The sequence below is a fragment of the Chiloscyllium punctatum genome, chromosome 10, assembly GCF_047496795.1.
Source record: "Chiloscyllium punctatum isolate Juve2018m chromosome 10, sChiPun1.3, whole genome shotgun sequence".
NCBI lineage: Eukaryota > Metazoa > Chordata > Chondrichthyes > Orectolobiformes > Hemiscylliidae > Chiloscyllium > Chiloscyllium punctatum.
Window position 1 is genome coordinate 28207706 of NC_092748.1, and position 144179 is coordinate 28351884.

The following is a 144179-nucleotide window of genomic DNA, read 5'->3' on the forward strand; positions in this document are numbered from 1 at the left end:
GGAGATCTTGGAGGCCTTCATCATGGTGGATAGATATGTACAGGGACTGGATGTCCATGGTGAAAATAAGATGGAGGAGGCCAGAGGACCGAAAGTCTTGGAGGAGGTGAAGGATGTGGATGGTGACCAGAATTTAGGTGGGGAGTTCCTGGACTAAGGGGACGGGACAGTGTCAAGGTATGCATAGATGAGTTCAGTGGGGCAGGAGCAGGCGGAATCCTCAGTAGGAGATAGAATTGGGTGGTGCAGGTTCACAGACAATGAGGTTGGAGGTTGTGGATTAAAGATCCCCTGAGGTGATGAGGTTGTGGATTGTCTAGGAGATGATGGCCACTGACTAAATAGGACATTTACTACAAACCCACTGACTCACACAGCTACCTGGATGACACCTATTCCCACCTTACCTCCTATAAAAACATCATCTCTCATTCCCAATTCCTCCACCTCCGCTGCATCTGCTCCCAGGAGGACCAATTCCACTACAGAACATCCCAGTTGACCTCCTTCTTCAAAGACCACAATTGCCCCTTCCACGTGCTTGACGATGCCCTCCAGCACATCTTCTTCACTTCCTGCACCTCTGCCCTTGAACCCCACCCCTTCAATTGCAACAAGGACAGAATCCCCCGATTCATACCTTCCACCTCACCAATCTTCAGATACATCACATTATCCTCTACCACTTCCGCCACTTGCAAACAGACCCCACCTATTTCCCTCCCCAACTCTCTCTGAGTTTTGGAGAGACCATTCCCTCACGATTCCTTTGTCAGATCTACGCACCCACGAGCCCTCACCCCACTCCTGGCACCTTCCCCTGCCACTGCAGGAAGTGCAAATCCTGTGCCCATACCACTCCCCTCACCTCCATCCAAGATCCCAAAGGATCCTTCCCCATCCAAAAGAAATTTACTTATGCTTCCACACACATTATCTACTGTATCTGTTGCACCCCACGTGGTCTCCTCTACATCAGGGAGACAGGACGCTAATTTGCGGATCTTTTCAGAGAACATCTCTGGGGCACCCACACCAATCAACCCCACTGCCCCATGGCTGAACACTTCAACTCCCCTCTCCGCCAAGGACATGCAGGTCCTGGGCCTCCTCCATTGCCAAACCCTTACCACCCTGGAGGAGGAAAGCTTCATCTTACGCCTTGGGACCCTGCAACCACACGGGATCAATGTGGATTTCACCAGTTTCTACCCACCTTATCCCAGTCCCAACTCTCCAACTCGGCACTACCCTCATGAACTGTCCTACCTGTCCATTTTCCTTCCCACCTATTCGCTCCACCCTTCTCTGCAGCCTATCTCTTTCACACCCCACCTTAATCTACCCATCACATTCTCAAGGTAGGTAAAAACAATGACTGCAGATGCTGGAAACCAGATTCTGGATTAGTGGTGCTGGTAGAGCACAGCAGTTCAGACAGGATCCGAGGAGCAGTAAAATCGACGTTTCGGGCAAAAGCCCTTTATCAGGAATAAAGGCAGAGAGCCTGAAGCGTGGAGAGATAAGTGAGAGGAGGGTGGGGGTGGGGAGAAAGTAGCATAGAGTACAATAGGGGAGTGGGGGAGGGGATGAAGGTGATAGGTCAAGGGCGGGGGGAGCGTGGAGTGGATAGGTGGAAAAGAAGATAGGCAGGTAGGACAAGTCATGGGGACAGCGCTGAGCTGGAAGTTTGGAACGAGGGTGAGGTGGGTGAAGGGGAAATGCGGAAACTGTTGAAGTCCACATTGATGCCCTGGGGTTGAAGTGTTCCGAGGCGGAAGATGAGGCGTTCTTCCTACAGGCGTCTGGTGGTGAGGGACCAGCTGTGAAGGAGGCCCAGGACCTCCATGTCCGCGGCAGAATGGGAGGGGGAGTTGAAATGTTGGGCCACAGGGCAGTGTGGTTGATTGGTGCGGGTGTCCCGGAGATGTTCCCTAAAGCACTCTGCTAGGAGGCATCCAGTCTCCCCAATGTAGAGGAGACCGCATCGGGAGCAACGGATACAATAAATGATATTAGTGGACGTGCAGGTAAAACTTTGATGGATGTGGAAGGCTCCTTTAGGGCCTTGGATGGAGGTGAGGGAGGAGGTGTGGGCACAGGTTTTACAGTTCCTGCAGTGGCAGAGGAAGGTGCCAGGATGGGAGGATTGGTTGTAGGGGGGTGTGGACCTGACCAGGTAGTCACAGAGGGAACGGTCTTTGCGGAAGGTGGAAAGGGGTGGGAGGAAAATATATCCCTGGTGGTGGAGTCTTTTTGGAGGCAGCGGAAATGTTGGCTGATGATTTGCTTTATGCGAAGGTTTGTAGGGTGGAAGGTGAGCACCAGGGGCGTTCTGTCCTTGTTACGGTTGGAGGGGTGGGGTCTGAGGGCAGAGGTGCGGGATGTGGACGAGATGCATTGGAGGGCATCTTTAACCACATGGGAAGGGAAATTGCGGTCTCTAAAGAAGGAGGCCATCTGGTGTGTTCTGTGGTGGAACTGGTCCTCCTGGGAGCAGATACGGTGGAGGTGGAGGAATTGGGATACGGGATGGCATTTTTGTAAGAGGTAGGGTGGGAAGAGGTGTAATCCAGGTAGCTGTGGGAGTCAGTGGGTCTGTAAAAAATGTCAGTGTCAAGTCGGTCGTCATTCATGGAAATGGAGAGGTCCAGGAAGGGGAGGGAGGTGTCAGAGATGGTCCAGGTAAATTTAAGGTCAGGGTGGAATGTGTTGGTGAAGTTGGTGAATTGCTCAACCTCCTCGCGGGAGCACGAGGTGGCGCCAATGTAGTCATCAATGTAGCGGAGAAAGAGGTGGGGAGTGGTGCCGGTGTAATTACGGAAGATCGACTGTTCTACGTAGCCAACAAAGAGACAGGCATAGCTGGGACCCATATGGGTGCCCCTTTGGTCTGGAGGAAGTGGGTGGATTCGAAGGAGAAATTGTTAAGGGTGAGGATCAGTTCGACCAAATGAATGAGAGTGTCAGTGGAAGGGTACTGTTGGGGACATCAGGAGAGGAAAAAATGGAGGGCTTGGAGGCCCTGGTCATGGCGGATGGAGATGTAGAGGGATTGGATATCCATGGTGAAGATGAGGCATTGGGGGCCGGGGAAACGGATGTCTTGGAGGAGGTGGAGGGTGTGCTGATGTCTTGAACGTATGTGGGGAGTTCCTGGACAAGGGGGGATAGGACAGTGTCAAGGTAGGTAGAAATGAGTTCAGTGGGGCAGGAACATGCTGAGACAATGTGGATCTTGGGAAGGAGGTAGAACTGGGCATTGGGGGATTCCCGGACTATGAGGTTGGAAGCTGTGCATGGGAGATTTCCTGAGGTGATGAGATTCTGTATGGTCTGGGAGATGATGGTTTGGTGATGGGGGTGGGGTAATGGTCGACGGGGCAATAGGAAAAGGTGTCCTCGAGTTGGCGTTTGGCTTCAGCGGTGTAGAGGTCAGTGCGCCAGACTACCACTGCGCCCCCTTTATCTGCTGGCTTGATAGTGAGGTTTGGATTGGAGCAGAGGGATTGGAGGGCTGCGCATTGTGAGGGTGAGAGGTTGGAGTGGGAAAGGGGGATAGACAGGTTGAGGCGGTTAATGTCCCGGCGGCAGTTTGAAATGAAGAGGTCGAGGGCAGGTAATAGGCCAGCACGGGGTGTCCAGGTGGATGCAGTGTGTTGGAGGTGGGTGAAGGGGTCCTCGGAAGGTGGGCGGGAGTCCTGATTGTGAAAGTACGCTCGGAGGTGGAGGCGGCGGAAGAAGTGTTTGACGTCACGGCGTGTATTAAATTCATTGATGCGTGGACGGAGGGGGATGAAGGTGAGTCCTTTGCTGAGGACTGATCGTTCATCCTCAGTGAGGGGAAGGTCTGGAGGGATGGAGAAAACTCGGCAGGGCTGGGAGCTGGGATCTGGTTGGGTGTGGAGCTGGGAGTGGGGGCGGAGCCAGTAACTGGAGTGGGTGTGATGGTGGGGGGAATGGGGGTGGAGTCATGAGCAGGGGTGGCGTTCCCCTTGGGGTTCTGAGGGGTGGGGATAGTGACAGTGGGGTCTGTGGCGGGCATGTCAGCAGAATGCAGGTGAGTGGCATTGGTGGGGGCGGAGGTGGTGGCAGTGACAGCAGTAGGGGTTGCAGAAGTCACTGAGCGTGTGATATCAGCGTTGATGTGAGGGGCAGAAATGATGTCACATGTGATGCATGAGGAATTGTGAGGGGTGGAAGTGGTTGTGGGAGCGGCCATGATGGGGGCGGAAGTGACATCATCAATCAGCGTGGGGGTGGCAGCTGCACCAGCCGCATGGCTAATGGTGTCCGAACAGTTCCAGAGGCTGGGGGAATCTTCTGGAATGTTTGAGGAGCGCTGGTTATGGAGGTGGGTGGATAAAAGTTTGTTGTACTTATAGTTTTTGATGTTTGAGATGGAGTTGAAATACTGTTTGTTGAGAGTAGGAATTCTCCTGAGGATGTAGTACAGAGTGGGTCCTTTGCAATTCTGAGAGAGTGTGGCCCTCAGCTGAGGCAGGGCTGACTGGAGAGAGGTTAGGTGCCGGCGCATTGCTGCAAGCGTGGAGCGGAGGATCTTGAAGGAGAACTGTTGCTGGTGTTTTTGAATCTGTAGTCTGTACTGTTTGTCCTGTTCGGGTCCGAACTCTGCTGGTTTAAAGGTGGTCTGGAGTCCGTGTGGGATGAGTTGGTTACGGAGACAGGCACTGAGGAAGCAAATGTGGCTGTGGTAGCGAGTTTGTTTCAGGACATGGTTGAAGAGCTTTAGGGCAGAGGAAATCTATCACATTCTCAGCTAACTTCCTCTCCCATTTATTGCTCAGCACCCCCGGCTCACAAGCCTCATTCCTAATGAAGGGAGTATGTCCAAATCTTCTGCTCCTTGGATGCTGCCTGACCTGCTGCGTTTTTGCAGCATCACACTTTTTGACTCTGATATCCAGCTGCCACAGTCCGTCCTTTTTTTCCCATTCTGTATGGATCCTGAGTCCCATTTTCATTCTTTCTGTCACAGCTCTGGTTTCAGTCACGTCAGCTCATCCCAAGCCTCCCCTAACTCAAACACTGTTCCATATATTTTCTATATTAGTCAGTTTAGTGATGTTATCACACACCTTTGGAGCAGGTGGGATTTTAACCCTGGTCCCTCATTCTCATATTGTTCTGTGTTGGTGCATCATTGTACCACTGATAACAAGCTGCATTGCAGGAAGTGCCATCTTTAGGTTAACAAAGTTAAAAATCACACAACACCAGGTTATAGTCCAACAAGTTTATTTGGAAGTACAAGCTTTCAGAGTGCTTCCCCTTCACAGGTGGCTAGTGAGGCAGGATCATAGGACATAGAATTTATAGCAAAAAATCGTACTGTCATACAACTGATGCGATATATTGAACAATTACTGGGTTAAGTCTTTAATCTTTTAGATTGAGGTGCAGATGTTTGTAGAGCAGGAGGTCAATCAACTCATATCTATTTCAAACAGGCTTGGTTCTAATTATCTTCATCCTGATGAAGAGCTTATGCTCGAAAAGTCGACTCCTGCTTCTCGGATGCTGCCTGACTGGCTGTGCTTTTCCAGCACCACACTTTTCGACTCCAATCGCCAGCATCTGCAGTCCTCACTTTCTCCTGGTTCTAATTATGGCTGCTGTTTATCCTGCTTTGTTGAAGGCACTGACAAACACTGGAGAATAACTTCCAGGCACCAGTTGCTCTTACCTGAAGCTCACAGATTTGCTCTTTCCACTGTAACCCTACATAATCCCCCCTTCAAGTACTTATCTAATTCCCTTTTGAAAGCTACTGTTGAGTCAGCTTCCATTGCCCTTTCCAGCAGCATATTCCAGATCACAGCAACTCCCCACACACAAAAAAAACATTTGCCATCATCTTCTCTTGCTTTATTTATCCAATTGTCTTCCATCTGTGTCCACGGATTATCATCACATCCACCACCATATCCTTCACATAGGCATTAAGATCTTTTGTTGAAGTGTTGTCAGACCTTAGGGGAGGCAGTGCTGCCTGGAGGATGGTGTCCTCTCCCAACCCTAACCAGTGTCTATCAGATCATTTTGCCTGGAATAGAGTCGTAGAGTCATACAGGACGAAACAGACCCTCTTTCCAACTAGTCCATGCTGAACATAATGCCAAACTAAACTAGTCCTACTTGACTGCTCCTGTTCCATACCCCTCCAAACCTTTCCTCTTCATACTTATGCAAATAGCTTTAATTGTATCCACATTCACCTCTTTCTCAGGACATTCAATCCACACAAAAATCACCCTCTGTAAAAAATTTGCCCTTCATGACTTTTTTAAATGTCTCTCCGCTCACCTTAAAATGTGGCCCCTTGTCTTGAAATCTCCCATCCTATGGAAAAGACAAGTACTATTAATTCTGTCTATTATTTTATAAATTTCTATGAGGTTGACTCTCAATGCCCTATGTTCAGTGAAAAAAGTCCCAGCATATCCAGCCTTTCTTTATAACCCTGTTATGTCTGTAGGTAAGGAGGCCCAGTGCAGAACTGTGACTGAACTGGAATCAGCGCAAGCTGGCAATTAAAGCCAGGATCATTATTCCAAAGTTCATTAGCACAAGGAGAATTCAAAGGAGCTGTATGAACAAATTATATTAGCTGAATGCTATTAAGTGCTCCCTTTAATAAGAAAAGCTGGGGAAGGAATTTTTAATCTCCCTTTTTATTTATTAGCTGTTTAATTCCTCGCTCACAAATTTAACAGTCTACTCAGGTATGTAATTAATAGCAGATCACAGGGAAACCTGTAATTTTTTTTGAAGCGTTATTACTTTAGTCTTTTATTCTCTCTTTGGGGAATGAAATCTCTCCATCTTACCCTCAACACTGATCTTCTATCTTTTACTCTCCTCAAGTTAGCCACTGTGCCTCAAAGGCTCCTTTGAGCCCACATGATACTTTGCAGCCATATTGCTGTTTTTGCCACATGCAGTGCTGACAAATGTTTTGCTATCAACCTTTTCAGACTGGGAAATGGTTGCTAATAGTGAAATTAAGATAGACAAGCAGGAAGCTGGATAACACGGCAAGTCAGGCAGCATCAGGAGGTGGAGAAAGTCAACGTTTCAGGCGTAACCTTTCCATGTTTTTCTTCAGTTGCTTTCTCAGACCACTGTAAATTTTGTTCAGTTCTTCCATGACCATTTCAGTGGTCACATATTGCTGACTACATCAAGAGTTTAGGAAACTCAGGCAGGGAAGCCAGGGTCATGAAAGTGAAAAGTGCTTATTTAAGGATAAATGGTGGATGATCAGGACATTCCTTCAACTAACCACAGAGAAAATGAAAGCCATTATTCTGTCTCCACCACTAACTATACTCTTTATCCAGTGATTCCATTCTTCACCCTCACACTGAATCAGATTGTTCACTGGCTTGGTGTCATATTTAATCGCGAAATGAGATTCTGACTCCAACAGTATCTTCATGGCAACTTGTTTCTGCTTCCTTAACGCCATTGGATTCTATCTCTGCCTGTGTTTAATCCACATCAGTGCTTCCACATATGTTTATTCTGATGCACTCCTGGCTAGCCTGTCATGTTTCCAGAATGTTGAATATGACCCCATCTATCATTTTGCTATCCACACCTTAGCCTGTATGAACTGTATTCATCCTTTACCCAAGACTCATGGAAGAGCATTGGCTTCCAATTAAGCAATCCTTTGACTTTAAAAAGTTCTCATCCTTGCTTTCAATTCCCACCATGGCTTTACCCGGCCCTATAATTATAATCTCCTCCGACACTGCAAACCTATGAGAGTACTGCAATTCCGCTCCCTTCAACATCCCCAATTTTAATCACTCCGCCATTGTGCCTCCAGCTATCAAGGTTCCAAGCTCTAGAATTCCCTCCCTAAACCTCTCCACTACCTTACCACATTTTTCTCATTTAAGACACTCCTTAAGACCTAGGTTATAACCATTTGCATTGATAATGACCAGTTCTTGATGCTTGTTTAAGAGGGGCCTAATGACCAACTCTAAAAAGGCCATTTCCAAAATACATATTACAGAGAAACATTGAAATTTAAAGCACAGAAGGAGGCCATTTTATCAATCGTGTCTCTGCCAGTTGTGAAAAAACGTTCTCCAGCCTTTCTACTTTTAACTTTGGCTCTGGTATGTCATGTACATACAATTTAAATGGAAAGAGATTTACTATTTGTTCAGGTTGTGAATTCCAAAAGGTTCACAACACACATGTTAAAATAAAATTCAACTGCCTCAAATCTTTCTACCTATTATTTTAATTTTATATTTCCTCATTATCGACTCTCTGCTAAGGAAACAGATCCTTCCTGAAACACACCAGCTTGTCGATTCACAATTTTAGACATCTCAATTAAATCTACCTCAGGCTGTTCTGTTCCAAAGAAAACATTGCCTATCCAATCATTCCTCATAGCTCAAATTCTCCACTCTTGGGAAGTCTGTTAAACGTTCTCTGTAACCCCTCTGGTCTGATTATTAACTTTGTTTTCTCAAAGGGTCTTTGTTGCCTCAATTTACAATGCACATCAATGTAAACTTGTCACATTTCCATCACTCATGCCACTACGTAGAGTAGGTGCAGTTACAGGGGGGACGTTACATAGGCAATTTCTTTGGGAAATGTGAATATAGGATGTTATAAAACAGGTTTAAACGTAAGGACAGAGGACCCGCTTTAAAAAGAGAATTAAATTATGATCATTTGAGCCATTGCTTTAGTTAGCATCTTGCCCTTTAACCCATCTTCATCTGAAGATTGCTCTTACTAGCCATTCCCTACATTCTATCTGCAATGCCTTGGAATTGACAAGGATAATAGATAAGATTGAATTACACTCCCTCAAGACATTTGACCTCCAAAGATTTTGGTGTCATGACCTTTGGACACGACCTGTTGCATCAGGGTCAGGTGCACTCAGAGATCATGTTTCCAACAGACCAAAGAGCCCCGGAGCTAATTGTTCTCCGCAATACACTCTCCTTGGTTCTTCAGAGCAACAATCCCATTAATTTGCTGCATGTATAATGTATGATCACTGCTGACTAGGGAATAGTCACTGAAGTCATGTTGAGGGCATGTCATTACTGTTACTGATTAAAGCACTGAGCACATTATGTTGCCTTTTTGAAGTATTTTAATCATAAGGATTGGGAGGTTAGGGCTCCCTCCCTAGTTGCCTTTCAGATCAAGCAGATTTCTTCAAATCCCTTCACGAGAAAACGGTGAGTATTCTGAGGAATGTTTGAGAATTCTGCATTGCTGGAGAGGATTTTGTGAGGAAGAAAGGTGTCAAAGTGTTCTAGGTGATTTGTTAATTCCTGGTCAATCAATGTTCATGCACATAAAAAAAATGCAGACACCAACATTTTAAAATTTGAACAAAGAATAGTGGAAAATATGCAATTCATTAGGGCCTGAAAAATGAATGCAACTGAGATGACAGATCAGTGCATATTCTTCAAATGTAAAATGGATAGAATACACATGGACATGGACAGCTGGTATTGTAAATGGAAGTCATTCGACCTTCTATTAACATTTGAACAGGTACAAAGAGTGAAAGTGCAGATAGGACTAATCAAGTCATCCTCAGACTTGAGGGTCTGCCAAAGGAGAGTCGGACCACTAAAAGGTGAAGGAGAAATATTGTGGAAGTACTGATGTTAGTTATAAGTTTCTCCAGCATTGGATTGAATGCCCTTTTTCTGCTTTCTGGATGATGGCTGTTATCTTTTAGTAGAATACAGATTGGTCCCTGGCCTTCAAATGTCTCTTTACTCTTTACCCCCAGTGAGGAGAAGCTTTTCAGTAGAAACTCAAAGCTTCATACAATCCTTACAAAGTTAAAAATCACATAACACTAGGTTATAATCCAACAGGTTTAATTGGAAGCACACTAGCTTTCGGAGCGACGCTCCTTCATCAGGTCTATGCTGCAAGACATGTCAGTGTGTGGACTTAGATACCACCATTACGTGTGGGAACACCTCCCACCTTGTACATGGCAGGTACTCAAGTGACTCAGCCAACGTTGTCTATCTTATACATTGCAGGCAAGGATGCCCTGAGGCATGGTACATTGGGGAAACCGAGCAAAGGCTACGACAATGGATGAATGGGCATCGTACAACAATCAACAGACAGGAGGGGTCCCTCCCAGTTGGGGAACACTTCAGTGGTCCAGGACATTCAGCCTTGGACCTTCGGGTGACCATCCTTCAAGGTGGACTTCGGGACAGGCAGCAGAGAAAAGTAGCCGAGCAGAGGCTGATAGCTAAGTTCGGTACCCATAGGGAGGGCCTTGGGTTCATGTCACATTACAGGTGACCACCATTGCACTATACACATACACAGATACTCCTACACACATACACTCTCACAAACACACAGGCACTCCTATGCACACATACACATGGACACACATACACACAAATGCGCACACAGACCCTTACAGACACACACACTCCCACACTCACACATGCACCTTCTCACAGACTTAAGACACTCTGCACTCACTACACACACACACACATACACTTTCTCACACTCACAGCCCCCAACCCAGACAGACACACACACACACACGCAGACAGACAAAGACCCACATGCACACATATATTTTGTGGGGTGAATTTGTACTTGCAGGGTTACATTGTACTTTGCTCAAAAACTGCATGCATTCATGTAGAACTCTGAGCTCAAAAACTGCATGAATTTATGTAAAACTCTGTTATCTCACTTTTTAGATTAGAATCAATCTAAACATCATGGCATAGACAGAGAATACAGGGGGCCAACACCTTCAACATATTGTCTAGCTATCACCATTGTTAACAGCTAACCCAAGAATGCAACTTTTAAAAAAAGGTTTTGTGATTTACACATGAAAGAAGTGAAACTATCACTGTATTCTAACAGATGGAAGGCTTAACAGACAATCAATTTTTCAATGTATCATATCAGTTAAATCACACTGTAAATTTTTGCTATAAATTCTTTGTTAGGATTGAGCCCTCCACAGGTTTAGGGTGAGAGGGGAAAGATATAAAAGAGACCTCAGGGGCAATTTCTTCACGCTGAGGGTGGTACGTGTATGGAATGAGCTGCCAGAGGAAGTGGTGGAGGCTGGTACAATTGCGACATTTAAGAGGCATTTGGATGGGTATATGAATAAGAAGGGTTTGGAGAGATGTGGGCCAGGTGCTGACAGGTGGGACTAGATTGGGTTGGGATAACTGGTCGGCATGGACAGGTTTACTGATGGGTCTGTTTCCATGCTATACATCTCTATGACTCTATGACTCTATACCAAACGCCTTTTTCACTATCCTATTTACCTGCGATTCCACTTTCAAGGAGCTATGAACCTGCACTCCAAGATCTCTTTGTTCAACAACACTCTCCAGGACCTTACCATTAAATGTATAAGTCCTGCTAAGATTTGCTTCCCTAAAATGCAGCACCTCACATTTATCTGAATTAAACTCCATCTGCCACTTCTCAACCCACTGGCCCATCTGATAAAGATCCTGTTGTAATTTGAGGTAACCTTCTTCGCTGTCCACTTCACCTCCAATTTTGGTGCCATCTGCAAACTTACTAATGGTACATCTTGTGCTCACATCCAAATCATTTATATAAATGACAAAAAGTAAAGGACCCAGCACCGATCCTTGTGGCACTCCATTGGTCACAGGCCTCCAGTCTGAAAAACAACCCTCCACAACCACCCTCTATCTTCTACCTTTGAGCCAGTTCTGTATCCAAATGGCTAGTTCTCCCTGTATTCCATGAGATCTAACCTTGCTAACCAGTCTCCCATGGGGAACCTTGTCAAACACCTTACTGAAGTCCAGATAGATTACATCTACTGCTCTGCCTTCATCAATCTTCTTTGTTACTTCTTCAAAAAACTTAATCAAATTTGTGAGACATGATTTCCCACTCCTCCTTTTCAAAACATTCCCAGTTCTCTTCCCACCTTCCAGGTTCTTTTCCCTTTTACATCACCCATTGACCACTAGAGTTCCCATCTCTTGAAATTACATATAAAGTTAGAAAGATGTATTAGACCAAAGAGCAAAGAACAAAGAACAAAGAAAATTTACAGCCCAGGAACAGGCCCTTCGGCCCTCCAAGCCTGAGCCTATCCAAATCCATTGCATTGGATAGGTTGGCTGGGCCTATTATTGGAAAGGCACCAGGGCTAAATGATACGTGTCCAAGGATACTAAGAGAGTTCAGACTGCAAATTTCAGCAAGATTCTGGCCATAAACCTTCAATCTTTCTTTAATACAGGGGTTATGCCAGAGTACCAGCGAATGGTAAATCTTACACCTTTGTTTCATAATGGTTGTAAGGTTAAGACCAGTAACTACAGGCCGATCAGCTCGACATTAGTGTTGGAAAAGCATTTAGAAGTTATAACTCAGGATAAAATGAATAGACACTTAGACAAATGCAGGTTAATTGAAGTCAGCTATGAAGGATTTGTTAAGTTGTTGTAACATGTTGATTTGTATCATATTATTGATGGGGTACATGTGGAGTTCCAAAAGCCATATGGTAAAGAACATGTTGGTCAGCAAAGCTCATGAAATAAAGGAGACAGTGGTAGTAGGGATAGGAGATTGGGTGAAAGTGAGGACTGCAGATGCTGGAGATCAGAGTCGAGAGTGCGACGATGGAAAAGCACAGCCGGTCAGGCAGCATCCAAGGAGCAGGAGAATTGATGTTTCGGGCATAAGCCCTTCATCAGGAATGAGGCTTGTGGGTGAGGGCTGAGAGATAAATGGGAGGGGGAGGGGGTTGGGGGGAGGTAGCTGGGAAAGCGATAGGTGGATGAAGGTGAGGGAGAAGGTGATAGGTCAGGGGGGCAGTGACGGACAGGTCCAGAGGGTGGTGCTGAGTTGGAGGCTTGGGATTGGGATAATGTGAGGGGAGGGGAAATAAGGAAGCTGTTGAAATCCACATTTATCCCATGTGGTTGCAGGGTCCCAAGGCAGAATATGAGGCATTCCTCTTCCAGGCGTCGGGTGGTAACGGTTTGGTGGTGGATTGGCAGAGATTGGCTGAATGACAAGTAATGGGGCCATGAATACACTCGATGTCTGCCCTTCATTGCTCTTTATGAGAACGAATTCCACAGGTTAACGATCCTATGAAATAGGAAAATCCTTCTCACCTCAGTCTTAAAATGGAAGATCTAACTTTTAAAATGGCGCCATCTGACCTTGGACTTGTCTCGCAAGGAGAAATAAACTCTCAGCATTGACCTTGTCAAGCCACTTCAGAATCTTAATGTTTCAATATGATTATCTCTCATTCTTCTGAACACCAAAGAATATAGGTAGAACCTCCTCAACCTTTCCTCATTAGATAACCCCTTTATCCCAGGAATGAGTGTAATGAACTTTCTGAGTTCTGAGGAAGGGTCATTGTACCTGAAAACATTAGCTCTGATTTCTCTCCACAGATGCTGTCAAACATTTTGAGCTTTTCCAGCAGTTTCTGTTTCTGTTGCTAGTGAACCTTCTCTGAACTTCTTCAAACTTAATTATGCCCTTTCTTAAATAGGATGATCAAAACAGTATACAATGCTTCAGATTCTGACCAATGACCTGTCCAGCTGGAGTGAGTGTTTCATGTATAAATAGTAATGGTGATTATAAAGGCAGAGTTGGCTAAAGTGCACTGGGAAACTAAGCCAAAAGGTAAGACAGTGAAGATACAGTGACAGACATTTACAAACAAGTACTTAATGACTGTTAGCAAAGATTTGTCCCAAGTGAGAAAGAATGACACTATGAGAATGATACATCATCTATGCCTAAATAAAAAAAGATAAGGATGAGATTAAAATAAAAGAACTTCACAATTCTGTTTAGCATCAGCTGTCAGAAAGTTTAAACTGATTTTAAGAACTGATAAAGAATGACTTTTTAAAAAAAGGTCCATAAAATGTACGAAAGAAAGCTAGCTAGTAAAGTATTCAAAAGTATTCAAAAAATTAAAAATGAAACTCTACACTGACACCCACTTGGAAATGGGGATTTATGAAATAGTACACAGTTGGGGAAAGGTGAGAGAGAGATAAAGATAGCATTCAGGGAAAGAGGAGTCTGAAAGCTTCCTCGAGGAGTCCACTCTTTGCTGACCAACCAGGAACCTGTGCTGTACTGGGCAGGAAGATCTCTGAGAGTCTCGCACTCCTCAGGGATACGATCGCCTACGTGCAGGACAGGGGGGTGGACACCTGCCTCATCAGCCTGGACCAGGAGAAAGCCTTTGACAGGATATCGCATATATATATGAGGGATATCCTCTCCAAAATGGGCTTTGGGGAGGGAATCGGAAATTGGATCAGACTGCTCTACACCAACATTGTCAGTGCAGTCTCAATCAATGGGTGGGAATCAGATAGCTTCCCTGTAAGATCTGGAGTCAGGCAGGGATGCCCTCTCTCACCCACCTTGTTTGTGTGTTGCATAGAGCCATTTGCCGAATCCATCAGGAAGGATGCGAGCCTGAGAGGGGTGACTATTCCTGGCAGCGGGGGCCTGCAGGTTAAGGCCTACCTGTACATGGATGACGTCGCTGTTTTCTGCTCGGATCCGCTGTCCGTGCACAGACTCGTGTGCATCTGTGACCAGTTCGAACGGGCCTCAGGGGCCAAGGTAAACCGAGGCAAGAGCGAGGCCATGCTCTTCGGGAACTGGGCCAACCAATCCTCTATCCCCTTTACCGTCAGGACTGACCACCTGAAGGTGCTGGGTATTTGGTTCGGGGGGACTGGGGCGTGCGCCAAGACCTGGGAGGAGCGGATCAGGAAGATGAAACAGAAACTAGGCAGATGGGGGCAACGGTCACTCTCCATCGCGGGAAAAAAACCTGGTCATCAGGTGTGAGGTACTCTCAGTATTGCTATATGTGGCACAGGTCTGGCCTATCCCCAGGACCTGTGCCGCCGCAGTCACCCGGGCCATCTTCCAATTCATTTGGAGATCAAAGATGGACCGGGTCCGAAGAGACACAATGAACAAAGACCGGTGCAATGGGGGAAAAAACACGCCCAATGCCACCCTCACCCTGATGGCCACCTTTGTGTGTGGCTGCATCAAGCTGTGCGTGGATCCCCGGTACGCAAACACCAAGTGTCACTACGTACTGAGGTTCTACCTGTCCCCGGTGTTGCGAAGGATGGGCCTGGCCTCGCTGCCACGGAACGCTCCGAGTAGTTGGACCGTTCCGTATCACCTGTCCTTCGTGGAGAAATTTATGAGGAAAAACACCTTTGACCACAAGTCCATCAGGAAGTGGTCAGCACATAGCGTCCTTGAGACCCTTCGGGAAAAGGAGAGGGCGGATCCTGTCGAGCGGTTCCCTGAGCAGACTGTCAAAGCCATTTGGAAGAATGCCTCATCGCCAGAACTTTCCAACAAGCACCAAGACGTGGCTTGGCTGGTGGTGAGAAGGGCTCTGCCTGTGAGATCCTTCATGCACGCCCGGACTCTCTGCCGCACCGCACGCTGCCCTCGAAGTGGCTGCGGGGGGGACGAGACTGTCACACACCTCCTTCTGGAATGTGCCTATGCAGAGGAAGTCTGGAGAGGAATGCAGTGGTGCTTGTCGAGGTTCGTCCCGAGCAGCGCTGTGACGCGGGACTCCGTGCTGTACGGCCTGTTCCCCGGGACTCACACCGAGACGAACATTAACTGCGCCTGGAGAATCATCAACTCAGTGAAGGACGCTCTCTGGGCAGTCCGAAACCTGTTGATCTTCCAGCTGAAGGAGTTGACCCCGACCGAGTGTTGCAGACTGGCACATTCCAAGGTCCAAGACTACGTGTTGAGGAACGTGCTGAAGCTTGGGGCAGCTGCCGCCAAGGAGTGGTGGGGAAAGACTACCGTGTAAGATCGGCCTGCCTAAATAAGAACAGGGGGCCCATGCGGACGTTTTTTGGGCTCTGCTGATGCCTCAGCCAAATATATGTATAAGATTGAAAAATGCACAGACCTGTATATGACAAGGATAAATTCGAATCTGTGTTTGTAAATGTGGACATATGTATGGCATGACCAAATGTACAGACCATCAAATCATTTTATGATTAAAGTATATTTTTGAAATATAAAAAAAAAGGAACCTATGGAAAGTACTTCCTGTTTGGAGCTGATGCCTTCCACCTCCTTTACACTCCCTAGTTTCCTGAGTTTTGAGTATGCCAGGACTTTTAAATTGGTTCCCCAATCTTGTTTTAGGAAAATGTCTTAAATGTGTTAATGAAGCGTGCAAGACACTTGGTTATCCTGTTGCCCAGCACCATCATACTCCAAGCAGTTAACTTTCAAAAACTCCCCTTGACCCTCTCTCCAATGACACTACCTATCATGTGGATTTCATATTGAAACCAAAGTCTTCAGTGAATAGGCCATCTGGAAACTAAGTTGGACATCATGCGGTGTGGATTTAAAAGAGGCTTTTTTTTATGAAGTGATGTAACAAAAGGGCTTATTCATCATGAAGCAATAGATAAAACAGCTGATGCTGATTTATGCTTTGCCATCCTTCTCCACTCCTCTTCCTGCCCATTCACCTCTGTGTTTGCATTCAGATTCTGCACAGTAGCCATTGAAAGACTAAAGACTATAAGCATCCCGAGTAATCCCCCAGTGAACGGGCTAATTACAGGCCTCTTTTGTGTGTATCGTTTGATATTTATAAACCATTTCTTTTCAAGTGCACCACACAGAACTGAAACGTGGAGCAGTAATTAATAATAATGCTGCCAAACCAATCCGTCAGAGTGGATTCTTTGGGGAGGAGGTGAAAGGGATTTACTAAGATGCGCTCTACTTGTCAGCTGAAGATAAAAGTCTTCCTCACCAATGCACAGTAATTATTAATCAACAACTCACAAAATCAGATACCAAAAACTCTCTCCAGATTCGTGGCTGGCATCATTTTTAGAAAGGATTTTTATCTTTGAAGTTTTAATCTCTGTGTCACAAGATCCAGTGATGTGGGGTGGCAGCTGAGCATCTCACACTGTCTGCAGTCCAATCCTCACTGAATCTCTCCAACCTCCAAATAGGAACACCGTTAGTCGGAGCACCAAGGACACACACACACGTACACATGTACACGTACACACACACACACACGTACACACACAAACACACACACACACACTACATGTACATCCTTTTTGCATCTGAACTCTGTCTCACAGATGATGGTTTCAACCTGTTGCTTTATTCATCCCATGGAAAATTGTAAAATGTAGAAGGTAAATAGATGATCTAATACAGATCCCATGGCAGGGGTGGAACGGCAACTCAGTGGTTAGTGCTGCTGCCTCACAGTGCCTGGGACCTGGGTTCAATTCCAGGCTCAGGTGACTGTCTGTGTGGAGTTTGTACATTCTCTCTGCATCTGTGTGGGCTTCCTCCAGGTGCTCTGGCTTCCTTCCACAGTCCAAAGATGTGTAGGTTAGGTGGATTGGCTATGCTAAATTGCCTGTTGTGTCCAGGTTAGCCATGGGAAATGCAGGATTACAGGGATGAGGTTGTGGATCTGGGTGGCATGTTCTTCAGGAGGCTCAATTGTCTGCTTCTACATTGTAGGGATTCTATATGTGAGGAGGAGGAGTGAGAAAGACAGTCACATCAACCTTTGTAAAACACAGAAGTATGTGAGGCCATTCAGTCCTTCAGAACTATCCCAGCATTCAATTAGGTTGTGCCTGACCCTTCAGCTTCAGTTTTGAAACGTCCAACTGATCCTCAGCCTCCAAAGATTTTTTTACAGGGAGAGAGTGGTAATTCTTTGAAAGCAAGTTCTGATTGTCTGTTCATCCTATCAGTAATTCAGAATCACATTCGCTCACTATTTCAGCACTAAGGCATCAAGTAGAGCAGATAAAGCAAGATTTAATGCAGAGTAAAGCTTCCAGCGCACTGTAAAACTTTAGCAGATATAGCACAAGTTAGACACAACAAAAAAAACCTTTGCTGTTCCCTAAAATCAAACAGACATTGTCACTGAAACTATTAATCCCAGTTTACGCCAAATGATGGTCAAACTTTCCACTGGACTTACAAAGCAGAACCTGCTGCTGCATTCCCGTTTGATTTGGCTTCCCAAGTTGAAATTTCTGGCAATGATTGTCCATACTGATTGAAATTGGCTGGACAGATCTTTTGTAAACCACATTATGGCCATCATGTCGAGGTGATTTCCATTTCCTTCATTCACTTCTGGGTTCTCTCAAGGTTTCAGGATTTACTCAAACAGACATAGAGTATTTTACAGCATGGAAAGAGCACCTTCGTCCCATCATGTTTGTGCCATTCACCAAGGAACTACCCATCCTCATCTCATTTTCTAGCATTTGGCCCACAGCCTTGTAAGCTACAACATTTCAAGTGCCCATCTAAAAACTGTTCAAATATCTTGGGGCTGCTCCCCTACTGCCTTTTTTAAACAGCAAATTCCAGATACCTGTATCCCCTCTGGGTGTAATGAAAATTCCTAAAATCCCCACTAAATTGTCTGCTGCTCCTCACCTTCAAACAGTGCCACTCATTTATTGACCACCTCTAACTAAGGAAGATAAGATTTCTACTATCTACCCTGTCTACATCAGTCCGAATCAGCGTTCCCTCTAATTGTCTTACAGGTCTCCAAGGCAGTGAGATCTGGAATGGGAAGTCAGTGAAAGATGCCCTCCAATGCATCTCGTCTACATCCCGCACCTCCGCCCTCAGACCCCACCCCTCCAACCGTAACAAGGACAGAATGCCCCTGGTGCTCACCTTCCACCCTACCAACCTTCGCATAAACCAAATCATCCGCCGACATTTCCGCCACCTCCAAACAGACCCCACCACCAGGGATATAGTTCCCTCCCCACCCCTTTCCACCTTCTGCAAAGACCGTTCCCTCCGCGACTACCTGGTCAGGTCCACGCCCCCAAACAACCTACCCTCCAATCCTGGCACTTTCCCCTGCCACCGCAGGAACTGTAAAACCTGCGCCCACACCTCCTCCCTCACCTCTATCCAAGGCCCGAAAGGAGCCTTCCACATCCATCAAAGTTTTAACTGCACATCCACTAATATCATTTATTGTACCCGTTGCTCCCGATGCGGTCTCCTCTACATTGGGGAGACTGGGCGCCTCCTAGCAGAGCGCTTTAGGGAACATCTCCGGGACACCCGCACCAATCAACCACACTGCCCCGTTGCCCAACATTTCAACTCCCCCTCCCACTCTGCCGAGGACATGGAGGCCCTGGGCCTCCTTCACCGCCGCTCCCTCACCACCAGACGCCTGGAGGAAGAACGCCTCATCTTCCGCCTCGGAACACTTCAACCCCAGGGCATCAATGTGGACTTCAACAGTTTCCTCATTTCCCCTTCCCCCACCTCACCCTAGTTCTAAACTTCCAGCTCAGTAACTGTCCCCATGACTTGTCCGGACTTGTCCGACCTGCCTATCTCCTTTTCCATCTTTCCACTCCACCCTCTCCTCCCTGACCTATCACCTTCATCCCCTCCCCCACTCACCCATTCTACTCTATGCTACTTTCTCCCCACCCCTACCCTCCTCTAGCTTATCTCTCCATGCTTCAGTCTCACTGCCTTTATTCCTGATGGAGGGCTTTTGCCCGAAACGTCGATTTCGAAGCTACTTGGATGCTGCCTTAACTGCTCTGCTCTTCCAGCACCACTAATCCAGAAGCTGCACTCAGTGTGCCACTGCCAATTGAGGTATGTGGAGCATCAGGGTGACTTGAGTGCACGTGCTGCAGCACAGCATAGAGGGAATGTTGCTTCGAATTTTGCACACCTCAGTCAGGCCCACCTCCCCCTTAGTCTTCCCTGTTCTAAACAAATCCCAGCCTACCCAGTCTCTCTTCATGGCTGAATTGCTCCAATCCAGACAACATCCTTTTGAACCTCCTCTGCACCCTATCTAGTGCAATCACACTCTTCCTATAGTGTGGCAATGAGAGCTGCACACAGTACTCTAGCTCAGGCCAAACTAATGTTATATATACCTCCATAATCACTCCCCTGCTCTTATATTCAACGCCTTGACTAACTGGTTGTTCTCAAATGCACAGGAACATACAACCTTACCCTTTCTGAAAGTAAAAGTTATGTCATTATAGCAAGGATATGGTTCAAGCTGATTTCAGCTCAGGCTAAGTGCCACAATGAGATATCTAGTTAAGTTTTGGTTACTTCTGTAAGACACGCAAGACACGCATGTAAGACACGCAAGACACATGTAAGACATGCAAACCTCAAGCAATCTAAACACAATGAATATGCCCCTTACAATTTAGCTCATACATCTGTATTCTCCCCTACAATATGAGTATAGATTTAGACTTTGCAATATTATTTGCCAAGTTTGAGGGATACTTAAAAATACTTTGTAAATCTTGGACTGGCTCACAAGGAGAGCTTCATGTATATGGCAGTGATACTTACTGGCATGGTTTAAAAACATTGTGTAAATACTGTATTATCACTTATTCCATGGAAATTGTATTTTTTAACATCCAAATCAAGATTGATTGAAAGGTCTGTGTCCCACGAAAACAAATTAAAATAGCTTTTACTTTTTTTACATTTTTCTCTCCATCCCTCAAATCCTGGTCATTGACCTCAGCTTCAAGTTAATAAATTCAAGTGCAGCTCCACAGACTGGGGACTTCCAACAGTCTTGGTTAGTTCCTGTGGCAATCACTGTTTTCACTGCATTGGAAAGACTAGGAAACTGCATGTGTTTGAGAAACGTAGAAATCCAAAGTTGCTGTCACTGCTGTTCTGAGGGTTCGGGCCTGAGGTTACAACTTGTCAAGAATGAAATGCTTAAAAACAAAAAACTGCAGATGCTGGAATCCAAAGTAGACAGGCAGGAGGTTGCAAGAACACAGCAAGCCAGGCAGCCTCAGGAGGGGGAAGAGTTGATGTTTCGGGGATAACCCTTCTTCAGGAATTCCTGCTTGTCTAAGAATAACATCCTTAAGCAATTAATCAATCCATAAAGAAATTAGCATTTACACTGTTAACAACACTTCAAGAACCATTCAAAGCTTTTTATCTCATTGAATTAGATGCAAGTGGATCTTTTAACACCATGATAGTTTTATAATTTCTACAAAACAACCTCGCTGGCTCTGAAATGCCAATTTTATATTCAAAGATTGTGATTTGCTGATTCTCCTATTCTGATCAAGCATAAATTTAAAAGTTTATTTATCATAAAATGACTTCTGCATTAATCCAGTCCTTTATTTTTCACTATCAAAGGATTTAAATTAAAAGTGATGATCAGCACTCCTTTTAATTTCCTGGTTTGCTGTCTCTGTGAATGTTCAATACGACTGGCTGCTTTTCTGTAGAGTGACATCAGAACCGCACATCAGGAGAGCGAAATGAAACAGGGTCTTACATGTATTTTAACATTCAGTATTAAATATTCAATTTCACAATTCAATAAAGAGATTCAAGCAGCAGAACAGATCAATTGGTTAATCATCAGGCACACTAATTAAGAATAAAAGTGATTTAATTAATTAGATAAGACACACCCTCTGGTACATCAAACATATGAATATAAAAATTAATAACAGGATGAAGGAAGCAAGAGTGAAAATAACATCTTTAAACAGTCATTTCATTCTATAAAAAACAACTGGGCCATCAACATATTGCATTTCTTTGAAACACATATTAGTAAATGCTGATTATTTGTTCCAGGTTACCTTTAATACAGACATTGTTGTAGGTATATTATTGATTAATGACCTGACAATAAAATTATACAGTCTGTTCAACAAAGATCATTTACTAATAACCACACACACACACACACACACACACACACATACACTCTTCCCCCCTTCCCCCCCCCCCACCCCACACACACACACTCTTTCTCCCACCCACCCTCTAGGTTCAATACCATTAACCCTGTCATTGACGTTTCATGAATTGTAATTTATTTATCGCAGAATGCAGTGAATACTTATTCCCATTCGAAGGTCAAATTTAAAGAGGCATACCTACTGCTCACGGCCAACAATCAGAAAGAGAATCATAGCACCATGTCTTATAAATAATCCAATTACATGACTTCAGTGTAAATTATAAAAACATATAAGTGTCTTTGAAATGGGAATGCCTTCCTTTTTGAAATATTAATTATCTGTATTCTGGGTGGCAGGGAGGGAGCGTTGAGGCATTGTCATTGGACATCGAAGCCTTTCAGATGAGATGTGAAACCAATTCCATCTACTCAGTCAGGTAGATGTTAAGGATCCCAGTATTCAAAAGTGGAGCAGAGGAGTTCTCCTGTCCTGTTTGTCCCTGAATTAACATCACTAAAATAGGTACGGCTGCCTCATTTCATACACCACAACACCGATAAAACTTCCAAAAGTACTTCACTGGTTATACAGTTGTAAATGCAATTCTTTCTTTCTTTCCAAATACAATCACTTCAACTCAATTGACTGAATAGAATCCTACTCTGTGTAGAATGGGGTAGATCTCTGTGTGGTCATGTGAAAAGAGTGGTATTATGTATGTACCTTGCAATCACAACAATTTAAGCCATATATTGTGTGTATATGATGTTGCTCCCCTCCCTGGTACTTAGAATTAGAATTAGGTTTATTGTCATGTGTATTCAAGTTACAAAAGAACAGGAGTACAGTGAAAAGTGTACAAAGTTGTCAATACATGGCACCATCTGAAGTACAAAGTACCTAGGTACAAACTTTAGGTACAAAACGTAAAATAAATAAAGAAAATGTTACAGTACATTACTGATATACATAGTATAAATTAGGAAAATAAATAGTGAATGGTTCACCAGCTGCATGCACAGATATAAGTTGTTTTGCTCTAAGGTCTACTTCATAACTTATAATGTCTTTTATTGTTTTAGTTAATTAGTCCCTTGAGTGATTATTTATTAAACAATTATCATTAGCATGACATGTTGAACAGCAATGGAAAATCTCACCTGGAACAATCAGTAAATAAGTTAATCTACAAGTAGGCAATCAGGGTGCATGCCAGATAGATGGCAAGCAAGAGAAAGTCATAGCATTTTCAGAATGTCCCCAAAATATAATATTTTAAATTGGGACACAGCAGACATCCTAACAAAATGTAAAATGCTAAAACGTCTTTTGGAATGCTAGTTTCTACATTCTGGTGTGTCCAGTATAGAACAAGTCACTAAGATTTGTTTAGCAATTCTGAACAAAAGTCTCCACAAAATTAACATGCCAGGATTAATAGCTGTGATGAAAGATGTATGATTTCTTTCCCCAGTAAGATTGATTATGCTCATTCTATCAGAAAAGTACGGGAAACAGGACTGTACAATTTGCAGAAGGACAAAGTACTGATGGGCTAACAGGGAAACAGTACCGTTTGATTGCTACAGTCATTTTCTCCCCAAGTTGAAGTTTAATTTCTTGAAAGATTTTCTGCATTTCCTCGTAATTTTTCACAGAATATTCGGTGAATTCCCACAACACATTTGGCAATCTAGATGGGGCTGGCAAGAGACCTATTTTTATGAAAGGTTTATAAGTTAACGAGGTGAGAATTTCCAGTGAATTTAAACTAGCTAGTACCTCCTGGAATATTCATGGAAATTTGTTTATACTGTGGAGGATTATGACAGGAAGAGAGAACACATTAAGCTATTCGCAAAATCTAGGATAAGGAGGCTTTTTAAAATGTAGTTCAAAAGCTTTTAGGAGCAGTTTGAGTGAGACCTGATTGTGGACAAATGCAAGTATAGTCTTTCCTAGAAAAAAGAGATTGCTCTGACAAGTTAGGGGAATAAGTTAGGGACAAGGGATGCCCTTTATTAAGTTTAGACCAGCAGATTTTGGTTAGAAGTCTGCAGATTATTAAAAGACTGAGGAATTCCAAACTCTTGCCCACATAAGTGAAATTGAATAGATGCAAACCTCTCAATTTGATGGGGTAGGTTAATGTCTCTGTAAAATAAACTGTAAAATATGGAATAGATTGGATTCTGGATGTAAGTTTGCTTGCTGAGCTGGAAAGTTCATTTTCAGATGTTTCATTACGTGGGTAAAGTCATCAGTGAGCCTCCAATGAAGCACTGGTGTTATGTCCCACTTCCTATTTACTGGATTTTGCTTTGTCACATGTTTTAAAATTTAAACTGTTATCTTTAGAAAGCTTTGTTTGGTTCAGTTTACTTTTTGTATCATAAACATCTGTATTCTTGTTAAAACCAAATTTACGACATTTAACATTTATGTTTCACTGGAAGATCACTATGTTTAAACAAATGCACTGTCAAGCCAGGCTTGATATTGGGATTTCACTTGCTCAGAAGTAACAGCAGCTGCGATCAAAACAGAGTCAAAGAATGAACAGATTTCCAAAAGATATGGATCACAGTCAAAGATCAATTCAAAGTTAGATTAAATATCTACATTCATCGACTCAAAGTCATGTCATTTAAACAGAGGCCTACAGAACCCACAGACCATGTTGTGCATGGATGCATACAAGAGGATGTATTATGTGATTTTATCAGATGGGGAGTTAGTGAACAGAATTGTTGAGTGATCACTGGAAGCTATCCAGAATATTTTGTTAGACAAAATGAAGACAAATAGTGTCAAAGAGCGACTACAGGATGGATATAGGAAAGAAAACAATTTTCACAGGTTGCAGAAGCTTAGCGGCACTGAGTAAAAGGCAACCATTGACACAATCACTGCGGTTAAATCATGCTCTATCCTTTTAGCAAGGTCCAAATTATGTCAGGCTGTTTTGGAGGAATATTTGCCACGAAACATGCCCCACTTGGCATTGTGGGGGTCAGTTAGCTCATTTGGCTGGATAGCAGGTTTGTGACACAGAGTGACAGCAATGGCTTAGCTTCAATTCCCATGGCTGAGGCCACCAGAGAGATCCTGCCTTCTCAAACCCACCTGTCACCTGAGTGTGGTGACCCTCAGGTTAAACTCACAATCGGTCATCTCTCTCATGAGACAGCAGCCCTGTGGTCCTCTGGGATTATGCCGACTTCACCTTTAATTTCATGCATATCATATCAAACCCACCACATGAACTATCTGCCCTACCGCTATGGCATCCACCACATCCAGTTAAAGCACAGTCTTACTCAGTGCCATTTACAGATCAACTCGCCAATCAGCAAAGCATAAGATATAGAAGTAGAATTAGGCCATTTAGCCCAATGTGCCTGTTCCACTATTCAATCATGGCTGATATGTTTCTCAACTCCATCCTCCTGTCTTCTCCCCTGAACCCTCGATATCTTTAATAATCAAAAAACTTTATATCTATCTATGTCTTAAATATCTGCTTCCCGAGCCATTTTGAAAGGCAGCTGTGCACTCAGAGAAGTGTTGGCGATCTGGCATTGCCTCTCATCAGCAACATAATGGTACAACAGCTGGAAAGCCACACTGTGCATGGCACAGACTTGCAGCTTGTCATGGCACCCCCAGGAGAACATCACGTACAGGCAAGCAATCGGACACACCCATACTAAAGTCCTGATGGATCTGTGATTGTTCAGTGAGGAGATCGCAAAGAGGCCAGCCATTGCTGTTTGGAAAGAACCAGCCACTTAAATGTGCAGAGCAACATCCACTCGGAAAGGATGGACCTCCACTCCTGGACCCCTTGGGTCCCACTTCTGGTATACTTCTGTCACTTTACCTCAGGACATACAGAGCGTCTCCACTGACACTGTGACTCGCTCAGGAAATGGAGTCAGGAGCGAATTTTTCCGGGCCTCCGACACATCCAGTGGAGCCTATGGGCAGTAACCTCTCCTGAGCTGGGTCATCCTCATCCTCAAAGGGAACCTGCTGCTGGCTCTGGGTTTGTCACTAGTCCTGCTCCTCCTGCAGCCAGTCTTCATGAATTCCAAACAAAATGTTTCCATAGACATAAGAGGATAAAACAAAACTTATGTGTATAACAGTGAACTGCTACCATGTGCCAGATCATAGTGCCAGAGTGCAAGTTCAATCAATCTTCCGACATGTCACAGACAGTCTAGATGATAGAAACTACTACACTAATAATTGCAGGTCTAGCAGCATGCCATGACTTAATCACATCTAGTCAGAAATCAAGTCTAGACTTTTTTATGAACCTATCACTTCAATTCAAAACTTAACATCAAATTACCCTGAATATTTTATAAAATTGGCAGTTTCAAAGGTAACATTAGCACAAGCCCACATGTTCACCCACCTCATAAGTACAATGTCCATTGAAAAGATAAATTGAAGTTTAATCTAGATAAGATGGAGTGAAGTAAAATCATTAAAAGAGGACTGGAGCACACACTCTGGTGCAGCACAATATCACGCATAGTCAAGAAGGAAGGATTTCTGAGAATATATCATGAGCCATAACATCTATTTCAGCTTTGAAGCAGTGCTCTTACAAAATGCCCATTTTAAAAGCGTTAAATCTGAGATTTGCGAGTGTGAAGTACTTCACAAAACATGCTGCCAAAAATAGATACCGGTCAGTCCACCATTTGGAGGAATCACTGAATTCTCTGCCCCATTCAAACAACTGGCTCAGCGGTTAGCACTGCTGCCTCACAGCGCCAGGGACCTGCGTTCAATTCCCACCTCGGGCAACCGTCTGTATGGAGTATGCACATTCTCCCCGGGTCTGTGTGGGCTTCCTCTGGCTGCTCCAGTTTCCTCTCACAGTCCAAAGATGTGCAGGTTAGGTGGATTGGCCGTGCTAAATTGCCCGTAGTGTTAGGTGCATTAATCGGGGTAAATATAGGAGGGTGGGTTTCTCTTCGGAGGGTTGGTGTGGACTTGTTGGGCTGAAGGGCCTGTTTCCTCACTGTAGGGAATCTAATCTAATCTAATCTAATTTCATTTCCCACATGCTCCTTCAGGTTATGTGTTAGCCAGCATTTCTTACAAGCTGACAGTGACTGCGTTACATTGACTCGACCTAAATGTATCAGTATCACCGAAAACATTGCTGTGATGGGAAAACAAAGCAAGTACTTGACCACAATCTGCACTTATTGATGCAGGCAGCACACAATGAAGGATTGGTGTTCAACGTTCAGAAATAATACATCAGTATGTGAAAGGTCAATTTTTTTTTGGTTCTGTTTATTCCACTGTGGACATACGTCCTGATCTGTGTAAAATAGCGAACCTAAAAGCCAGGCTAATTCCTCAAGACAAGAGCAATTTTCGGAGATGTCTGAGTCTCCTTAATTTATTTTTGCCATACGTTCCCAATTTCACTCTAGAGTCTTCGTTAGGCTTCCTAGACATTGAACTTCAAATTACTCTCCCAATTGATCTGCTACATTTTGCACAAGACAATTCCCAGCACTGACGAGAAGTAAAGAGAAAGAAGGTTTCACATGACAGAAACTATGGGAAAAACACAGTTGAAGGATGGCTTGATACAATTCAGCCTGTTCACCAACAGTAGAGACCATATTGGCCGTTTCAGAATGAGGTAGGCATCTCCTGAGGAGTCATTTCTCATGGACAGGTTATTATAGCAAAATCTTTGCAACCTGATATTCTTCAACAACTTCATCACTCATGGGTATAGGTCAGATGACAAGCTTCACAACACCATCCGTGTATTGATTAGCTATCAGCAGTGACATCAAAATCTTTGCGAAGAACCGCATGTCAAGATCATAAATCAAGCCAATGCAAAGTAGCATTGAAACTGTACGAGGCACTTGCTTATCTTTGCTCCAAATTTGACTCCAACTTTTTCCATGATCATGGAAAAACAATATCGTTATTGACTACTTTATTATGTATCCTATCATTTGTCAGTGGTAGAATATGGGCAGTATGGTGGCTAGCACCGCTGCCTCACAGTGCCATAGACCCGGGTTTGATCCCTTGGGTGACTGTCTGTGTGGAGTTTGAGCATTCACCCTGTGTCTGAATGGGTTTTCACCGGGTGCTCCATTTCCCCTCACTGTCAAAAGTTGTGCAGATTAGGTGGATTGGCCTTGCTAAATTGCCCATAGTTTCCCAAGATGTGCAGGCTGGGTGGATTAGCCATGGGAAATGCAGGGTTACAGGGGTAGGGTGAGGGGCTGGGTGGGATGCTCTGTGCAGACTCAATCGGCTGAAAGGCCTCTTCCTGCAGTATAGGGATTCTAATACATTATACAGTATGGCTGCACACATTCTAAGCTCCATGTATAATTTATCCTGTATCCCTGCAGACAGCATTACAGACAAGGGTCCACAATCTATTGGTAAGCCATTCTGGGACACGTCTAAGAAATGAAGAATCAATCACATTTGTTCTTCTCCATTTTAACTCAGATACAAATGACTAAGACTTATTTGTACAGTCAAAAATATAATGTAATCTTCAATGGTATTCAAACCAAACAAGATCTATGCACTGCAATGTGTGAGAGGTAATTTCGGTTTGCAACTTTAAGATGTGCCTAGACCACAGACTGATCTATAATAAAAGATAAAACTTTTGCTCCTTTTCTAAAACATTAGACTTTTGCTTTCTTAAAACATTTTGTATACTCAAAAGTAGAATAGTTTAAATTGTGCAGAATGCTGACAATTTGTGAGCAGAGTAAAAACAAACAGGCCCTTGATTGATGAAACCATTAACACAGGCAGGGAAGGATGAGTCCTTGACTGATAATACTGCAGGGTGAGAGAAACAACTTTGGAGACTCTGAAGACTTTGTGATAAGGGTGCAAATCAAAGAATAATGATGTTTTTAAGAATGTGAACCTCATGGCTCGTTAGAGCCAGGGAGGGGAGGGTCTGGAGGCATTTGTTGCAGACTTTGTGATAAGGGTGTAAATCGAAGAATAATGATGTTTTTAAGAATGTGAACCTCATGGCTTGTTAGAGCCAAGGAGGGGAGGGATTTGTACTGTATATAATGAGAAACTTTGTAAGCCTCAGCGCGCCTTTTACTCAGAAGGCTGCCCATCTCTGCAGACTTGCTAATAAAGCTTTGTTTTCCTGAATTTGTCTAGAGCGATTATTAAGAAGCGATTTTCGTTTCTAACACAATGTTACATTTGAAAGTGACATTTCTGAGTGCAATCATTCCATCACTGCTGGCACTCATGTTTGGCAGTCCAATGTTCAACAATTTATCAAATCATATCTAAAGCACTCACTTTGAAACTCAAGATCAGCTTGAAAAACTGCAACTGAAGATGGCGTGCACAATTAACATGTGAGTGCAGAATTCTGTAAATTACAAGAGGGCCAATAGGTTTGTATTCAGGGTAAGAGATGGGAAATGACAGCAGCCACTGCATCGAGTGCATACTCAAAATCTATGAGATGCTATTGGACCTGTACATAAGATGCTGCAACAGTGAGACTGATCCAAGGGCAAAAACGTCCTTTCCAGGTTTCCAACCATTTCCCTGACTTGTTACTTCAACTACAAAATCCCAAAAACAAATAGGAAGAGCAAACACATTCATCATGCTGAGATTTGGATGCATCAGTAAATTGCCTCAATGTTACAGAACTCCGTGGGCTCACTTGTTATTGTAAATAGTTAAAATTTATTTTGAAAAGTAGGGGAATGATGAATGTGCACTTTGCCTTTAAGAGAAATCATTTTTAATAATTCCATGTGCTGTGTGTGTAGTGTTCTGACTGTATCTGGTTGCTTGCCTTCTCAGAGTTTGCAAGCTGAACAGATAGCTATTAGTTGATTCGCTGAAGCTAATCAATCCCTGATGAGCAATTGATTATTCAATCATTATCAGTGACTGTGTGCAAGCTGTTTACATCTCTGCAGAATTTTAATTCAATTGGTTTCCCCTGGATCCAATGGAAATATAAATACATTTATTGCTGGTTTGCTATCACACATTTCACTTGAACAGAAAAAAGATCTGGCTCTCTGAATTTTGTTCCATTCATAGTGAGAATGTAAATTTCAATAACACCTTCAGTTCTTTGAATATTTAGGTTGTTCCAGTTTTATTCGGTTGCACAGATGGGTTGTGTGTCAGTCTGTCGTTGACTGAGCTGAATTTATTCTTCATTAGTAAGTTACATTCCCAAGGATGAGTGTACTGTAAATGAATGGCAATCTGCTCTTTATGCAGTGTCACTTAATTCTTAAGTGAGAGACCTTTAATACAGTGAATTGCATCATAAAGAAACTTCCTTTACAAAAGCACTTCTTTCTCCTTTTGTGAAAAAACAAGGGGGGGGAGCAGTCCTGCGAATTGCCCATCCATAAATTAATTAAAAATAGTTTCCTTTTTGTTGTCACTATCGATCAGTATCTTTAAAAGACTCATTAGCTTGACTTTGGTGGACCTGAGAAAACTGCTATTAACAGCAAGAACTGGATGACAAAAAGTTTTGAGTTTTTATGTAATATATTCTTCCATATACGTGGGCTGTTCCAACAAGGCTGAAAGGATTTCATGGCCATCCCTAACTGTCCATGAAAGTAACTTGCTAGATTTGTGTGGCTCATGGTTCACACTGCTGCCTCGCTGCGCCAGGTACCCGAGTTTAATTCCAGCTTCAGGTGACAGTGTGGAGTTTGCATGTTCTCCCCGTGTCTGTGTGGGTTTCTGTTGGGTTCCCCTGTTTCCTCCCATGGTTCAAAGATGTGCAGGTTAGGTGGATTGGCCGTGCTAAATTACTGTTTAGTGTGCAGGCTAGGGATGTGTTAGCTAAAGTAAAGGCAGGGTTGGAGGTTGTACACTGTTTGGAGGATCGGTGCAGACTCAGCAGACCGAAAGGCCTCTATCTGCACTGTAGGCATTCTATGACTCTTTCAATGGGCAGTTGAAAGTCAACCACATTTGTGGGGCTGGTAATGTGTGAAGGTTAAGTCAAGTAGGAATGGCAGATTTATCTTCCTTAAGGATATTAGTGAGCTATATAGGTTTTCAACATGATCTAAGATGGTTTCATAGTTCGCATTACTTACAGTTTTCAGTTCCAGAATTATTGAGTTTAAATTCCATTAATTATGGCGGGATTTGAAACTGTGTCCACATATTGTTGTAATCTGAAGTAACCCTCTTCGTTGTCCACTACACCTCCAATTTTGGTGTCATCTGCAAACTTACTAACTGTACCTCTTATGCTTGCATCCAAATCATTTATGTCAATTACAAAAAGTAGAGGACCCAGCACCGATCCTTGTGGCACTCCACTGGTCACAGGCCTCCAGTCTGAAAAACAGCCCTCCACCACCACCCTCTGTCTTCTACTGTTTTTGAGCCAGTTCTATATCCAAATGGCGAGTTCTCCCTGCATTCCATGAGATCTAACCTTGCTCACCAGTCTCCCATGGGGAACCTTGTCGAATGCCTTACTAAAGTCCATATAGATCACATCTACCACTCTGCCCTCATCAATCCACTTTGTTACTTCTTCAAAAAACTCAGTCAAGTTTGTGAGACATGATTTCCCACGCACAAAGCCATGTTGACTATCCCTAATCAGTCCTTGCCTTTCCAAATACATGTATATCCTTTCCCACAGGATTCCCTCCAACTTACCCACCACCGACGTCAGGCTCACTGATCTGTAGTTCCCTGGCTTGTCCTTAGCACCCTTCTTAAACAGTAGCCCATTCAAAGATCTCCAGTTATTTCAGATAGAATTGGATGGTCAACTTAGCATACTCAGATAATTGTAGTAAATTAACATTTAAAATATGAGTTATTTGTTTAATGAGCTATTTAATGGTCCATAACCTTGCACGTGTTCATCTGATCTGTTTTATATACCATGTAATACCAGACAAAAGTGCACAATTAAATGACCACAAGGCAAGTGTGGTTGAGGAAGTTGTGTCAAGCTAATTTGTTTCACCGATTCCGAATGATGCTACTGCTCCTCATTGTAATGCCTTCAATTGGTTCTTAAGTTTTTAAAGTGCTTTCTTTCCCTCTTCTCTCTATTACTTTCTGTGAATATATTTCAAAGCAGTCTTTTTTTTTAACATTTTTCTGGGTCCTGTCTTATCTTTTGTTCCTTGTGCATTGTTATTTTGATACAGCCTTTCAATACTTAAAAAAACCCACCTTTTTGCAGTGTTTCCTTGTAATACATCATGCTGGGATCAGCCTGATGACCCTCTGCACTGCCTCCAATGATTGAACCTGTCTGTTTTAAAACAAGCAAAACCAGACAGTGTTTGAAACCTGAGTGGTATGACAATTGAGCAAGTTGCCAGACTGGTAAATTAATTTCCACATGGTCACATTGTTTAACCCAGTGTTGCTCCATTCTGTCAAACTCCAAACTGTGATAGATTAACATTTGTCAATAGTTGTTAAACCTAGCAGAAACCAAGCACAGGATTAAACCCTTTGCTTATTTAAAACATTCAGCCATATAGATAATGAAAACCCCTAGTTAGATGCTAGTTACATTTTCCAAAAAAGTAAGGACAATCATCTAAACCATGTCCTAGCAACTAAACTGTAGAATTATATCAGCAGACATCTCAAAGATATATCTACATAAAAGAGTGAAGCTCATCCATTAGTCAAGACCAGGAAAAAGTGAGGACTGCAGATGCTGAAGATCAGAGTCGAGAGTGTGGTACTGGAAAGGCACAGTAGGTCAGGCAGCATCCGAGGAGCAGGAAAAGTGACGTTTCGGGCATAAGCCCTTCATCAGGAATCAGACACCCAGCAGTATTATTACTGGACTGTTACTTTTCTGCACACCCAGGTTTGGATCCTGCCATGAATTCAGCTTGGAATTTGAATTCAATAAGAGAAATCTGGAATTAAGAGTGTAACGATGACCATGAAATCATTGTTGATTGTTGGAAAAACCCATCAGGTTCACTAATGTCTTTAGGGAAGGAAACTGCCATCCTTACCTAGTCTGGCCTACATGTGACTCCAGACACACAGCAATGTGGTTGGTTCTTAACTAACCCCTGGGAATTAGATTCAGACAATACGTCGTGGCCTAGCCAGCAATGCCCTCATCCTATGAATTATGAAATAAAAGAAATAATTCACCTCTTTCAAGATTCCTCCAATAAATACCAATCGATCAACTTTAAATTAATTCAATTTCCTGAGAAATGCAAGAAAGAAAAATTCCAAAAAACAGCTGCATTTCTCTCTAATTCCGGGTAGTGGCTAAATAATCAAGGTCATGATGTGAAAAATGCAACTTTCTTTCTGGAAGACGATGTGAGGTACATACTGCACCTCAAATCTTCCACTTGTCATGTGTTTCATGATGATGTCTGCTGGGAGCACTGACATGCGGTTTTCTGACCATCCTGTTAGGGCACACCTCTGGGGCAGGTGGGACTTAGCCCCATGTTTCCTGACTCAGAGGTAGGGATACCATCACTACACAGCCAGCACCCCAACCTTTTCTTTTAACTCAAGTCAGTTGAGTTCCATGAATTTCGGACTTGTTCACAGCAGCATTCTGATCGTGATATTTTCCTGTCAAGCATAAACTAAATAGTTGTTTTCTCTCCCCTAAACCTAGTCCATCTTTAAGTATGCTTCTTTTTAAATGAATTGATAGAAGACCGTTATTAAATTTCAATGATAACCGACTATAAGTATCTTAAACATTGAGAGGAAAGCAAATTATTCACTTAATATTTAAACTGATTTTTCTGATTCTAACCAAATAATTAACATTTTAACTTTGCCCTTATTATTTTGTAGGCCTTCGAAAAATTTTAAAGATTTGAGTCATGCAATTCTCTCTTTTGCTCCACTAAGACTAATTAGAGTCATAGAGATGTACAGCATGGAAACAGACCCTTCGGTCCAACCTGTCCATGCTGACCAGATATCCCAACCCAATCTAGTCCCACCTGCCAGCACCCGGCCCATATCCCTCCAAACCCTTCCTATTAATATACCCATCCAAATGCCTATTAAATGTTGCAATTGTACCAGCTTCCACCACATCCTCTGGCAGCTCATTCCATACACGTACCACCCTCTGTGTGAAAATGTACCCCTCCATTAGGTCTTTTTTATACCTTTCCCTCTCACCTGAAACCTATGCCCGCTAGTTCTGGACCTCTCCACCCCTGAGAAGAGACTTTCGACATTTATCCTATCCATGTCTCTCATGATTTTATAAACCTCTATAAGATCACCCCTCAGTCTCTGATGTTCCTGGGAAAACAGCCCCAGCCTGTTCAGCCTCTTCCTCTAGCTCAAATCCTCCAACCCTGGCAACATCCATTTAAATCTTGTCTGAACCCTTTCAAGTTTCACAACATCGTTCAGGTAGGAAGGAGACCAGAATTGCACGCAATATTCCAACAGTGGCCTAACCAATATCTTGACAGCCCAATATGACCTCCCAACTCCTGTACTCAATATTATGACCAATAAAGGAAAGCATACCAAATGTCTTCTACACTATCCTATCTACCAGCGACTCCACTTTCAAGGAGCTATGAACCTGCACTCCAAGATCTCTTTGTTCAGCAACACTCCCTGGGACCTTACCATTAAGTGTATAAGTCCTGCTAAGGGTTGCTCTCCCAAAATGCAGCACCTTGCATTTGTCCAAAATAAACTCCATCTGCCACTCCTCTGCCCATTGGCCCATCTGATCAAGGTCCCATTGTAATCCAAGGTAACCTTCTTCGCTGTCCACCACACCTACAATTTTGGCGTTATCTGCAAACTGACTAATTATGTTTCTTATGCTCACATCCAAATCATTTATATAAATGGCAAAAGGTAGTGGACCCAACAGCGATCCACGGTCACAAGAGCTCCAGTCTAAAAAACAACCATCCACCACCACGCTCTGTCTTCTATCTTTGAGCCAGTTCTGTTTTCAAATGGCTAGTTCACTCTGTATTCCATGAGATCTAACCTTGCTAATCAGTCTCCCATTGGGAACCTTGTCAAATACCTTACTAAAGTCCATATACATCACGTCCACCACTCTGCCCTCATCAATCCTCTTTGTTAATTCTTCAAAAAAGACTCAATCAAGTTTATGAGACATGATTTCCCATGCACAAAGCCATGTGGACTATCCCTAATCAGTCCTTGCCTTTCCAAATACATGTACATCCTGTCCCTCAGGATTCCCTCCAACAACTTGCCCACCACTGACGTCAGGCTCACCGGTCTATAGTTCCCTGGCTTGTCCTTACCATCTTTCTTAAATAGTGGCACCATGTCAGCCAACCTCCAGTTATCTGGCACCTCACCTGTGAGTCTCAATGATACAAATATCTCAGCAAGAGGCCCAGCAATCACTTCTCTAACTTCCCACAGAGTTCTAGGATACACCTGATCGGGTCCTGGAGATTTATCCACTTTTATGCATTTCAAGACATCCAGCACTTCCTCCTCTGTAATATGGACATTTTTCAAGATGCCACCATCTACTTCTCCACATTCTATATTTTCCACATCCTTTTCCACAGTAAACACCGATACAAAATACTAATTTAGTATCTCCCACAACTCCTGCAGCTCCACTCAAATGCCACCTTGCTTATCTTTGAGGGGCCCTATTCTCTCATTACCATTTTGGCCTTAATGCATTTGTTAAAAACTCTTTGGATTCTCCTTAACTCTATTTGCCAAAGCTATCTTGTGTCCCCTTTTTGCCCTCCTGATTTCCCTCTTAAGTATACTCCTACTGCCTTCATACTCCAAGGATTTACTCCTGTCTATACCTGACATATGCTTCCTTCTTTTTCTTAACCAAACCCTCAATTTCTTTCGCCATCCAGCATTCTCTATATCTACCAGTCTTTCCTTGCACCCTCACAAGAACATACTGTCTCTGGACTCTCATTATCTCATTTCTGAAGGCTTCCCATTTTCCAGCTGTCCCTTTACCTGCGAACATCTGCCCCCAATCAGCTTTTGAAAGTTCTTGCCTAATACCATCAAAATTGGCATTTCTCCAATTTAGAACTTCAACTTTTAGATCTGGTCTATCCTTTTCCATCACTATTTTAAAACTAATCACTATTTTAAAGCTCTTCATCATGAATGAGTCCCCTAACACAATTGATCTCTTGGAACCCGACATACCCCTCATTGCATTAGAGCCAGAATTATGGTTGCTGGCCCCAAAGTGCTTCCCCACTGACACCACAGTCACCTGCCCTGCTTTATTTCCCAAGAGTAGATCACGTTTTTCACCTTCTCTTCTAGGTACATCCACACATTGAATCCGAAAGTTTTCTTGTACACACCAAACAAATTCCTCTTCATCTAAACCCTTAACACTATGGTAGTTCCAGTCAATGTTTGGAAAGCTAAAATCCCTTACCGTAACCACCCTATTATTCTGACAGATAACTGAGATCTCAATGCAAATCTGTTTCTCAATTTCCCTCTGACTATTTGGGGATCTATAATACAATCTCAATAAGGTGATCATCCCTTTCTTATTTCTCAGTTCTACACAAATAACTTCCCTGAATGTATTTCCAGGAATATCCTCCCTCAGCACAGCTGTAATGCCATCCCTTATCAAAAACACCACTCCCCCTCCTCTCTTGCCTCCCTTTCTGTCCTTCCTGTAGCATTTGTGTTCTGGAACATTAAGCTGCCAGTCCTGTCCATCCCTGAGCCACATTTCTGTAATTGCTATGATGTCCCAGTCCCACATACCTTACCATGCCCTGAGTTCATCTGTTAGGCCTCTTGCATTGAAATAAATACAGTTTAATTTATCAGTCCTACCAATTTCTCTGCTTTGTCCCTGCCTGCCCTTACTGTTTGACTCACTTCTTTTCTTAAATTTACAAGTCTCAGATTAATTTGTTTCCTTACTATCTCCCTGGGTCCCACCCACTCCTCACTACCCCTCCCACCCCACACTCTCCACCCACCCAACCATAACAGTTTAAAGTCTTTTGAACAGCTCTAGCAAATCTCCCTGCCAATATATTAGTCCCCTTCCAATTCAGGTGCAATCTGTCCTTCTTGTACAGATCGCATCTACCCCAGAAGAGATTCCAATGATCCAAAAATGTGCATTATTCTTCCATACACCAGCTCCTCAGCCATGCATTCATCTGCTCTATCCTCCTGTTCCTGCCCTCACTAGCTTGCAGCACCAGTAGTAATCTAGACATTACTACTCTCGAGGATCTCCTTTTTAAATTCCTGCCTAACTTTCTATTTTCTCCCTTCAGAATCGCATCCTTTTCCCTTCCTATGTCATTGGTTCCAGTGTGTACAATGACCTCCTGCTGGTCCGTCTCCCCCTTGAGAACATTCTGCATCCTCTCTGAGACATCCTTGATCCTGGCACCAGGGAGGCAACACACCATTCTGATTTTTCGCTGCTAGCCACAGAAACGTGTGCCTGTGCCTTGGGTTAGAGAGTCTCCGAACACAGGGCGAAAGTGAGGACTGCAGATGCTGGAGATCAGAGTCTAGATTAGAGTGGTGCTGGAAAGGCACAGCAGGTCAGGCAGCGTCCGAGGACCAGGAAAATTGGGCAAAAGCTCTTCATCAGGAATGAGTCCCCTAACACAATTGATCTCTTGGAACCCGACGTACCCCTCATTGCATTAGAGCCAGTCGTGATACCAGAAACTTGGCTGTTTGTGCTACATTCCCCTGAGAATTGATCATCCCCTACATTTTCCAAAACAGCATACTTATTTGAAATGGGATAGCCACAGAAAAATCCTGCATTACCTATCTAACACTCTTACCTTTCCTGGAGTAAACCCATCTATGTGACTGCATCTGCAACGTTTCTCCCTTCCTATAACTGCCATCCATCACATCCCCTTGCTCTTGTAACTTCCTCATTGCCTCTAACTGTCTCTTCAACTGATCCATTTAATCTGATGGGATTCGCAACTAACGGCATTTATTGCAGATATAATCCTTGATCACACATAAACTCTCCCTAAACTCCCACATCTGACAAGAGGAGCATATCACTCTATTAAGGGCCATTTTTGCTTCTTCTAATCTACAGACCCAGAAAATAGCACCATCTTATTCCTCTACAAAACACTGCTCCAGGCTAACTTAATACTTGTGGCTAAACCTAATACTAAGTTTAATCAAGAGACCTATCTCAATAAAATATATAATCAAGAATGAGCCCACTCTACTCACTATTGAAGACTTACTGTAAGGCCACACTTAAAAATATTCACTTATCTGTTTCTGTGCTGTGACCTCTCCCAAACAGGGGTCCTCCAAGATCAGCTGTGAATTTCACTGTTTGTTAGTTTTCCCAGACATACTTCCATGTCCAGCGATACATGAATTCAAACAGCAAAGGCAGTAATTGCACAGGTTCACTGCTGTGTCAGGGAGCAGTGTGGGTTTCTTTCTCTCTCTCTCTCCTGCACTGACTGACCATGTGCTGCCTTTGTCTGTTCCTCTCCCTTTTAAAACTGCTGTTGTTTTGACTTCTTTTTTCCAAAGTTCCAAACAATGCAACACCATATAAAACAGTAATTGCTGCTCCTGGAATTTGAGGAAATCACCTCCAACACCTAAAATATCTCAAAAAGGAGCAGCCTGTTAGAGCCAGAAATTTTTCCATTATCCAGAATCTTTCCCAGCTTTCACTGATTGTATTAAAAATGTTTAGCCAGTGCTCTTTCTTGCCAAATATAATGTTTTTAAACCTTTTGTTTAGCTTCTCAGCTTACTGTTCTTTCCAAATACAATGTTGTTACAATTTGACTCAGGGACTAAATTCAAATCAGGTGTCTAATACTACTTAATGCATTTTGGGTTTGCAACTTGGATATTTTCCTTTGCAGTTTGGTTAAGACTTTGCTTTATCGGTTTATTCAATGTGTTTCACTGTTTCCAGCTGGTTTGAACATTTGTATGTCGGCTTAGAGTTGCCATAGCTCCTGCAATCTGCAGTGCTGCTGTTGGCAAGGAAGCCAACAGGTTCTGTGTGCTTCTAAGCAGTCAAACAATTAAAGATACACTCTCTTTCACTCACTCAGAGATTTTCTCCTGTTTCTTCCTCTTGAAAAGCTATGGCTGTGATAAGGTCTTTTTTCCCCCCATAACAGCATTGTCTGGTTGAAATCTGTGCCATTCTTCATGTTGCAAGCATGTGGCAAAATGAAATCTTCTTATCTCACCACAGTTACCATGTTGTAAAGCACCACCACCATATTGTAAATGTTGGTTTCTTCTGGAACCACCTGGAATATATTCACTGTCACCAACCGTTCACATTCATTTATTGAGTTACTGAAGTCAAGTGGAGAAGAATGCCCAAGTGATGTCTGAAGCAGAAGTGGGCTTTGTCTTGATTTAAACTGAGGGGTTTATTGCAAATTAAATCAAAGTGCTGAAGAACTCCTTAGGCCTGGCAACACCAATGGAGAGAACTACACTTAGCCTTTTAAATCAAACATGACTCTCTTCTCTGGAGCTATACTGGGACTGGGTATGTGCCATTGAAAAACAGGTAGAGAAGCAAGTGGATCTGATGGCAAATCTGCCCAGAGCAAAAGGCAAAGTTGTGCTAATAGAAATCGAGTTGAACAGGAGGTGTTAATAATAGCAGACAAATGCCCATTCTTCTGAGAATAAACCCATGCCATCAAGATATTGGGGTGGGATTATAGTTCTGAAGAAGTGTCTTATTGGACTCTGATCAAGAGACAATCACATCCATCTTGAAAATAAATACTGTTAGCTACCTGCTGTTAATAATAAAAGCATTTTGGGTACTGTCTGCAGCTCTTAGTCACTCCATTCCTCCGAGGAATTGTCCATTTATATCCTGTTAGGTGACGTTTATCACCTTTTTAGTTAATCCTTTTGGGTATTAACTGCTTAATACAATGAGCATTTCAAGGAGTTCCTAATATCCTTTTGTATTTTGTAATCATCAAGCATAAAAATGAGCTGCAGAAAATCACCCCTCTTTCAAAAAAAAAGCTTCATTTACAATGGTCTTATTGCTGGGAATTTAAAGGAAGGGCACCTATCCTGCTGCAATTTCTTCATCAGAAGTGTAGCAGAATATTATTCCAAGTTGTAAAAGGGTTGTTCTGTTGGTATTTGTTGGTTGGCACAGACATGGTAGGATTAAAGGCATGTTTCTGTGCTGCATACCTGTATGACTCTATGGCAATAGGGACATTGTTACCCAAGCACATTTGTCAGCATCAGCTCTTGTGAAGTGTGTTAATAGATTTCTGTAATCAGGCTGTTAGAATGAAGCTGGAGTAAAGCAATTTATACTTTCATCTCACCAGTGTGGCCATCAAATTGTAAAGATGTCAAGTATTTAGTGTGCCTTTGAGATTAGTACTTTTTTAATGACTGTCTTAAACATACACTTTTATTGTTTAAATGATGTAATGTGCATCCAAATGTGAACAAACAGCTCCAAATACTGATATCATCTTGTTACAATTGCTTTTTTTGGCATTGCATTGGATGATTGATCCTAGAGAGCTTCTGAATGCTTTTCACAGGGTAACTGACAGTACCTGAAGTATACAAATGAAAAATCCTGAGGGACCAGAAAAGAGATTCTTTTCAGTAATTCATCAGACAGCCCTTTTGTAATACAATATTAAGGGAAATGTGACATGACTGTCTAACTCTCTCTTATCCTCCTGTTGAGATTATGACAGGCAGCAAAGCTCTCTGTCTGAATTCATTGTGGGAGCCAAATGGATCACCAATGTGGCACAGGCTTCAGAGATTGTACAGCCTGATTACAGAAATCTATTAACACACTTCACAAGAGCTGATGCTGACAAATGTGCTTGGGTAACAATGTCCCTATTACCATAGTGTCATACAGGTATGCAGCACAGAAACATGCCTTTAATCCTACCATGTCTGTGCCAACCAACAAATACCAAGCGACACTGATCCCACTTTCCTTCATTTGGTCCATTCCCTAAAATGCCCTGGCATTTTAAGTGCTCCCTTAGATGCTTTTTTAAACGTTGTGAAAGTACCTGCCTCCACCGCCCAATCAGGCAGCACATTTTCATTTTTCTCTGACTCTCTGGGTGAAAAGCTTTTTTGTTTGCCAGTTCACTCTCAACCACTTACTCCTCACCTTAAACTTAAGCCCTCTGGTCTTAGACACATCTGCCAGGGGGAAAAAGATTCTCACAGAGTGGCACAGTGGCTCAGTGGTTAGCACTGCTACCTCACAGCACCAAGGACCCAGCTTCAATTCCCGCCTTGGGCAACTGTCTGTGTGGAGTTTGCACATTCTCCCCGTGTCTGCGTGGGTTTGCTTCAGTTTCCTCCCACAGTCCAAGGATGTGCAGGTTAGGTGGATTGGCCATGCTAAATTGCATGTAGTGTTAGGTGCATTAGTCAGGGATAAATGTAGGGGAATGGGTCTGGGTGGGTTGCTCTTTGGAGGGTCATTGTGGACTTGTTGGGCTGAAGGGCCTGTTTCCACGCTGTAGGGAATCCAATTTATTCCATCTATGTCTCCCATAATTTTGTCATTTCAGATTCGCCCTTCAGCTTCCTTTCCTTCAGAGAAAACAAACCCAGCCTGTCCTGTCTCTCTTTGTAACTGAAACTTTCCATTCCAGGCAACATCCTGGAGAATTTCCATGGTACCATCTGCAGTGCAATCACATACTTGCAATAGTGTGGTGACAAGATCTGCGCACAATATTCCATCTGCAGCCTAATTGATGCTTCATAAAGTTGTAACAAGATTTCCTTGCTCCTATATTCAATGCTTTAGTTTATGATAATAAGCATCTCATATCCTCCATCACCACTCTGTCTACCTATGCTGACACCTTCAGGGATCTATAAACATGCACACAGAGGTACCTCTGTTCCTCAGTACTCCTTTGGGTCCTACCTGACATTGTTTAAGGCCTTCTCATATGAGACCTTCCAAATGCATTAGCTAACACTTATTGGGATTAAATTCTACCTGCCATTGCTCTGCCCAATTTACCAGCTGATCAATATCAGACTGTAGCCTGACTCCATCCTCTTCACAAACTCAATGCCACTAATCTTTGTCATTTTAAACTTATTTATTATATCTTCTACATCTAAAAATATCGGATTAGTGGTGCTGGAAGAGCACAGCAGTTCAGGCAGCATCCAACGAGCAGCGAAATCGACGTTTCGGGCAAAAGCCCTTCATCAGGAATAAAGGCAGTGAGCCTGAAGCGTGGAGAGATAAGCTATAGGAGGGTGGGGGTGGGGAGAGAGTAGCATAGAGTACAATGGGTGAGTGGGGGAGGAGATGAAGGTGATAGGTCAAGGAGGAGAGGGTGGAGTGGATAGGTGGAAAAGGAGATAGGCAGGTCGGACAAGTCCGGACAAGTCAAGGAGACAGTGCTGAGCTGGAAGTTTGAAACTAGGATGAGGTGGGGGAAGGGGAAATGAGGAAGCTGTTGAAGTCCACATTGATGCCCTGGGGTTGAAGTGTTCCGAGGCGGAAGATGAGGCGTTCTTCCTCCAGGCGTCTGGTGGTGAGGGAGCGGCAGTGAAGGAGGCCCAGGACCTCCATGTCCTCGGCAGAGTGGGAGGGGGAGTTGAAATGTTGGGCCACGGGGCAGTTTGGTTGATTGGTGCGGGTGTTTCATCTAAAAATATCGTCTACCCAACTGTTATTAGGCTGCTGACCTCTCAAATTTCAAATCGGATGTTGATCTTGCTTTTGTACACATCCTGTACAACCAGAACTTTTTACACCTCGCTCTGTTCACCCTATGGTCCATATGTCCTTATATGGTATGATCTGCCTGTACTGCATGCAAGACAAAATGTTTCACTGTACTTGGGTACATGTGACAATAAATCAAATCCAAGGGAGTATTATTTTGGCACAAATCCAATAACGAATTCAGGAGAAATTTATTTCACCAAAGAGTACTGAGAGCGTGTGGAACTTACTGTTGTGAGGGTTTTTGATCCAAAATTTGTTAACCGAAGTTCCATCAGCTGCTCTGCTGGGATTTCAATGCAGGTCCACAGAGCATCAGTTTTGCTGAATTACTGGTCTAGTGATGTTATCACTGCATCACCACCGTCCCTCCAAGTGTGTCTCTAAGGGGAGATTAAATAAACAAGGGGAAAGTGAAATGGGCAAGTTTGGAGTTCAGTGATGAGGCAGATAGGGAGCAGGCACATGTAAAGGATAAACACCAGCATGGACTATATGGTCTGTTGCTGTGCTGAATATAATCACATTTATGGAAGGCTTTTAACAGACCATGGCCCAAAGTAAGAGCAGTGAATACAGGTACAAGCAAATTACTCTTCATTTCCAAGTCATCAAAAGCAAAATAATACTATGGATGCCGGAGATCTGAAATAGATCCAGAAAATGTTAGAAATATTCAAGTCAGGCAGCATTTGTGGGGAGAGAAACAGGATTAACATTTCGAGTTTATTGCTTTAAGTTCAGAAATTGGAAAAGTTAGGAATAGAGGGAGTCTGGAGAATGAGGGAGTGAACAAAAGGGATTGAATGAAGGACAGCAGAGATAAATTGACAAATGGTACAAGGCCAAAGCAAGATGTAAAATAACACTTTCCATTCCAATAGTACCGATAAACATAAGAACTAAGAGTAGGTGAGGGAATTCAGCCCCTTGAACTGACTTCATTATTTAATATGACCATGTCTGGCCTCAGCTTTACTTTCCTACCAGCTCTTCATAGCCCTTCAACCCTTTACTATGTAAAGACAGTATCTCACCTTTAACTTACTCAATGTCTCAGGATCCACTGGGATAGCAGATTTTACAGATTTATGACACTTTGAGAGAAGTAATTTCTCCTCTCAGTTTTAAATCTACTACCCCTTATCCTAAAACTGTGACCTCTCACTCTAGATTGCCCCATGAGGAGCCATCCTCTCCACATCTACTTTATCAATCCCCTTTAGCATCGTATACCTCAATAAGATCACCTTTCAATCTTCCTAGCTCCAGGGGTTGAGTATATTAAGCCTATAATCTCCCTTCATAAGTCAAGCCCCTCCTCTCTAATCAATCCAGTGAACAAATGTAGCACAGTTAGAGAGTTGGTTAGCTCAGAAGAAACAGGCATAAACTGATCTTTTTTTTGACTAATTGGCAAACTGTGACCAGTGATGTGTTACAGGGATCAGTGTTGTGCCTCACTCGTTACAATTTTACATGAAAGGAACAAAGGTGCAGTTTCTAAATTTCCTGATAACCAGGACTGGTAGGAAAATTATATGAAGAGGATTGAATTCTGTAAAGCGATATAAATGGGTGAAGTAAGTTGGCACATCTTTCAATGGAATACAATGTAGAAGAATGTGAACTTCTTCACTTTGATGGGAAGAATGGAAAAGCAGCATATTCCTGATTGGAGAGGGGTTGCAGAGCTCTGAAGCAGAGGGATCTGGGTATCCTAGTTCTGTGTTAGAACTGCAAGTCCCTCCTCTAGAGGTGCTGCTCATTGGACTTCTTTTGAGAGCTGCTTTTTTAATAATTTGATTAGTTTAGAAAATTGTTTAATTGTTTGTGGGTCTATTTGCAATAAAAGAACTGGTTTCTTGACACTGTATTTGATTTAGTCTCTCCCTTGTTTCCTCTCATTTTTAAAAATTTTGCTTTTGTTACACATTCCTTGGTAAGCAATGTTTGTTAATAGTTAAATTAATTTTTTTTTAAGAGAGAAGTTCTTTCTTAATGCAGTGCTGCCTTTCTAGCCAGGAAAAGGATCCAAAAGATAGAGACTGTATATTTGCCAGTACACTACAGATTTGCAATAAAATCTTTTAAGTCTCAAAGTCTTTAGCTGCCTAATTAAACTTATGGATATTGGCATTGAAAACACATGAACTATATTAAGTTTGCACACCAGCGCAGCAAGTGATTACGAAAGCAAAAGGTTTGACATCATGTAATGCATATTAACATTTTTTTATTGCTTTCATTTTATAAGGCAGTTTTGAGATGTTTTGGGGGTGGGAGTGGACAATCAGAACTGGTTTTAAACTGTGGTTTAAAATTAAATAACATTTAATTTTAAAAAAGCAGAAATGAAAAATGTTTTCAGAGGGTCGTAAATCTTTGGAAATCTTCCCCAGAAAGCCGTAGTGGCACAATCATTGAACACTTTTGAACCTGAGATGGGTACAGTCTCAACGATCAAGGGAATCCCAGGGTACGGTGGGTAAATGAGAGTATGAACCTTTATAGAATAGTGAAGCAGGCCGATGGGACTGAAATGGCCTACTCCTGCTCTGTTTGTTAGCACTACAGTCCAAGAATGGGCAGTTGAGGTAACATTCGGGACAGTGTGCAATTATACAGTTATCCTGGCGCCACGTGGAAAAGATTTTGAATCAGCTGGGTATATGTTTTTTCTTTGTATAAGATAAATGTCGCTAGCCAGGTTAGAATTCATTGCCCATCGCAAAGTGTCCTGGAGGATATGTTGAGCAGCTTCCTTGAACTGCTGCTGTGTTTAGGGTAACAGGACACCTATGGTACAGGCTAGGGAGGCAGTTCAAGCATTTTAACCTGATGGAATGGGGCTATAGTTCTAAGTCAGTATGGCTTGAAAGAGAACTTGTAAGTGGTGATGATCTACTGCCCTAGCCTTCTAGTCAGTAGATGCCGCAGGTTTGGAAGGTGTTGTCAAAGGAGCCTTTGTGGGTTGGTGCAGTGCAACTTGTAGATGGAACACACTGCTTCTACTGAATCAATGTTGGAAGGAGCGAATGATGAACATATTGCATGGTGTGATAATCAAGTGGGCTGCTTGTTTGTCCTGGATGGTGTCAAGCTTAATGTTGTTGGATTCATCAAGGCATTGGAAAAAAATTCCACCCCTGATTTGTACCTTTTTGAAGATTTTGGGCAGGTTATAGGGAGATATAAGGTGAATTATTTACTGCAGGCTTCCTCTATTTTGACTTGGTCTTGTACCACAGTACTAAAGACTAATCCAGCTCAGTTTCTAGTCAACTACAGGTACTGGGATGTTGCTAGTCCAGTTATTCAGTGATGGATTTGAATGTTTGTCATCGCTACTTATCGCCTCAAGCCTTGATGTTTTTCAGGTCTTGCTGCATATGAACACAAACTGCTTCAGAATGAGTTGTTGTGCAATCATCAGCAAACATTCCAACTGTACTGAACTTTTAAGTTCATGTCTTTATTTTTCTACGTTGCACTTTTAGATTTTGTACCTTTGTACCTTAAATTACACCGGGAATGGAGACTTTTTACACTTATCAGTGTACTCTTGTATCCCTGTACTAGAGTACATGTTACAACAAAACCTACTGCGAAATTCTAAACTGTAAAAAAGCTTCTGACTATATGATGGAGGGAAAGGCATTGATCAAGCAGTTGAAGACAGTTGGTTCCAGGTCACTGCCCTGAGGAATGCTTGCAGAGGTGATACGTGGGCTGAGGTGATTGGCATTCAACAACCACAATCATTTTCTTTTTTTTGTTTGATGTGACTTAAAGGGTCCCGTTCTTCCCTGGTACCCTTTGTCTTCAGTTTTGCTAAGGTTTCTCGATGCTGCATCTGCTCAAATGCAGCCTCACCACTGAGGGCAGTCACTCTCACATTTCCTCTGGAACTTAGCTCTTTTATCCACCTTTGGGCCAAGGCTGTAATGAGTTCAGGAGCTGTGTGGCTCTGGTGGAATTTGAATGTAATGTTAGTGAACAGGTTATTGGTTTATCACTGCCTCTTGTTAACACTGCTGATGGTTCTCTCCATTACTGTGTGCGCTGGTGGAGAGTAGGCTGGGTGTTAATTGGCTGGGTTATATTTTGAGCATCAACATATCTGGACAATTTTCCACATTGCTGGGGAGATACTGGTGCTGCAGCTGTACTGAAATTTCTGGAGCACATTGTCAGATGTGGGAGTTTAAAGAGAGTTTAAGGGTTACTGTGGATTATATCTGCCATAAATGCTGTTGGATGCAAATCTTATCAGCTCGAGTGGATCAGTTGGAGAGACAGATAGAAGCGATGAGGAATTTGCAACAGCAACAGTATGTGATGGATGGCAGTTATAGGAAAGGGGGGAAAGTCTCAGATACATTCACATAGATGGGTTAACTCCACGAAGGGTGAGAGAGGTCAGCACCTAGGACAGCAGTCTTTTGTGGGTATACCCATTTCAAACAGGTATGCTGTTTTGGAAAATGTAGGGGGTGATGGATTCTCAGGGGAACGTAACACGAACAACCAAGTTTCTGGTATTGAGACTAGCTCTAATGCAATGAGGGGTACGTCGGCATCCAAGAGATCAATTGTGTTAGGGGGATTCTGTAGTCCGAGGTACAGACAGATGTTTCTGTGGCCAGCAGAGCAAAAGCAGAATGGTGTGTTGTTTCCCTGGTGCCAGGATCAAAGATGTCTCAGAGAGGGTGCAGAATGTTCTCAAGGGGGAGAGGAGCCAGCAAGAGGTCATTGTCCACATTGGAACCAACGATATAGGAAGGGAAAAGGTTGAGATTCTGAAGGGAGATTACAGAGAGTTAGGCAGGAATTTAAAAAGGAGATCCTCAAGGGTAGTAATATCTGGATTACTCCTAGTGCTACGAGCTAGTGAGGGCAGGAATAGGATAGAGCAGATGAATGCGTGGCTGAGGAGCTGGTGTATGGGAGAAGGATTCACATTTTTGGATCATTGGAATTTCTTTTGGGATTGAAGTCACCTGTACAAGAAGGACAGATTGCACCTAAATTGGAAGGGGACTAATATACTGGCAGAACTGCTAGCACTGCTTGGGAGGATTTAAACTAGTAAGGTGGGGGGTGGGACCCAGGGAGATAGTGAGGAAAGAGATCAATCTGAGACTGGTACAGTTGAGAACAGAAGTGAGTCAAACAGTCAGGGCAGGCAGGGACAAGGTAGGACTAATAAATTAAACTGCATTTATTTCAATACAAGGGGCCTAACAGGGAAGGCAGATGAGCTCAGGGCATGGTAATGAATGTTGGACTGGGACATCATAGCAATTACAGAAGCATGGCTCAGGGATGGGCAGAACTGGCAGCTTAATGTTCCAGGATACAAATGCGACAGGAAGGTTAGAAAGGGAGGCAAGAGAGGAGGGGGAGTGGCATTTTTGATAAGAGATAGTATTATAGCTATGCTGAGGGAGGATATTCCTGGAAATACATTCAGGGAAGTTATTTGGGTGGAAATGAGAAATAAGAAAGAGATGATCACCTTATTGGGATTATATTATAGACCCCTTAATAGTCAGAGGGAAATTGAGAAACAAACTTGTAAAGAGATCTCAGCTATCTGTAAGAATAATAGGGTGGTTATGGTGGGGGATTTTAACTTTCCAAACATCGACTGGGACTGCCATAGTGTTAAAGGTTTAGATGGAGAGGAATTTCTTAAGAGTGTACAAGAACATTTTCTGATTCAGCATGTGGATGTACCTACTAGAGTAGGTGCAAATCCTGAGCTACTCTTGGGAAATAAAGCAGGGCAGGTGAGTGAGGTGTCAGAGAGGGAGCACTTTGGGGCTAGCAACCATAATTCTATTAGTTTTAAAATAGATTAGATTAGATTACTTACAGTGTGGAAACAGGCCCTTCGGCCCAACAAGTCCACACCACCCCGCTGAAGCGCAACCCACCCATACCCCTAACTTAACACTACGGGTAATTCAGCATGGCAAATTCACCTGACCTGCACATCTTTGGACTGTGGGAGGAAACCGGAGCACCCGGAGGAGCAAACTCCACACAGAGAGTCGCCTGAGGCAGGAATTGAACCCACGTCTCTGGCGCTGTGAGGCAGCAGTGCTAACCACTGTGCCACCATGCCGCCCACTATAGTGATGGAAAAGGATAGATCAGATCTAAAAGTTGAAGGTCTAAATTGGAGAAAGGCCAATTTAATGGTATTAGGCAAGAACTTTCAAAAGCTGATTGGAAGCAGATGTTCGCAGGTAAAGGGACAGCTGGAAAATGGGAAGCCTTCAGAAATGAGATAACGAGAATCCAGAGAAAGTATATTCCTGTTAGGGTGAAAGAAAAGGCTGGTAACTATAGGGAATGCTGGATGACGAAGGAAATTGAGGGTTTGGTTAAGAAAAAGAAGGAAGCATATGTCAGATATAGGCAGGATAGATCGACGAAATCCTTAGAAGAATATAAATGAAGTAGGAGTATACTTAAGAGGGAAATCAGGAGGGCAAAAAGGGGACATGAGATAGCTTTGGCAAATAGAATTAAGGAGAATCCAAAGGGCTTTTACAAATATATTAAGGACAAAAAGGGTAACTAGGGAGAGAATAGGGCCCCTCAAAGATCAACAAGGCAGCCTTTGTGTGGAGCCACAGAAAATGGGGGAGACACTAAATGAGTATTTTGCATCAATATTTACTGTGGAAAAGGATATGGAAGATACATACTGTAGGGAAATAGATGGTGACATCTTAAAAAATGTCCAGATTACAGAGGAGGAAGTGCTGGATGTCTTGAAATGGCTAAAGTGAATAAATCCCCAGGACGTGATCAGGTGTACCCGAGAACTCTGTGGGAAGCTAGAGAAGTGATTGCAGGGCCTCTTGCTGAGATATTTGTATCATTGATAGTCACAGGTGAGGTGCCGGAAGACGGGAGGTTGGCAAACGTGGTGCCACTGTTTAAGAAGGGTGGTAAAGACAAGCCAGGGAATTATAGACCGGTGAGCCTGACCTCGGTGGTGGGCAAGTTGTTGGAGGAAATCCTGAGGGACAGGATGTACATGTATTTGGAAAAGCAAGGACTGATTCGGGATAGTCAACATGGCTTTGTGCGTGGGAAATCATGTCTCACAAATTGATGGAGTTTTTTGAAGAAGTAACAGAAGAATGATGAGGGCAAAGCAGTAGATGTGATCTATATGGACTTCAGTAAGGCATTCAACAAGGTTCCCCATGGGAGATTGGTTAGCAAGGTTAGATCTCATGAGAGATCTAGCCATTTGGATACAGAACCAGCTCAAAGGTAGAAGACAGAGGGTGGTGGTGGAGGGTTGTTGTTCAGGCTGGAGGCCTGTGACCAGTGGAGTGCCACAAGGATCAGTGCTGGGTCCTCGACTTTTTGTCATTTACATAAATGATTTGGATGCGAGCATAAGAGGTACAGTTAGTAAGTTTGCAGATGACACCAAAATTGGAGATGTAGTGGACAGCGAAGAGGGTTACCTCAGATTACAACAGGATCTGGACCAGATGGGCCAATGGGCTGAGAAGTGGCAGATGGAGTTTAATTCAGATAAATGCGAGGTGCTGCATTTTGGGAAAGCAAAACTTAGCAGGACTTATACACTTAATGGTAAGGTCCTAGGGAGTGTTGCTGAACAAAGAGACCTTGGAGTGCAGGTTCATAGTTCCTTGAAAGTGGAGTTGCAGGTAAATAGGATAGTGAAGAAGGCGTTTGGTATTGCTTTCCTTTGTTGGTCAGTGTATTGAGTACAGGAGTTGGGAGGTCATGTTGTAGCTGTACAGGACATTGGTTAGGTCACTGTTGGAATATTGCGTGCAACTCTGGTCTCCTTCCTATCGGAAAGATGTTGCAAAACCTGAAAGGGTTCAGAAAAGATTTACAAGGATGTTGCCAGTGTTGGAGGATTTGAGCCGAAGGGAGAGGCTAATCAGGCTGGGGCTGTTTTCTCTGGAGCGTCGGAGGCTGAGGGGTGACCTTATAGAGGTTTACAAAATTATGAGGGGCATGGATAGGATAAATAGGCAAAGTCTTTTCCCTGGGGTTGGGGAGTCCAGAACTAGAGGGCATAGGTTTAGGGTGAGAGGGGAAAGATATGAAAGAGACTTAAGAGGCAACCTTTTCACGCAGAGGGTGATATGTGCATGGAATGAGCTGCCAGAAGTTGTTGTGGAGGCTGGTACAATTGCAACATTTAAGAGGCATTTGGATGGGTATATGAATAGGAAGGGTTTGGAGGGATATGGGCCGGGTGCTGGCAGGTGGGACTAGATTGGGTTGGGATATCTGGTCTGCATGGACAGGTTGGGCCGATGGGTCTGTTTCCATGCTATACATCTCTATGATTGTATAAGTCTTCAGCAAAATTGTCGAAATCTATTGTTAGGGCCCACAGCTTTTTGCAGTGTCCTGTGTCTTTAATTGTGTCTTGATATCAAGTCACGTTGCATGAATTGAATTGGCTGAAGGCTGACATCTGTGATGCTGGGGACCTTGGGAAGTTGAAATGAATCACCCACTTGGGACATCTGACCAAAGACAGATGCAAATATGTCAGCCTTGGCCTTTGTACTGAAGTCCCCCACTGTAGAAGGTGGGAATAATTGTGGAGCCTCCTGTATATTTTTCAATTGTGTAACATATTGCCTTTCCCTACAATCTACCTGTGCTGGGTCTCATTTGTTAGCTAAGTGGTTACCCGAGAGGTATTTGTGTAGTTCTTCTTTGCTGCTCTGTTGCTTCGTAGTAGCAAGCAAGTTTTGATGAAATTTTGCTATTAAAATAAAAATAACCAGAAATGCACCAAGTTTGGGAATTGTTGGGAAACTAGTTCATTTCAAACTTCGTCAAAAATCACACAACACCAAGTTCTAGTCCATGGGATTTATTTCAAGCTTGCTAAAACAAAGTGTCGGATGCTGCCTGACCTGCTGCGCTTTTCCAGCACCATTCTAGTCTAGACTGATCTCCAGCATCTGCGGTCACTGCTTTTGCCTAAATAAATCAAGGTATTGCTCCACCCTGTAGCTTCCAGTTTATTTACATTATGACAGGGACTACTCATTTTGTGAGCTTGATGTGGTGTACAAATGGTTGCTGCACTTCTTGCCTTTCAATAATGATTATGTTTAAAAAGAATTTCAAAGGCTGTAAAAATGCTTTTGGATATGTGAAAGTTTTGAAAGGCACAAGCAGAAATGCCTCTTTTTTAGCTGGGACTTCTAATATACATGCTTTGTTTAAATAGATAATTGGATCAAATGGGTCCCTACCAGTTGCACCTCTCTCATAAAGTGGAAGGCTCTTCTCTCCAGCTACAATAGATTCTCTGTAAATTATTTACACCATAGCATTGCTGTGATGTGCTTAGCATTCAAGGTGCTGAATTCAAATACCTCAGAGATTTCCAGAAGCTTTCAATTTCATTAGCATGGTTGCATCCCACAACAATATTATTAATGTCTTATCACTTGAATTTCATGGATAAAATGAAAATTAACAATTGCAAATACAAACATGAAAGATCAAAATTGCATAAAGTAATATTTGGCAGAGAAATATTAAGTAGCATTTAAGGGCAGCTAAAATAAATTTTCATAAAACAAGACTGAGAACATTAGTCTAAAATTAAGCTCAATCTTTCAACTAAATAGAATATAGACTGTTCGAAATTCTATTACATCGAGAATTAAATTACTAACAAATGAAACTGTAGATTACAGTTGCAAGGACAGACAATGTGCCAGGACTATGATATGCGAGTATCTGTGGACAGTGGGCCATATTTACAGATAATGACTTTGCTTTAAGCCAGCTCAAAGTCCTTGAGCAATCCTGGAAAATGATATTCGCAAAAATAATGATTGCATATGACAAGTCCAAAGAATCGATAGTTTCCACCCCAAAGCTTTGAAGAGAAAAGGTGATGAAATTATTGATACGCTGCCATAATCTTCCAAAGTGCCCTTTATATGGAATTGTCCCTCTAGATTACAAAACTAGAATGCCAATATTTAAGCAACGTTTGAGACAGAAATCAGGAAGTTAAGAGGCGATTGCGGGGAACTTATTGGAATCTATATCATTTTAAGGACAAAGTAACTGAACACTGAGAAGAAATCTAAGCTGATTAGAAAATTAACATGGAATTATAAAGAATTGTTCACGTGTAGAAGACCTAATTGAGGTTTCTGGGGAAGCAACTAGAGTAGTAGATAGGAATATCAGTGCATGTGGTTCATGTGGGCTTGTAGATGGTCTTTAACAAGCTATCACTTGATAGTTTCAAACTTGAATCTCGCCAAAAAGAGACATATTGCTGCCGAAGCATTTGATCTTTCGCTCAATGGACCAACACCAGACTGCCAAACTGCAAGTGGTCACAACAATTTATTCTACAGGAGAAAAGGGATCTAATTTATTAAGTCAACCTTAGCTGAGGTGTTGCCATGGAAAAAAACAACCAGCAACCAGGACACCCAAAGCTCTTTAACAAAAGTCTTGAAAATTTTTCTTTTCCTTCAGCCTCCCACTATGTGAATAGATCTCATTATTTTAACAGTTTAAAAAGTTTCAGTAGGTTCAAAGTAAACTGTTAGCTCAAGTCAAATTTTATGGATGAGATGTTTAGATGATAGAGAGAACAAATGAGGCCCATGCGCTCAATTTGGGAAGAAGTGACTATGGCCTTTCAGGAGTGGCATGAGAACCTTAACTATTAATCACTTGTAAACAACTCAGATTGTGATAGATGCTACATGAAATCAACCTAGCTTTTTAAGTCACAAGGTTTTCTATTAAACCAGTAGCATAGAGATTTGCAGAGCCAATCAGATGGGGAGAACACCCATGAGGAATGTTCCTGAGTCCACATTTCACAACATTTAACAAAGAAAAAAAAGGTTTTGGCAATAGATTGAATCCAATTTAAACAGGGATTGGAATTGTAAGCTGCAGTAAATACCTTGTCAATATAGAACAAACATTTAAGAGCTTGCTTTCAATTTGTAATCCCAATTAGCATTTTACCATGGCAACATAACATTCTGGGTGTATATTTTGATCTCTCTTGTCAAACTCAGTAATTCTCCACCCTTTGAAGAGCAGTGTCCTCAGACACCAAGTATTCACCAGCTAGGCAAGAATTGAATATTTCAGGGTGGGGATTAAATACCTACAAGCCATGTCTTGCCTCTTCTGAGACAATGCTGCCTTTATCGTTAATGTTGAAGGCACATTCATCTATATGTTTGTAAATGGAGGAAAATGTGTCCAAAGTTTTTGTTATGACATATCACTAACCCATTTTACAATATTGCGGTTTGACACCATTTGACTCCAACACCTTTCAGTTTGTGCCTCACCACTTTTGCACCTAAACTGACCCAACTCACTTGGCTCATTTCTTTTTATTAGCTGCTTCACAGAGCTGGCATTGCATAATGTGTGGTGACAAAATTACCTCCATCACACTTGCAGTCTTGGAAGGAGAGCAACACAGGTTCACAAAACTGTTTCAGGTCTCCTCAAGTTATGGGCTACGGAATTACACAAACCTGTATCCTCTATGATATAAAATGGGTGGCCTGGTAGCTCAGTGGTTAGCACTGCAGCCTCATAGTGCCAGGGACCAAGGTTCGATTCCTGCCTTGGGCAACTGTCTGTCTGCATGGAGTTTGTATGTTCTTCCTGTGTCTGTATGGGTTTCCTCTTGGTGCTCCAGTTTCTTCCCACAATCCAAAGGTGTGCATGTCAGGTGAGCTGGCCATGTTAAATTGCCCATAGTATTAGGTGCATTACTAAATGTAGGGTAGGGGAATGGGTCTGGGTGGGCTACTCTTTGGAGGTTTAGTGTGGACTTGTTGGGCCAAAGGGCCCATTTCCATACTGTAAGGTTATCCAATCTAATCTTTAAAAAAAAGGTTGGGGGCAATTTGATTCAGGTTTTTAGGATTTAGAAAACAATGAAATCTTTCCTATTGGTAAAGGAGACTTTGACTAAGGGATACACTTTAAACACAAAGCCACATGTCTTTCAGGAGTGAAGCTGAAACATTTCATCACAAGACAGGAGTGGTGGAAGGTTTAAAAATCTATTTTCTGAAAAGCTTTTTTTAAAATAAGATTTTTAGCTCTGTGATCAATGAACATTCTCAAACAGTAAATGTTAAGGGAAAAGAGAGTCAAGGCAGGACTTGGTAATATCATAGATATGGATCTTGAATAAAGGAATCAGTTAAAGGCACTGAATACTGCTTCCTGTTCCTGTGAATCATGCAAATGCGTATAATTGATAGTGATCTTGGCTAGGGACAAAGAACTTTTGATTCATTTTTGCCTAATTCTGAACTGGAAATAAGATTTGATGGCTTTTTAGGAACAGGTGCTCTTGGAGAGTGAAAGCATGTTATAAAGTACAGATGGTAAAAACAATGACTGCAGATGCTGGGAATCAGATTCTGGATTAGTGGTGCTGGAAGAGCACAGCAGTTCAGGCAGCATCTAAGGAGCAGCGAAATCGACGATTTGGGCAAAAGCCCTTCATCAGGATTCCTGATGAAGCATTTGCCCAAAACGTTGATTTCGCTGCTCCTTGGATGCTGCCTGAACTGCTGTGCTCTTCCAGCACCACTAATCCAGAATAAAGTACAGATGGGCCATGTTGAAAATGATTTTCACATTATATTAGTGTCCCAAGTACGATATCAAGAACGTAAAAGTCACCAGATTTTTTTGTCGGTTACTGCAAACATCAGAAATTGTCCTGAGAATTGCTATTGTACACTGTGCTATTGAGGACCTGAATGAGAGAACAGGATTAATGTTTGTATTTTGAAAGCAAAATCAATCCTTTAAACCATGGAACTTAATAAATGTCTGTTTCTTTTCAAAGGTAATGCAACACAGGATTTTTCAATGTTACTGTGAGTCAAACAGATTTAAAAACAATATTTGACCTCCATTTTTACCTGCTCTGATCTTGGGTATTGTTGAACAGTCAGTCACAGAAAAAAAACATGCACTGCCAGAATTGACTGGCAATGGTAAAGTCTTTAATAGGCCTTTTTGCAGTCAGACAAGCAGTTCCAGACTGGAGCCCAGTGTGGTCCCAGACATGGCAGACGAGGGGAATTTGGTGCCCTGCTTTGCGGGCAAGCGCTTGCTGGCCCTATTGAATGGGGTGATGCAGAGGCAGGACGTTGTCTTCCATAGAAACAGCAGAGGACTCCGTGAAACCAGATCATGCCAGCCCAGACCAAGGTTCACCACTACCTGGGTTAGTGCAGTCTCGGCTATCTGGGGGAATGTGCGGAACCATAGCCACCACCTTGTTCTTCTCAATAAGCCTACACTCCTCCACTCTCTATTGTCTGCAACATTTTCACTCACATTCTGCCACCTACCCCACCCCACCATCCCTGGTACCTCAACATGCCCTCTCTGCCATCTACTCACTTGCTTGTGACTTCTCTGCACCAAAATTAAGAGCTGTACCACCCACTGTCACTCCCATTTGAGGAGGAAAGCAGCCCACAATAGGGCAGTGCACGTCCAGACAGGTGTGCTGCACAATATTCAGCTCCTCATTGCTTATGGGGTGGTTGCAATCCGGAGTGGATGTCTGACTGTGTCCAAGCCCCTGACATGTTAGCAGCAGCTGCCCTGGATTTACTGTGCTCGGTTAAGTCCATCCCCCTGAGTTTGACTGAGGACTGCTGACAACCATAACAATTTTCCTGGGTTTGTCTGTGCTGAACAGTAAGGCAATACAGCAATATTGAGAGCCTGGTATCAATGAATGAGGGGGCAGAGGCAAGGTGTGGACACAAAAAGGCAGGAATCTTGCAAGCATCCAGATACTGCTCACTCACACTGATCCTAAGAGTGCGAATGAGCAGCCCAGAGATGCAGCATTGAAGTGCAGAAGCCTCCTGTAAGTGGATCAGATATAGACTGTGAAGCTTCTGAGTGACCTCTGACGTACCAGTCGGTGGAATTAGAGTGAGTGTGGTGGGTGGTCATGCAGTGTCCATAGTGGAAGCCCTTTGGACCAAGCAGTGAACTGAAGTTGCCGGGAACCTGTTCTGATTTCCAGATCGAGAACTCTCTCTGTTCAGCTTGTTTGCACTTTGGTGAAATTGGAAACTGCATTTCCAAAGAGGTGAATGTCCTTTAGTAAGGCATTTAATAAATCATAATCCCTTTAATTAGCAACTGCCTAGCGAAAAACTTGCCCTCTGCTTAGATTCATAAAATTAATGTAGTGAATTGTCATCAACATTGAGAGAGTCCTTGCTGGGTGGTTTGTGTGATTCTGCCACAAATCTTAGCCTAGCCCACATCACTCAGGCTCCTATAAGATTCCACCCATCATTTCTGAAAATGCAACGTCTTTCCAGTACAGCAGCTACTGTGTCGGCTTTGGTGAGGTGTTGACTGTAGATGTCAATATTAGAGCCGTACTGGAAAAGCACAGCAGGTCAGGCAGCATCCGAGGAGCAGGAAAATTGATGTTTTGGGCAAAAGCCCTTCATCAGGAAACCTCACTTCTGATGATGGGCATCATTCCTGATGAAGGGCTTTTGCCCGAAATGTTGGTTTTCCTGCTCCTCGGATGCTGCCTGACCTGCTGTGCTTTTCCAGCATTACTCTAATCTTGACTCTAATCTCCAGCGTTTGCAGTACCCACTTCTGCCTAGTTGACTGTAGATATGCCATTGCAAGACTTAATAGAACTCACTGCCACCAGCTACTGAGAACGTTGCTGTTGAGCCTGATGCTGTGATCTTCCAGCCTCCTGCCTGCCTACTTTGGATTCCGGCATCTGCAGTTTCTCTCTATTGAGCCAAACTTCATAAGTAATGCTTGTTATTCAGCAATCAATTTCCATGTCTACTGAAAGCATAATGGTATTTGCAGACCATCTAATTGTAATTTCAGTTCAAGAGCATTTCAGCTATAGTCACTTTCCAGATTTTAAAACAGCTGTGAATGTTGCTCCTGTACATAAATTTCCAGACAAATTCGTATGATCCAATTTAATTATGTAGATTTAGCACTCTTTGTTAGGTGTAAACACTGGAGAAATTCAACATTGTTATGGGTACAAAATGAACGGTTTTACATGCAACCCAATTGATGTGTTTGAACATTTATCTGAATCTTCTCTAATGGAGAGAAGCTGCCAGTTGCATGAAGTTTATTTTGGTTCACTCTCTTAATTCTGTGCTATTGTTGCAGAATCAGAGTTATTATGTGCAAAAGAAGGCCAGTTAGCCCATCGTAATGGTTCCTTTTTATTTCCAATAAAGTGGCACCACAACTGTAGACAATATATTTGCATTGGGAAAGTTTGGGAAGTCATATACAGCAATACTTATAGCAATTTTAAGTTCACGTCTGGTGGGATGCAGGCCAGCTGAGCAGTTAAAATCTCCCACTTAATTAGTAGCTCTGAGATCTCCAGGAGCTGACTTGTTTGTACTTTAACCCTTTTGAGCAAGTAGCAAGAATACCAGTCTTTTTAGAGTCCTTTTTTTTAACCTATGGTCTCAATGATATCAACTAACTGCAATTTTCAATGTGTGATAACTGTAAAAGCAGAGTCATCCCTTCAGACAATCCCACTGGGATCAGAAAAAAAATAACTTTTTTTTTACACTAAAAATTAGGCTTTCACTACTGCAAGCTTTGATCTCCTTCCCACTGACCCCACCCCACTTAACTCCATATATCCCCCTTTGTCCTAAATCCATTAGGTTTTGGTTAACAAAAATCAATTAGTCCATCAACAACTGCATTTTCAAAATTATTCCAAATTTCTATCACCCACAACATAAAATGATGTTTCTTAATTTCTCTTCTAGTTCTTAAGTTTCAGAATATACCATTAATTCTAGACTGCCCATAGGAATGGAAATAGCTTCGCTCTATCCAACCTTTTTTTGATTTCTTCTTAATATCTGAAAGTGGATTTTAACCTTCCAAATTCCAGGGGAGACAAAACATTCTCTCCTCATAGTTTTACTCTAAGTACTATGCTGGTAAATCTACATTACACTCTCTCAGAGGTAAGTCTATCCTTCAAAAGGTGTGGTGCCTGGAACAACTCACTAACTCCAGGTGTGGTCAAAGAAGGTGTTTGCATAGTTGAAGTATGACTTCAACTTCATGTATTCTAATCCTCTAAATACCAAAGTTAGTATTCCATCAGCTGTCTAATTTTGATTACTTTTCATTACGTTTTTTAATATTCGTTCATGGGATGAGGGAGTCACTGGTGAGGTCAGCATTTATTGCCCATCCCTGAATGCCCAGAGGGAAACTAAGAGTCAACCACATTGTTATGGGTCTGGAGTCACATGTAGACCAGACCAGGTGAGGATGGCAGTTTCCCTTCCTCAAGGATATTAGTCAACCAGATGGGTTTTTCCCCAAAAGTTGGCAATGGATTCATGGTCACCATGAGATTCCTAACTCCACCATTTTATTGAATTCTACCATCTGCTGTGGCAAGATTCGAACCCGGGTCCCAGAACATTATCTGGGTCTCTGGATTAATATCCAGCGAAAATTCCACTTGGCTTCCCCTGAATAATGGTCTCTGTGCCTAGGACCTTCAGTTTCTTCAAACATTAGCTCTTTATAGCCTTCGCCATTTAAAATGTACACTCTTTTTATCCTCTCTATGTCCAAAGTAGAAAATCTTTCATTTGATGTCCTGACAGAGGGACAGCCTGAAAACTGATTTCACCGCAGTCTCCTCTTGAGAAAGCATCATCTTGTTCATACACAAAGTTCTTTGCTTTTTACCCAGAGATGACCATCACTGGCTAGTTGCATTTAAAGGAAGCATAAAACAAACCCAGTCTATGTTGTTTTTACTGACATCAGATATCACCCGACAACAGGCCTTCAGCCAAAATCAGAGTTATACCCAACTAGGTAATAGATGTTCACTGTATGAGGAGTAACGTAAAACTAGCCGAGTCAATCTAATTTAATTGCAGCTTGAAGGGTAACAATTGGTCAAGGCACAAAAAAGAACTTCCCTGATCACATTTTGAAATAGCATGACAGCCCATGTGGTTTTGTTGAATAAAAGTCAGGGTAGTGGTCCATTTAAGAACTAGGTTTCTATGAAAAGTAATTTAAGAAGTGCCTAGCTTTAAGTAAATTATGATATCAGTTTGTCAAAGTAATACTATGATCAAATGGGTATTCTTCCAATGTTTGAACTATCTGACTTGAGTTTTAGATACAGGTTTAATGGGTGTGGAGTAAAGGTCAGTGCACAGAGTTTATTTAAGATTATAAGTGACTGTAGTCTTTATTTGAACATAACTAAACTAATTTTTAAAAATGTCTATTAGGATTGACATACTATACTTGACTTTGGTAGAGTAAAACTATTTTGTGTTAAAGCCTGAACCTTATTGCATCATTTTGATTTTTTGGTTTTATCCTTTCCAAACAAAAAATAATGAACATTAAGTCAGGGCAGGCAGGGACAAAGCAAAGAACAAGGTAGGACTGATAAATTAAACTGCATTTATTTCAATGCAAGAGGCCTAACAGGGAAGGCAAATTAACTCAGGGCATGGTTAAGAACATAGGACTGGGATATCATAACAATTACAGAAACATGGCTCAGATGGACAGGACTGGCAGCTTAATGTTCCAGGATACAAATGCTACAGGAAGGACAGAGAAGGGGGCAAGAGGGGGAGTGGTGGTTTGATAAGGGATAGCATTGCAGCTGTACTGAGGGAAGATATGCCCGCAAATATCTCCAGGGATGTTATTTGGGAGGAACTGAGAAATAAGAAATGGATGATCACCTTATTGGGATTGTATCATAAATCCCCCCAAACAATAGTCAACAGGAAATTGAGAAAAGATTTGTAAGGATATCTCAGTTATCTGTAAGAATAATATGGTGGTTATGGTATGGGATTTTAACTTTCCAAACATAGACTGGGGCTGCCATAGTGCTAAGGGTTTAGATGGAGAGGAATCTGTTAAGTGTGTACAAGAATCTTTTCTGATTCAATATGTGGATGTACCTACAAGAGAAGGTGCAAAACTTGACCTACTCTTGAGAAGTAAGTCAGGGCAGGTGACAGGGGTGTCGGCGGGGGAGCACTTTGGGGCCAGCGGCCATAATTCTATTAGATTTAGTGATGGAAAAGGATAGACCAGATCTAAAAGTTGAAGTTCTAAATTGGAGAAAGGCCAATTTTGATGCTATTAGGCAAGAACTTTCAAAAGCTGATTGGAGGCAGAAGTTTGCAGGTAAAGGGACAGCTGGAAAATGGGAAGCCTTCAAAAATTAGATGAGAGTCCAGAGAAAGTATATTCTTGTCAGGGTGAAAGGAAAGGCTGGTAGGTATAGGGAATGCTGGATGACTAAAGAAATTGAGGGTTTGGTTAAGAAAAAGAAGCAAGCAAATGTCAGGTATAGACAAGAGAGATTGAGTGAATCCTTAGAAGAGTATAAAGGCAATAGGAGTAAACCTAAGAGGGAAATCAGGAGGGCAAAAAGGGGACATGAGATAGCTTTGGCAAATAGAGTTAAGGAGAATCCAAAGGATATTTACAAATACATTAAGGACAAAAGGGTAACTAGGGAGAGAATAGGTCCCCTCAAAGGTGGCATTTGAGTGGAGCTGCAGGAGATGGGGGAGATACAAAATTAGTATTTTGCATCGGTGTTTATTGTGGAAAAGGACATGAAAGATATAGAATGTGAGGAAATAGATTGTGACACCTTGTAAAATGTCCATATCACAGAGGAGGAAGTGCTGGATATCTGGAAATGCATAAAAGTGGATAAATCACCAGGACCTGATCAGGTGTACCCTAGACCACTGTGGGAAGCTAGGGAAGTGATTGCTGGGTCTCTTGCTGAGATATTTGTATCATTGAGAGTCACAGGTGAGGTGCCGGAAGACTGGAAGAGTGGTAGGTAAGGACAAGCCAGGAACAAGCCAGTGAGCCTGACGTTGGTGGTGGGCAAGTTGTTGGAGGGGATCCTGAGGGACAGAATGTACATGTATTTGGAAAGGCAAGGACTGATTAGGGATAGTCCACATGGCTTTATGCATGGGAAATCATGACTCACAAACTTGAGTTTTTTGAAGAATTATCAAAGAGGATTGATGAGAGCAGAGTAGTAGACATGATCTATATGGACTTCTGTAAGGCATTTGACAAGATTCCCCATGGGAGATCGGTGAGCAAAGTTAGATCTCATGCATTACAGGGCGAACTAGCTATTTGGATACAAAACTGTCTCAAAGGTAGAAGACAGAGGATGGTGGTGGAGCATTGTTTTTCTGATGGGAGGCCTGTGACCAGTGGAGTGCCACAGGATCGGTGCTGAGTCCACTACTTTTCATCATTTATATAAATGATTTGGATGTGAGCATAAGAGGTATAGTTAATAAGTTTGCAGTTGACAACAAAATTGGACATGTAGTGGACAGTGACGAAGGTTACCTTGGATTACAATGGGATCTTGATCAGATGGGCAAATGCGCTGAGGGGTAGCAGTTGGCGGTTAATTTGGACAAATGCGAGGGGCTGCATTTTGGGAAAGCAAACCTTAGCAGGACTTATACACTTAATGGTAAGGTCCTAGGGAGTGTTGCTGAACAAAGAGACCTTGGAGTGCAGATTCATAGCTTCTTGAAAGTGGAGTTGCAGGTAGATAGGATAGTGAAGAAGGCGTTTGGTATTGTTTCCTTTATTGGTCAGAGTATTGAGTACAGGAATTGGGAGGTCATGTTGCAGCTGTATAGGACATTGGTTAGGCCACTGTTGGAATATTGCGTGCAATTCTGGTCTCCTTCCTATCGGAAAGATGTTGTGAAACTTGAAAGGGTTCAGAAAAGATTTACAAGGATGTTGCCAGGGTTGGAAGATTTGAGCTATAAGCAGAAATTGAATAGGCTGGGGCTGTTTTCCCTGGAGTGTTGGAGGCTGAGGGGTGATCTTCTGGAGGTTTATAAATCATGAGAGGCATTGATAGGGTAAATAGACAAGGTCTTTCCCCTGGGATGTGTGAGTCCAGAACTAGAGGGCATAGTTTAGAGTGAGAGGGGAAAGATATAAAAGAGACCTAAGGGGCAACCTTTTCACACAGAGGGTGATGCGTGTTTGGAATGGGCTGCCAGAGGAAGGGTGGAGGCTAGTACAATAGAAGCATTTAAAAGGCATTTGAATGGGTATCTGAATAGGAAGGGTTTGGAGGGATATGGGCCGGGTGCTGGCAGGTGGGACTAGATTGGGTTGGGATATCTGGTCAGCATGGACAGGTTGGACCGAAGGGTCTGTTTCTGTGCTGTACATCTCTATGACTCTATGACTCTAGAAGAGAGAATCTCTTCTAATTACTCAAATCTTTAAAAATTTTAGAAGGCCTACAAAATAATAAGGGCAAATTTAAAATGGTAATTATGTTGTTAGAATCAGAAAAAGCAATTTAAATATTGCTTTCCTCTCGATGTTTGAGATACTTAGAGTCAGTTCTCATTGAAATTTAATAATGGTCTTCTATCAATTCATTTAAAAAGGAGCATACTTAAAGATGGACTAGGTTTACGGGAGAGAAAACAACTAATTAGTGGATGGTTGACTGGAAAATATCACAAACAGAATGCTGCTGTGAACAAGTCTGAAATTCATGGAATTCAACTGACTTGAATTCAAAGAAAATGCACAGTTCAGTGCTGGGATGCTGGTGGTATCCCTACCTCTGAGTCAGGAAACATCGGGCTAAGGTTCACATACCGCAGAGGTGTGCCTTAACATCCCTGAACAGGATGGTCAGAAAATCTCAATTCAGTGCTCCCAGCAGGAGTCATCGTGAAACACATGACAAGTGGAAGATTTGAGGTGCAGTATGTGCCTCTCACTGGCTTCCAGAAACAAAATTCCATTTTTCACATCGTAATCTTGATCGTTTTGCCACTACCCTGAATTAGAGAGAAATGCAGCTACTTTTTGGAATTTTTTTTCTTATATTTCTCAGGAGATTGAATTAATTTAAAGTTGATCGATTGGTATTTATGACAGTCGGAATCTTGAAAGAGGTAAGTTAATTTATCTTTTATTTCATCATTCATGGGATGAGGGCATTGCTGGCTAGGCCTCTACTTATTGCCTGTCTCTAATTCCCAGAGGTTAGTTCAGAACCAACCACATTGCTGTGGGTCTGGAGTCACATGTAGGCCAGACTAGGTAAGCTTGGCAGTTTCCTTCCCTAAAGATATTAGTGAACCAGGTGGGTTTTCCTAACAGTCAACAATGATTTCATGGTCATCGTTACACTCTTAATTCCAGATTTTTCTTATTGAATTTTAATTCCAAGTTGAATTCATGATAGGAAACAAACCTGGGTGCGCAGAAAAGTAACAATGCAGAGATAATACTACTGTGTTGTCACCTACCCAATATCTGAACAGCCTTTTTCTTCTTTCATGTTTTCTTAAATTTTCTTTAGCTCATTCGCAGGATATGGATGTCACTGGCTAGGCCAGCATTTATTGCCTGTCCCTGGTTGCCCTTGAGAAGGTAGTGATGAGCTGCATCTCAAAAACTCTGTGGTCCATTTTGGTAGACCCACAATGCCATGAGGGAGGTGTTTCCAGGATTTTGACACAGCAACACTTAAGGAATGGCACTATCGTTCCTTCCAAATCAGGATGGTGGGTGGGGCTAGGGGGTTTGGGGGGGAACCTGTGGGTGTGTCCAATAGAAATATCTTAACACCTCTGACTTCATCATTGTCATAGAATCATTGAATGCCTACAGTGTGGAAACAGGCCATATGGCCCAACGAGCCCACACCAACTCTCCGAAGAGTAACCCAATCAGACCAATTCCCCTACATTTACGCCTGACTAATGCATCTTACCCACACATTCCTGAAAACTATGGGCAATTTAGCATGGTCAATTTATCTAACCTACACATCTTTGGATTGTGGGAGGAAATCAGAGCACCCAGAGGAAACCCACCAGACACCAAAGAATGTGTCCACACAGACAGTCACCTGAGGCTGGAATCGAACCCAGGTTCCTGGTGCTGTGAGGCAGCAGTGCTAACCACTGAGCCACTATGACACCCTATAAATGTGTTCAATCAGCCACGTTTATATTAAGTGGCTTGATGGGTGGATTGACTACTCATGGTCCTATGTTCCTCCATCAGGTTTCCAGGATTTTCCTTTTCAACATGGACTGTAGGTTTTGGAAAAAAGTAAAGATCCAAGGAGACCAACCTTCTGAGTAGGGAGCAATCATTAGAGAGTGTGTTTGCACCAGAAAGGATCCCAGTTATCAGCAAATGGATGCTGAATTGGAATTTAGCAATGGTCAGCCTCTGGCCAACACACATTAAATAACCCTCGAGGAACAGAACACTAACCTTCCATGAACCATAAGTCGAGTAACTCCTTCCCATCAATGCCAGTGATCTGCTGATCCAAACCTTGGCCCTGTCCACCTTCTACCAATTAAGTGTCTGAAATCGCCCACCTTCCATTAGTTTGGTACTCAACTGATTAGAGCCATGTGCTGCTAATACTCAGCAGACTTCTACCCAGGCACAACTTCAGTCACCTAGCTACAAATGCAGCAACCACTCATTGCACCACAAAGTGAAAATAATCTGGCATTAATCCAAATGTTTAATGCCCTTTACTTGTCACTTAGCCAAATGCCTGTGACTATTAGTCAGTTGATTGAATATCGAAGCAAAATATTATTTGGCACGATGCCTGGTCTGATAGTGTAAACTCAATAGAAACAGGCAGGTAGCACATCCATCACAATTATGCTGGAAATGTCAAAATGCTTAGCAATCACTGTACATTTAGTAGGCATCATTAGAACTTATACTTGGAATACAATGGCCAGGCTGCACAGCAATAAATGAGCTATCATTTTAGACTTCTGTGAATTGAGATGAAGTGGGATTCTGTCAGGTTAATCAGTGCAATTTCAATTCTTATCTAAACCCACCACAAGTATGTACTCAACAAACCCAGGGACAAGAATTTCAAAATCAGTGTTCGGGACAAGGAACAATGTAGGTCAGTGAGTACAGACAATTGAATGGATAAGTCAAACAAAGGACTGCAGATGCTGGAAATCTAGAAACAAAATCAAATTGCTGGAGAAACTCAGTAGATCTGGCAGCATCTTTGGAGAGAGGAAAAAGTTGAAGTTTCAAGTCCAGTGACTCTCTCTGTCAGAGCTGGCAGTTTCCATAAAAGACAGATTTCTCTAAAGACTAATAGAATCAAAAGAGGTTTCAATTTTTTAAGATGTTTTTACAATAATGGACAAAAATCAATATTGGTCAATAAATAGGTAACAAATGCATCAAATTAAAGAAAAAAGTATTGTTTGCGTCACTTAAGCAAAATATGCCTTCGACAGAAACCTCTAACCACGTATCATTCTATAGCCAATATGTAGCACTAAACAATCAAGCCCAAAGCTAGTTCTCTTCTAGTTCTCTGGAAGAGATTCATTTTTTCCCACCAATTCCCAGACAAAACGTTAGAGTCCTTCAAGAATCGTTCCATTCTACCTGCGCTTTCCCAGCTACAATAATCACCAAGGAGGCATGGCAGGGTGACTCTCCACTCCTTTGAATCTGTACGATCTCTGTTCATTCTGTCCATTTATTTCAAACAGAAACAACTCTTAAAAGCATTCTGCTTTAGTCTTTAACACAACCTTGAAATTACTGTGGAAAAGCAGGCAGATAATTCTGTCCCAGAGTCTCAGCCACAGCTATCTTCCTTCTGTGAGCTCCTGTGTAAAGGTATTAAAACTGCTGATTGACATTTCAGTGAGTTCTATTTGAGTTTCTTTCTCCATAACAATGTCATCATAAATATTTCTTCAAACTGCAGAGAAACTTGAGGACAAAGATTTTCTATTGTGTTGTGAGAGTGGAAGTTAGTGTGCACCGATAAAGATGAGTGGGTTGAGTGAGCAGGAATTTGTCTGGGGTATGGGCAGCTGACACTGATCAAATAGGAGTTTGTGGAGGAGTTAGGATAGGTGGTCAGCAAGGACCATACTAGAAAAATCCAAGCCTGGAAATGAGGAAAAGGCACAAAGATTTCAGCAGTGTTCAGCTGGGTAGGCCCAGTGGTGTAAGTCAAAGACCTTGTTGATGGGATAGACAGTCAGTCTGATTTCTCTGACCTCATTTGAAATTGAGGTTGAGAAAACACCATATATTGCCAGCACCATCCCCATAACATGACATATTGACAAGCACAAAGACCAGATGATAGTGGGTATCGAAATATGCAGAATCAATGTCGCTCACTTCGACAAATGAATGTTTACAGCTTAACATAACACATTTGACCATTTTGTCTCTTTAAACAAATGGTTGGCTCCATCTCCTCTGACTTCATGCAAGCTCAGCTTCAAATTTCATAAGAAGTCTTGTAAATATTATCTATCTCTGTCCTGTGCATTCTGATTTATCAGTCGAATGCTGCTGGATATACACATAACACAACATAAATATGACAAATGATATTCATACCCTGTGTAAAGTCAAGCGTCCCATATAATTAAGACAACAGGTGGAAATTAAGTCACATTGCAGGTGTTTGGTGCCTATTCTCCGAAACAGCATAGAAAAGTGAGCAAGAGGATAGGGTGAGCCAGCTGAGAGGCGGGGGCTGGTTGGTATCAGGTATTGCTGGGGTGGTGGGATCAGTTGTAGTAGGGGTGGTATTCCATTGCTCAGGGAGGGGTCAGGTTGGAATATCTGGGGGGGGAGTTCAGGTTGGTTGTTCAGTGGTGGGTCAGGGAGTGAGTGAATGCGATTTTGGGTGCAGTCGCTATGAGTGAATGAGAGATTGGGGTTTAGTTTTATATTTAGCATGGAGTTTTTTTTGTGTAACACTCAGAACACTGAGTTAGTTTAGGGAAAATTATGGACATTTTTGACAGGGTTCCAAGATGTTAGGCTTTTGCCCATCAAGACATTACTGCATAGTCATTGAGTCAGGACATCTGGCGTGTGCTGACATGTATCTTCAGATATATTCTGTCTCTGACGACCAATTAATAAATAAATTATTACTTATACACAGCAAGGTTCCACAAGAAGCAACATAACAAACAAATGGTCAGATCATCTTCTTTCAACGTTTTAAGGATTTGGGAAGGAGCATTTATGTTCATTTGAAAAAGAAGCTGAGTTTTCAGTTTCTTGTCCCATCTGACAGACACCAAAGCATTTTGTAACTGAAGTACTCTTAACTTATACAATACTCTCAGATCCAGAGTGGCCCAAGAAACTTTCGTCTCTGGTGGAGTTTTTGTCTCCTTATCTGTGGAAAAATTTACTTGCCTTGGGCAGCTCAATAGAGTTTCATTCAACTGACAGAGAGTCGTTCATTTCGGAACATTTAATTCTCTGTTTCGCTCTGTGCAGAGAATGTCAAATCCGCCAAGTTTCTACAGCATTGGAATTGTTTTTGATTGGAATTTGTTTTTGATTCTTGTTTTAGGGCAGTAAGTCTTTTTGCGTTTGGTTGAGAATGATTGATGATTTTTAAAGTAATGTATTTGTGGGTAGCATTTAATGGCCATTCCGAACTGATCTTTGAGAAGATAATGGTGAGCTGTTTTCTTGAATGCAACTGTTTAGCTAAATACCTTATGGTTAGTTTGTTTAAGAATGTGGGGGTGATTGGTGGCTGAGAGAGTCAATCTGTCATTGTCCGACAGCAGATCAATCAGAGTCAGATTGGAGTCCCTCCCTTGCAGCCATATTTACTTGGAAACTTTGTTTGGTTCAAAATCATGAGTCTAGAGAGAGCATAGAGAGAAGCTGGTGGGACAATTGAGAACCAGAGGGCACAGAGTTCGCGCCAAACTGACAAAAGGAGCAGAAGCTACATGAGAAAACAAACTTTTTTTAAAAAACAAACTGTGCATTTCCAGGTCTGGAATGTTCTGCTCGAGGCCACGGGAGTTGGATTCAGTGTTGGTCAGTTAAGTACCTGAAGGGCAAAAATAATGTGGTCTGCAGAGAAGGGGCTTGGGCATGGGACTGGCCAACTAGTCTTGCAGAGAGCCAGCATATACTCCATAGGTCTAATGGCCCTCCCTGTGGTGGGACCTTTGGAGGATCCCTGTGATGTGAGGTAGCTCAGGGTCAATTGCTAACTCCAGAGAATCAGTGCCAGTCAGCAATGTGCTGCAGAGGAAGAAGTCTCCGTAAATTCCTCTATCTGTATTCTATTCTTGGGGCCCTTGAACCTCCCAACTGCCTTTGTCAGACCCTCTTTTCAGCTGACATGGCCCTGAGCTCTGGAATTCCCTTCCTAAACCTCTCCATTTCATCTTCTCTCTCCTTCTTTAAGGCACCCATGACCAATCTTTGATCACTCTCTATGACTCTATGACCTGTCCTGATATCTCCACTTAAGCCATGATCTGGAATACAGTGCCTGAAAGTGTTGGAAGCATGTTCAAAATTGGCTCTCTCTACTTCAGAAGGAAAGTGGGGAGGAAACAGAGGACTGAATCCTCGATCAGAGAGCCAGTACATTGGGAGCAGATAGAGGTCTCTGCATCCAAATAACTTTATAATATCTCTCACTCTCTCAGCCTCTCTCTCCCTGAATCCCAGATAGTAACAAATGATGTTTTTTTTTCTCAAAAAGTCCCACTTCCCTCTGCTTTTTCTTAATAGTCATAGAATCATAGAGATGTACAACATGGAAACAGACCCTTCGGTCCAACCCGTCCATGCCAACCAGATATCACAACCCATTCTAGTCCCACCTGCCAGCACCCAGCCCATAACCCTCCAAACCCTTCCTATTCAAATACCCAAACAGAGCCTTTTAAATGTTGCAATTGTACTAGTCTCCACCACTTCCTCTGACAGCTCATTCCATACACGTACCACCCTTTACATAAAAAAGTTGCCCCTTAGGTCTCTTTTATATCTTTCCCCTTTCATCCTAAACCTATGTCCTGTAGTTCTGGATTCCCACAGCACAGGGAATAGACTTAGCCTATTTTTCCTATCCATGCCCCTCATGATTTTATAAACCCCTAGAAGATCACCCCTCAGCCTCTGATGCTCCAGGGAAGACAGCTCCAGTCTATTCAGTCTGTCCCTACAGCTCAAATCTTCCAACCCTGACAACATCCTTGTAAGTCTTTTCTGAACCCTTTCAAGTTTCACAACATCCTTCCGATAGGAAGGAGACCAGAATTGCATGCAGTATTCCAAAAGAGACCTAACCAATGTCCTGTACAGCTGCAACATGACCTCTCAACCGCTGTACTCAATACACTGACCAGTAGAGGCAAGCATACCAAACGACTTCTTCACTATCCTAACTACCTGCAACTCCACTTTCAAGGAGCTATGAACCTCTGAGGATCCAAAATTTGAATTTAGGATGTTGTCAGAAGCAACAAGTATATGTAGATTTTTATTAACCACAAAATGGCTTTTTAATTTAACATAACAAAATGACTGAAAGTAATGATTCGATTCTGTGAACTTGAACTGATGCTTCTCTTAGAGAAAAGAGAAAACAATGGAGTTTTCGTAATATGAATCATAAGACAGTGATTTGGTATTCAAACTAACCTTGAACTGTGACCATGACATGATGATTTATATAATTAAGACCCCTTTCCCAGGGAATATTATTGGATTAACCTGTTGTCAATCATGTCACCATATTAGTGTTGATTGGACTTTTCTTGCAATTAAGAACCTTTTCCCAGAAAATACCATTGTATTAACCTGCAGTAAATTATGTCACCTTATTATATGTGATTGGTCTTTTCTTGTAATTAAGCATTTACTATCTCGTAAAAAACATATAAATAATGTATAAATTTCAAATGTAATTGTGCCATTTCTCCACGGAACACAAAAGCTTTTAACCTCCATGTTGCTGGACAAATCTGGACCAGGCTGCCTTAATTTATTAAACTGGTAACCTTGCTTTAAACATACTGTACTCCGAGTGATTCTTTTGACTGATCCTGAGACCGAAAGACCCTATAAGGGGGTCCAGATCTTCACCTGCACTCCAAGGTCTCTTAGTTCAGCAACACTCCCGAGGACCTTACCATTAAGTGTGTATGTCCTGCTACAATTTGCTTTCCGAAAATGCAGCACCTCACATTTATCTAAATTAAACTCCATCTGCCCATTGTCCTATCTGATCAAGATCCTGTTGTAATCTGAGGCAACCTTCTTCGCTGTCCATTACACCTCCAATTTTAGTGTCATCTGCAAAGTTACTAACTGTACGTCTTATGCTTACATCCAAATCATTCATATAAATGATGAAAGGTTGTGGACCCAGTGCTGATCCTTGTGGCACTCTACTGGTCACAGGCCTCCAGTCTGAAAAACAACGCTCCACCACCCTCTGTCATCTACCTTTGAGCCAGTTCTGTATCCAAATGGCTAGTTCACCCGGTATTCCATGAGATCTAACCTTGCTAACCAGTCTCCCATGGGGAACCTTGTCAAATGCCTTACTGAAGTCCATATAGATCACGTCTATCACTCTGCCCTCATCAATCCTCTTTGTTAATTCTTCAAAAAACTCAATCAAGTTTGTGAGACATGATTTCCCACACACAAAGCCATGTTGACTATCCCTAATCAGTCCTTGCCTTTCCAAATACATGTACATCCTGTCCCTCAGGATTCCCTCCAGCAACTTGCTCACCACTATGTCGGGCTAACTTGTTCATAGTTCCCTGGCTTATCCTTACCACCCTTCGGAAATGGTGGCACCATGTTAGCCAACCTCCAGTCTTCTGGCACCTCACCTGTGACTATCGATGATACAAATATCAGCAAGAGGCCCAGCGATCACTTTCCTAGCTTCTCACAGATCTCTAGGATACACCTGATCAGGTCCTGGGGATTTATCTACTTTTATGTGTTTCAAGACATCCAGCACTTCCTCCTCTGTATTATTGACATTTTTCAAGTTGTCTCTATCTTTGTCCCTACATTCTATATGTATGTCCTTTTCCACAGTAAACACCAATGCAAAATATTTGTTTAGTATCTCCCTTATCTCCTGTGGCTCCACACAAAGGCCGCCTTGTTGATCTTTGATGGACCTTTTTCTCTCCCTAGTTACCCTTTTGTCCTTAATGTATTTGTAAAAACCTTTTGGATTCTCGTTAACACTATTTGCCAAAGCTATCTCATGTCCCCTTTTTGCCCTCCTGATTTCCCTCTTAAGTATTCCCCCACTGTCTTTATACTCTTCTAAGGATTCGTTTAATCTTGTCTATACCTGACATATGCTTGCTTCTTTTTCTTAACCAAACCCTCAATTTCTTTAGTCATCCAGCATTCCCTATACCTACCAGCCTTTCTTTTCACCCAAACAGAAATATATTGTCTCTGGATTCTCGTTATCTTTGAAGGCTTCTCAATTTCCAGCCATCCCTTTATCTGCTAATATCTGCCCCCAATCAGCTTTTGAAAGTTCATGCCTAATACCGTCAAAATTAGCCTTCCTCTAATTTAGAACTTCAACTTTTAGATTGTGTCTATCCTTTTCCATCACTATTCTAAAACTAATAGAATTATGGTCACTGGCCCCAAAGTGCTCACCCACTGACACTTCAGTCACCTGCCCTGCCTTATTTCCCAAGAGTAGGTCAAGTGTTGCACCTTCTCTGATAGGTACATCCACCTATTGAATCAGAAATGTTTCTTGTGCACACTTAACAAATTCCTTTCCATCTAAACGCTTAACACTATGGCAGTCCCAGTCTATGGTTGGAAAGTTAAAATCCCCTGTCATAACCACCCTATTATTCTTACAGGTAACTGAGATCTCCTTACAAATCTGTTTCTCAATTTCTCTCTAACTATTAGGGGATCTATAATATAATCCCAATAAGGTGACCATCCCTTTCTTATTTCTCAGTTCAACCCAAATTTCCAGGAATATCCTCCCTCAGCACAGCTGTAATGCTATCCCTTATCAAAAACACCACTCCCCCTCCTCTCTTGCTTCCATTTCTGTCATTCCTGTAGCATTTGTATCCTGGAACATTAAGCTGCCAGTCCTGTCCATATGAGCCACATTTCTGTAATTGCTAGGATATCCCAGACCCACATTCATTACCATGCCCTGAGTTCATCTGCCTTCCCTGTTAGGCATCTTGCATTGAAATAAATGCAGTTTAATTTATCAGTCCTACCTTGTTCTCTGCTTTGTCCCTGCCTGCCCTGACTGTTTGACTCACTTCTTTTCTCAGATTTTCCTCATTATCTCCTTGGGTCCCACCCTTCCCCCAACCTTAATAGTTTAAATTCTCCAGAGCAGCTCGAACAAATCTCCCTGCCAATATATTAGCCCCCTTCCAATTCAGGTGCAATCCGTCCTTCTTGTACAGGTCACTTCTACCCCAGAAGAGATTCCAACGCTTTAAAAATGTGAATCCTTCTCCCATACCCCAGTTCCTCAGCCATGCATTCATCTGCTCTGTCCTCCTATTCCTACCCTCACTAGCTCGCAGCAATGGGAGTAATCCAGGTATTACTACTCTCAAGAATCTCCTTTTTAGATTCCTGCCTAACTCTCTACATTTTCCCTTCAGAATCGCATCCTTTTCCCTTCCTATGTCATTGGTTCCAATGTGTACAATGACCTCCTGCTGGTGTCTCTCCCCCTTGAGAACATTCTGCACCTTCTCTGAGACATTCTTGATCCTGGCACCAGGGAGGCAACACACCATTCTAATTTTTCACTGCTGGCAACAGAAACATCTGTCTGTGCCTCGGACTAGAGAGTGCCCTAACACAATTGGTCTCTTGGAACCCGACGTACCCCTCATTGCATTAGAGACTGTCTTGGTACCAGAAACTGGCTGCTTGTGTTACATTCCCCTGAGAATTCATCACCTCCTACATTTTCCAAAACTGCATACCTGTTTGAAATGGGGATAGCCACAGAAGATTCCTGCACAACCCGTCTACCTCTCTTACCTTTCCTGGAGTTAATCCATCTATGTGACTGTATCAGAGACTTTTCCCCCTTCCTACAACTGCCATCTATCACATTCACTTACTCTTGTAACTTCTTCATTGCCTCTAACTGTCTCTCCAACTGATCCATTCGATCTGATAAGATTCACAACCAATGGCATTTATTGCAGACCTAATCCTCAGTAACATGTAAGCTCTCCATAAACTCCCACATCCGACAAGAAGACCATATCATTCTACTAAAGGCCATTTTTGCTTCTTCCAATCTACAGACACAAAAAATAGCAATATCTTATTCCTCTACAAAACACTGCTCCAGGCTAACTTAATATTTATGGCTTATATTTTTAAGTTTAATCAAGAGACATATATCAATAAAACATATAATCAAGAAAGAACCCACATTACTCACTACTGCAGACTTACTGTAAGGTCACCCGTAAAAATATTCACTTCCCTGTTTCTGTGCTGTGACCTCTCCCAAACATGTTTTTCCAAGATTAGTTGTGAATTTCACTCTTTGTTAATTTTCCCAGATGCACTCCAATGTCCAGCGATACATGAATTCAAACAGCAAAGGCAGTAACTGCACAGGTTCACTGCTGTGTCAGGGCGCAGTGTGGGTTTCTTTCTCTCTCTCTCTCTCTCTCTCTCTCTCTCTCTCATGCACTGACCTCACCATGTGCTGCCTTGGTCTGTTCCTCTCCCTTTTAAAAGTGGTGTTGTTTTGACTTTTTTTTTCCCAAAGTTCCAAAACAATGCAACAGCAGTAATTACTGCTCCTGGAATTCGAGGAAATCACGTCCAACACCTTAAATACCTCAAAAAAGGAGCAGCCTGTTATAGCCAGAAATTTTTCCTGTCCTCTATCTTGGATTACCCAGAATCCGTTTTTGCTTAAATCCCTTGTGTTCTGGTTCCCATCCCCTTGGCTGGTGGAGATGGGGAGATGGATTTGTGCGATAGGGTGGAGGGGGGGGGGAATATTCTTTACCTGCCCACTGACTTAAGGAGCTCCACAGTTGGCAGAACTGGCAGTGGGGTATAGGCCTCCCCCCCCCCCCAATATTTAGATCAGGCATAGGTGAGCAGTTGGCAGGGTTCTAGTCTTCCACCACTCTACCACCTCACTATATTCCCTTTCCATCTCTAGGCACAGAGGGTTCACCCCCTGTGTTGTTTACCTATACTGTAGTACAAACAGACAACCCAAAGAGAGACGTGTTGCTGAAGGTTTGCATTTTGCACTCAACAGGACAAATGCAAGAATGTCAAATGTAAACAATTCATACTACAGGTGAGAAAAGGAGCAGTTTGATTGACAGGTCATTTCTGGTTCGACTACATATTACTGTCCGAGGGCAGCTTGACCCCACTCTTAACTTTGCAATTCTGCTATAACAGTTTGGAATGAAATGACTACTTTCCTATCTGGATTGGGGTTCCTCGCCTGGAAGGAATTAAGTTCCCTTCCCAACTCTGAGCCAGCACGATTATTCCTTTGCAATATTCACAAAGCGCAAAACCAGGTGACTACATTGTATTAGAGGTTTCAGAGCAGGTAGCAATCTCTCCTCCGGGTCTGAGATCATGGTTTAATGTTCCACTCCAGAGATCAGAACATACAATCTAAGCTGGTGCTTCCAGTGTCACTGTTTGTGGGATCTCGCTGTGCACAGATCTTATCCTACATTTAGACAGTAGTTACTGTTTTAAGGTATTGCTTCAACCCTCAGTGCACTGAGACGTGCCCACACATGCATGTATATTCATGCTATATAAATGCAAGTCTTTCCATTTCATTCAGTGTAGGATCAGACTCTGTTTATCTCTCAGACCTGACTGTTTGTGCTGTGATCAGTATTAACCTCCACTATGGTCCCTCCTGACCATGTACTCAGGAGTTAAATGGAGGTCCATTAGACTCAGCTGGACACTTCTTTATACATTCATGGGATTTGGGCATCAATGGTTGATGCTTATTACACATCACTAAATGCCTACAGAGCAATTAAGTATCAACCACATTGTGGTGAATATGGGATACATTTAGGTCAGGAAGACTGGAAGTTGGCTAACATCGTGTCACTATTTAAGAAAGGTGGTAAGGAAATATCAGGGAACTATAGACCGGTGAGCCTGAATTCGCTGGTAGGCAAATTGTTGGAGGAGATCCTGAGGGACAGGATTTACACCTATATGGAAAGGGAAGGGTTGATTAGGGATCGTCAACATGGCTTTGTGCATGGGAAATCATGGCTCACTGACTTAATTGAGATTTTTGAAAAAGTAACAAAAAGGATTGATGAAGACAGAGTGGTGGATGTGATCTATATGGACTTCAGTAAGATTTTCACCAAGGTTCCTCATGGTAGACTGGTTAACAAGGTTAGATCACCAGGGGATACAGGGAGAACTAGTCATTTGGATGCAGAACTGGCTTGTAGGTAGGAGACAGTGGGTGGTCGATGGTTCCTTTTCAGACTGGAGGCCTGTGACCAGTGGTGTGCCACAGGAATCAGTGCTCAGTACTCTGCTTTTTGTCATTTATATAAATACCTTGGATGTGAACATAGGAAGTATAGTTAGTAAGTTTGCATATGACACCAAAATTGGAGGTGTAGAGGGCAGAGAGGAAGGTTATCTCAGAGACCAATGTGACCTTCATCACATAGGCTGTTGGGCCAAGGAATAGCAGATGGTGTTTAATTTAGATAAACGTGAGGTGCTGCATTTTGGGAAGGCAGGACTTATATGGTAAGGTCCTGTGGAGTGTTGCTGAACAAAGAGATCTTAGAGTGCAGGTTCATAGTTCCTGAAAAGTGGAGTCGCAGGTAGATAGGATAGTGAAGAAGGCGTTTGGTGTTTACCTTTATTGGCCAAAGCATTGAGTATAGGAGTGTGTAGTCATGCTGCGACTATACAGGACATCGTTTAGGCCACTTTTGGAATATTGTGTGCAGTTGTGGTCTCCCTGCTATTAGAAGGATATTGTGAAACTTGAAAGGGTTCAGAAAAGATTTACATGGATGTTGCCAGGTTTGGAGAATTTGAGCTATAGGGAGAGGCTGAATAGGCTGGGAATGTTTTCCCTTAAGCATCCGAGGCTGAGGGGTGACGTTATAGAAATTGATAAAGTCATGAGGAGTATGGATAGGATAAATAGCCAAGGTCTTTTACTCCTGTTAGGGTTGTCCAAAACTAGAGGGCTTAAGATGATTGGGGAAAGATTTAAAACATACCCAAGGGGCAACTTTTTCACAGAGAGGGTGGTTCTTGTATGGATTGAGTTGCCAGATGAAATGGTTAAAGCTGGTACAATCACAACATTTAAAAGGCATCTGGATGGGTATATGAATAGGAAGGGTTTAGAGGAATATGGGCCAAGTGCTGGCAAATGGGACTAGATTAATTTAGGATATCTGCTCACATGGACGAATTGGACCAAAAGGTCTGTTTCCATGCTGTACATTTCTACAACTGATTTCTGGGGTGAGTAAAGTATCCTGGTGAGATAAGACTACGGCATGAGCCTCAGAGAGTCAATACAGCATGGAAACAGACCTTTCAGTCCAACCCATCCACGCCATCCAGCCTTCCCAGTCTGACCTAATCTCACTTGCCAGTACTTGTCCCACATTCCTTCAAACCCTTCCTATTCATACACCCATCCAGATGCCTTTTAAATGTTGTAACTATACCAGCCTCCACCATTTGCTCCAGCAGCTCGTTCTGAACATGCACCATCCTCCACGTGAAGAAGCTACCCATCAGATCCTTGGTATATCTTTCCCCTTTCATCTGAAACCTGTGCCCTCTAGCTTTGGACTTCCCATCCCTAGGAAAAAGAACTTGACTATTCATCCTTTCCATGCCCCTCAATAAGGTCACCCCTCAGCCTCCAAAATTCCAGGGAGAAAAGTTCCAACCTATTCAGCATCTCCCTATAACTCAGAACCTCATCCCCATCCAAACAATATCCTTGTAAGTCTTTCCTGCACCCTCAGGTTTAACAACTTCCTTTCTGTAGAAGTGTGACCAGATTTGTATGCAGTATTCCAAAAGTGTCCTAACCAATGACTTCTCAACTCTTATATTCAATGTTCTGACCAATGAAAGCAAACTTTCTTCATCACACTGTCTACCTATGACTCCACCTTCAAGGAACTATGAACCTGCACTACAAGATCTTTTTGTTCAGCAACACTCCCCAGGTCCTTGCTATTAAGTGTATATGTCTTGCCCTGATTTGCCATTCCAAAATGCAGTACCACACATTTATCAAAATTAAACTCCATCTGCACTCCTCGGTCCATTGGCCCATCTGATCAAGGTTCTGTTATAGTCAGAGGTAACCTTCACTTTCCACTACACCACCTATTTCAGTGTCATCTGCAAACTTACTGACCACACCTCCTACATACACACCCTAATCACTTATATGATGAACGAAAAGCAGTGTACCCAGCACCGATCCTTGTGGCACACCACTGATCACAGGCCTTCAGTACAAAAAACAACCCCCCACCACTGATCTCTCTCTCCAAACTTCAAGCCAATTCTGTATCCATTGGCTAGCTCCCCTTAGATTCCATCTGATCTAACATTACTAACCAGTCTACCTTGAGGAATTTTGTTGAAGTCCATACAGACAACATGTTCTGCTCTGCCTTCATCAATCATCTTTGTCACCTCTTCAAAAAACCTAATCAAATTAGTGAGACACAATTTCTCATACACAAAGTCCTATCTTTTCAAATGTATGTAAATCCTGTCCCTCAGAATCCCCTCCAACAACTTACCCATTACTGACTTAAAGCTCACTGGTCTATAGTTCCCAGGCTTTTCATCAGAGACAGAGTCATAGATATGTACAGCATGGAAACAGACCCTTCAGTCCAACTCGTCCACGCTAACCAGATATTCCAGCCCAACCTAGTCCCATCTGCCATATCCCTCCAAACCCTTCCTATTCATATACCTCTCCAGATGCCTTTTAAATGTTGTAATTGTACCAGCCTCCACCACATCCTCTGACAGCTCATTCCATACACGTATCACCCACTGCGTGAAAAGGTTGCCCCTTAGGTCTCTTTTATATCTTTCCCCTCTCGCCCTAAACCTATGCCCTCTCGTTCCAGACTCCTCCACCTCAGACTTTGTCTGTTTATCTTATCCATGCCCCTCATGATTTTATAAACCTCTATAAGATCACCCCTCAGCCTCCGATACTCCAGGGAAAACAGCCACAACTTATTCAGCCTCTCCCTATAGCTCAAATCCTGGCAACCCTGGCAACATGCTTGTCGATCCTTTCTGAACCCTATCAAGTTTCACAACATCTTTCCAATAGGAAGGAGACCAGAATATAGCCTTTCTTAAATAATGGCACCACAACTTTCAGTTTTCCAACACCTCACCTGTGGCTATCAATAATAGAAATATCTCAGCAAGGGGCCCAACAATCTATTCCCTAGTTTCCCACAAAGTTCTGAGGAAGACTTGATCAGGTCCCAGGGATTTGTCTACCTTTAATGTATTTTATGACCTCCAGCACATCCTTTTCTCTAATATGAATTATTTTGAACACATCAATATTCATTTCCCCAAGCTCCCTAGCTTTCATGTCCTTCTCAGTAAAAACTGATGCAAAATATTTGTTTCATATCCCACATGTATCCTGTGGTTCCATACAAAGACGGCCTCACTGATTTTAATGGGCCCTATTCTCTCTCTAGTTACTCTTTTGCCCTTAAATGTATTTATAGAATCTGTTTTGTTTCTCCTTAACTCTATCTGTCAAAAATATCTCATATCCCCTTTTTGTCCTCCTGATTTTCCTCTTAAGTGTACTTCTACTGCCCTTATACTCTTCTAGGGGTTCACTCAATCCCAGCTGTGTGTACCTGATATAATTCCTTTTTCCTGACCAGAGTCACAATTTCCCTCATCATCCAGCGTTCCCTATACCTACCAGCCCTGCTCTTCACTCTAACAGAAACATACTGTCTCTGAACTCTCGTTATCTCATTATTAAAGATCTCACAGTTCCTAACAGTCCCTTTACCTGTGAATAACTTCCCTCACTCAATCTTTGAAAGTTCTAATGTGTCAAAATTGGCCTTACTACAATTTAAAACTTTAACTTTTAGATCAGATCTATCCTTTTCTAAAACATTTTAAAAACTAATAAAACTATATCATTTGACCCCAATATGCTCTTTCACTGACACCTCAGTCACTAGACCTGTCTTATTTCTGAAATGAAAGTTAAGTATTTCTCCTTCTCTCTTAGGAGAGAATTGAATTAGGAAGTTTTCTTATACACACTTAACAAACTCCTCCCCATCCAAGCCCTAAACACTGACACTCCCTGTCTATGTTTAGAAAGTTAAAATCCCCTATTATTACAACCTTATTTTTCTTATAGATATCGGAGATCTCCTTACTTCTCAATTTCCCATTGACTATTGGGGAACCTATAATACAATACCAACCAGGTCACCATCCCCTTCGTATTTATAAGTTCCACTCAAACAACATCACTACTATTTCCCAGGAATATCCTCACTAAGTACAGCTGTGATGTTCTCTCTAAACAAAATCACTACTTCCCCTCATCTCCTGCATCCCTTTTCTGTCCTTCCTACAGCATCTATTCCCTGGAACATTAAGCTGTCAATCCTGTCCATCCCTGAGTCATGTTTGAGTAATAGCCATGATATCCGAGTCCCACGTTCCCAATTATGCTCTAAGCTTATGTGCCTCATCTGTTAGGTCTCTTGCATTGAAGTGAATGTCTTTTATTTAATGAGTTATACCTCATTCTCTTCCAATCTCTTTGTCTCCTTGACTATTAGATTTGTTCCTCTCATCTACTGTACTAGGCTCAGCCTTTTCTCTTGTCTTTTCTCACTATCCTTTTGGCATCTCCCACTGTTACACAACACCGCCTTCCCAGCAACCCAGTAATTTAAAGTCTCCTAAGCAGCATTAGCAAATTCCCACAAGAATATTGTTCCCCTTCCAATTTTCAGGTGGAACCAATCCTTCTTTGACACAGGTAATTTTCTACCTGTGAAGAGATCCCAAATGTTCCAAAATATGAATCCTTGACCCCCACACCAGCTCCTCAGCCATACATTCATCTGTGCCTGGAAAACCTGCTTTTTAAACATCTGCCGAGTTTCCTATATTCTGTCTACAGAACTTCATCCCTTTCCCTCCCTAGGTCGTTGGTGCCAATGAGCACAACAACTCCCCTTTCAGACTATTCTGCACCCCCTCTGAGTCATCCTTGATCCTGGCACCAGGGAGGAAACACACCTTCCTGATATCCTGCTGACAGCCACAGAATGTTTGTCTGTGCCCCAGACTAGAGTCCCCTATTACAAGCAATTGCTTGGAACCTGACATACTCCTCATTACAGTAGAGCCAGTCATGATACCAGAAACCTGTATGTCAATGCTATACTCCCCCGAGAGGCCAGGCCCCCTACAGCATCCAAAGCAGACTACCTTTTTTGAGATGAGGATAGCCACAGAAGACTCCTGCAGCACCTGGCTACCTCTCCTACAGTGCCTAGCAGTCAACCATACACCTGATTGTGTCTATGGTGCCTCCACCTTCCTAAAACTGCCATCCATCACACCCCCTTGCTCTTGTAAACTCCTCATTGCCTCTAACTGCCACTTCAACCAATCCACACCGTTCAATAGGATTCACAAGCAAACACACTTCCAGCAGACATAGTCTCCAGGAACATTCAAAATTGCCCTGATCTCCCACATCTGACAGGAAGAACACATCACCCTACTAAAAACCATTTAGAGTCATAGAGATGTACAGCACGGAAACAGACTCTTGTATCTAACTTGTCCACGTCGACCAGATATCCTAAATAAATCTAATCCCATTTTCCAGCACTTGGCCCATATCTCTCTAAACTATTCCTATTCATGTACCAATCCAGATGCCTTTTAAATGCTGTAATTACATCAGCCTCCACTATTTCCTCTGGTAGCTCATTCCTTATGTGCATCACCTTTTATGTGAAAAAGTTGCCCCTTAGGTCCCTTTTAAATCTTTCCCTCTCACCCTAAACCTACGTCCTCTGGTTCTAGACTCCACCACCACCCCCCCCCCCCCCCCCCCCCCCCCCCACCCCATGGAAAAGACTTTATCTATTCACCCTATCCATGTCCCTCTGCCTCAGGAATTCCCTAAAATCAAACACAACACACTTTGCTCAAAAGCAGTGTTAGCAGTCTTACTGGTCGAAAACACTGCTCTGGGATAACTTCAGGCAAATCTTTCATATTAAAAGTCAGATTACAATATGAACAGAAAAGAAATTCTCACCTTACTCACTATTACAGATTACAAAAAAAAGATTTAGAAGTTTTATAAGTCTTAAAAATCAAACACTTAGCTGATCCAGTTCAAAAATCAGAGGTTGTCTTCTTCTCCAATAGTTTCAAGCAGTGATTTTAAAAAAAATCAATGAAACCTTTGCATCACTGAGACCTCCCACGGCAGCAATGAAACTTCATTACTTGTTTGTTGTTTTGGAGTTTAGAAGACTGAGATGATTTTGTTTAACATATAAAATTCTGAGCAGGCTTGACAGGATAGACACTGAGGTTTTTCTCCTTGTTTGGAGAGTCTAGAACCACGAGGGGCTTAGGGCTGCCCATTATTGAGAGTCTAGCCCTGCAGAAAATGGCTGACAGTAGCTAGACAGAATTAAAAGCCTGTTCCAGCATTGAAGTGAGGTCATAAGTTAGCGCAATAGTAACTTTGAAAAGGAGTTACCTCAAGGAAGCAGGCAGTTCTGCACAAATAGCAGCTAGAAAGGGCTGTGGGAGACAGTTTGATAAGAATTGTTTAAGAACAGGCAGCCCGGAATTTGTAACAAACATTAAAGATGGAAGTAAGATCCCACAATAACGGACACAGGTGATAAGGTTGGGGATATGGCTTGTAAAATTCCAGGAGATCAGAAAAGTCATTGAGCTGTGAAAGTGATTGAGCTTTAGTCTTACCAATGAGAAGGATGTTGTATTAGGTAAAAAGAGTTAGTTAGAATAGGAGCAGTAAATTTCATCTCATAAGACAGTATGTGACTAGAATAAATGATAGTGCAGCTGCAAAATAGAGGGGAATGTAGTGTTAAATGGGGCCTCCAAGGTCAGGCGGGAACGAAACTGCTCACAATTTATCAGCTAAAGAATGCTAACAGTAGAGGTAAACATAACACTTTACATGGAGCTAACTTTATAGTAGAAGCAATATTATGAATTGTATAGCAGTTAGTAAGAACTAACTTCCTTTTCTTTGTCCTGTGAGTAGGACAATGGGAAATGTAAGATGAGTAGCAGAATTTTATAGGGATAGCAATGAATAACAGAATTCTAGCAGTCCTTAGAGGTTTGCAAGCCTATAACCATTAACTTTGGAATGTGAATAAATGGATTCATTGTAAGATCCCAAGGCCTGGTGACCACAATGAAACCATGGGGAACCTAGGGTTGTCCATAGAGTGTCCATCATTGATAAGGTGCTTCATAGGGTTGGATGTATAAAATAAGAGGAAAGGCACAATGACCACATTGTACATGATTATTGTAACGTGAAATGTATAAAAATATTATAGCTCACAGGGAAAATCAGAGCAACATTTACCTCTCTTCCAATCTGAGCCAATGATAAAGGAGGTAATTGAGCCCTCACATCAAATCGAGATTCAGGGTGGTCTCTGACCTGTCCCTGCATGGTCTGGTAATAGCTTGAATAAACTGTTGCATGCCGGAATTCTGCTGCCTCCTGAAAGTTATTACCATCGGGATTCACTCCAACAGGTAACTATCTTTGAATAAATGATTAGTGATTTAGGATTAAGATGCAAAGGAATTTCTTTTTCTGAGGACTTTAAGTCCCTGGAATTCTCTACTCCAGAGATTACTTCCATGGATGCTCAACCATTGAGTCCATTGAAGAGCATTCAAGATGGGATTATGTTAGGCCTGGATTGGTTGGACCAAAGGGTCTATTTCCATGCTGCATGACTCTATGAGGTGTCTTCATTTTTGCACAATGAACATCAGACAATCATCAATGTTCAGCTCCTTTCACAATTCCTCAGTTACTGAAACAGCCCGTGTCCACATGTAGTAAGATATCAGCCATGCTTGGGCTTGGTCTGATAAGGCAAATACCGTTCACACTGCAAAAATCTCAGGAAATGAACATCTCTGAAGAGAGCACATCTAACCAGCTCCCTTGACATTCAATGGCATTAATGTCATTGAATTTCGGACTACTAACATCCTGAGCATTACTACTGATCAGAATCTGAACTGGACCAGCCATGTAAGTACTGTTCCTTTACAAGCACTTTGTGTTTCCCTAAAGTTTACCATTCACAAGTCCCAAGTCTTGCAATGGAATACTTCTTATTCATCTAAATGGATTTGGTTCTAAAATCACTAAAGGATATTAAAACCATCCAGGACAAACAAGCATACTTGATCAGCACCCCATCCCACTCAGTACCAGATGACAATTGGCTGATACTGAACGTTGCCATGGAGAAGGCAACAGGGAACTACAGATTCCCCAAACATCTGGGTAATTCAAGGAAGAAGCAAAGCTTAAATATTCTTTTCTTTTTGTTTGCAGAGACTATGTTCCTTTGTTAGAATTATGCCATTTGTAGTAAGCGTAAATGAGCCATGCTGTGAACCCAAATGATTTTCTTAAATTGTTTGTTAGTGCGGATATTGTGTAGATAGGGTAATGTTGAGGAGGTGCTGCCCAATTGCAATATTTCATCCACTATCACCTTCTGAAAGGCAACGAGTGATGGGCCACAAATACTGACCCAGCCAGTAGTGCCCACATCTCATAAATGAATTTTGGTTTTGCAAGGGAAGGCTGGTTGACAACGAAGACCAAATGTCTACACCTAATGTTTAACCTTGAAAATGAGGCTTGAGCCCTGGTGCTCAGGCAAAGGTAAATCTAAGGGGATGAGAAAACTGGGATTGATACATTAGTGGAAGGTGGGGATGGTTTTGGGGGGGGGGGGAAACTTGGATTTAGTCAGTCATTGTGCACTTGGAGGAGAAGGACTGCCACTGTATTGAAAGTTCATTTTGTTTCTAGTGGGCACCATTTTCTTCACTCGCCAGGGTTTACTATGTGGACATCAAATTGGATTGCTTTACTGTATTGAAGCTTTTTGACCCCAATTCACAAAAAAGGCCAGTTATGCTGGCAACTGTTGTGGAATCTAATTCATTTCACTCAATATTTATAGGGAGATGGGAGTGAGGATTGACAATAATTTTAAAAATGGCTGATAGGTTGTGAGTGTCCTGATCATTGTAATGGTAGGTCCTTATTAAGGGTGACATGGTGGCTCAGCAGTTAGCACTGCTGCCTCACAATGACATGGACCAGGGTTCGATTCCACCCCCAGGTGACTGACTGTGTGGAGTTTACACATTCTCCCCTGCATATGTTCCCTCTGGGTGCTCCAGTGTCCTCCCACAGTCCAAAGATGTGCTGGTTAGGTGGATCAGCCATGGGAAATATAGTGTTACAGAGATGGAGCGGGTCTGTGTGGGGAGGCTCTTTGCAGAGTCGGTGTGAACTTGATGGGCCAAAAGGCTTTCTTCGACAGTGTAGGGATTCTATGATAATAGAGGTCATTCTGCTTGAATGCATGTTTCGTCAACCCAAATTCACAATTGATGAATTGGGGGTGCTGTTGATAAAGCACGAACTTGTAAAATGTGTGCTGGCTATTACATCACCAACACTTTAAGCACAGCTTCTAAAGTGCGGGATTGCACAAGAACGCAAGCATTGCGTTATTGAAGAACTGACTGTATATTGTAGCTCTGCCTTCTCCTGGTGGCTGGGTAAATGGATAGTCTGATCAGCAGAATCCTGAAAACACCAATGATAAGAAACTGCATCTGGGCACCTATCACCACAAATTGGGAACAGATGGAGTTGGTCTGTGATCAGGAGGATGGCGGACTGGCTAATCATCAGCAGTGGAGAGGCTAAAGGTCTCTTCAAGGGATCTGGGTGGGGAGAAAACATTCCTGCTTCTCCCTAACCCACAGGAGAATGTACCCTTTGGAGCTGACAGTTCCCACTTTCTCATACTGCTGAGTTTACCAATGATGCATAAAATAGCAAATGAAAATTATTTGTATCAGATGTACCCCATATTTGGAAATAAAAGAAAGATGGTTTGTCAAACACTTTGTGAAGTGTCTAAAATCATCAAAATATCAGATCAATTTAAGTGCTGCCAAGTCAGAATGTCTGCTTACTTCAATTCAAACCATCTTACTGCTGTCCCTCCATTTGTAAATGGCAAATTACATCCTAGAATACTGCTGTTTTTATCTGCTGACTTGCTGTATATTATGGAAAAAAATAATCTGTTGATTTGGTGCAGACTATAATCTTCAAATTTTCAGAAAGATTAAAGGGATTTACATGTTTCAGAAAGAAGTCAATAACTGATCAGAGATGGTTCACAGATGTGAATGTGGTATGGAATTGCTTTGGAAACTGTATCTGATGTACATGCCGGTTCTTAATTCCAAAGAGGTTCGCATTGCATTCAGTGTAAGATCGACAGTTAGTGTTGGTTCTTCCTGGGGAGTGCCCAAACAGAGAACAGTCCTACAACAAAGCTAGCCACATGGTTGTAGGCGTTTTAATCACTTGCAAACCTTACCATCATGCTGCAAGTACAGGAGTCTTCCATTTTATTTTAGAATTCATATGTTAGCGTTAGAGCAGCAGTTCACAGGATACAATTCAGAATTACCTTACCCTTGCTGTACCTTGGTCAGAAGATGCAACTTTGTTCCACATCCTCTTTATGGTTTCTCTTCCCAGCAAATTCTGGTCATCTACAAACTCCCAAACTGTTGGATACACCTTCCAACCACAGGCACATGCAACAGAATTTTGTCCAATAACATTCCTTCCATACTGTTCCACCCACCCACCCAAGTTTCCCAAATATATTGGCTACATGTACATATTCAGACAGAGGCCTCCACAGTCACCACTTTCATTTATTGTTTGCTGGTTGATGACATTCTACAAACATCAAAACTTATCACCTCATGATTGACTCCCAAAATACGATCCCAAAACAGAAATTGCTGGAAAAGCTTAATGGGTCTGGCAACACCTGTGAAGAAAGATCAGAGTTAATGTTTGAGGTCCAGTGACCCTTCCTCAGAACAGCAGAATGTGACTCTCCTTTCCTAATTTGTGGCCTGCTGAAAGCAAAGAAATTAGGTCCCATCTCCCAAGGTTCTTGTAATAAAAAGGAAAACGCCAATTCACTGTCGACACCTATAGTGAAGTGTCTTTAGGCAATCATAGAACATTTCACATTCTTATGATATTCCAACTAGCTTTGCCATATGTTAGTTAGTTTTGATGTGATGCTGCTGTTGTTGTAAATGCAAATACACAGCTGATTTTCCTCCCAGTGAGCGTTCTGTTATTTAATGACTGAATGAATGGCCTGCAAGTTTTATTTTTCAAGCTGTTGCTTGAGCAAGTGAATGTTGATCACGAGTTCCATTGATAATCATTCCTGTGCAATTATCCCTATTCAAGACTCAGACATTTATGTAACAACATCAATGGGCATCACTGTCTGAAGTTATCTGCAAGATTTTGAATGAGAATGAACTGAAATATTTAATTAGAAGAAATGGTGTCTTTACTTTGAGTCATCTAGAGAATGTCATGTAGTTCAGATCACCACAATGTGCAAAGATATTATCACCCATGTGTAAAGACAAGGTAATGCAACTAGAATGATACACAATATTAAGAAGGCAAATCATGATGAAATAATAATGAAGCTGGCTTGTGAGTTATTAAAATTTTCAAAACCGAAGATCTGTATTGGTCACATTGATCTAGATAAATTATTTGCGCTGACAAAAGTTTGAGGATCATTTAGAAATTAAATGCGAAGAAGGGAGGATATATGAGATAAATTGCCACTAAAATCAAATAAATGTTTGGCAGAAACTGGATATATCACTGGAAGAAAGTGCTGTTAGAAGGGTATAGTGATTAAAATGTAAAGATCGACTTAATGACTGTGTTTAAATAACCCACACGGTAATTGGATGTGAGTGCTAACTGAAAAAGAGCATCGCAAGGCAATTGATAACAGCAGCAAACAGACCCTTAAACCAAAGTAGAATGAACAGTGAAGGCTCAGGCAGGTTCTAGGTTTGTCTCTGTTAAGTTTTACTTTGCGTTCAGCCCTGCTCATGACACTAGCATACAGAATCTTTTACAAACTGTCCATTTTAATTGAGAGGTTGGTTATTCTTTAAAATGAATGGAAGAATCAGAGTCATTGAGATACACAGCACGGAAACAGACCATTCAGACCAATTCATCCATGCCAACCAGATATCCTTACCAAATCTAGCCCCATTTGCCAGCACTTGGCCCATATCCCTCTAAACTCTTCCTATTCATATACCCATCCAGATGCCTTTTAAATGTTGTAATTGTACCAGCCTCCACCACTTCCTCTGGCAGCTCATTCCATACACATATCACCCTCTGTGTGAAAAAGTTGTCCCTTTTATATCTTACCTTAAAGCTGTGCCCTCTAGTTCTGGACTCACCCAGCCCAGGGAAAAGACTTTGTCTATTTATCTTATCCATGCCTCTCATGATTTTATAAACCTCTATAAGACCACCCCTCAGCTTCTGACATTGCAGGGAAAACAGTCCCAGTCTATTCAGCCTCTCCCTATAGTTGATACTCTCCAACCCTGACAACATCCTTGTAAATCTTTTCTGAACCCTTTCAAGTTTCACAACCTTCCTTCCTATAGCTGGGCGACCATAATTGCATGCAGTATTCTAATAGTGGCCTAACCAATGTCCTGGACAGCCGCAACATGACTTCCCAACTCCTATTCTCAGTGCAGTTACTGATACAGGCAAGCATACCAAATGCCTTCCTCACTATCCTATCTACCTGTGACTCCACTTTCAAGGAACTATGAACTTGGACTCCAAGGTCTCTGTATTCAGCAACACTCCCCAGGATCTTACCATTAAGTGTTTAAGTGTTACCCTGATTTATCTTACTAAAATGCAGCACCTCTCAATAATCTAAATTAAACTCCACCTTCCGCTCCTGAGTCCATTGGCCCACCTGATCATGGTTCCATTGTACTCTGAAGTAACCTTCTTAGCTGTCCACTACACCTCCAATTCTGCAAACTTACCAACTATACCTCCGATATTCATGTCCAAGTTATTTATATAAATGGCGAAAAGCAGTCCCCCTAGCACCAATCCTTGAGGGCACAACACTGCTCAGAGGCCTCCAGTCTGAAAAACAACTCTGCACCAGCACTCTCTGTCTTCTGCTTTCAAGCCAGTTCTGTATCCAAATGGCTAGCTCTCCCTGTATTCCATGTGATCTAACCCTTATAACCAGTCTATCATGAGGAACCTTGTCAGACGCCTTACTAAAGTCCATTTGATCACGTCCACCACTCTGCCCTCATCAATCTTCTTCATTATTTCTTCAAACAACTCAATCAAATTAATGAGACATGATTTCCCACACACAAAGCCATGTTGACATTTTAAAAAAATTGTTCATGGGATGAGGGCATCAGTGGCTGGGCCAGCATTTATTGCCCATCCCTAAGTACCCAGAGGGCAGTCACAAGTGAACCACATTGCTGTGGATCTGGAGTCACATGTAGGTTAGACCACGTAAGGATGGCAGTTTCCTTTCCTGAAGGTCATGACTGAACCAGGTGGCTTTTTTCAACATGGTTATTATTAGACTCCTAATTCCAGCTTTTTGTTGAATTCAAATTCCACCATCTGCCATGGTGGGATTTGAACCCAGGTTCCCAGAACATGGGTCTCTCAATTAATAGTCTATCAATAACACCACTAGGCCATCACCTCCCCTAGCTCTTCCTCTAGCTGCCATGGTCAGATTCAAACCCATTTCCCCAAAGCATTAGCCTGTGATTCTGGATCACTGTATCAGTGACTTTAGCGCTATACCACTGTAGCTTCAATATGGTGACATTATAGGGCAGATGACCAAAGGCTTGGTCAAAGAGATACATTTTAAGAAGCATCTTAAGGGAGACAGAGATTTAGGGAGTGAATTCCAGTGCTTGAAATCCAGGCAATTGATGAGACACTAATAAATAATGGAGTCATTAGAATCAGAGATGCTTAAGCTAGAATTTGAGAGTCCTGGGCTGAGGGAGATAGAGGTAAGGATGGGTGAGACCAAGAAAGGGTTTGAAAACAAGTTGGAGAATTTTAAAGTTGAGGTTTTACTTGTCTCAGCCTATGTACTTCAGCAAGAACCAGGGTGATTGTTGAATAGGATTCGAGCAAATTAGAAGATGGGCAAGCTGAGGGAAGAAGTCATCTAGTTTATGGCAAGGTTGTTAACTCATCTGGCTGGATGGCTGTTTTGCAATGCAGACATAATGCTGACTGTATGGGTTCAACTTCCACATCACACTAGCTGATGCTACTATGAAGGACTCTCCTTTTTAACCTTTCCCCTCACCTGAGGTATGGTAGCCTGCTTCCATTAATCTGTCTGTAATGAGGGAGTAACCCTATGGTCTGATATGATTATGGCTAGTTTACCTTTACCATGTTTATGGAGGCTGTAGTAAGGAATATCGTGGATATTGTTGAGTATTCAGCTGCTAATATTATCAACAGTTTTTTTTTAACATTCTGCATATGGGTGGTGTGATATAAAGGCTAATGGACCATTGACTCAAATTTCAATATCTCACTTATACCATTAAAAATCACACAACACCAGGTTATAGTCCAACAGGTTTAACTGAAGTACTAGCTTTTGGAGTGCTGCTCCTTCATCAGGTAGTTGATGACCTGATGAAGGAGCGGCACTCTGAAAGCTAGTGCTTCCAATTAAATCCGTTGGACTATAACCTGGTACTGTGTGATTTTTAAGTTTGTGCACCCTAGTCCAACACCGGCATCTGCAAATCATCACTTATACCGAGTTAACCAATCTTAGTCAAGGAGCATTGGGAAGGTGGGGTTAGGTGGCGAGGTCACTGAAGTAGGTCTTAATGTTGTAGATTTCTCTTGATGATTCCTTTAGGAAGCTAACATGTGTGTTTGTTGAAGTATGCACTTGCATCCAAGGCAGCCCACAGAAGGTTCACCGGATTGATCCCTTGCATAAAGAAGTTTTCTTATGATGAGAGGCTCATTAAGCGGAGGGATAAAGGTAGAGGGATAAAGCGGAGGGGTGGTAGAGTAGAGTTGAAGCCTAAGGTCAGCCAGGATGATGTCGAGAATGGAGCAGACCTGACAGGCCAAATGATCTATTCCTACTTCAAATTCATAGCCCCTGACAAGATGGAAAATAAAGACCATGAAAGCCTGGGAAGGGTGAAAGCATGAAGACCACTGGAAACCTGTGGTCTGTGGAAGGCAAGATGGAAAAAGAATAGTGGAATTATTCTTACACCTGCAAGCGGGCATCAGAGCCGCCGCGCATTTGCCATGGGACTATGCCTACAGCGGTAAAACTATAGGAATTCATTTTGTGCAGAATGCGGGTTCAACCATACACAGGGCTGCACCCTTGAAATCGAACCCACGGGCCCCCACTTCACTAGGGCGGGGTATGGTGGAAGGAGACAGTACTGTGTTTCCACTCTTGAAACCTCATTTTGGTATAACGGACTGCAGTGCCCGATTCCCCAGCACGAGTTCTGCTTCACCCCCTGGCGCCCAGTCACGATTGGGCAAGCTCACATCTCAGAGGTCCGACGACGGAACCCCGAGTCCATACAAACTACCGACAAATTCAGGGACATCCTCCGGGAATATCAGGAGCCCGAACAAGCCCCCATCCCACATTTGGCTGAGGTCTTACGGGAGCTTAGGACCCGGGTAGGACACTCAGTGAAACTGTGCCACCAGTTGCAATCACGTATAACGGACCTAGAGGAGGACACAGAGACAGCTCTGCAGTCCTAGGGCTGGGCACAGAGGGTGTGGGATTGGGGCCTAAATGTAAACATACATCCCTGGATCCGAATCATCTCGCACACCATTGTAGGCATACAGTTACTGCTGGCTCTGGCCTGGCTCCTGGTGGCGTGTCACTCATGCCGTCAACACAAGAAATGAAAGGCAAGAAAGACCATGCTCCACGCCATAGACTCCTGGTGGGCAATCAGGCACCACGAGCTCACAGGGCTCGAGTTAATGTAACCATCTCCCGGGACCATCCAAAGGCCCCATGACTACAGCATGACGGCCGGCGGAATGTACCGGGCGAGGAACCGACTTTCAAGATATCGGCATCGGGGGTGTGGACGTGTCCAACCCCTTGCCGAAAGGGGGTACTGCAAGCGGGCATCAGAGCCGCCCCGCATTTGCCACGGGACTATGCCTACATCGGTAAAACTATAGGAATTCATTTTGTGTTTTAAACGGCAGCCGCAGCTTAAACCCACAGAACTCAGCAGCTGCCGGATCACCCACGTGATGGGAGCCAGAGGACAGATCAAATCCACACTAGGCCAGACACTAACCATGACTCATAGACCGAAACTCCGGAGCTAATTAATATGGAAACCCATCTCTTAATCAAATCAAGAGACTGACTGAAACACACCCATATTCATCAATACAGAACCATCCTGACACAAAGGACAGGAATCCACCAGACAGGAACGAACAGACTAATACACACCAGCACCCCAAGGGAACAAAGGGGGGTGCTAGCCTCCAGCCCTCACAGAGAGAGACAAGCAGATAGTACCCGGATCCGTTTACAATTAGCACCCTATTGTGTGTACACTGCAACTCTCCTGGGACGGCAGGAAACCCACCATTTGCACCTACTCCAGCGATGATGGGGAACTATCATCCCATTCATACTCAAAATCCTCACATCCTGACAAAGAAAGGTATATAATGTGTAGCAGCGCGCGGGAACAGCAGAACAGCCGAGATTCGGACCTCGGTTGGTCTCCGCCGGTGTTACTGTATCAATAAACGTTACCGATTGTTGAACCGCACTCTGGGCTCGGACTGATATCATTTCATCCACACTAACACACCAATTAGCAGAGGAAGGTTAAGGCTGAAAGGTCATTGTGGCAAGATGAGATAACAGTTAGTCAAGGTAGTCTACCTGTTAAGTGTCATAATGACAAGATTGGGACTATAAATATTTGGGACATGACATTAAATGTCTAATTAATCAATAGTAGAGTCAGCTTGAGACAGGAGACTATTGTAATAGATGCAATAGCTAAATATCCAATCATGGCAGGTTAGTCTAGAATGGAAGATCACTGTAGCAGAGGTGATAATAAATCATGACATTAGGAAAATATTAAGTAGGGTCTGGAATGAAAGACCATTGTTGCAAAAGTTGACACTAAATATCTAACCATGACATTAGAATAACATTAAGTAGAATGTACAACTAAAGAGATAATGGGAACTAACATCATTGGTTTGTTGTGTAGCTAGAGTGAGGTACTTTGATTAATATAGTTGGATGTGCTGATAAACTAACAGAAAGATGATAAAAAAGAAATAAAAAACCACAGACCCTGAGGTTCAGGGGCATTCAAGAATCTGCTTTCTCAGTGTCACGGTTTTTTGTTTGCAAATAAAAGACCTACTTCTTGAAGAACTCTCTGCGTCTCCTGGTGATTCTCTACATTTTCTCCACGACAACAACACAGTCAGCGTAAACTGCATTGGGAAGTTGACAATTGTGGTCCGGATGCCCATTGTGAAGCATGAACTTATGGTGAAAGTCCATGTGAGGTTGGTTACAGCCTGAAGGAGGCTAAGTGAGCTACCGTGCCTGTGCTGGCCCTTTTGAAGGAACAAGTCAACCCAGTGTAGTTCCCCTGTTATTTCCAGGTCGCCTCCCAAATAGAGTCATAGAGTCATAGAGATGTACAGCATGGAAACAGACCCATCGGTCCAACCTGTCTACGCCAACCAGATATCCCAACCCAATCTAGTCCCACATGCCAGCACCCGGCCCATATCCTTCCAAACCCTTCCTATTCATATACCCATCCAAATGCCTCTTAAATGTTGCAATTTTACCAACATCCACCACACCATCAGGCAGCTCATTATATACACATACCACCCTCTGCGCGAAAAGGTTGCCCCTTAGGTCTCTTTTATATCTTTCCCCTCTCACCCTAAACCTATGCCCTCTAGTTCTGGACTCCCCGACCCCAGGGAAAAGACTTTGCCTAATTATCCTATCCATGCCCCTCATAATTTTGTAAACCTCTATAAGGGTCACCCCTCAGCCTCCGATGCTCCAGGGAAAACAGCCCCAGCCTGTTCAGCCTCTCCCTGTAGCTCAGATCCTCCAACCCTGACAACATCCTTGTAAATCTTTTTTGAACCCTTTTAAGTTTCACAACATCTTTCCGATAGCAAGGAGACCAGAATTGCACGCAATATTCCAATAGTGGCCTAACCAATACAGCTGCAATATGACCTCCCAACTCCCGTACTCAATACTCTGACCAATAAAGGAAAGCATACCAAATGCCTTCTTCACTATCCTATCTACCTGTGAATCCACTTTCAAGGAGCTATGAACCTGCACTCCAAGGTCTCTTTGTTCAGCAACACTCCCCAGGACCTTACCATTATGTGTATATGTCCTGCTAAGATTTGCTTTCCCAAAATGCAGCACCTCGCATTTATCTAAATTAAACTCCATCTGCCACTTCTTGGCTCATTGACCCATCTGGTCCTCCTTTTCAATAATGATCCAACCTCCTTTTAAAATATTCTTGGGAGAATCCATGGAACCTTGGCTTGAGCCTTTCAGGAGAGAGAGGAACAAAACTATTAACTGGGAGAGGGAAAAAAACCAGCAGAGATACAAATGATATCTCCTGGGAAAAGTAATTCATAAAGGTTCATAAATTGTAACGGTGAAGTCATGTTACACATCCATATGAAACTGGTCACCAGGCAATGAAATTAAATCAAGTCTGGAAACTGAGACTGAGTTTAGGAGGTTATGATCAAAGGATTGGCTGGTGTCCAGGGGGCCAGATGGTCAGTCAGATTGCCACAAGGAAACTAAAGTGGTTTATTTAGTAGCCTAATTTGACGCAATGCTGTCTGACTGTTTGGAGTCATCACTAAATGAACTGCTGCTGCTTTAACACGGTTGGTCACGATTTTCAATCAGATGTGTATGAAGACAAGGTCTGATTCAAGTGTTCGCTGGCTGCCTCCTGCCCTGCCACAAGCAAATGAAGCAGGCTGTTTGATGTTTCTTTTTTGGAAGGAGATGGGTCATGAATGGTACAGTGGGTGGTGTGGATGCAGAATTTAACTGTTCATCAAGGGAGATCAGATTTCCATTGTAAAGGGAATTAGATTGGCACCTAATAATGTCCCGGTTCCGGCTACACAGCACAAGAGGAAACAGACAGCATCTGCAGGTCAGGCTGGAGACTAAATAGGTTGATTTGCTTGGAAAGAGACGCAATTTACTAACCACATGACTTAAAACAAATTTTAATCACTCTGTGCCTGCTGTAACCATCTGGGTCTGAAATCTGCATCTTATTATTCTGTTTTAGATGTTTGCGTGTGTTGTTTAAACACGTCACTTTTTGTGTTTCTGTCTCTCATGGTTTCAGGGACATCACGTACATGAAACAGCATTTGGCGTACCTTTTGCAGGCTTGCACCCTGTGCTTCTATAATTTATCCAGGAAGAGCACATATTGCACCTTCTCCACTTAAGCATCCAATTGTTCCCTACAGAATGCTCCTTTTCTGTAATATAGTATGCAAAACTAAAAAGGTTACCAAATATGAACATTTGGAAGTACTTATAATCACTAGTATAATATGCAAATAGGTCATGTTGCATTTTCCTTTTCAAGAAATGTATTTTTGTTTCGCTTTTTGTTCATATTTACAAGTCAAGCAAACTAATCTGGATGACATCATCATTTGAGATCTAATAATGCCTGAGACCCAACGGAACAAGAGAACAGGTGATGGATTTATTTCATTTAATTTAAGGTTAAAATATAGCAGAACTGTGGATGCTGGAGATTTGAAACAAACAAGAAACTTCCTCGTTCTGAAGAAAGGTCACTGCACTTGAAACGTAAACTCTGTTTCCTGTCCACAGGTGATGCTGGATCTGCCGAATTTCTCCAGCAATTTCAATTCCTTGTTCAAGTTAATTGGGTGTGAAGTGGTTGTATAAATATGGGGAGTGAGTAGTCAAGGAAGTGAGTTTTGTGAAGTATGCCTGACGGAAATAAATGTCTCTCATAACTTGTGGAATTGGATTAAATATACAGTAAAGGGTGGTACGGTGGCTCAGCGGTCAGCCCTGCTACCTCACAGCATCAGGGTCCTAGGTTCGACTCCAGCTTTGGGCGACTGTCTGTGTGGAGTTTACACATTCTCCTCATGTCTGCGTGGGTTTCATCCAATTGCTCCGGTTTCCTCCCACAGTCCAAAGATGTGCAGGTCAGGTGAATTGACCACGCTAAATTGCCCGTAGTGTTCGGTGTGTTAGTCAGAGGGAAATGGGTTACTGTTCGGAGGGTCAGTGTGGACTTGTTGAGCTGAAGGGCCTGTTTCCACATTGTAGGAAACCTAATCTAATCTATTTGTTTTTTGGAGTATAACAACCATAGAGGTGTATACGATCATGACAGGCATGGACAGGATTTACGCACTCAGTACTTTTCCCAGGGTTGGGAAATCGATGACTAGAGGGCATCAGTTTAAGGTAAGAGGGAAAGAATAAAAGGAAATCTGAGGGGTGACTTTTTTACATACAGATGATATGTATATGGCATTAGCTGCCAGTGAAAGTGGTTGAGGCGGGTACATTAAGAACATTTAAAATGCATTTGGACAAATACATGGATAGGAAAGGAGTAGAAGGATATGGGCCAAGTGCAGGGAAATGGGATTAGCATGAGTGGACATCTTGGTCAGAGGCAGGGCGGGTGACTCAGGTGTCAGTGGGGGAGCACTTTGGGGCCAGTGACCATAATTCTATTTGTTTTAAAACAGTGATGGAAAAGGATAGGCCAGATCTAAAAGTTAAAGTTCTAAATTTGAGAAAGGCCAATTTTTTGACTGTATTAAGCAAGAACTTTCGAAAGCTGATTGGAGGCAGATGTTCACAGGTAAAGGGATGGCTGGAAAATGGGAAGTTTTCAGAAATGAGATAACAAGAATCCAGAGAAAGTATATTCCTGTCAGGGTGAAAGGGAAGGCTGGTAGGTATAGGGAATGCTGGATGACTAAAGAAATTGAGGGATTGGTTAAGAATAAGAAGGAAGCATATTGTCAGGTATAGACAGGATAGATTGAGTGAATCCTTAGAAGAGTATAAAGGAAGTAGGAGTATACTTAAGAGGGAAATCAGGAGGGCAAAATGGGGACATAAGATAGCTTTGGCAAATAGAATTAAGGAGAATCCAAAGGGTTTTTACAAAAATATTAAGGACAAAAGGGTAACTAAGGAGAGAATAGGGCCCCTCAAAGATCAACAAGGTGGCCTTTGTGTGGAGCCGCAGAAAATGGGGGAGATACTAAATGAATATTTTGCATCAATATTTACTGTGGAAAAGGATATGGAAGATATCGACTGTATGGGGAATAGATGGTGACATCTTGCAAAATGTCCAGATTATAGCGGAGGAAGTGTTGAATGTCTTGAAACGGTTAAAGGTGGATAAATCCCCAGAACCTGATCAGGTGTACCCGAGAACTCTGTGGGAAGCTAGAGAAGTGATTGCTGGGCCTCTTGCTTAGATATTTGTATCATCGATAGTCACAGGTGAGGTGCCAGAAGACTGGAGGTTGGTAAACGTGGTGCCACTGTTTAAGAAGGGCGATAAAGACAAGCCAGGGAACTATAGACCAGTAAGCCTGACCTCAGTGGTGGGCAAGTTGTTGGAGGGAATCCTGAGGGACAGGATATACATGTATTTGGAAAGGCAAGGACTGATTAGGGATAGTCAACATGGTTTTGTGCGTGAGAAATCATATCTCTCTCAAACTTGATTGAGTTTATTGAAGAAGTAACAAAGAAGATTGAGAGCAGAGCAGTAGATGTGATCGATATTGACTTCAGTAAGACGTTTGACAAGGTTCCCCAGGGAGATTGGTTAGCAAGGTTAGATCTTATGGAATACAGGATGAACAAGCCATTTGGGTGCAGAACTGGCTCAAAGGTAGAAGACAAAGGGTGGTGGTGGAGGGTTGTTTTTCAGACTGGAGGCCTGTGACCAGTGGTGTGCCATAAGGATTGGTGCTGGGTCCTCTACTTTTTGTCATTTACATAAATGATTTGGATGCGAGCATAAGAGGTACAGTTAGTAAGTTTGAAAATGACACCAAAATTGGAGGTGTAGTGGAGAGCGAAGATTACAACAGGATCTAGACCAGATGGGCCAATGGGCTGAGAAGTGGCAGATGGAGTTTAATTCAGATAAATGCGAGGTGCTGCATTTTGGGAAAGCAAATCTTAGCAGGACCTATTCATTTAGTGGTAAGGTCCTAGGGAGCATTGCTGAACAAAGAGACCTTGGAGTGCACGTTCATAGCTCCTTGAAAGTGGAGTCGCAGGTAGATAGGATAGTGAAGAAGGCGTTTGGTATGCTTTCCTTTATTGGTCAGAGTATTGAGTACAGGAGTTGGGTGGTCATGTTGCGGCTGTACAGGACATTGGTTAGGCCACTGTTGGAATATTGTGTGTAATTCTGGTCTCCTTCCTATTGAAAGATGTTGTGAAACTTGAAAGGGTTCAGAAAAGATTTACAAGGATGTTGCCAGGGTTGGAGGATTTGACCTATAGGGAGAGGCTGAACAAGCGGGGCTGTTTTTCCTGGAACGTCAGAGGCTGAGGGGTGATCTTATAGAGGTTTACAAAATTATGAGGGGCATGAATAGGATAAATAGACAAAGTCTTTTCCCTGGGGTCGGGGAGTCCAGAACTAGAGGGCATAGGTTTAGGGTGAGAGGTGAAAGATATAAAAGAGACCTAAGGGGCAACTTTTTCACAGAAAGGGTGGTACATGTATGGAATGAGCTGCCAGAGGAAGTGGTGGAGGCTGGTACAATTGCAACATTTAAAAGGCATTTGGATGGGTATATGAATACGAAGGGCTTGCAGGGATATGGGCCAGGTGCTGGCAGGTGGGACTAGATTGGGTTGGGATATCTGGTTGGCATGGACGGGTTTGACAGAGGGTTCTGTTTCCATGTTGTACATCTCTATGACTCTTTGACTCTATGACCAGTTTGGACCAAAAGGCCTGTCTCTGTGCTGTAGGATTCTATGACTCTATAACCTGCAATTGTGTAAGTGGGATTTTGGGCATGTAACTCCAAGAATGTCATACCGAGACGTGGGATAGATGTGCCTGCCATGGTTGGGCCCTTCTAACTTGCATGTCTCTGGTGCCAGGGTTTAAACCCAGCTGAATACCACTACAGATGCACAAGCCAGGAATGACTCTCACACACACTCCCACACTATGAACACAGGGCACCAAAGATAACTCTCCTCCCTGCTTGAGGCCGAGATTCTGAACTCAGTTGAAGGCTTGAGACCTAAATTGGGCATGATTTTTGTGACCATTGGTAATCTGATTTTTTTTTTCACTCTCACCCCATTTTGTCATTCTATTTTCTATTATTCTCACCACACCAAGGAAGGGAGTATTCCATTCTTAGCTTTTTTTTTGTCTGAAAAACTACTGTCCTCTGCCTTTTCAACCTCCCCTGAATTTTGTGTGGCCTTTTGATGTGTAGGGAAGAGCGTAGGTGCAAAATCCTATTAGATCTGTTCTGCACTCAGATCCCATTAAGAATTGCATTTTCTCCTGCACACAATCTTAATGTGCTCATATTGTTTTTGGAAATTCTTAAAAATATACCCCCACCCCACCCCCCAGAGTGTGTGACTGCTTGGAAAACTATTGCAGAGTTGAGACCATTCAAGTGTCACTAACTATATTGTCATGTGGCTGTGTTTTAAGTGCAGTGGATCAGCACTGGAATATATCCTGTAAAATATAAGTCAACTTGTTCATAGACAAGCATTGGTAATTGTCATAAAGCATTGCAGTACATTTTCAAATGATGACACAGTGGCTCAGTGGTTAGAAATGCTGCCTCATAGTGCCGGGAACTTGGGTTTGATTCCAACTTTGGGTGACTGTGTGGAGTTTGCATGTTCTCCCCATGTCTGCATGGGTATTCTCTGGGTTTCCTTCCATAATCCAAAAATGTGCAGATTGGGTGAATTGGCCATGCTAAATTGCTTGTAATATTCAGGAATGTGTAGGTTAGGTACATTAGTCAGGAGTAAATATAGGGTAGGGGAATGGGTCTGGGTGGGTTACTCTTTGGAGGGTTGGTGTGGACTTGTTGGGCCGAAGGGTCTGTTTCAACACTGTAGGGATTCTATAATAATGCATTTAAAAACTAATTCTATCGACAGTAATATATTATGCTCTTGTTTAAAACAGAATCCTGATTCTAAAAGTTGACAAAATCTTTGCACTGACCCTTTTTCAATGACTGCTAACCACTTTACTTTTGAATGGAAGTGGGACTCCATGCTGTTCTGTCAGTTTAAAGCAATGTATCTGAAAGTGTTTATTCCAACAGCTATAACAATTCGAAATGTTTTTATTGAGTTGAAAACAACAAATGCTGGAGATCACAGTGGGTCAGATAGCATCCATGGAGAGAGAGAGCAAGCTAACATTTCGACTCCTGATGACTTTGCACTGATGAAGAGTCATCTAGACACAATGTTAGCTTGCTCTCTCTCCATGGATGCTATCTGACCCACTGTGATCTCCAGCATTTGTTGTTTTTAGTACATATTCCAGCATCTGCACTAATTTGTTCCTACTAGTTTTTATTGAGTTGCTTTGGTTGAGTTTGAAAAGCAAATAATGGCTTCAGCTCAGCAGATGGTTTATTGATCGACAAACAATTGAAACTTGTAAGAAGCTATAACAGAATTTGTCTTTGTTTCTTGTTTGCTTACAAACTTCAAGGCACTTGAAGGATTGCAATCTGCTTTTGACAAAATGACAGAAATTCCCATCAACACTTGGAGATTAATTTTAAAGGACCAGAGTTTTAAGTAATTTAACATCATAGTGGCTCTACAGACCTTACTCGTGCTTCACAAACATGTCTACTCAAATTGCGGCTCCCACATAGTGGATTATTATCTGTGCAACTGCTTTAATGGTTTCTGTTCGAACTCAGTAAAGAGCTCGAGAGATCTTGCTGAATTTTTGTTTCCTTCCTTTCCCTTACAGGCAAAAATGTATCTGCTGAAAATGGGATTTCCCCCCACCCCCACATTATCCCAGTCCCAAGCCTCCAACTCAGCAACACCCTCCCGGACCTGTCCATCACCTTTCCCACCTATCCGCTCCACCCTTCTCTCCGACCTATGACCTTCTCTCTCACTTTCATCTACCTATCATTTTCTCAGCTACCTTTCCCCCCCAACCCCACTCCCCTCCCATTTATCTCCCAGCACCCTGGCCCACAAGCCTCATTCCTGATGAAGGACTTATGTCTGAAACATTGATTCTCCTGCTCCTTGGATGCTGCCTGACCTGCTGTGCTTTTCCAGCACCACACTCTCAACTCTGATCTCCAGCATCTGCAATCCTCACTTTCTACTGGCAGGACAATACTGCCCCCATTACAAAACAATTCCTTTTTAAAGTTCACAACTGTTTGCATGACTCAGTGAAAATCTGAGATGTAATGTTTACCTCTTCACTAACAAAGCAAAGCATTATTTCCATTAATCTACAGCTATCAGGTGTACAAAATGTAATGAAAATGTAAATTAATCTCCTAAGGGTAAAAATGCAAAATAAAGTTATCTAATTTAAGACTTAACCGTTTGAATATTTAAAGTTACATTAAAGTTAAATATTGGAGGAGTATTCAAAACCATATTTAGAAGTGGATTTTGAATGTTTAGTTAATTAATAGTTACTTGTTCACATTACCAGTCACTGAAATATTGATGATATTGAATATTTACCGGGATGGTACTTTACCAGTCTAGCTGTAGGTGTTCACTGTGAAGCATTGGACTTGGATTGACAGGCACAGGTCCAAACATGTCAAAATATCAAGACTACTATTCACATTCTACCCCCCATCCCAACCCTCAATCCTAATTGCAAAGAATAACGAGCTGTTGGGATGACACCACATTGATCAGAGTAGTCCTGCCTTCCTGCCTGCAGGCTGGTAATGAGCTGTTATGAAAGTACTGTAGGGAAATGATGCAGGCCTGAAATTAGTACAGTGATAATTATAATCAGAAAGTGTCTTATCTGTTTTACAAACAGTTATGTTAGAGATCACGAGGAAACACAAACTAAAGCTTGATATAATGCTGGGGCCAAATAGAGCTAAGGCTGTACAACAGAATGCAATAAATAGATTGGCTTTCATTGAGTGACAAAGAGACAGTTACTAAAATGAGATATTACTCTTTCTTATTTACAGTGAACTATCAGCAGGATTGTGTGAGGAGAGTGCAATTTCTTTTACTTTTTGATGCTCCATATAGCATGACTGAGCCATGTCAATACAAAGTTTCTTTGTTCAAAATCATTTTTAGTTATTTAAGAAAAGCCAAAGATTTATCAGCAGAACAAATCTATTGACTTTTCAATCCCATCCAATCACTGTATCCAGAAACATATTATGCTTTATTATTGTCCATTTGTGACAGTTCCATCATCCCACACGGACACATATCTTGAAATTTCAATGTTGAATTCTTCCGTTTTTGAGTAGTTCAGCATCCTGAGTAGTTAACAATTCCTCAGAATCTACTTTTTAACCTTCAAGTCTGCAATTACATCCCACTTTTGGAAACAAGTTTGATCCATTCACTTTCCCTCTCAAATTGACAACGTTTCTACGAAGTAAGGATGTCAATCACGGGTCTGCATTTCACAAAAACAGGAAGTACCAGCAGTACCTTGCACTCATACAATGAATTGTCATGAAGTCTCCAAGACTGATAAAAGGAGCTAAAGCTGGGTTCCATAAGAAAACAGATGACATTAAAGCAGAAAGTGCTAAGAGGAATGGTGTGCTGCACATCATTCGGCTCCTCACTCCTTATAAGGAGAGGATCGTGATTCTGTTGCCCTGAGCTGGGCCTAAACACTGGCAGTGAGTGAAAAGCCCAAGATGCAGCCTGGTCCAGTCCCTAAGCTTGGTATGTGTGTCCCTGAGCACACCGTGTCCTTGCAGCAGCATTGTAGTGACAGTTGCCAGTGCAGTCTGCGATTCAGCATAGAAGTGCAGAAGCAACCTGCAGTGAATCAATGATGTGCCATCATCATCGGCGGTCCCCTGCAGACGAGGATGACTCTCTTCCACTCTCAATGTGAAGTGTAGTGCCTATGTTACACTGGGGGCAGGGGCTGGTCATGGTAAGGGGTGGGTGGGGTGTTGGGATGGCAGCACACTCCTTTCACTGCTTTCACCTGGCTTCCAGTTTTTCCCAACAGCAAGTCTTGATGGGTGTGACCCCTTCCCAGATACTCCTCATCCAATTTGGATGGTATTGGGCCAGTGACTCCCAGGGGTCTGTAGGAATGCTGAACTTCCCACAGGACACAGTGAGATCTTGAGGGTACCAGTGAAGTGCGTCTTTTGTCCACCTGGGGCCCGCCTGTCATTTTGAAGCTGGGATATAGCACCTGACTGGGGAGTCTCATGTTGGTCATGTGGATGATGTGCCCGGCCCATTGCATTCGATCAAGTGGGGAGGGTGGGGGGGAGTGGATGTTGGGGGGTGGGGATGGTCAGTGCCTCTGTGCTAGGGATGTTGGCCTGGTCCAGATCTGGTGTTGGTGTGCCTTTCTTCACAGGATGTTCCGTAGGCAGCAATGATGTTACTGCTCCAGCGCCTTGAGGTGTCTGCTGTAGTCAGTCCATATAGGAGGGCGGAAGCCTCCACTGCTCTGTAAACCACAATCTTGGTGTCGGATCTGATGCTGTTGTTCTCAAATAATGATGTGCCATGAGGGTTCTTAGAGGCTGGAACATGTTGAATACCAAAGTCCGTGGATATGGGGTGTGTGTGACCAATGCCCTTGCAGTGTGCCCCGAGATGTTGGCGCAAGTGGCAAGCTGAGTCTGCCAAGTGCTTGCTTTGATTTCCTTGTCACGTTTTCCCAACATTTAGCTTGTTTTCTGAATTTAGTAAGATGGGAGTCAGAAAACAAATGAGGTGCGCTGTGGCATTAACAAGGTATTGACAAGGCAATAATGACTGCCAGTGGTTGCTGGCAAGAATCTCGCCATGCCATTTGTGAAAAGCGTAAAGGAGGACGCGAGATGCTCCTGTCACTGAGATGGGTCTTGTCACACTTGGCGTCTATTTCTAACACACATTTCCCAGTAGACCATGTCGCTCAGACCGCTGTCAGATTCCACTCCATGTGTTAAACTCCTGCTTTGGTCCCACTAGGTGGGTTAGGTTAAGATTGTTACTACACTATCTTATTGATCCTTGAAGCATGGGTTCCAGCATGAGGTCCTATTTAAATAAATTAGCAGAACTTCAGAAGAACCATCTCTGTGTTGCATTGCCCTTTTTTTTTAAGAAATGAAAAATAGGAACGAGAGTCAATCTTCCAGAGCCCAGAACTTAGTCCACCTTTCAATAAGATCATTCCTGATCCATAAAGTCAACATCACATTCCCACATTGCTCCCCATATGCCCACCTTCCCTTAGAATCCTAAAATCTATTGATCTCTGCCTTGAATATATTCAATAATGGAACATCCACAGCTGTTATGAGTTTGAGAAGCTTTGGAATTCTCAACCTCAGAATGGAGAAATTTCTCCTCAACTCAGTCTTAAATAATTGCTAGACTCCCTAACCAGGGCAAAGCAACCTCTCAGCATCTCTCATGTCAAATCGCTTTCAGAATTGTGTGTTTCAGTGAGTGACATCCCTTCTCATTCCTAAAATTTAGACCATTTTAGATGTCCATTAATTTTTCTTGCAAGGTAGGAATGTGTTGGCATAATGGTAATGTCACTAGACTAGTAAACCCATTTCTGATGAAGGGCTTTTGCCCGAAACGTCAATTTCGAAGCTACTTGGATGCTGCCTGAACAGCTGTGCTCTTCCAGCACCATTAATCCAGAATCTGGTTTCCAGCATCTGCAGTCATTGTTTTTACCTAGTAAACCCAAGCTAACAGTCTGAGGATGTGGGTTCAATTCCAAATGGTGGCTTTGTTTTACTCAATAAATATCATCTGGAATTTCTAAAAATAAAAGGCCCAGAAATAACTACAACTGTTAAAAAAAAAATCCAGTTCACCAATCTCCTTCAGGGAAGGAAATCTGCCATCCTTGCCTGGTCTGACCTATATGTAATTCCAGACCTAGAGCAATGTGATTGACTCTTAGTTGCCCTCTTGGAAATGTACAATAAATGCTTGCCTAGCCAGTGATGTCCACTTCCCATGATTGAGAATGTAATGGAGAGTTAACATCTTGAATCGTTGCAGCTCATGTTGTTATATGGAGGGATGAGTTAGTCATGGAGCTGTATGTCCTTACTAGTTCTGCATATTATTCAAGATCTAACAAATATACTTGTGTGAGTTGTACATATGTTGTTCACATTCTTTAATTCATTCTTTTGTGGGATATAGGGAAATCTTTGTCACCCATGCCAAATTGCCATTGAACTGGATGATTTGTTCAGCCATTTGAGAAGGCACTTCAGGGTCAACCAAATAACTGCAATCTGAAGATGTGTGGACAACACATTTCCTTCTTTAGAAGGCATCAGTGAGCCAGATGGGTTTTTACAACAAGCGGTTTTGTAGTTTTATGGTCACTATTACAAGGCTAATTTTTAATACCACAATTAGTCACTGATTTTAAGTTCCACCAGCTGCCTTGTGAAATTTGAACAAATATCTCCACAACACTAGCCTGAGTGAGTAAATTACAATACTCAGGACAATACCACACCAACACCACCCTCTTTGTATAAGTCATAGTCAAATTGTAGATCATAACAGATCCTATGCATGTCAGACACATGCACTGTATTTTATGCTACACTGCATGAAGGGTGTAAATTACCCATGAAGATTAAAGAATGAAGATACCAGAATTACTGAGATTCAGGTGGAGGATTGTGGAAGGATGGTGGTTCTGCCTGATGTTAGAAATGGACCAAAGTCAAAATATTTCTGAAGAAGGCAACACAATTTATAAAGTTGTATTCTACTATTCATTTAAACCTGTATATACGAAGACACAAAGATAATCCATGTAAATTGCTCAAGGATTCACACACTCGAAAGTTAAAAAATGGGGCAGCTTACATGTAGCAAAGAAAGTGAGGTGTATTTTAATACATGAAAGAGTGTTTGAATTCTGGAATATGTTACGGAAATTATTGAAATGAATAAAACAGGACCATTAGATGCCTCTCTGGAGACAAAGGTTTTGAAATACATATTATGAGTGCTGATAGTTCACATTGAAATCACTAATGATGGGAAAGCTTAATTAATTTTTCCCTCCTCTAAAATTTCTAATCATATTTATGTTTGTTAATTTTATTTTCAGCAATTGGAATTTTTGAGACCTTTATGCAAATTAAATCTCCCTGTTTTTAACGATGCAAAAGTAATAATAATCATATCAAAGAAATATGTTCATAGTCCAAACGCTGAATTCCGAGTAAATCGTAAGTTAAAAAAAATTAAAATTACAATAAGTGCATCCATGTTTATAATATTTAATTCAATGCTGTCAAATATTGGCAGAATGGTGCATGGGATAAGATGGAGATAAGCTTGTTTTAAGCGTTCCGCATGCATTCTTTCGATTGACGTGACCCCTGAGTTGGAATGGTTGGCAGCAGATCTGTCTATCCTCGCGAGTTTGCATGTAATTGGATTACTAGGCACAATTTTCACATGAGCTGTGTGTGACTGGGAAAGAGGCATACAGTCATGGCCAGGCCACAGCACTGAATTAAAATCCAGCAACCTAACAAATCGTTTTGTTACACTTAATTACAAAGCAATCAGTTGAAAGATTCGATCCAGATGTAGAATAAGAATCGAAGCACGGGGGGTGATATATTTTCTTGTTAGTCTTGCTCATTTGTCACAATTCTGAAATGCTGAGAAATGCAATTTTTTTCAGAAGATAGAGAGTTCTTGTTTCTTCTCTTTCAATTCAACAAAAAGCACATTCTAAATTTTTTAAGGACAATATCCTGCAGTAATAATCCACAAGTATATTGAATTTTGGTATGTTAAACATTAGATTCATCCAATTGGATATGGCCAAAGATCCCACAAGAATTGAACACATTGCCTAGTTTTTATTCTCATAGGAAAAGGAGGTATTTAGACAGACTGTGAGTAAAAACTTCAAAACAGCAACTGAACAGAATACAAACAGTGTGGAGTGAACTTCCAACCAGCAGTCATGTTTCATGTTAGTCCCAAGAGAGATTAAAACACTGCAGGTAGATTTAAATGAGCTACCAAGGAGATATCTGAGATAGTAATTCCAGGTTTAGTCTGGGAGGATTGGATTGTGGCATCGTGACCAGTTCTAGTTGTGTTAAGTTTCACAGTAGATATTATAAATATTTAATATTTAATAGAAATGCTCATGAAGTCATAACCGTATCAAAGCACATGGTTTAATGGTATAAAAGTCTCAATTTCCATCTGTCCTCCAGTATCATGATACGCTGAGTGCAATGTGCTACAGTACATCTGAACTGCTTATGTTCAGCCCAGGTACACAATTGCCTGTAGCTGTGGTGTTTCGATATAAATACCCGGAGCAGTAATAAAAGTTCATTGAATTCTTCAGCACTGTGTGACCTCTGTCTTGATATATGTTACATAAATGGCACAGCGTGATAGGGGCAGATCTTCAGTATATGTGACCATCTAATGAAATGGTTACAGCTTGGTACAAAGCACATGTAGCCACTTATAAAGGTATCCTCACTGAAGATTAGGTGGGCTGGATAATAAAGCATTCAGTCAACTAACCACAACTGGCTTCCAGGAAACAGATCTCTCACTTAGAAAACCAGGAAGCAGTCTTTTCCTAAACTATTCAATCATGCGATGTGGGTGTCACTGACTGCGCCAGCATTAATTGCCCATCCCTAGTTGCCCTTGAGAAAGTCCTGGTGAGCTGCCTTCCTGAGCCTTTGCAATTCATGTGCTGTCGGTAGAACCACATACCATCTCTCTACTTAGCGTTCAAGCCCTCTCACACTAGAGGCCCCCTATCTCTTATTTTAAAATAAGAAAAAAAAATTGGCCTGCTACCCAAGATGTAAGGTAAGAAACACAGTCAAAGGGCTTGTTATAGATTAAAATTAACAACAGCAAACAAGTGATACTGTCAGTTTAATGACATAGTTTGCCTTATGAAAACCAATGGCATTTTAAGCACAAAAAAGTAAATTTCTCAGCTCTAGGAGTTTACCTGGGTACAGTTGGAGCTTGATTCTGCCATTTTGTTTCCTTCAATTTGATGCCACAGTTGATTGACCATCTTCACTCCTCATTTGATTGAAACTGCCCTCCCACCCTAGTGGCTGAAACCTGCTATTACAAGCCTTTATCTCTCACAGATGAAGGTCCACACTCAGCAGAACGTTTTACAGAGACCTCAACTGTGAAAAATAAAGTAAACTGGAAGCAAAAAAAAAGGAAAAATAAAAGGACATAACAGCAAACCAAATAAACAAATGGAACAAGAACCACAGACCTGCAACAAGAAATGTAAGGCAAGCATTTGATTATGGAATGGGCAGTAAGTGGCATCTTCATTTAACTGCAGCTATTTAAGTAACATATGCAGCTTGACCTCACCAAGGAGGGCATTAATGATTCCAAGAAGGGATCTCTTGAAAACATTGTTTTCTATCAGCAAAAAGGGTCTGCGTAGAATGAATACATCTGAACTTCCAGAGGATCATAAAATAGATCCAGAAAAAGTCTGCAACGTAGTTAAGGATTAACTCATTATACAGATTAACCTCTGGTTTAACAGGTTCCAGTTCATGTTCAGAAGACAGGAACCAAAGAGTCTATTGATGACTTAGATGTCAAATGCAGCAGCAAACAGCACTAGTGTGATTTCTCCGACAGAGATGCTATTCAAATTGATAATCACGTCAACTCTGACAAAAACCTTCAGAAAACATCGACTAGGTAAGATAAAGAGGCTGAAGATTGATGCCTTGCTGGAGAAGATTTAACATCCATTAAATGCACTGGGTGCAGACAACACTATTGCTATGTTCAGAATTGCAACTAAACCAGCAAGGTCTGTCTTAGATGTGGACTGTCATACCTACCTGGAAGCTTTCAGTGTATCTTCACATCTGCAAACATTGAAGGACATTGGGACATGCATATGCAGAAAATCTAGTTTCCGAAGCCAAACCGGGGACCCCATAACAAAAACGAAGTGATCAACAAGGTGATATGACATCACGAGGCTGGCAACAAAGAGAACGGTCTAAATCCACACAAACATGTCGATGAATTGAATGGACAACAAACTGAAAAGCATGCAGTGGAAGTTGACCAAAACTCTCACATAGTCAGTTTCACGCACCATGTCGACGTTTTGAAGATGACCATCAACACTGAATGTCTCCAAGAAGCATGTCAACACATTCTGAAAGACAAAAGTGAGACAGGAGCGAATACCAACATATTATTGTTATGCATCCTAGAAATGTGTACCCCAAATTGTAGTTTCCAACAGTTCCAATCCACCTTCTGACAATGTGTAAAGGATCTTCAGTTCAATGCTGTGGTATGATCAGGCTGCAATGCCAATATGCAAGCTTAGCCTGGATTCCTGCAAACCTCTTCCTGATAGGTACTAATAGTCCATCAGGCGGAGGACTATCGGTATGGACAGATCTTTTCATCATAACCATTCATGAGACTTGAGCCACACTCACTGAGGCAGAACAGACCAAGCATGACAGAATTGGATTAGTTACCAATCTCAAATGGCTGTATATAGATCTCTCTATCAGTATCCCAAGAGGTTAGAACATTTCAGCTACCATTTGGATGACACTTTCTGATGGTTACCATTAGCCAAGACATATTCCAATAGGATATGGATAAGATTACTAAAAATGTAATTGGCTGTGTCTGCATCACTGACTATAACACAGTCAGGGGTAGGTCAAAGACAGATTGTGACCACAACTTCTACCTGCTGATGGCATCCGTAACACAACATGAATTGGCATTTGATAACACACAGTGGCAAGTAAATGTCTGCTAAATAAACTTTCTCCAATCCATTGATTCAACCAATGAAGTCTATCCTGGTGAAAGCAGGATCAAGGATACTGAAACCAAATGCCCACATCATGGGATAAGATCTTTCATCTTCTTCTTGCCAAATGTTCCCAAGTTCATGGAAAAGGTATCCCTGCCAAGAAACTTGCTCAAGAAGGATGCCCCTCTGTGTGGCAAGATGACCACTGATAAATTTTTAATTCTCTCAAACAAAATTCTTGTTGACAAGATCTTGCCACCTGCAATTTACAACCACAGGAGAGAAACAATTTTGGAAGTAGGTGCATCACAAAAAGATCTAGACACCTATCTTTTACAAGATGAAAAACCTATGGCTATTGAAAGCCCTGACATCTGCTGAAAACAATTACTCCATTATGGAGTATGAGACATTAGCTCTAGTGTTTGCTTTCATGTAATTCCACACCGACTTATCTGGCAATATATTTACCATTGAAACAGACCAAAAACCACTAGAAATAAGCTGACATAAAACTATTCATGAGTGCCCCACAACATTTGCAGTGTTTACCTGTCAAGATCCAAGGATATGATTTTGAATTCAGATACAAGCGAGATACCTGGATGATGTGGAGGTGCCGGTGTTGGACTGGGGTGGACAAGGTCAAAAGTCAGATGACACGAGGTTGTAGTCCAACAGGTTTATTTGAAATCACAAGTTTTCGGAGCATTGCCCCTTCATCAGGTAAAATGGCAAGGTCTGACAGTATTAGGGAAGTCCTGAGTACATTTTGGCCAGTAGAGACAAATGTCATCCATCATTGCAATTCAGTTTCAAAGATAAACAAGTTCTAATACCAAAAGAACAATGCCAAAGTATCATGACAATGCAGCACCACAGACTCAGGGGTATTGAATGCTAGCATGTGGATCTGTGGACAAAGATGTATCTGTATATCCAGCAACTCATGAATGCATGTGATGCCAAACATGCCAACTCTAGCAACAGAGAGAGACGCAGTACTCACCAAATGTTTTTTCCACTCTTTTGACAAAAATAGCAAAGGACTTATTTAAATTACATGGTGAAAATTAAATCCTGGTGGCAGATGACTTCTCCAAATTTTCCATGGTATGACAACTCCGTAACACAGTGAATAATCTATCAATGAAATAGTGACCATGATTTTGTTCAGCTGAAAGCATTTGATATTGCTAAGGCTATGACCCTGATAGTGTCCAGCATTAGTCCTGAAGACTTGTGTTCTACTCCAGGCTATATCCCTATCCCAGCTGCTCCAATACAGCTACAGAATTGGCAACAATGTGGAACATTATCTAAGTATGTCCCATATACAAAAAGCAGGACAAATCGCATTCACTAATTACCAACCCCATATTCTCAGTCATTAACAAAATGATGGGATGGATTTGTTGACAGTGCACCATTTGCAAAAAGAAAATTGCCCACTGATGCTCAGTATGGGTTCTGTCAGGGTCACTTAATTCCTGAACTCATTATAGTCCAAACATGGACTAAAGACGTGAACTCCAGGAGTGAGGTGACTACACTTGATGCCAAGATTGTATTTGACCATGTACAGAATGAAGGAACCAAAAGAAAACTGGAGTCAATGGAAATCAAGTGGAAAGGTCTTTGTTGGTTGGAGTCATACCTGACACAAAGGGATATGGTTGTGGTTGCTTGTGGTCAGTCATCTCAGTTTCAGGACATCTCTACCAGAGCGCCTCAGGCTAGTGTCCCAAGACCAACCATCGTCAGTTGTTTCACCAATAACCTTCTCTAAATCATATACTTTAAAGTGGGGATTATCACTGTTGACTGCATATTCTTCAGCATGAGTCATGTCCTCGAATCCTGAAAGTCTTCATGCTCATATGCAGCACAACCTGGGAAATGTCTAGGCTTGGGCTGAAAAATTGCAAGTAACATCCACATCAGACAAATGCCAGTGAATAGCCTAATCCAATAAGTGGCAATCTAATCATCAACCTTTGATGTTCAATGGTATTACCATCGCTGAATCTCCCATGATCAAAACCCAGTGAATTACCAGTGACCAGAATCTGAGTTGGATGGTGATAGAAATACTGAAAGAGCAGATCAGAGAATAGGAATTTTGTGGTAATAGAGCATAGAACATAGAACAATACAGCACAGAACAGGCCCTTCGGCCCTCAATGAACTATTCTCAGCTCATTTCCCCCTACACTATCCCATCATCATCATCCATATGCTTATCCAGGGACTGTTAAAATGCCCCTAATGTGGCTGAGTTGACTACATTGGCAGGTAGTGTATTCCACACCCTGACCACTCTCTGCACAAAGAACCTGCCTCTGACATCTGTCTTAAATCTATCACCCCTCAATTTGTAGTTATGCCCCCTCATATAAGCTGACATCATCATCCTAGAAAAAAGACTTTCTCTGTCCACCCTATCTAATCCTGTGATTATCTTTTATGTCTCAACCAAATCCCCTCTTAGCCTCTTTCCAATGAGAACAGACACAAGTCTCTCAGGATTTCCTTATAAGACCTTCCCTCCAGACCAGGCAACATCCTGGTAAATCTCCTCTGCACCTTTTCCAATGCTTCCATATGCTTTCCGAAATATGGCGACCAGAACTGTACACAATATTCCAATTGTAGCCGCACTAGTGTTTTGTATAGTTGCAGCATGATGTTGTGGATCCAGAACTCAATCCCTCTACAAATGAAACCTAACACACCGTATACCTTCTTAACAACACCATCAACCTTGGTGGCAACTTTCAGGGATCTATGTACATGGATTCCAAGGTCCCTCTGCAAACACACAGTACGAAGAATCTTTCCATTTACCCAGTACTCTGCCTTCCTGTTATTCTTCCCAAAGTGCATCACCTCACATTTAGCTGCATTGAACTCCATTTGCCACCTCTCTGCCCAATTCTGCAGTTTATCCAAGTCTCCCTGCAGCCTGTAACATTCTTCCAAACTGTCCACTACTCCACTGACTTCAGTGTCATCTGCAAATTTACTAAGCCATCTACCTATGCCTGCGTCTAAGTCATTTATAAAAATGACAAACAGCAGTGATCCCAAAACAGATCCTTGTGGCCCAAGTAAGTAACCCATCTCCTGTTTCCTATTGCCATCATACATAATACACTAACCAGGAATGTGATGAAATACTCTCCATTTGCCTGGATGTGTGCAGCTCCAATTCAAGTCAAGATTAGAGTGGTGCTGAAAAAGCACAGCAAGTCAGGCAGCATCTGAGGAGCAGGAAAATCAACATTTCGGACAAAGGCCCTTCATCAGGAACATTCCTGATGAAGAGCTTTTGCCTGAAATCAGGAACGTTTCTGATGAAGGGATTTTGCCCAAAACGTCGATTTTCCTGCTCCTTAAATGCTGCCTGAAGTGCTGTGCTTTTCCAGCACCACTCTAATCTTGACTCTGATCTCCAGCATCTGCAGTCCTCACTTTCACAGCTCTAGTTAAAGCCAAGAGCTTTACACCGTCTAGGACAAAACAGTGCACCAGATTTGTACCTCACCCAACACCTTCAACATTCCTTTCCTTCACTGATGCACAGTGATAGCTGTATGTCCCCTCCGCAAGACGCTCTGCAGTAACTTACCAATGCTCTTTTGTGAGCACCTTCCAAATCAATGATCATTACCATCTAGAAAGACAAGGGCAGCTGATAGATGGGAACACCAGCATCTGCAAGTTGCCCGCCAAGCCAGGCACAATCCTGACATGGAAGCATATTGCTGCTCTTTGTTCCACTATTTCTGGGCCAAGATCCTGGAATTCTCTTCCTCACAGCACTGTGAGTGTCCCTGCAACCCAAGGACGATTATGGAGCAAAACATTCACCACCATCTTCTCTAGGGCAATTAGGGATGCTCAGCCAGCCAGTGATGCCCATACTCCATGAATCAAAAACACAATTTAAAACTAAATTGGAAGATTGGCCCTTCTTTTGGTGGGTTCTACGGCCACCCCCCTACCATCCCTTTCTGACGTTATGGATGATTCATATTGTTCATTCCTCTTCCTGAAAACAAAATGGCTTGCGGTGTTTTCACATCAAAAATTCTTTTCAACTTCAAATTGATTTTGCAAAAATTTTCTTCTGCTTCAACGTCTACACAAATAAAACAATGAATTATCTTGCCACTCTAAAGAATCTCCTAAAAATGGCCTTTGTCGGGAAGAAATTTGTGCAGCCTATAACAGTGTATTTTATTGATGGAAAATATGCCCGTTTAATAAATATAGCCATTTAAGCCTTCTTTCAACTTCCCAACCCAGCATTTTGCTGTACCTGACTTTTAAAATCCTGAATGTGACTCAGGTTTACCTCCTTGTAGCTGTAGTTTTTCAGGTCTTCCTCGTTCTGCTCAGTTAGCATTTTACAGAAAAGGCTGCAGTCCTGCAGGAGCTTTTTACTGTCAGAACTGACTGGCTGCTGTCTCGCTGCTGCTTTTTATTTAAGATGGCTGTCTTCTTAAAGAGGGAGTTCAAGATTTTGACTGGATAAATTTCTTCTTTTCTTATCTGAGGTACTGGTTGATTATTTGTCCCAGTGATGACTCCTTCACATTTCAAGAAAGGAAATTGGAACACTATACAGCGTACTGTGAGAGATGCCTGCAAGGATATTCTTTAGGTCCAATTGTTGCTAACAAGCCTAACCTTACAGAGTTTACTCGAATTATGTGTAACAAACTTGAGTAACAAAAAGTAGTTTATTACATAATAGTATGATAAGAGGTTACATAAGCTTTGGGTTAGCTACATTATTGTCAGGCAAGATACATCATTATCTCTTAAGATTAAAAATCACACAACACCAGGTTTAATTGGAAGCACATTAGCTTTTGGAGCATCGCTCCTAATCATATCTCTTAGATAGTAACTAGGCCTGTGCTACATGGCTGCAGACTATAGAACTGACTAACAACTCACAACAAACTGACTAGCTCCACCCGACAACCGCCATTTATATATCAGCAGTTAGAGCTTTTCAGAAGCTGCTATGTTAACCCTTTCAGCCCCAGTTGCATAATGAGTTGGACTGAAGGGTCTGGTTCCATGTTATATGACTTTATGACTCTAAGTCGCCGCTTACCTATGGAAAGGAACCAGGAGCAATTCAGCACGGTGGCACAGTGGTTAGCACTGCTGCCTCGCAGCGCCGGAGACCCGGGTTCAATTCCCGCCTCAGGCGACTGACTGTGTGGAGTTTGCACGTTCTCCCCGTGTCTGCGTGGGTTTCCTCCGGGTGCTCCGGTTTCCTCCCACAGTCCAAAGATGTGCAGGTCAGGTGAATTGGCCATGCTAAATTGTCCGTAGTGTTAGGTAAGGGGTAGGTGTAGATGTAGGGGTATGGGTGGGTTACGCTTCGGCGGGGCGGTGTGGACTTGTTGGGCCGAAGGGCCTGTTTCCACACTGTAAGTAATCTAATCTAATCTAATCTAATAAAAATAATTATCCAGGGAATGCCCAGCTTCAGTGGTATGATCTAAAGCCTGGAAAGGCCAAACTGCAGCATAATAATGGGTTGCCTCTAATGATAAAGTGGCTCAGTCAAGGGACATTCCCCTGAGAGAAAACAGTAGGACAAACAACGTCAAATGTCATGGATGACCCAAGAGATAGAAAATAAAATGAAATAGTGAAAAGGAGCAGATGACAGAGGTCAGTTTGGTAACATAGAGAAGATGGGATTGAATCTAGATAATTCAGAGACAGAGAAACACAAATTAAGTAAGAGAAGTGAAGAGAGAGCATAAGAAAAAGTGGCAGCTAAAAGAGAATCCAGTATTGTATCGACATATAAATGGTAAAAGTGTGGTCAGAGGAACCAAAAAGAACATTTACAAATGGGAGTGAGGGTATGCCTGCAGTACGAAATTAATCCTTTGCATTCGATTTTATCAATAAGCACAATGCTACTAACATCTACTGAAAAAGGAGTTGGTTGAGAAACTGGATGGCCTCAAATCTATTAAAAAGAGGATATTAGACAGACTGATTAAACTTAAAATTGTTAAATCACCAGGATTGGACTGGATCCTTTCAGAGAAATAAAGTACTGACCATAATTTTCTAATCCTTCTGAGATACAGAAGTGGTACCATAGGACGTGAGATCTCCAAACTTTATACCCTTGTTCGAAAAAGGAGGCAAGGGTAAGCCCAGCAAGTACAGGCCAGTCAGTTTAGCCTCATTAGCATGAAAACAATAATTTAGGGCAAATTTAACAATTACTTGGACTAGTTTGCATTAATTAAGAAAGCTCTCATGGATGTGTTGAGCTAACTTGCTTCTATTTATTTGATGAGTAATCAGAGAACGGTTTTGAGGCCACATGGATTTCCAGAAGGCATTTGATAATGTGCCACACATCAGCTTGTCAGCATTTCAAAGCCCATTGAATGATTCACAGCACAGATACAAAGTTGGATGAGTGATACGAGTCAGGGATGACAGGTGAATGGTTATTTTTCCAAACTGGTGAATGTATACATTGGAGTTTCCCAGGGTTTAGTAGGCCACTGCTTCTTTTGATCATCAATAAAGGCCTAGAGCTGAGTATGCAGATTTCAACATTTTAACTTCATAATTATTACAAAATGAAGGGGAGTAATGGAACTTAAAAGGACTGGTGGAACAGACAGACAAGAGGGCGAGGAATTTTAACAACAAAGAAGCTTGAAATCATACAGGTTGGTCAGAAGAATGAAGAGAGACTGTTTTGGAATATTGCATTCAATTCTGAACTTCCTACTATTGGAAGATGGTGTTAAACTTGAAAGGGTTCAGAAAAGATTTACAAGGATGTTGCCGGGTGATGGAAGCTTTAAGCTATAGGGAGAGGCTGAATAACCTAGAACGTCGGAGGTTGAGGCTTGATCTTAAAGAGGTTTATAAAATCACAAGGGGCGTGGATAGGGTGAAATGCCAAAGTATTTTCCCCCGGCACGGGGGTGTTCAAAACTAGAGGGCATAGGTCTAAGGTGAGAGGGTAAAGATTTAAAAGGGAAATAAGAGGTGACTTTTTCATGCAGAGGGTGGTGGGTGTATGGAATGAGCTGCTAGAGGGAGTGGTGGAGGCTGGTATAATTGTAACATTTAAAAAACATCTGGATGAGTATATGAATAGGAAAGGTTTAGAGGGCTATGGCCCAAGTTTTGCCAAATGAGACTAGATTAATTTCGGATATCTGGTCAGCATGGACGAGTTGGACTGAGGATCTGTTTCTGTGCTGTACATCTCTATGACTCAATAGCTCAACACTAAAGCAGGGATCAGGAGCAGAGCAATCTGGGAGGTTTTATAAACCATTCAGGGTGACAAGACAGATTGAAAAGGTGGCAATTAGGCATAGTGTCTGCCATTTTATAAACAGGCCATAGAATACTAAAGCAAATAAATTATGGTGAAATAAAACCTTGACCTGAACCATTAACTCTTTTTTTTGTTCCAGAGATGCTGCCAGACCTACAGTGTATTTGCAATTATTTCCTATTTTGGTTCTGATCTCCACCATTCATATTGTGCTTTTGTTTTTGAAGCTATGGTGAAACTTTATAAAGCACAGGTTCAATATCAACTATAACATTGAGTTCACCTCTGGGAACCACACTTTAAGAAGGACATAAAGACATTGGAGAGGGTGCAGAACAGGTTAACATAAATAGTTCTAAAGATAAGGGTCAGCAGCTACAGGGATAGATTTGAGAGTGGGACTGTTCCCCTGGGAGAAGAGCCGTTCAAGAGGAGATTTGAATTATGAGGTATCTGGACAGAGTAGATAGAGAGAAACTGTTCCCATTAATGGAAGTAATAAGAGCTTGGTTCACACTTGAAGAATAGTGAGATAGGGAGAAACCTTTTCACGTAGTGAATGGTTAGGATTTGGATTATATAGAATCCTGACAGTGTGGAAGAAGACCATTTGCCCCATTGAGTCCACACCGACCCTCCAAAGAGCAACCCACCCAAACCGATAATTGGGGTATTGAAGAGGGAATTAGATTATTAACTGATAAATAATGAGGATAAAGAGAAAATGGCGAGGGTCAAGCACGAGACAAATTATTCTTGTAGACAGCCGATTTGGACATGATGGGCTGAATGGCCTCCTTCTGTGCTGTAAATGTTCCATGTTAAAGGCAGCATGAGTGAGCCAACAACCTTCAGCAACAAGGGAAAAAAAAATATCCAGCAGGGTCATTGAGGCATTCCATTGATTGATCTCACAAATTACCATATCCCTCCATCTCTCAGCTGTCCAGAAATCAATTGTACTCTTGCCTCTTGTCTACGTACTATTCACCTCAATCTTCTTCCTGGATAATTTATGGCACAAGTAAAGTCCACTATATTAAAAAGATCTTACTGACTTCCCTTCTATTTCTAATTTCTTCTTTATTTATGATGTCTGAAGCTTTTGCAAAATGGAACGATTTATTTGGATAATCCTAGTCAATCCACTTGATAATCCTAAGAATTCCAGTGAGCTCTCCACAGAGACTTTTTGACCAATAACTAAGGCATCCAATATCCCTGTAATCATATATCTCAGAGGAGGTGGGAAGTAACTGGTCATTTGCAGATTTTTAATGCTGTTTTAAACAATCATCTTTCTCTGAAAAAAGGTTTAGAAAATTACTAAATAAAGAAGGTACAAGCTAATTTGACTTATTTAAGATCAGAAATAATGCAGCATTATCCAGCAGCCACTCTGAATTGTGAATACTCTTTACTTCAGGTGACATGTTGTTCCCACAGTACGGCACTCCTTCAGCACTAACACTCTGACAGTGCAGCACTCCCTCAGGAAAAGCCCTCCAACAGAGCAGCACTCCCTCAGCACGAATCTTTCAACAAGATAAGGGATAGCATTACAACTGTGCTGAGGGAGGATATTCCCGGAAATACATCCAGGGAAGTTATTTGGGTGGAACTGAGAAATAAGAAAGGGATGATCACCTTATTGGGATTGTATTATAGACCCCCCAATAGACAGAGGGAAATTGAGAAACAAACTTGTAAAGAGATCTCAGCTATCTGTAAGAATAATACGATAGGTTTGGTAGGGGATTTTAACTTTCCAAACATCAACTGGGACTGCCATAGTGTTAAAGGTTTAGATGGAGAGAAATTTCTTAAGTGTGTACAAGACAATTATCTGATTCAGTATGTGGATGTACCTACTAGAGAAGATGGGAAATAAGGCAGGGCAGGTGACTGAGGTGTCAGTGGGGGAGCACTTTGGGGCCAGCGACCATAATTCTATTCGTTTTAAAATAGACAATAGACAATAGACAATAGACAATAGACAATAGATGCAGGAGTAGGCCATTCTGCCCTTCGAGCCTGCACCGCCATTCAATATGATCATGGCTGATCATTCCTAATTAGTATCCTGTTCCAGCCTTATCTCCATACCCCTTGACTCCACTATCTTTAAGAGCTCTATCCAATTCTTTCTTAAAAGAATCCAGAGACTGGGCCTCCACTGCCCTCTGGGGCAGAGCATTCCACACAGGTGGAATGGTGATGGAAAAGGATAGACCAGATCTAAAAGTTGAAGTTCTAAATTGGAGAAAGGCCAATTTTGACTGTATTAGGCAAGCACTTTCGAAAGCTGATTGGAGGCAGATGTTCGCAGGTAAAGGGACGGCTGGAAAATGGGAAGCTTTCAGAAATGAGATAACAAGAATCCAGAGAAAATATATTCCTGTCAGGGTGAAAGGGAAGGCTGGTAGGCATAGGGAATGCTGGATGACTAAAGAAATTGAGGGATTGGTTAAGAATAAGAAGGAAGCATATTGTCAGGTATAGACAGGATAGATTGAGTGAATCCTTCGAAGAGTATAAAGAAGGTAGGAGTATACTTAACAGGGAAATCAGGAGGGCAAAACGGGGACATCAGATAGCTTTGGCAAATAGAATTAAGGAGAATCCAAAGGGTTTTTACAAATATAGTAAGGACAAAAGGGTAACTAAGGAGAGAATAGGGCCCCTCAAAGATCAACAAGGCAGCCTTTGTGTGGAGCCACAGAAAATGGGGGAGATACTAAATGAATATTTTGCATCAATATTTACTGTGGAAAAGGATATGAAAGATACAGACTGTAGGGAAATAGATGGTGAAATCTTGCAAAATGTCCAGATTACAGAGGAGGAAGTGCTGGATGTCTTGAAATGGTTAAAGGTGGATAAGTCCCCAGGACCTGATCAGGTGTACCGGAGAACTCTGTGGGAAGCTTGTGGAGTGATTGCTGGGCCTCTTGCTGAGATATTTGTATCATCGATAGTCACAGGTGAGGTGCCAGAAGACTGGAGGTTGGCAAACGTGGTCCCACTGTTTAAGAAGGGCAGTAAAGACAAGCCAGGAAACTATAAACCAGTGAGCCTGACCTCAGTGATGGGCAAGTTGTTGGAGGGAATCCTGAGGGACAGGATGTACATGTATTTAGAAAGGCAAGGACTGATTAGGGATAGTCAACATGGCTTTGTGCGTGGGAAATCATGTCTCACAAACTTGATTGAGTTTTTTGAAGAAGTAACAAAGAGAATTGATGAGGGCAGAGCAGTAGATATGATCTATATGGACTTCAGTAAGGTGTTTGACAAGGTTCCCCATGGGAGACTGATTAGCAAGGTTAGATCTCATGGAATACAGGCCATTTGGATTTAGAACTGGCTCAAAGGTAGATTCAGAGGGTTGTTTTTCAGACTGGAGGCCTGTGACCAGTGGAGTGCCACAAGGATCGGTGCTAGGCCCTCTACTTTTTGTCATTTACATAAATCATTTGGATGCGAGCATAAGAGGTACAGTTGGTAAGTTTGCAGATGACACCAAAATTGGAGGTGTAGTGGAGAGCGAAGAGGGTTACCTCAGATTACAACAGGATCTGGACCAGATGGGCCAATGGGCTGAGAAGTGGCAGATGGAGTTTAATTCAGATAAATGCGAGGTGCTGCATTTTGGGAAAGCAAATCTTAGCAGGACTGATACACTTAATGGTAAGGTCTTAGGGAGTGTTGCTGAACAAAGAGACCTTGGAGTGCAGGTTCATAGCTCCTTGAAAGTGGATTCACAGGTAGATAGGATAGTGAAGAAGGCGTTTGGTATGCTTTCCTTTATTGGTCAGAGTATTGAGTACAGGAGTTGGGAGGTCTTATTGCAGCTGTACAGGACATTGGTTAGGCCACTGTTGGAATATTGCGTGCAATTCTGGTCTCCTTCCTATCGGAAAGATGTTGTAAAACTTGAAAGGGTTCAGAAAAGATTTACAAGGATGTTGCCAGGGTTGGAGGATCTGAGCTACAAGGAGAAGCTGAACAGGCTGGGGCTGTTTTCCCTGGAGCGTTGGAGGCTGTGGGGTGACCTTATAGAGTTTTACAAAATTATGAGGGACATGGATAGGATAAATAGACAAAGTCTTTTCCCTGGGGTCAGGGAGTCCAGAATTAGAGGGCATACGTTCAGGGTGAGAGGGGAAAGATATAAAAGAGACTTAAGAGGCAACCTTTTTACGCAGAGGGTGGTACATGTATGGAATGAGCTGCCAGAGGATGTGATGGAGGCAGGTACAATTGCAACATTTAAGAGGCATTTGGATGGGTATATGAATAGGAAGGGTTTGGAGGGATATGGGCCGGGTGCTGGATGGTGGGACTAGATCAGATTGGGATATCTGGTCGGCATGGACGGGTTGGACCGAAGGGTCTGTTTCCATGCTGTACATCTCTATGACTCTATGACTCTATGAGTAGCAGCACTCCTATTGCGCTAACCCTCTGACAGTGCAGCATTCCCTCAGCACTAACAGTCCAACAGTGCAGCACTCCTTTTGCACTAGCCTTCCAACAGTGCAGCATTCCTTCAACACCAATCTTCAACAGTGCAACACTCTTTAGCACTAACCCTCTGACAGTGCAGCACTCCCTCAGTCCTCATGCTCCAAAAATGCAGTAATCCCTAAGTGCTGACAACTAAATAGCACAGCATTTCTACTTGTTCGTCTGTGTTCAGGAATCTGTAGGGAGTTCAAAAGAAATATTGTTACTGAGAGGGCATGATAATATGGGAATTGCTACCGAGGTGTAACAAAAGAGTACAGAATTGATACTCTTAAGGGAGAGATTGGATAAACATGAGAGAGAAGGGAATGGAGGGTCAAGGTGGCAGATTTAGAAATGGAAAGATGGGTCAAGGCTTAACAGACGCAGACTGATTGGGCTAATTGCATGCTCCTGTGCTGTATATTCTCTGTAATCTAATGTAGAAAGTCATCATAGTGTGATTATGTACACACATTCAGAGGATAGAGATATATTTGAGAGTGTATACGGTATTCCTTTTTTGGTTCAGGCATACTGTGTGTCTTTATCTTTGTATGACCAGGAGGGAGCACTGTTGTATGGTTTCAGTGATTATAAAATTTATTATACCATTTTAAAACAAGTAAAATTATATGCATGAGTTGTATTAAGTAAACCCATGAGGCACATTTTTTTACACTGAATAACTTGGGCATAATTAGACTAATTTTAATTCTTGTTAACCAGTGTGTTGTCACTTGGAGGCAAACATAGAATGTGTATGTCACTCACTGAATACTGTTCCCAGAGATATTTATGCAGAAGGAGACGGATAGAGTGTAGGGGGCGGTGAAGCTGGAAGCAAATGAGCTTCCCTGTAAACCAAGGAATCTCTCTCCGATGATCTCTTCCCATGACACTAATCCACTCCAATCCACATCCTAACTGCAGGTCCACTTTTTGATTTTTCTGCTCAACATCCATCTGCGCAACTGACCGCTCACTGCCAAATAACATAAAAAATGAAAACGCAACTCTGGCTCAGTGGTTAGCACTCACTCCTTTGAGTCACAAGGCGCCTCTCACTCTAGAAATTAAATACAAAAGTCTAACCTGATATTCTAGGCCAGTATTGAGGGAGTGCTTGAGTGTCTTCCAGATGGGTTTTTAAACTGAGAGTCTATCTGCCCCCTCAGGTGGATGAGCAAAACATTGTTACCTTGATAAGAGCAGGTGAATTCTTCGATATCCTGGCTAATGTTCCTCAATTAGCAATTTGGGTTATTTGGTTATTATTACATTCCTTAATTCTGCAATTTCCTGGAATCGTCATCCCTCTAATTCTGGTCTTATGAGTATTTCCAAGTTTAATTACTGTGCCTTCCCCAGTTGGACTCCAGGCTCTGAAATTCCCACCATAAATCTCTCTACATCTCTCTAAGACACTTCTAAAAGTCTACTACTTTCACCGCTTTTGGCCATCCAACCTAATGTCGCTACATGTGGCTCAACATCAAATGTTATTTTATAACACTACCATAAAGGACCTTGGGACATTTTTCTGCATTCAAAGCAAAAGGTATGCTGTTATGACTGAAATGGGTGGATTTATTTTAAATGGAGAAGGTGTGCAGTAGGAGCTAGGTTCAGGCAAGTTCCTTAAATAAATATTGTTGGAAGAGTGACTCATCAGAAATGGGGAATGAAGAGCAGAACCCGAAGGAAAACCTGGAGTGTGAGTATTGCCTATGGGAGGAGAATACTTTAATCATAAAGTCTGTGTCATCTTTAGATGAGATTAACAGCTCTGTTCAAGAAGCAATGAATAAGAACTGGGGCTGTATAGTTCAGAGGGGAATGCTGCCCTGTTTATATTACCGATGCTCTCGTCCAAACTATCTTACTAAAGGCACACATTATTCCGACTTTGCCCTCTCTTGCAGCCTTCCTTCAGTTCATACATTCACTCAGGATTTTCTGGAAAGCCTGCTTGTAGCCTGTTATCTGATTGCTCAGGAATGGCCTGTGGTTGACTCATTTGTGTTTCAGAATCAGTGATCATTCACAGGCAATGCACAATGAAAAATCCCCTCTCACATGAAGGCACAGAGCTCTTTCCTCCCAAAGTTGCTCACAGGAATTGCTATGGTAACTGACTGCTGCCAATTCCATTCCAATTTTAACCCCTTGCATTCCTAGTTGGTGAAGAACTATGCGGGTGAAAGGATGGAGAGTAATAGGAAATTGGTTACAATGATGAATCAAACACAGACGTACAATTCATCATACTAGTGCCAAAATGAATTATTGGAATAATTATTCATTGTCCAAGATTCTGAAGATATTAATTTAATGTTAACTATGTATGATTCACTCATCCACCACTAAACTTACAAAAAATATTTTAACATTCAATCTTGTCAGTAATCTACCCAGTGCTCACTGACACATGGTGAGTTTAATTGTCTGCTATCATTCACAGGCAAGCATGCATTTCACCTGTTGTTGGTTAAACTTTTCAAAGTCACAAAGGTGCTATAGCAGTCAGTGTGATATAAAAATCTCATCATGTATTCAATGGCTCCTCCTCTATTAGTCCTCATATAATTTGGATACCCCAAATTGTTAAGCACTTGGGCGAGAAGAGATAAAGTGGCTCCCTTTCTTGATTCATCCACTTCCATGGTTACTCACAACCCAATAAATTCAAGAAAGATTTTTCCCTTGTGGATGGCTTTACTTTGGAGTAAATGGACTAAGTTTTAAAAGAAACTAATTTACACAGGCCTTCTTGAGTATTTGTTTAACAAAAGGAGTGAGTTTATTCATTACTGAGTGCAAAAATAATTAATAAGGGAATACACATTAGGAATAAGAAATCAGTCCAAAGAATGAAGTGAAAAAAATTACAGATCAATCTCTTCAGGTGAAAAGTAGATATTGGAACATTAATAGTTGAACAGTCAGTTTCAGGATTCTTGGTTCTTATAGGTTAGTCAAAATTATTTTGTTCTGTTTTCTTTGATGGTGATTAGTTGGCAGCCATCAGAGCACAAGTGTTCTCCTTGTTCTGTTTCCTTCTGACTAGCTTACTGGTTAGTTGACTTCAAACATTCAGAAACATTCAGAGTGAAAGAGTTATTTTAACTGTCATAGGTTCTGGGTGAGAGGGGAAAGATTTAAAAGAGACCCAAAGGGCAACATTTTCACACAGAGGGTGGTACGTGTATGAAATGACCTGCCAGAGGAAGTGGTGGAGGCTGGTACAATTACACCATTTAAAAGGCATCTGATGGGTATATGAATAGGAAGGGTTTAGAGGAATATGGGCCAAGTGCTGGCCAATGGGACTAGATTAGGTTAGGATATCTGGTTGGCAAATTTGAATTGGATCGAAGGGCCCGTTTCCATGTTGCACATCTCAATGATTCTATGACTCTATCTCCCTCATTCTTTTAAACCCTAGTGGAAACAATCCCAGCCAACTCAGTCTCTCCTTATTAGTCAAACCTGCCATCCCAGGAATTAGCGAGGTGAACCTTCACTACACTCACCTCATGGGAAGTATATCCTTTCTTGTACAAGGAGACCAACACTGCCCATAATGCACCAGACCTTCAGTAGGATCTCCCGCTCCTGCACTCAAACACTCCTGTAATGAGGGTCAACATTCCATTTGGGGAGAAAGTGAGGACTGCAGATACTGGAGTATTAGAGCTGAAAATGTGTTGCTGGAAAAGCGCAGCAGGTCAGGCAGCATCCAAGGAACAGGAGAATCGACGTTTCGGGCACAAGTCCTGAAGAAGGGCTTATGCCCGAAACGTCGATTCTCCTGTTCCTTGGATGCTGCCTGACCTGCTGCGCTTTTCCAGCAACACATTTTCAGCTCAACATTCCATTTGCCTTCCTAACCATTTGTTTTACCTGCATGCTTGCTTTCAATGACTGGTGTACAAGGACACACAAGGCTCTTTGTAATTCAACATTTCACAATCTATTGTCATTTATTTTAAAAAGTCTAGGAGTCTTCACCTCACCCACACCTCTAGATGATGCTGTCTGCCTGTCTCAGGATCCTGCACTTACCTACTCCTCTCAATAACTGCCAAGGCAAACAGGGAGAAAGCCAGAGGACTGATTAAAAACTCATTCAAAATTGATTGTCCTTGAGTTGACTTGAATTATTTGGAGTTGAAGATGCATTTGTGGATTGGAACGGTTCCGATAGTAATGAGGCAGGCAACTTGAAAGCTCTGCCACCGAAGGTAGGAGAAACTGGGTTAAGAGAAGGAACCTGGAACAAAGATAAGCAGTTAGATGGAGCAATGGACGATGGTCTCTAACTTGACTATTGTCTGTCTTGTGATTCACTGCAGCCAAAAGGTTCTCAGTCTACCTCTTGTCATTGCAGGGAAAAGGACAGTAAATTGAATTGAATTGAATTGATTGTCATATGTAGTGAGGCACAGTGAAAAGCTTTGTCTTGCGAGCAATACAGGCAGATCATAGAGTTAAGTAGCATAGATAAGTAAATAATAGATAAACAGCAACAAAAACACAGGTACAGGTGAATGTTAAGGGTTGTGAGTCCATTCAGTATTCTAACAACAGTAAGGTAGAAACTGTTTCGAAATTGGCTGGTGTATGTGTTCAGGCTTCTTTACCTTCTCCCTGATGGTAGAGGTTGTAGAAAAACATTGCCAGGGTGGGACGGATCTTTAAGAATGCTGGCGGCCTTTCCTTGGCAGCGGGTCTGGTAGATGGATTCTATAGATGGGAGGTTGGCCTTTGTGATTGTCCGGGCCAAGTTCACCACTTTCTGTAACTGTCTCCAATCTTGAATAGTACAGTCCAGACAAAAAGTTGATGTGGGATGGGTTTCTGACTCGATCAGCTGTTTTCCAGTAGTAAAACCAACCCCATATTCTTCTTTTGATTTTACGCCAGCAATATTTATAGTCAGCTGCAAGTTGACTCACAAGTTGACTCACTAAATAGTATAATTTCCTCATCGGCCTCAACTCACATTTATTCCCCATCAAAGGATGCAATTATTTTTGGCTTCAATGCTTTCATCATCAAATCAATTTACAAACTACAGATGTCCCATCTGCAATGTGCTGCTTCCAACTTCACCTTTTCAACGTTAGAGTAGAGTAAAGCAGCTTTTCTTTGTCATTGCTACCATATACAACTGATACAGTAAAAACAAGACAGTGTTCCTCCATGACCAAGGGTGCTCCATGGACAGCACAAACTACACAATCGTACACGGCATAAAGTGCATACGAAGTGCAAAACACACAAGTTACAGTGTAACAAAAGAATGATGAACGATAAACATTTATAGCAGCAATATGAAAGAATTTCAGATGGGAAAGAGTCTGATTACACAGTGTTAAAGAGCCTGATGGCTTGGGGGAAGAAACTGTTGCACAGTCTGGCCATGAGCGACCTTATATTCCGGTATCTTCTGCTAGATGGCAGAAGGGAGAAGAATTTGAGTGAGGGATGTGTGGGGTCTTCCACAATGCTCTTAGCCTTTCGGATGCAGCATGTGGTGTAAATGTCTGTAATGGAGGGGAGAGAGACCCCGATGATCTTCTCAGCTGTATTCACTATCCGTTGTAGATCTGAGACAGTGCAATTCCTGAAACAGGCAGTGATGCAGCAGCTCAGGTACTCTCAATGAACCCTCTGTAGAATGTGATGAGGATGGGGGTGGGAAGTGGGCTTTCCTCAGCCTGTGTAGAAAGTAGAGGCACTGCTGGGCTTTCTTGGCTATGGAGCTGGAGTTGAGGGTCCAGGTGAGATTCTCTGCCAGATGTGTGCCAAGAAATTTGATGCTCTTCACGATCTCCACAGGGGAATCTGTTGATGTCCAGCGGAGAGTGCTCGCTCTGCGCCCTCTTGAAGTCAACAACCATCTCTTTCATCTTGTCCACATTCAGAGACAGATTGTTGGCTCTGCACCAGTCCGTTAACCACTGAACCTTCTCTCTATATGCTGACTCGTCATTTGTGCTGATGAGACCCACTACAGTCATAGCATCAGTGAACTTGATGATGTGATTCAACCTGTGTATCGCTGCACTGTCATGTGGCAGCAGGGTGAACAGCAGTGAATTGAGCACACAGCCCTAGAGGTCTCCCGTGCTCAGTATGATGGTGTTGGAGATGTTGTCTGAGGTGTCCCAGTCAAAAAATCCAGGATCCATTTATAAAGGGAGGTATTTAGGCCCAGCAGACTCAGCTTTCCAATCAGGTGTTGAGGAGTTAAGTTGTTAAATGCAGAACTGAAGTCTATGAACAGTAGATGTAGGTCAGACATTAAACCTTTCAGCAATAATTGCAATTCATGATCTGAATACCCACATCATGGCCAAGTTCCGAGAAGTCTATTTTTTGTGATTATTATTGATAACGTCATTTTGGAATTCATTCTTGAACCACATATTGCATCTTTCTTCCCAAATGAGATCCTTTGTAATCTTTCTTTTATAGCTATGAGTCAGTCTGAAATCATTTATCTACAATATTGAGCTTCACATCATTGATCAATTTTTATCTTGACCTTCAATCCAATTTATAAATCATTCAAAGTATTTCTCGAATCATTCATTGTGGTATATTGAGGAATTGGGTGGCAGAACATAATTTTGAGACACTCTTGTCTTTTCCCTTGTTATGAGTGTATTGCTGCTTGTCCCTATTAGCCCACAGCCCCATCAACTCCAACATTAATTAATCTGTCTTACTTTAGTTCTTGTGGCAGGCTGTCCCTTAAAGAGTCAGCAGGAGGCAGGATAACACCAGGGAGACAGCCTGATGGCAGTTCATGCTGTTTCTCGATATTCTTGATGCCTCACTGTTCTCCACGGGACCTCCAGAGTTTCGCTCAACTGAAAAGACAGTCTGTCGCTCACTGCAAGCTTTAAATTATTGTTCTTTGGATATGTCAGGAAGTATTGGTGAACGTGAACTGCTGAGTCAGATAGAAAGGTCAATTGGTCAGGATACGCTGTCAGTCATGAAGGTCAGTCAGCATAGTCAATTGGTGAGGACAGTCATTCAGTTTGGTTGGTCAGTCAGAATGGTCAGTCTGGGTGATATCAGTGGGAGCAATCAAGAGAATAACACTCTAAATCATCAAACTCCAAAAACCACTATGCTGCAATCCATTCAATTTATCTACAGCGTACAATGATTTTATTTATTTCACAAAGCTTTAATCCACACAGCAAGTCAGCACAACCCTCATCATATATTCAGAAAGTAAATTCCTTTCACAATTATTATCCTGTCTGTTAGTGTTTAAAAGAAGGTATTTCAATGTGAACGATAATAAAATTGAACAATGACTCATAGTAACAAACTGGGGCTGTAGTGTTGCTGCCAGACCAGTTGACAGATCCAAATTAAAGGCATTTTCAATATGCCAGCCTCTGGTGATCAATATTTATTTTTGTCTTTATTGATGCCTGCTATCCATTTCAGAAATTTGTGAAATTTGGATAAGGTGGCTGGTTTGGCAGAGAGAAAAGAGCAGGGGGAGGGAATATTACCAGGTTCAAAAGAATTGGGGAGGATCACAAACTTTCTAAGGGATTGAGGGAAGATGGCACTCAGAGCCCTGTTTGTCAGAAGGTAGCTGGACATCGTCCTTGGCAATAGGTGGTTTATCCATGTCGTGAACTATTTGCAGCCATCGGGATCAGAATCACATAGGAATCTTGATGACCTGCTGCAAAGTGCTGTCTTCTATACAGGTACATCTCACTCATTCAGTCTTTTTGTACTCTACCTGCCTCAGCAAGACACCCTTTCAAGAATTCACTGAGAACTGAAAATGCTCACTCAGGTTTCCAACCCTCAGGGATTACCAGTTAACAACCAAAGTCCAGCTGATAAATATAGCTTCAGGCTAGATTTACAAACAGTTTTAAGCTGTTTAAACACTGAAGAAAGTAATTTTTTCCATCCCTTTGTTCTAAAGATCCGTGGCTGATTTAGAAAGGTCACACTTAATGAACTTCAAGACTGCCAACAGCTCGAGGGAATTCTTGTTCCTGGATTAATATATGTGTTTGCAAAGCAATTGAGAGCAATAAGATTAAATAGAAAGGAGATTGAACACAACATGGATCTCTGACATAAAATCCTTGCAAATATCACTGAGTTAAGTGAGGAACATGAACAAATGTTTTCCAATATAGTATGAGAATAGTATAGTTGACGCTTGAATGCGTAATTCCAAAATTAAAGACCAAGTGAATGACAAGGGCTCCACTCTGTGACTAATAGAGGAACAGCAAGGAGTTTATTTGAGATACTTATGAGCTGATACTGAGAATGATATGGTCCTTGGCTTAATAAATCAGAGACCCAGGCTAATAATCTGCAAATATAAATTTAAAACTCACCATGCCAGCTGGTAGAAATTAACTTAATAAATCCAGCATATGATAATGGATCTGAAAATATCATCAATCATTTTAAATTTCTTATCTTGTTTGCAAATGCTATTCGGGAAGGAAATTTTCATCTTTACCTGATCTGGTCTTCATGTGCCTCCATGTCCATAACAACACAGTTCAGTCTTAAATGCTCACTGAAATGGTTAAGCAAGTTAAATTGGTGCAAGGGGAACTAGGATGGGCCGCAGTTGCTGGCCTTGCTAGTGATGCACAAAGAACTTTTTAATAATGATTTTAAGGGTACTCTCAAGATAATCCTAAAAGTCCAAAACTAATACTACTTCTGTACGCCTTCACTTGTAAGGGGTTTTCTTCACGTTCATGAAGGTCTTGCAGGATCAGCATATTGACATGTGATCATGTTCTTGTTTGGCTTTGCTAGTGGCTTCGATCAGACCATAGGACATAAGAGCTGAAATTGACTACTTGGTCCGTTGAGTCTGCTATATCATTCAGGGAGGTCATGGCTCATCTGATAATCCTGCCTTTTGCTTGATTCTGTTACTGATTAAAAATCTGTCTATCTCAGTCTTGAATATGCTTAATGACACAGCCTTGACAGCCTTCTGCAGTAAAGAATTCCACAGATTGACTCCCCTCTGAAAGAAGAAATTCCTTGTTGTCTCTGTTTTAAATAGGTGACCCCTTATTCTGGCATTATGTCCTCTGGTCCTAGGTTGCCCCAAAAAGGGAAACAACCTCTTAGCATCTAACTTGTCAAGCCACTGAAGAATGCAATATGTTTCAATGCGATCAGCTGTCACTTTTCTACACTCCAATCAGTAGAAACCTAAACTTCTCGACTTCCCCGCATAAGAAAATCCCTCCGTAGCTGGCATCAACCTAGTGAACCTTTTCTAGGCCAGTGCCAGAATATCTTTCCTTAGATAAGGAGAACAAAACTGCTTGCAGTATTCCAGGTATGGACTGACTGATACCTTGATTTGTTTTAGCAAGATGTCCTTGCTTTTAGATTCTATCCCCTTTGAAATAAAGGCGAATCTTTTGCCTTCTGTTTTACCCACAAAACTTGGATGATCGCTTTTTTTCTCATTTACACTTGAGAAATTCCAAATCCCTCGACATTGCAGCTTTCTGCAGTCTTTCTCCTTTCAAGTAATAGATGGCTGCTTTTTTTTTCCTGCCAAAGTCTATTTTTCCACATCATGTTCCATCTGCCAAGTTTTTGTCCATGTATTTGTTAATGTACTGCTCAAAGAAGCAGCAGGCATTTCCAACACATCACTAAGTCATGGCAATCTAGACTGTCAGGATGAAAGGAATGGCTGGTAGGTAGAGGGAATGCTGGATTAGTGATGCTGGAAGAGCACAGCAGTTCAGGCAGCATCCAACGAGCAGCGAAATCGATGTTTCGGGCAAAAGCCCTTCATCAGGAATAAAGGCAGTGAGCCTGAAGCATGGAGAGATAAGCTAGAGGAGGGTGGGGGTGGGGAGAGAGTAGCATAGAGTACAATGGGTGAGTGGGGGAGGAGATGAAGGTGATAGGTCAAGGAGGAGAGGGTGGAGTGGATAGATGGAAAAGAAGATAGGCAGGTCGGACAAGTCAAGGAGACAGTAACTGAGCTGGAAGTTTGAAACTAGGATGAGGTGGGGGAAGGGGAAATGAGGAAGCTGTTGAAGTCCACATTGATGCCCTGGGGTTGAAGTGTTCCGAGGCGGAAGATGAGGCGTTCTTCCTCCAGGCGTCTGGTGGTGAGGGAGCGGCGGTGAAGGAGGCCCAGGACCTCCATGTCCTCGGCAGAGTGGGAGGGGGAGTTGAAATGTTGGGCCACGGGGCGGTTTGGTTGATTGGTGCGGGTGTCTCGGAGATGTTCCCTAAAGCGCTCTGCTAGGAGGTGCCCAGTCTCCCCAATGTAGAGGAGACCACATCGGGAGCAACGGATACAATAAATGATATTGGTGGATGTGCAGGTGAAACTTTGATGGATGTGGAAGGCTCCTTTAGGGCCTTGGATAGAGGTGAGGGAGGAGGTGTGGGCACAGGTTTTACAGTTCCTGCGGTGGCAGGGGAAAGTGCCAGAATGGGAGGGTGGGTCGTAGGGGGGTGTGGACCTGACCAGGTAGTCACGAAGGGAACGGTCTTTGCGGAAGGCGGAAAGGGGTGGGGAGGGAAATATATCCCTGGTGGTGGGGTCTTTTTGGAGGTGGCGGAAATGTCGGTGGATAATTTGGTTGATGCGAAGGTTTGTAGGGTGGAAGGTGAGCACCAGGGGCGTTCTGTCCTTGTTACGGTTGGAGGGGTGGGGTCTGAGGGCGGAGGTGCGGGATGTGGACGAGATGTGTTGGAGGGCATCTTTAACCACGTGGGAAGGGAAATTGCGGTCTCTAAAGAAGGAGGCCATCTGGTGTGTCCTATGGTGGAACTGGTCCTCCTGGGAGCAGATACGGCGGAGGCGGAGAAATTGGGAATACGGGATGGCATTTTTGCAAGAGATAGGGTGGGAAGAGGTGTAATCCAGCTTCATGCTTCAGGCTCACTGCCTTTATTCCTGATGAAGGGCTTTTGCCCGAAACGTCGATTTTGCTGCTCGTTGGATGCTGCCTGAACTGCTGTGCTCTTCCAGCACCACTAATCCAGTATTTGGTTTTCAGCATCTGCAGTCATTGTTTTTACCATAGGGAATGCTGGATGACTAAAGAAATTGAAGGTTTGGTTAAGGAAAAGAAGGAAGCATATGTCAGGTATAGACAGGATAGATTGAGTGAATCCTTAGAAGAGTATAAAGGAAGTAGGAGTATACTTAAGAGGGAAATCAGGAGGGCAAAACAGGGACATGAGATAGCTTTGGCAAATAGAATTAAGGAGAATCCAACGTGTTTTCACAAATATATTAAGGACAAAAGGGTAACTAGGGAGAGAATAGGGCCCCTCAAAGATCAGCAAGGCGGCCTTTGTGTGGAGCCACAGAAAATGGGGGAGATACTAAATGAATATTTTGCATCAGTATTTATTGTGGAAAAGGATATGGAAGATATAAACTGTAGGGAAATGGATGGTGACATCTTGCAAAATGTTCAGATTACAGAGGAGGAAGTGCTGAATGACTTGAAATGGTTAAAGGTGGATAAATCCCCAGGACCTGATCAGGTGTACCAGAGAACTCTGTGGGAAGCCAGAGAAGTGATTACTGGGCCTCTTGCTGAGGTATTTGTATCATCAATAGTCACAGATGAGGTGCCGGAAAACTGGAGGTTGGCAAACGTGGTGCCACTGTTTAAGAAGGGCAGTAAAGACAAGCCAGGGAACTATAGACCAGTGAGCCTGACCTCAGTAGTGGGCAAGTTGTTGGAGGGAATCCTGAGGGACAGGATGTACATGTATTTGGAAAGGCAAGGACTGATTAGGGATAGTCAATATGGCTTTGTGCATGGGAAATCATGTCTCATAAATTTGATTGAGTTTTTTGAGGAAGTAACAAAGAGGGTTGATGAGGGCAGAGCAGTAGATGTGATCTATATGGACTTCAGTAAGGCTTTTGACAAGGCTCCCCATGGGAGACCGATTAGCAAGGTTAGATCTCATGGAATAAAGGGAGAACTGGCCATTTGGATACAGAACTGGCTCAAAGGTAGAAGACAGAGGACAGTGGTGGAGGGTTGTTTTTCAGACTGGAGGCCTGTGACCAGTGGAGTGCCACAAAGATTGGTGCTGGGTCCTCTACTTTTTGTCATTTACATAAATGATTTGGATGCGAGCATAAGAGATCCAGTTAGTAAGTTTGAAAATGACACCAAAATTGGAGGATTAGTGGACAGCAAAGAGGGTTACCTCAGATTACAACAGGATCTAGACCAGATGAGCCAATGGGCTGAGAAGTGGCAGATGGAGCTTAATTCAGATAAATGCGAATTGCTGCATTTTGGGAAAGCAAATATTAGAAGGACTTATACACTTAATGGTAAGGTCCTAGGGAGTGTTGCTGAACAAAGCGACCTTGGAGTGCAGATTCATAGCTCCTTGAGAGTGGAGTCGCAGGTAGATAGGATAGTGAAGAAGGCGTTTGGTATGCTTTCCTTTATTGGTCAGAGTGTTAAATACAGGAGTTGGGAGGGCATTTTGCGGCTGTACAAGACATTGGTTAGGCCACAGTTGGAATATTATGTACAATTCTGGTCTCCTTCCTATCGGAAAGATGTTGTGAAACTTGAAAGGTTCAGAGAAGATTTACAAGGATGATGCCAGCGTTGGAGGATTTGAGCTATAGGGAGAGGCTGAACAGGCTGGGGCTGTTTTCCCTGGAGCGTTGGAGGCTGGGGGGTGTCCTTATAGAGGTTTACAAAATTATGAGGGACATGGATAGGATAAATATACAAAGTCTTTTCCCTGGGGTTGGGGAGTCCAGAACTAGAGGGCATAGGTTTAGGGTGAGAAGTGAAAGTTATAAAAGAGACCTAAGGGACAACGTTTTCACACAGAGGGTGGTACGTGTATGGAATGAGCTGCCAGAGGATGAGGTGGAGGCTGGTACAATTGCAACATTTAAGAGGCATTTGGATGGGTATATGAATAGGAAGGGTTTGGAGGGATATGGGCCGGGTGCTGGCAGGTGGGGCTAGATTGGGTTGGGATATCTGGTCAGCATGGACAGGTTGGACCGAAGGGTCTGTTTCCATGCTGTAGATCTCTATGACTCTATGACATGCCAACATTGTATGAATCTGTATGAATTGAACTTGTGCATTTCGCAGCTTGATGCAGTTGAGTTCAGTTTTAACATCACCATGAATGCCTAACTAATATTGTCATGGGATCTCCTCTAGTGCCAGCTCTTATTAACATCTTCATCAATTTATGTGAGAAGCCTGTCACAATCAAATGACTCAAACATCCGAAACCCTTGCATACTCCAAATATGTTAGCTAGATTTGAGTATGCAACTATATGTGAGTATTTTTAAATACATCTTAATGGGCTCCATCCTGCACTGCAATGGAGTAATTAAACAAGCTCCTTTTCCTGAACTTGCTGGTTGAGAAATCTGACAATGCTACTATCTACCATAAGCCCACCTCTCCAGTTGACATATGTTGAGGAATTCCCACCGTTTCTTGGCTGTCAGATTGGCCTCAACGGAAACTTCGTCAAAAAAGCCTGAAGTGTTTGCTCACCACACAAACCTGATGTCGAAATAATAACATGACAAAGTTATCCTATGGGATAATGGCATTCCATTCAGATCTTTGATCACTGTATATTGCATATGTCCATGAATGGGGCTAAGACTGTCATAATGTCATAGAGATGTACAGCACAGAAACAGACCCTTCATCCACCTCTGAATTAGAGTGGTGCTAGAAAAGCACAGCAGGTCAGGCAACATCCAAGGAGCAGAAAAATCAACGTTTCGGGCAAAAGCCCTTCATCAGGAATAGAGGCAGGAAGGCTGCAGGGTTGACAGATAAATGAGAGGGGGTTGGGGGTGGGGAAAACGTAGCATAGAGTGCAATAGGTGAATAGGGGTGGGGATGGAGGTGATAGGTCAGAGAGGAGGATGGGGGAAGGTAGCAAAGAGTACAATGGGTGAATGGGGGTGGGGATGAAGGTGATAGCTCAGAGAGGAGGGTGGAGTGGATAGGTGGAAAGGAAGATGGGCAGGTAGGACAGATCATGGGGACAGTGCTAGCTGGAAGGTTGGAACTGTGGTAAGGTGGGGGGAGGGGAAATGAGGAAACTGGTGAAGTCCACTCGTCCATGCCAGCCAGATACCCCAAATTAATCTGGTCCCATTTGCCATCACTTGGTTCATATCCCTCGAAACCCTTCCTATTTATAGACCCAACTCGATGCATTTTAAATGTTGCAGTTGTACCAGTCTCCACCACTTCCTCTGGCAGCTCATTTCATACATGCACCACCCTCTGCATGAAAAAAGTTGCCCCCTTAGGTCCCTTTTAAATATTTCTCTTTTCACCCATAAATCTTTGCCCCCTTAATGGTAAGGTCCTGGGGACTGTTGCTGAACAAAGAGACCTTGGAGTCTCTAGGTAGATAGGATAGTGAAGAAGGCATTTGGTATGCTTTCCTTTATTGTATAAGGTGTCTCAGGTGAAGTTGCCAGTTCTTTACTGTTGTGAAGCAATATGACACATTCTCCACTGACAATTAAATAACTCATTCGAGGATGGAATTCACAAGTGTCCCCATCTTTAATCAGCGGGATTCAAATCAAGTGCAAAAGACTAGGCTAAAGCATCGGGTGGGAGGTATGCAGCTTCAGCCAGAAAGCTCTGGGTCCTGCAAAGTCGGCACCATAAGATCTGAAAATTCAAAACCACAAGCATGACTTCACATGTAAAATATGCATAGTCAAATCTCAGCACAGCACACAGAGGCAAGCTGTACAGATATGAAGAAATTAATTTCAATCATGTCAAAGTTTGGACCAGCTGAATTCTGATTTCTTTTAAAAACTTAAAGTAACATTATCACAAATGGTGCAAGGTAATTACCAATACCTAATGCAATGAAAAGACCGGAAGAGCTAATACTGTAGACAATGGTACAGAAGGAACATTCACATATCCATCAATGCTGGAGACCGGTAACCCCCACCTTGGTGAAGGAATTGCGTTTTGGAACTTACTCTTACCTTCCCTTGCCTTCTCTTTCTGTTTGATGTATAATTATTCCCTTTTGAATTGAATTGAATTGAATTTATTGTCACGTGTACTGAGGCACAGTGAAAAGCTTTGCCTTGTGAGTAATACAGGGAGATCACAGAGTTAAGTAGCATAGATAGTAAATAATAGGTAAACAGCAGCAAAAACAAAAACACAGGCACAACCAAATGCTTAGAGTTTGTGAGTCCATTCAGTATACTAACAACATTAGGATAGAAGTGTTTCGAAACCGGCTGGTGCATGTGTTCAGGCTTCTGTACCTTCTCCCCGATGGTAGAGGTTGAAGAAGAACATTGCCAGGGTGGGATGGATCTTTGAGAATGCTGCCGGCCTTGCCTTGACAGCGGGCCTGGTAGATGAGAGGTTCTATAGATGAGAGGTTGGCCTTTGTGACTGTCCGCGCTGAGTTCACCACTTTCAGTAACCGCCTCTGATCTTGAATGGTACAGTTGTCATTCCAGGTAGTGATACATCCAAACAGAATGCTCTCAATGGCACACCTATAAACGTTGGCAAGGGATTCGCCATCATGCCAAATTTTCTCAGCTGCCTGAGGAAGAAGAGACATTGTTGGACCTTTGTAACTAGTGAATCTACATGAAGAGTCCAAGAAAGCTTGTTGTTAATGACCACTCACAGGAGCTTGACACTCTTCATTCGTTCCATCTCTGTGCTGTTAATGTGTAGGGGGGGGCATGAGTAACATCCTGCTGAAAGTCAATAATGAGTCCCTTGGTTTTGCCGGCATTGAGAGCTAGGTTGTTCTCAGTGATCTTTCCAGGTCTTCCACCTCCCATCTGTAGTCTGTTTTGTCGCCATCAAGATTCAATTGACTATGGTGGTGTCATCAGCAAACTTTTAAATGGTATTAGTCTGATTCTTGGTGACGCAGTAATGTGTATACAGTGAGTACAGCAGGGGGCTGAGTATGCACCCCTGGGGGGCGCCAGTGTTGAGTGTTAGTGAGGATGAAATATTGTCCCCAATCTTCACTGTTTGTGGCCTGTGGGTCAGGAAGCTGAGGATCCAGTTGTAGAGAGTGGGGCTTAGTCCGAGATCACTAAGTTTAGTAATCAGTCTCGAGGAGACAATTGTGTTGAAGGCTGAACTGTAGTCAATGAGTAAGATTCTTACATAGCTGTTCTTGGTGTCAAGATGTTTTAGGGAGGAGTGAAAGGCAAGTGATATGACATCTGACATGGATCTGTTAGTCCGATAGGCAAACTGGACTGGGTCAAGAGTAGTGGGGAAGCTAAGGTTGATTAATGCCATGACCAGCCTTTCAAAGCACTTCATGACCACCAGAGTTAGGGCCACTGGGCGGTGGTCATTGAGACATGCTGCATGAACCTTCTTAGGCACAGGGATGATGTTGTCCCTCTTGAAATAGACAGGGACAGTGGCCTGCTGCAGGGAGAGGTTGAAGATGTCTGAGAAGACCTCTGCCAGTTGACCCGTGCATGCTCTGAGTTCACGGCCTTGTACTCTGTCTGGTCCCACCGCTTTCCTTGGATTCGCAGGAAGGAAAACTGATCTGACCTCTGATGCAGTGACTGTTGGTATAGGTTTGTCAGGAAAGGCCTTAAAGGCCTCTAACTTTAGCTCCTGAACCCTTCTATCACTCCTCACAGAATCTCATTCACTAAGGCTTCCGCAATGCAGACTAATCAGCACTTTGAAAAGAAATAGAAAATAGATCTCCTGTTTAGGCCAAGCATTGGAACAAACTAAGGACAAAAGAGTGTTAAACAACAGACCATTCAGTCAGACGACAGCAGGACAGCAGCATATCGCATTGTGATATGAGTCATCTCAAAAGGAGGGCAACGCCAGAGTGTTGTGACTGCCATTGGAAGAGGTTCGGAGGCTGGTCATCCCTAACTCCAGGTCCACAATTAATGCCAGTAACCATTGGCTTTGTGGGTGGTGGTAAATTTCAATCAACAGTACAGTACGTCAACAGGCACCCCTTTATATACAGACCATCTTACTTCTTCATCGGGCGCAAGTAAATCGATCAAATTCTGATTTCCCTTTCAAAAAAGCATGCTGGCTCTTCCTGATTACTTTGAGTTTTCCTAAGCGTGTGCTGCTACAATCTCTTTAATAATTGGTTCTATCACCCTCTCTCTGACAGATGTCAAAGTAAATGATCTCCAGTTCCCTATATTTTTTTTAGATTCCCTACAGCATGGAAACAGGTCCTGTGGCCCAAGTCCACACCGACCCTCCAGAGAGTAACCTACCCAGACCCATATTTACCCCTGACTAATGCACCCGACCTATAAATCCCTAAACACTATGGGCAATTTATCAAGGCCAATTCAACTAACCTGCACATCTTTGGACTGTGGGAGGAAACCCACACAGACACGGGGCGAACGTACAAAATCTACACAGTCACCCAAGGTTGGAATCGAGCCCGGGTCCCCGAGCCACCTCTCATTTTGCTTTTCTAATTTCTTGAGGAGAAGGGTTATATTTGTGACTCTCCAGTCTGACTGAAACTTTGCTGAAACCAGTGAATTTTGAAATATTTATACCAATGTACTTATTACTTCAGTACCAACCTCTTTAAAAATCCTACGATGAAATTCTTCTGGACATGCATTTTGTATCATCTGTGAATCCGTCAGGAAATGTTATATCTATTTACTTCTCAATGTGCTGATTAGTCTTATCACTATAGAGCTGTTTTAAATCTGTATAACTACAATATTGTTTGTAATTTACAGTCCACTAAGCTTCTATTTTTCTATTCACAAATGTTGTTTTAAACTGAATTACTACAGAGCTTACTGGACATTGTGTGCACTCCCTTTAGTCACCAGTCTTTTTTAACTCTATATTTCTGTAATACATACTGACTCCATCTAAAAAGCATTAATTTGCAATACTGGCTATTCCACAGCCATTTAGTATTATCAAGCTTTTTAAAAGTTGCATCTGTGTACTGTTTGCTGGGTTTGCCTGCCTTTTCAGGATTTTCCTACATTTTAATTCATAAAATAGCAGCCACCAATTCTTCCAAGGTTTAATCACGTTCTGCTTCCAAGATGATATTTTCTGTTTCTTCTTCAGTAAACTGGCCATTTTCCCAAATTTCACAGTCTAAAATAAGCAACTTTCTTCTGCACAAACATTTAAATGATATTCTCTGGCTTCAGCCTTTATCAACTTTCCTGGCAAAATCACAGCTTAATTATTGATTCCAGGTCAGAGATAAGGTTAGAACAGAGTTAAGGAGAAATTTCTTCAGCCAGAGAGTGGTGAATCTATGGAATTCATTGCCACAGATGGCTGTGGAGGCCAGATCATTGAGTATATTTAAGACTGAGAGAGATAGGTTCTTGAATGTCAAGCAGATCAAAGGTTACAGGGAGAAGGCAGGAGAATGGAGTTGCGAAACTTATCAGCCATGATTGAATGGTGGAGCAGACTCAAAGGGCTGAATGGCCTAATTTCTGCTCCTATGTCTTATGGTCCTATGGTTCTTTTAAATCTTTAATTTTCACTGACTTTTCTTCTTCTGCTAGATACTATTGCTGAATTTCCTTTAACGTTTTTGTTTCCAACTGAAATGAATCTTGAGTCCTTTTGAATTCATAGACTGAGTCTGAATTTACTTTCTGACTTTTTCACTGTTTCTTGCAATTGTGCTTGGTGGAGCCAAATGTCGATAGTGGCAATTCTCATTGTGAAAGGCAAGAACTCTCTTTTACCTTCCCTTGCTTCCAGCTGAACCAATCTGGAACCAATGTTCTGGCGAAAAGGATAAAGAGGGTGTTCGCTCGGACTTTAAACTTGTGAGTCGAGGGGAAGGGAAAGGGAAAGCATGGAGCCAAGTAGAAAGATAAGCAGCAGGTTAGCATGTGTGCAGGGTTTAAGTTCAAGGCAGGCTAGGAATGAAGCAAAAAGGAAGGATAACTTAGGACATATTACTGGAGATGATGGAAATCATGAGGATAAGAAAATTAGCATTAAGGTGCTTTACCTGAATGCTCATAATATTCATAACAAAGTAAATGAATTAACAGCACAAATCATCATGAATGGTTATGATGTGGTAGGCATCACAGAGACGTGGTTGGAAGTGGTTCAGGACTAACAGTTAAACATCCAAGGATTTCAACTTATCGAAAAGACAGGGAGGTGGGCAGAAGGATCGGGGTTGCCTTGTTGGTTAAGAATGAAATTAAATCTATGGCACTGAAGGACATGGGGTCAGATGATGTGGAGTCTGTGTGAGTGGAGTTGAGGAAACACAAAGGCAAAAAAACCATAATGGGAATTACATACAGATTTCCCAGCAGTGGTCAGGACCAGGGGCGCTAAATGTATCAGGAAATAGATTGGGCACGTCAGAAAGGCAAGATTACGGTGATCATGGGGGACTTCAATATGCAAATGGACTGGGTGAATAATGTTGCTGGTAGATCCAAAGAAAGGTAAGTCATGGAATGCTTACAGGATGGCGTTTTGGAACCCACAAGGCAGCAGGCTATTTTAGACTTAGTGCTGTGTAATGAGCCAGACTTTGTAAAAGATCTTAAAGTAGGAGAACACTTTAGAGGTAGCGATCATAATATGGTAGAGTTCAGTCTGCAGTTTGAAAGACAGAATGCAAAATCGGATGTAGTGGTGTCACAGTTAAGTAAAGATAATTACAGGAGTACAAGAGAGGAACTGACGAAAATTGACTGGAAGCAGAGTCTAGCGGGGAAGACAGTAGAGCAACAATGGCAGGAGTTTCTGGGTGTAATTGAGGACACAGTACAGAGGTTCATCCCAAAGAAAACAAAGATTATCCAGCGGGAGCAATTAGACAGCCATGGCTGAAATCAGGAAATGTATCATAGAAAAAGGAGAGCCTATAAAGTGGCCAAGAGCACTGGAAAATCAGAAGATTGGGAAGACTACAAAAACAAACAGAGGATAACAAAGAGAGAAATAAAGAAGGAGACGATCAAATATGAAGGTAAGTTATCCAATAATATTAGAAATGATAGTAAATGTTTCTTTCAATACATAAGAAACAAACGAGAGGCAAAACTAGAGATTGGGCTGCTCCAAATTGATGCAGGAAGGCTCATGATGGGAGATAAGTAAATAGCTGAAGAATGTAATAAATACTGTGTCAGTCTTCATAGTGGAAGACATGAGTAATATCCCAACAATTAAGGAGAGTCAAGGAGCAGAGTTGAGTATGGTAGCCATTACAAAAGAGAAAGTGCAAGGAAAGTCAAAAGGTCTAAAATTTGATAAATTCCTGGCCCCAGTGGGTACATCCTAGAATTCTGAGAGAGGTTCCAGGGCAGGCCTAACATATGATGAATGGCTGAGGATCCTGGGAATGGATTCATTAGAATTTGGAAGGTTGAGTGGAGATCTAATAGAAACTTACAAGATAGTACATGGCTTAGAAAGGGTGCACGCTGGGAATTTGTTTCTGTTAGGCAGGGATACTAGGACCCATGGGCACAGCCTCAGAATTAGAAGGGGTCAATTTAGAATGGAAATGAGGAGACATTTCTTCAGCCAGAGAGTGGTGGGCCTGTGGAATTCATTGCCACGGAGTGCAGTGGAGGCCGGGACATTAAATGTCTTCAAGGCAGAAATTGATAATTAAGGGCTACAGTGAGAGTTGAAATGTCCATTCGCCATGATTAAGTGGCTAAATGGTCTTACTTCCACTCCTATGTCTTATGGTCTTATGGTCTTTCTGGTCTCTGCACAGTTATTCCCATTTTCCTGAAAGGCCTCTAGCTTTAGCTCCTTGACCCTTCCATCTCTCCTCACCGAATCTCATTCACTAAGGCCTCTGTATTACAGTAAACATTTTATTAACTGCCACCTATGGGACCAGGGGTGTTTCAGTTGATCAGATATTCCGGTTGACCAGGCAACCATATAATCAATGTGAAAACACACAAAGTAATGTAAATGTAATGCAAGGTGTGATGATGCTGCTCCTTCAACAAGGTTGTGTTGTCTTTGGTTTTTCTCAAAAGTGTTTTACAAGACACAGGTTCTGAAATGTCTGTGTTGATCTACTTGAAGAAGCTTTTAAGTTTAAAACCAATATTTGTACAATGAAAGGGGAGTGGCCAGTTTTCACAGCTCAATTTTGCTCTGGTTTGGTTTGGGTTTGGCAGTCAGTCAGTTTGAGGTTGCTGGTCAAAGAAACAGCCAAATGGAAGAAGGTGCTCCATGCTGAATCTCTCTGCCATCTCTCACTCTCTCCGACATCTCTCCTGCAAAACCCAGCTTTTGATTTTACCCTTTTTTGCTTAGGGGTGTTGTAGGAACTTTTGCTAAGGGATTGTTGTAGGAACTTTGAACAGCATCATTCAGCTGAGATAATCTGTTGGGTTTTCGCATAGATTAAGTTATTCTATATTCTGTTCTCTTTCATTTGGTAATCTTGTAAATAAATTCTGTTTTGTTGAAAACTAAATGCTTGGTGCATTACTCCTAGAATATCCACTTTACATCTGCTCAAAACCACTAGCAAATTTAGGGTCCAGGCTACTTTCTTGAAATATTTTGAGGGGGTATGGCCTGGTCCATAACAGGAGGTATAAACATCACTCTTATACTTACAGCATGAATCACTTCAATAATAATGCAACTTCACCTCAAATAAAAGTGACCGGCAGACATTCTTCTCTCACACACCTGCACCTGATTGTTCAGACATCATGGAGAATGTGATAATACCTCAAATATCGGACCTTTACTGTTCTAATTTTTGCTCGTTTACCAAGAATGCCGGTCGTTAAGGTACCAGTTAAAGCAAAGTTTGCTGTATTTATGTGTGGTTCATTTTTGCCTCCATTCCTCGGTCACACTCTTTTCCCAGTGCCTCTTACCTGCAA

At 42.3% G+C, this 144179-nt stretch overlaps 1 long non-coding RNA gene across 1 annotated transcript; it reads right to left on the bottom strand.

Moving 5' to 3' along the window:
* Positions 1-42988: 42988 nt before the first annotated feature.
* On the bottom strand, positions 42989-114765 carry LOC140481776 (uncharacterized). The gene is made up of 3 exons (XR_011961599.1): positions 114698-114765; positions 109651-109713; positions 42989-43127 (listed from the first exon to the last, which is right to left on the bottom strand). It is a non-coding gene; the product is annotated as an uncharacterized lncRNA (long non-coding RNA).
* Between the last annotated feature and the right edge of the window lie 29414 nt (positions 114766-144179).